At 40.1% G+C, this 127,688-nt stretch overlaps 2 long non-coding RNA genes across 3 annotated transcripts, besides 3 other annotated features; one reads left to right on the forward strand and one right to left on the reverse strand.

Moving 5' to 3' along the window:
- Positions 9,649 to 10,324: an enhancer, noted in NCBI's record as "NANOG-H3K27ac hESC enhancer chr10:2322697-2323372 (GRCh37/hg19 assembly coordinates)". NCBI's record gives its function as "activates a minimal SCP1, AML or CMV promoter by ChIP-STARR-seq in primed H9 embryonic stem cells {active_cell/tissue: H9 hESC(primed)}" and the evidence as "EXISTENCE:reporter gene assay evidence [ECO:0000049][PMID:30033119]".
- Positions 19,385 to 20,014: an enhancer, noted in NCBI's record as "H3K4me1 hESC enhancer chr10:2332433-2333062 (GRCh37/hg19 assembly coordinates)". NCBI's record gives its function as "activates a minimal SCP1, AML or CMV promoter by ChIP-STARR-seq in naive H9 embryonic stem cells {active_cell/tissue: H9 hESC(naive)}" and the evidence as "EXISTENCE:reporter gene assay evidence [ECO:0000049][PMID:30033119]".
- On the reverse strand, positions 29,465 to 44,220 carry LINC00701 (long intergenic non-protein coding RNA 701). The gene is made up of 3 exons (NR_038884.1): positions 44,176 to 44,220; positions 35,414 to 35,455; positions 29,465 to 34,882 (listed from the first exon to the last, which is right to left on the reverse strand). It is a non-coding gene; the product is annotated as a long intergenic non-protein coding RNA 701 (long non-coding RNA).
- Positions 43,717 to 44,916: an enhancer, noted in NCBI's record as "BRD4-independent group 4 enhancer chr10:2356765-2357964 (GRCh37/hg19 assembly coordinates)". NCBI's record gives its function as "activates an origin of replication core promoter dependent on BRD2, P300/CBP, MED14 and CDK7 cofactors, and independent of BRD4, by STARR-seq in HCT116 cells {active_cell/tissue: HCT116}" and the evidence as "EXISTENCE:reporter gene assay evidence [ECO:0000049][PMID:35650434]".
- Positions 47,573 to 54,254, forward strand: LOC105376349 (uncharacterized). Of its 2 annotated transcripts, none has more exons than XR_930551.2 (3): positions 47,573 to 47,760; positions 51,790 to 51,900; positions 54,086 to 54,254. It is a non-coding gene; the product is annotated as an uncharacterized LOC105376349 (long non-coding RNA). The 2 variants fall into 2 exon arrangements; XR_930550.1 differs by lacking the exon at positions 47,573 to 47,760 and adding an exon at positions 51,174 to 51,258.
- The last annotated feature ends 73,434 nt before the right edge of the window (positions 54,255 to 127,688 follow it).

Below are 127,688 nucleotides of genomic sequence, written 5' to 3' on the forward strand. Positions count from 1 at the left end.
CACGTTGCAGGCAGAGCAGGAATATTCAGAGAAACACTCCAGAACCCCTGACCCTACCTACTTCATGCACAAGGTAACCCTACACACTTGAGTAGCTGGAACACTGAAGATAACCATAGTAACAAAATCTAAATCAGCTCAGTTTCTGATTAGATTGACTCAAATCCTACACTAAGAATATAGCAGTAAAAGCATACCGTTTTCTGGCATACATACTTCTTTTTTTAAAAAAAATTATTATTTTTATTTTTTTGAGACAGAGTTTTGCTTTGTCACCCAGGCTGGAGTGAAGTCACACAATTTGGGCTCACTGCAGCCTCCACTTCCCAGGTTCAAGTGATTCTCCTGCCTCAGTCTCCCAGGTAGTGGGGATTATAGGTAGGTGCCACCACACCCAGCTAATTTTTGTATTTTTAGTAGAGACAGGGTTTCAGCATGTTGGCCAGGCTGCTCTTGAACTCCTGACCACAGGTGATCTGCCTCAGCCTCTCAAAGTGTTAGGATTATAGGCGTGAGCCACTACGCCCAGCCCCTGCATACATACTTCTTAGCTCCATTTCTACTGTTCTACCAATGATGTCTGGCCTTAAATTAGAAAATGTTAGGAGATAAATAAGAAAACAAGGAAGAAAACCTGACAAGAGACAAAGCAGTCAAAAGGATCAGACTTAAGAAGAAACAAATGTTGGAATTATCAAGGAAAGAATGTTTAAGCTTTAGAAAAAACACTGGCAACATGCACTCAGATTAAAAATTTCAGAGGAGAGATTAAAATTAAAAGAAAAAGTCAAATGAGATTATTAGAAATACACAGAGAGACACACAGAGTAATAGAGATGAAGAATGCCTCTCATCACCTCATGAGTAGACACAGCTTGGCCAAGGAAAGAAACAGCAAACATAAAATTCAGTTAATAAAAATTATCCAATTTGAAGAAGAAAAGGGGAACTCTTCAGAATAAAGCACTCTACGGAATGAATTACCGTGGGACAAGCAAACACTCAAGTAACTGAAATCCAAAATAAAAAAAAAAGAGTCATAAGAATGGGTCTGAAAGAATAAGGGAAGATTTTCCACAAATGATAAAAGACACCAAAACACAGAGTCAAGAATCCCCAAGATAACAAAGCCCACACATGTTCTAGCCACACTATAAAAACCAGATATGGCTGGATGTGGTAGCTCATGTCTGGAATCCCAGCACTTTGGGAGGCCAAGGCTGGCAGATCATCTGAGGTCAGGAGTTTCAGACCAGCCTGGCCAACATGGTGAAACCCCATCTCTAGTAAAAGTACAAAAATTAGACAGGCGTGGTGGCACACACCTGTACTCCCAGTTACTCAGGAGACTGAGGCAGGAGAATTGCTTCATCCTGGGAGGTGGAGGTCGCAGTGAGCCAAGATCGCACCACTGCACTCCAGCCTGGGCAACAGAATGAGACACTGTCTCAAAAATAAATAAATAAATAATAAATAAATAAATATGAAAACCAAAGATAATGAAAAAATCTGGAGGACATCCAGAGGGGGCAAAATATGCATTACATATAGAGGAAGAAATACTAAATACTACAGAAAATATCTTCAGAAGCCACCCAAGCCAGAAGAAAACGGTGTGAGGTCTCTATAAAGTTAGGGGGCAGGGAAAGCTAGAATACTCAGTACTCAGAAAAATTCCATTTGAAAGTGATGACGAAAAATATTTCTAAAAAAACACAAAATCTAAATAAATAATATTAGAAGCAGACATATGATACAAGAAATACCAAAATAAGTTTTTCAAACAGGAAGCTTTTTGCAGCAGGAAAATTGGATCTATGAAAATAAATAAATTGCTCTCAAAATAGTTAAAGGAAAGATAAATAGAAAAAAATTTCTTATTTGAATCATTCTGCAAGTTTATTGGCTGCAAAAGCAAAATAGAAATATTCTGAAGATTTATAGCAGATGTAAATTAAAATATATAACACTAGCACAAAAGAAGAAATTAGCAGAATACTGTTTTGGGGTCCTTGTATATCAAGCTGTAAAATACTCTTTGAAGGAACACTGTGATAAATTAAACATGTATACTGTAACCATGGGGAACCTATTATATGAAAAAATATGAAAACTAAGCCAGTAACCAATGGTAAATGGATGCATTAAAAATACTAATCAAAAGGCATACAGAATTCTTTTTTAGAATTTTAGAGTTGATATAAAAGAAAGAATTATACACTACCTATAAGGAACTCATTTTAAATACACAGGTAGCATGGCAATGTATCTTTATGTAAGCATGAAGATATAGGATGAAAACAAAATTCCATGTGAACATTGGCAAAGAGAAATTATTAGGAGCTGTATGAATGTCAGACGATCTAGGCTTCAAAACAATACATATTATCAGAGATAAGGAGAGCCACTACATTATGAAAAAGGGGATTAATTCTCCAAAATTTAGTAAAAATCCTAAAGGTGTATGTGTGTATAGATAACAACAGGGCTTTAAGATACATCAAACAAAAGTTAATAAAACTGAAAGGGGAATAGACAAAACTATAATTTTATTAATGTCCTCAACACTCCTGTCGCAGGAATTAAAGTAATAGAGATCAAAAACTAGCAAGGATTTTTAGACCTGAACAACAATATCTACCAACTTGACCTAATTGTCTCTTATAAAAAGCTTAACCCTCAACAGCAAATGCAAATTATTGTCAAGGACACATAGAACGTTTACCTTGTTAAGCCATAACAAGCTATAATATATTTAAAGTGATTGTAACTATACAAAGTATTTTCTCGACAAAAATACATTGAAAAGAAAAGTAACTGAAAATTCCACAAATATTTAGAAATTTAGGTTTACAATTATAAAAACCCATGGGCAAAAGAGGAATGCACAAGGAAATTAAAAAATATTTTGAGTTGAATAAAACTGAAAACACATACACACATCACAAATAAGCATTGGGTCTCTCTTCCTATCACTCCTATTCGACATCATGCTTGAGGGCCTAGCTAGTGCAATAAGGCAAGAAAAGATATTAAAGCCAAATAGATTAGAGAGGAAGTAACAAAAGAGTTTTTTATTTTCAAAGAACATAATGGACTACTCAGAACTTACCAAGGAATCTACAAACAAACTTGTAGAATTAGTAAACAAATTTATCGAGTTCTAGGATACAAATCTAATATTCAAAAAACGTCTTTTCTATGTACAATCAATTAACAATTGAAATTAAAAATTAAAATTAAAACACAGTGCCATTTATAATTGTACCAAAAACACTGAACAGTAGGTAATAATTTCATAAAGCCTGTTCATCATCTCTATGTTGACAATCAACTGAATACATGGAAATATGCTGTGTTTATGAATTGGAAGGTTCTATATTGTTAAGATGTGGAATCTTCCCAGATTGATTTATTGATTTAAAGCAATAGTGATCGAAATCTCAGCAGGACTTTTTGGTAGTTATTGAGAAGCTGATTTAAAAGGTATATGGAAAAAAATAAAAGAAATTGGAATAGTAATAAGAATTTTGAAAACAAGAATAGACTTGCAAGATGTTACCGTATTTCAAGATCCACTGTTCAAGCTACAGGAGTAAAGAAAGTGTTGTGACATTGGCAAAAGCAGAGATACAAAGAATAATTGCAAGAAAATTGTCTAGATATTCATGTGTTTACTTATATAGTCAACTGAAAACAAAGATGCAAAGGTAATTTAATTAAGAAAGAATATTCTTTTCAACAAATTGTGTGGGAAAATTATACATCCATGTGCAAAAATTAAGCTTTAATACATACTTTTCATGATATTAAAAAAAATCACAAAATGTTTCAGACCTAAATGCTAACAGAGCTTTAAAACTTTGAAAATAAGGCTGGGCGCGGTGGCTCACGCCTGTAATCCCAGCACTTTGGGAGGCCGAGGTGGGCGGATCACGAGGTCAGGAGATCGAGACCATCCTGGCTAACACGGTGAAACCCCGTCTCTACTAAAAAAAATACAAAAAATTAGCCGGGCTTGGTAGCGGGCGCCTGTAGTCCCAGCTACTCAGGAGGCTGAGGCAGGAGAATGGCGTGAGCCCGGGAGGCGGAGCTTGCAGTGAGCCGAGATCGCGCCACTGCACTCCAGCCTGGGCGACAGAGCAAGACTCCGTCTCAAAAAAAAAAAAAAAAAAAAAAAAAAAAAAAAACTTTGAAAATAAAACATAAGAGAAAATGTTTGTGACCTTGGGTTTGGCAAAGATTTCTACGATGCAACACAAAATCATGCCCTAAATTGGTAAAATGTTAATAAGTTAATGGAGGAAATCAATGTTAGGAGTTGATTTGAAATAGCAGCTTATTCACTCATGTAATAAATATTTATTTTCTATTTGCTAGGCAGAGCTCTAGGCAGAAAACAAGATTTCATAGAAATAAAAAGTCTTTGCTCTTTGAAATACACAGTTAATAATATGAACAGATAAGCTACAAACTGGGTGGGAAGGTTTGAAAAATGCAAATCTGATTTATTATCATCTTAAAAATATAGTTATAGCGTGATATAGTTTGGATCTGTGTCCCCACCCAAATCTCATGTTGAAATGCAATTCCCAATGTTGGAGGTTGGACCTGGTATGAGGTGGTTGGCTCATGGTTGTGGATTCTCATGAGTGGTTCAGCACCATCCCCTTGGTACTCTTCTCTCAATAGTGAGCAAGTTCTCCCTAGATCTAGCTGTTTAAAAGTGTGGCACTTCACTCCCTCTGTCTCACTCCTGCTCTGCCATATCACCTGCCTACTCCAGCTTCATCTTCTGCCATGACTGTAAGTTTCCTGAGGCCTCCCCAGAAGCTGAGCAGATGCCAGTATCATGTATCCTGTGCAGACTGCAGAAGCCTGAGCCAATGAAACTGTTTTTCTTTATAAATTACCCAGTCTCAGGCTTGGTGCAGTGGCTCATGCCTGTAATCCCAGCACTTTGGGAGGCCGAGGTGGGCAAATCACTTGAAGTCGGGAGTTCAAGACCAGCCTGACCAACATGGAGAAACCCCGTCTCTACTAAATATAAAAAATTAGCCGGGCATGGTGGTGCATGCCTATAATCCCAGATACTCGGGAGGCTGAGGCAGGAGAATCACTTGTACCCGGGAGATGGAGGTTGCGGTGAGCTGAGATTGCACCATTGCATTCCAGCCTAGGCAACAAGAGTGAAACTCCATCTCCAAAAAATAAAAATAAATAAATAAATAAATAAATAAATAAATAACCCAGTCTCAAGTATTTCTTCATAGCAATGCAAGGACAGGCTAAAACATAGGGTTCAACCATCCCATTCCTCAGGACCTTTACTGTGAATCAGTTTTGACTACTGTAAATGACCTCTTATTCACCATACCCTGTTCATTCTCCATGGCATTGCCCTGTATACCAGGTTTGTCTCTTTGTTGGGGAGAGGGGAGGGTCTGCTTATGTATTGATTTAGGCTTGTTTGTGTTCATAACATCTCTCACTCTGATTTTTGCCCAGTTCATTTAACTATTTGCTTGCTACTCCCCACTACCTCAACCACTGCACCCTTATCGGAGAACGATGTCTAGGATACTGCCAGGCACACAGAAAACATTCAACCAATATTTATTACATGAATAAATAGGCCACTCTTTCAAATCAGCTCCTAGCGTCGATTTCCTCCATGCAGAACTGAACAGGCTTCGTAAGCCTCTAGGGTCCGCAGGCTGTGCTTAGAGGAGGCCCAGCAGGATGGTGCCTTCACCCCTCTGGGCTCTTCCCAGGAAGCCCTGACCACCCTGCACCAGCCACCATACTCCTGCTTCTCCAGATGGAAGGCGGACTCTGCACTCACTCCTGTCAAATGAGCAGATAGGACGTGATAAAGGGGAGATACGATACAGTCAAAATGCATGCAACACAAATGATCCTTTTGAGTGCGTTTCAAAAATATGTGCCAAATAAGTTGATGGAATGGAGCAGCATTGCGTGACGCCAATCACTGATTCACTTATGCTTTCTATGTGGTTTTTCCCAAAGTTGACTGTGGTAGCATCCTGCCTGTTCTTGCCTCCTAATTCATTTTCTGCAGAAGTACAAGCAACTATTCCTAGGTGAAGCCCATTGTGTGCAGACGGTGTTGTGCCTCGGAAGGAGTGACCTGAGTGAAGGCTGCCTGGCCCCAGTGACCATTGCTGGCACACATTCAGAGCTGATATAAGTGTCTTGCTCTTGCATTGAATAAGATGCACTTTTTCTTGTCAGCCTTCCTTTCTTTTCTTATGAACAGGTTGCAACCCAGCGTGGACAGAGATTCTGAAAGTCAGACAGTCTACTGTGACGCTGCTTTGGAGACTGATGGAGCAACCTGTGCTTCTGTGGATGGTGTCGGGAGGTCCCGGCTCCTCCTGGAGCTCAGCTGCATGCTGTGTGCTTTGGTAATTTGCTTCACTCCTTGCAGGATACAAGGGCACCATTTAGAAAATTATTACTGGTACAGTCACTGGATGGCAGGAACCTGGAAGAATGAATGCAGTTTCCAAGGCTCCTAATTACAATTCCAAGAGTAGCTTTCTACAGTACACTAGAACTTATTCCTCCTACCCAGCTGTAATTTTATAGTTGTTAACTAACTCCAGGGTAAGTATTAAGTATGGTTAACAATAACTTATTGTGTATTTTCCAAAAGCTAGACAGAAGAGAGGATTTTGAATGTTCACAACACAAAGACATGATAAATATTTGAGACGATGGATATGCTAATTACCTTGATTTGATCATCACACATTAAATACATGTATCAAAATGTTACTGTGTATCCCATAAATATGTGCAATTATAACCTGAATTAAAAATTCATGAATAAAAATAAAAGAAAAAATAATACCTGGCTGAAGATGTTGAAACACTTTTGTTTACTTTAGTAAGCATTAATATACAGCTGAAATCATATCATCACTCCTCATCGCAGATTATATAAAATACTCTAAGCATTTTTTCCTATAATCTGCACATAATTATTTGGTGATTTGAATCTCAGCCTATGTTGTAATTGAACAGTTATCTGAAAATTTGTATAGCACTAAATAAAAATGTGCACTTTTAAAATGTGAACATACTCAGAAAAGTGCCTTAAAGAATTTCAGCTTCATTTTAATTTGTTAAAGCTTTTTTATTCCCCCAACCACCATCACTATACCTATATATGGTTCATCTTTATGTAAGAATATCAATAAATTCAGCAAAGACAAGGAAATCTAGAGAATCTAGGGGCATTTCCTGGATTGTGGTGAATTATAATATGGAAAGGTGATCAGAGCAGCTTCTGGGGCAATGAAACCAGGGCAGGGGCCCTCATGGCAGGCTCTCAAGTAATCCTCAGATATCTATGATAACCAGTGGAAATCACAGGCAGTTCTTGAAATCATGGAAAGGATGGATGATACTGCTCATTTTTGAAATTAAAAGAAAAGTTTTATCATTATAATCATTAACTGGTCAGCCTAAAATGTCAGTAGTGGGGAAGAAATGGGAATACATTGTCAACTCATCAATTTGCAATCACGCCAAAGAGGACAGGGCCGTGAAGTACAATCAGCTCCTTCACTCAGTGAGGGACAGACTGTGCCAAGTCAATTTAATTTCCATCTCTCCATGGAGTGGCAGGACACTCAGACGGGAGAGACAATAGATGTAATCTATCTGCACTTCAGAGAGGCTTTTCACTGCGCTACACAGAAACCCCTAATCAATGAGACAGAAGACAGCGTCTCTGCGGGTGTGGGGGCTGTTCTGTGGGAGGTCGGAGACAACGTAGGTCAAATGGAGGCCGGGAAGGGCAGAGCCCACTGGGACTCTTTGAAAGACATTGTTCAGAAGACGTGGAATACAGTTCTTCAACACTCTCAGGCACTAGCGCCAACTCAAATAAATGGGCTAAGTTGTAATTTACATTGAAGTTAGAAAAAAGTGGCTCAAGACATGAAGAAAAGCATTTCCTTTCTAATGTCTAAAAATTATCACTATATCCCTGTACATATACAGCTCCAAGGTCTACTCATTCTCCTGAGTCTCCAGAAAACAGAGCTTGTCATGTTTTAGATTAGGTAGAACCTTAAAAAAGTAAACTAAGATGACTGAAGTCCCCAGATACTAATAATAAAAACAATAGTGCCAATTTACTAATTTGCAGAGATAATTGTAAAATGAATTAGATGAAGAGAGATAGGTACAGATGTTAACAAGACAAGAATTTATAATATACAAGAAATAAACTAAATTAATAATAAAATACTAATAAAAAATCAGCCACCATTACCATTATTTTTATTTCATTACTTTTTTGGTTATTTGTCTCAGTCTATGTTGAATGACGATCATTTTTGTAAAACATTTCAGAAAGAATCTTACATTATTATATTGGAAAAATATCTACACATCTTCAAAATACTTCATTTTTTTAAATCGGGATTTTCAATCAGGTATCTGGAAAGTTCTGGAACGGCAGTGTCACTGCACTTGTGTGATGTATCTTGCAGGCACCACACTATTTATGCCTCGGGTCATGCTGATGTCTGAGTGCTCTGGAATTTAGTAAAATAAATGCCTAGGCCATTTTAAAAGGCTTCAGAAAATTCACACAGATGAAACGGGAAACAGAATCATCCACGGCAATTAAAGAAATGCAGATGAGGTGAATCGGCAGTAAATGTTCGTACTTGCTCCATTGGTGTTTTAAATCATAACACACAAGGATGATAAGGGCAAGAGGACATTGAATCACTCATAAGGGGTTAATTTTGCCTTCTAAATTGGCGCCATCCTCTTCTAGAGGTCTATCGGATAATCTGGGAACCACAAAGATTGCACGTGTGCTGAATGCACGAACCCCTCTCTTGGAATTTATCTTAAGAAACAGCACAGAAGTAAAGATGTGTGCTTACATGTATTGACACAGGCAGTGAAATGGGGAAAGGCCTAGTGTCCCTCCTGAGGGGGGATGGCTGAGTCAGCCTCATCAACTCATGCAGAAAGAAGTAAAAGGAATTCCAATTCCTGGACGGCTTGGAATTCTGAGCTAAGAGAGCCTGCAGTTGGCTCTGACCTGACAGAGACTCTCCTTGAGCAAATGTCCCACAGCTTCCTCTGAGCCTCTTCCCCACCTGGCCTTCTCCCGGGACCCAGTCCTGCCTTCCCAGCCCAGTTTTAGCAGGAATCTTGATATGTCACTTTCCCAAGAATTCCCCACCCTCAATAAGGAATCAACTTCCTCATACCCTACCCATGATGCCTAAGTCCTTGGCTGCCTTTAGAAAGAATCCTGTTAGGTCATTTTACCGAGAATCCCCTACCCTGAGGGTCTTCACCTAGTGATCCCATCTCCTGCCCCTGCACTCTGCTGGCTGGCTGTAAACCCAGCCACCCTGTTTGTTTTGGGAATTGAGCTCTGTCCTATAGGGACATCTCTTTCCCCTCTTGCAATAATTCTAAACACAATCTGTCTTTCCCACCTTGAGCAATTTATTTTTACCAGTGCTTTTAAGAACCTCCTCCACATCTCGTAAAATGAAGTGGTTAAAACGAACTTCACCTTCCCTGCGAGGTTTCCCATCATTCTGCAACACAAACGGTCTCCCAAAATCTCAGATGTCAGCATAGACATTGGAAAGGTCTGACCAGCTCTGAGGAAGGAGCAGGCTGAAGCCAGGCAAATGGAGAACGTGATAGGTCCTCATGGCCTCAATCAAAGATCAAAGTACAGAAATCATAGATATTATTAGCTAATCTTTCATGTGAAATAGAATTGTCTTATGGACTGGAGGTTCATGGGCATACCATTTCCCTGGAGAAGAGCTACATATGAAGTCAAATTATTGGATGATTTCTTCATGATATCAGAGCAAAGGGAGTTAATCATTTGGCTTGAAGTTTTAATAGCTTGAGGTTCTGCTGGGCCCATGTCTGGGCCTCCATGGTGGTTGTACACGGAATACACAATACCGAAGTCCCATCCTCACATGGCACTCAGACAACTTGAATGAGCACAGCTTACTTCTGTTAATTCTTATTGACACATTCTTTCTTTTGATATGCTAATCCTCTTAAGCAGATTATAGTCAATTAATTGAGTTTCACTTATTCTTAAAGTGACTTTGAATACTACTTAAAATCTGATTCAAGAATGCAGGGTTTCTTGGCAGAGGTATATTCCTGCATATAATTATGGCTGCATAGTGCAATATTGCTTTTCATTGTGCAATATAGTGTCAGCGCCTGGAAATGGAAGCTGGGCTTGAATCTCAGCCTTGCCACACACTGTGTGTTTTAGACATGCAGTAACCCCCGGATCAAATAAGAGCATGTGTTTGAAAGACACTGGCAAACTGCAAAAGTCTGTACAACGTAGGTTGTTTTAATCCCCAGATTTTGTGCTTATGCCCTCTGGGAGGGCATGGAGGTACGATCCGGTGCAAGAAAGAAATTCTTACACATCCCTAATTGCGGGAAGCAGAGTCCTGAAGAGAAGGGGAAACCTGCCTATGCTTTTCCCATCGAGTCATCAGTTAATTACAGGCTCCTACACGGAAATCGGATTTTTCTTCCTTCTCTCTCTAGGTTCCTCTCTCTCTAGGTTCCTCCCTCATCATTGATCTCTTACATTTTTTCTGGCACAATGAGGACTCCTCCAGCCCTAGAAATGAGCCATTTCTCCAAAGACCCCTGGCTCCTGTCAGAGGATACTGGTCAGACCGCCACGTCTGCTGGTGGTTACAGGGTTTCACTACCCGTAGGTCCTCTCAGGGTGCAGGGATGGATAACAGGAGAGGAGGAAGAGACGGCCTTTTACATGGAATTTTTAAACTTGCTTTTCTTTTATGGTAAAAAATAAGTATATATTTACATTGTATGTCAAAAGAGTGAATTTTATTTTTTTAATTATGAAGTGCCTGTACACTTTTCACATTTGAAAAAGACTTGTCCAGAAAAACGAGGAATTCCTGTTGTTTATCTTCACGTCCTGAGGCACCTTTGGGGGTGTTTTCTAAAGCTGAAAACCAGGGATGAAATATCGATTGATCGGAGCAACACTGGCGTTGAAACTCTAACCTAGGGCTTTCTACAGATCTGTGCATGCACGTGTGTGTGTATGGAGAGGTGAGAGTCAACTGTGTGTGCCCATTAAATTTTTAAATATGCCTTAGAGCTTATTGCAGAAGAAAAGGAGGAAGAGAACAGTAAGAAGGCAGTAAGGACTATTGAGAGCTTCTGCCTTTACTTGGCCTGGTGATGGTCAATCAATTTGTAACATGAACTTTTTCTTCCAAAGTTTCTCTTGGATTTAACATGCAACATGGCACTGTGCTTGTCCCCGAGTCTCCAAGACAGATATTTAATTTGTAATGATGTGCACGCCGTCCTCTACCTGCCAATAGATCATTACAAGGGCAGGGTTTCCTCCTGGGGTACTCTTGGCTGCAAATGAGTGCAAGCGTGAAATACTGGAGTCAGGCTCAGCCCACATAATAAAGGGAGGCAATCAGCTATTCAGATGGAGAAGGAAGAGGCAGGGGAAGGACTGACGCCCAGCACAGCCCAGGGGAGGTTAAATTACCCATCAACCTTCTTCGCCCAATCAATAGGCACCAGAAACCTCACATGAAGAAAAATAACCTCAGAGGAGAAAAACGTTTCTAGCTATAACATGCTGTGGTTGTAACCAGTTTGTATTAATTCCCTATATTGGATCTCTTTTTGTGAGTTAATTCACAGGCAAATAATCAGGAATGTGTATTCACATATCTAGCAGGAAAACATTGAAATAATCTAAAATACTCCAGGATAGTTTTGAAATATTAAACGACATGCCTTTAGCTTTTAACTTCCATAATTGGGAACATTTTACTCCTTGAAAACAACTAGAACAATATATTTTACAGCATGTATCAGCTTAACTGGAATATTTAATGGTCATAGGGTCTTTCAAATAAATTTATAATAGAATGATATAAATTATTGGGCTGTCCTGTACCACTTTTCTTTTGCAAAAAATAACTTTTAGTTGAGTCACGTGGATGCTCTGGTTTGATGGAGATGCACACATTTTGGAAAATTATTTTTCAAGTAAATTCGACAAAGTCTTAAATAAGGAGACCATCTTTTAGAAAAAAGAATTTCTAAAAATTCTTTTTTCTCTCCTAAATTACATTTTGAGTTTATTATGAATGATTTCCAAGAAAATGTCAAGGGAGTTTCATATATAATGTTTTGCTTTTATTTATATTTTAATTCAAGCATGATTCAGAAAATCCTGGTAGTAACTATTTTTTTTTTTTTTTTTCGGTCACAAAGTACATCTGTAAGAGGTATGTAGCAGCTGTTGGAGAGAACCAGACTGGCAGCCTGGAGTAGTGGTTTCAACCCCTGGATCTGGAGCTGGACTCCTTGACTTTGTTAATTCTTGGCTTTGCACTGAATTAGCGGTGTGACTTTGGGAGAGTTACTTAACCTTTCTGTGCGTCATTTATAACATGAGATTATTAAGAATTTTGGTATTCATAATCATCTCAATATGTGTTATTCTTATTATTCATTAAGAGCAATCCCCAATCTATATATTATTAAGAATATTAAGGGATGAGCTCCCTGTGAAAATCTTGATGTCTTGCCTGACAAAGTGTGCATTCAGCAATAGACTTTAATTACTTTTTCAAGAAAGATCATGTGAGAATGGTAGGGGGAAAGAAAAGATGGAGAGGGTATGAGAGAGAATGAGAGGAGAGGAATAGGAGACTAGCAAGTTGGCCAATTTTTTTTCACAAAGTTTTACTGGAAAGTGAAGAGAAGACATGGAGTCTTAACTTTGGGGGATACTGGGTTAAGAAGTGTGAAGGTGTGTGTGCATGTGTATGTATGCATGTGTGTACGCCTGTGTGTATGAGTGTACGTGTGAAGTATGTCCAGTGTGGTGAATGTGTGTGTGTGTCAGGATCCTGCAATTTAAGCAGACAAAAATATAAACAACTGAATTGTTTTGAAAAGATTCCAGAAATAATTTTGAGTTTATTTTCAAGGGCAGGGTTACCCATTACTATCAGAGATCTCGTTGCTAAGGACTCCCTTTTTTTATTTTATTTTTGCACTGACTCCTTGCCTCCTGCCAGCAACCTGTGCCAAGCCTCAGCGTCCTGCCTGGAAGGGCATGGTTAATAGCTGCTGGAGGTGGCCCTCCTCCTCTGAGAGCTCCCTCTCAGCTAGTGTGGCAGAGGGCAAGGCAGGAATGCGGTGGGTGTGTTCAGGGTGAGAACTCGCACACTTCACACAGCCCGCCACTTGGGGAGGGGATCCTGCCTCACCCCACGTCAGGGTTCCTCTTTCTACGATGGATGAGGAGAATCACTAGGGGTAGAGAAATGCCTGTTAAGGCAGGATACAGGGCATGTCCCGGCAGGCCTGGGACCGGTCCTCGTTCATCACAGCCTTTCTCCAGAGCCTCAAGCGCCACCATCAGTCTTTTGAGCCCTGGTTTTCCTGACTGCAGAATGAGATAACAGTGCCAGTCCTACTGAGCTATGCCAGGGCTGCCACACATGTGTCCCCCATGCTGGGCGGTGGCTGCCACACACGCGTCCCCCATGCTAGGTGGTGGCTGCACACATGTGCCCCCCATTCTGGGTGGTGGCTGACCTGGAGTCGCTGGCAGCCATCAGCATTGTCACCATTTGATCACTTGAATGACGACCATGTGAGGAAATCCCATGTACAAGGCATTTTATGTAAATTTTTTGACTAAATCATATTAAAGGGGCTATCATAACCCACTTAAGGGATGGGGTTTGGTACCTAGAAGACTGCGTTGTGAGAGTTTCCACCACGAGCTACCTCACGGTGAACTCAAGGGAACCTACGATGAGCTTTTTACTTGCAAATATATGCAGGTTTATTTCATTCATTCACAAGGCAGGATACGTCACATTATGTTTCTAATCACATTATGTTTCTAGAAAACCAACATAACATTTAATATGAACGTCCAAAACAAAGAAAAGTACACCATGAGAAAGTGTAAGAGTTTGATGAAGTATCACTCAAGTAAACAGACATGCCAGGAAGGGACATATTTGCTGAAATCATTTTGCTGATTAAACTATTCCCATTTTGGAGGAAAGAGCTATTATTTTACTAGGTTCTAAAATCCAACCATCTTTTTATACTCCCCCAGGGCGTACTTTCTATAATATTAACCTGCCGATCAGTACTTATACTGAAATTTTTGATACGAAAGATGGCCATTTACAGACTCGCAGCAAATGAACTGAGATTGTAGGCAATAATGCCTTTTAAACAAAAATTGCAGTGTAAGCCACAAAATGTGTACCATTCACAGTTATGGGGAGAAAATAAATTGTTAGCTTGTGCAAAGCCTGGCAATTTGACACAATGCAAATATGTTATCAGTGCTTTTAGCCCACTTCCTGTAATGTTTCTAACTTATTCCATATCGGGAGGGTAAACAGGCGAGCTAATGATACTTACACCGGACCAGCACGGTGACAGGCATCATTGGCAGGGCGCTGGTACTTAACACCAATTAAGGATAATGAAAATGTATCCGCAGCAGAAACCAGGAGGCATTGGTGTGAGTGTCAGGAAATCTGACAAGCTCTTTCAAATTGAAAAACGAGGGGCACAAATTGCAATGAGAGCCATGGCTCTCCAGGGCTTGGTTCAGCTTTCGGGCAATTATCCGCAGAGTACTTGTTTACAAGTTATTATTTATGCAGGGTTCAAATGTCCCAAGCCTGAGGGTAACCTTTCCAGGCAGGAAACCACCGTGTGGGAGAATGCCTGCCCATCATCTGTTTCCAAGACGAAGGGAAATTGGGAAATGGAGAAAATGACATTTGGGTCCACATTCAACACTTAAGCCAAGACAGAAAAAGATGGAAAAAGATTTATCTGGAGGCATAAAACCTATGATTAGGGGAAATAAGACATAAAAATGAGATCCTAGGAAGCACCTATCCAGATGAACTTTACCCAGAAGGGGCTCTTCTGCACAAGGCAATGCCTGCTTCTTTGCCTATGTATTTTATGATTTACAATAAAAGCCGGTATTTCAATGACACCACATTCTTTAGAGTAATGGGCACTAAATTCTTACTGATCCTTAAAAATTTAATAGGCTTATTTTTAGAGTAGTTTTAAGTTCACAGAATAATTGAGCAGAAAGCTCAATGTAATAGAGAGCTCCCATTTAACCCCTGCCCCTGCACACGTACAGCCTCCCCCACTATCAATGTCCCCAACTTGGTGGTGCCTCTGTTACAATCAATGAACCAACAGAACACAGCATCACCCCCCAGAGTCCACAGTTCACACGAGGGCCCACTCTTGGGGTTGCTTATCCTGTGGGTGTGGCAAATTTAGAACGATATAGATCCATCACCGTAACATCATGCAACGTGCCCTAAACATCGCTGTCCTAAAAACCCCGTGCTCCTCCTAGTCACCCCTCCCTTCCCCCAACCCCTGGCAACCACTGATCTTTTTACTGTCTCCCTAGTTGTACTTTTTCCAGAATGCCCTTTAATTGGAATCAGATAGTATGCAGGCTTTTCAGATTGCCATCCTTCACTTAGTGACATGCATTTAAGTCTTCTCCATCCTTTTTCACGGCTTGAGAGCCCATTTCTTTTTTCAGCTAGAAGAATATCCCATTGTCTGGGTGTACTGCAGTTTATCCATTCATCCATTGATGGGCATCTTGGTGGCTTCCAAGTTTTGGCAATGATGAATAAAGCTGCTATGAGCATGCTCACACAGGATTTTGTGTGGAAGCAAGTTTTCAGCTTATTTAGGTAAGTGCCAAGGACTGCAATTGTTGGATCACATGCTAAGAGTGTGTTTAGTTTTATGAGAAACTGCCTAATTGTCTTCCAAAGCGGCTGAGCCATTTTGATCTCCCACCAGCAGTGGATGAGTGTTCCTGCTGCTCCACATCCTCACCAGCACCTGGCGTTGTCAGTGTTCTGTATTCTGGCCATGCTAACGGGTCTGTAGTGGCTAATGAACCTGATTGCTGTTCACTGTGTCCTTCTCTGATGACGTATGAGGTAGAGCAATGATGTGGAACATCTTTTCATGTGTTGCTTTGCCCTCTGCATGTCCTCTTTAGTGAGGAGATCTCCTGCACATTTAAAAATAAATTTTGTTTTCTCATTGTTCACTATGAAAAGTTCTTTGCATATTCTCGACACCAGCTCTCTATCTGAACAATGAGAAAACAAAATTAAAAACTACTCCTAATTCTCATGATATTATCTGCCACATAGCAGAAGTTTTTAATTTTAATGAAGTCTGGCTTATTAATTTTTTTACAGATCTTGCCTTTGGTGGTATATTTTAAAAGTCATTGCCGTACCTAAGGTCATCTAGATTTCCTCCTCTGTATCTTCTAGGAATTTTATAGATTTTCATTTTACATTTAGGTCTCTGATGTATTTGAGTTAATATGTTTAAAGGGTGTAAGATCTTTCTTTTTTTTTCCTTTTGCATGGGATGTCCAGTTGTGCCAGCACCATTTGTTGAAAAGACTATCTTTTCTCTACTGTATTGGTTTTGCTTCTTGGTCAGAGGTCAGTTGATTCTATTTGTGTGAGTCCATTTCCGGGCTTTCTATTCCGTGCCATTGATCTATTTGTTTCTTCTTTAGCCAATATCACACTGGCTTGATTGCTATAGCTTTTGAGTAAGTTACCATTGACTTCTGTATATTGCAATCTTGTATTCTACAGTCTTCCTATAATCACTTTTTGTTTGCAGGAGTTTTCTTTTTTGTGGATTCTTTCAGATATTATTATTATGCTTTTTTTGGCAAATGTATTTAACCAACCCGTAACACTCCTTAGAATAAAAGATTTTTGGAATAAAAAAGATCACAATTCTCCACCCAAGAATGTCAGGTGAAGTTAGGACATCAGTCATTCTTGGAATGGGAGGGACTGGTAGAAGACTTGACCCTTTTTTGTCCCTTTTTCTAGGGTTTTCCGAGGACCATAAGAATTCAAAAACACTCTTAAGAACCCAGCTCCTCCCCGGAGGTTGCAGTGAGACGAGAATGTGCCACTGCACTTCAGCCTGGGTGACAGAGTAAGACTCTGTCTCAAAAAAAAAAGAACCCAGTCCCTCCCACTTGGCCCTTAGACCCAGGTCTCCAGCCAAATGCCAATTAGAATCTTGTCCTTCGAGTATGTAAGATGAGCAGCTCCTTCCTGCCCCTACACCAACTTAGCTCTTTTTTCTTCCAAATTCTATAAATAATACATCTCCCGAATAGCTTTGGCCCACTGGCTTTCCACCTCATAGATGTAAGTTTCTTTTTCAATCCGAAGTCTGAAAAGGCTTAGGAGGTAACTGAGCTAGTTCAGAGGATAGGCCTGAATCAGTCAGGACGAACTACGGGCATGGGTTGAAGAGTGGCCCCTTCATATGTACGTTCATTTCCTAATGCCTGGTGTTGGTGAATGCGCCCTTATTTGGAAATAGAGTCTTTGCAGATGTAATCACATGAAGGATCTCAAGAAGAGATCATCCTAGAGGACCGGGGTGGACTCTAAAGGCAATGACTATTGTTTGTACAGGAGAAAGGAGAGGGAGATTGGAGACATAGAGGCATAGAGAGGAAAGCCCGCGTGGAGAGGGAGGGAGAGGTCGGAGTGCTGTGTCTACAAGCCAAAGGATGCCAAGGGCTCCTGACAGCCCATGGAAGCTAGGAGCAAAGCATGGGACAGATTCTCCCGCTGAGTCCTTAAGAAGGGACTAGCCCCCGCACACCTGGAGGGACTTCTGGCCTTCACAGCTGTGAGATAATAAATGTATGTTGTTTTAAGTCACCCAATTTGTGGTCATTTGTTACAGCAGCCCTGGGAAGCTAATCCACCAGGCTGTTCAGTGCAAACCAGTAACTCCCCAGTGAACCTCCAAATCACAGCAGTTCAACACAGAACGGTTTTGGTGGTTTGTTTTATCATTCAGAGGCCGCTCGACATCTGGCAGTGGCTCAGGCTGCCTCCTTCTAGGCCATGATGAGCACTGGTTCACCTTGCAGCTTCACTACCTCCACACATGACCCAGAGTCCAGCACATCAGGGGAAAAAGGGGAGTAAGGAGCCCACAGATGCGGTCAGTGGCTCCACGCAGAAGCAGCACATGTTGGCTCCTCAGTGTACTTATTGACCAGAGCTCCTCACACTCCCTGGCAGGATCCTTGTGGGCTTCAGGAAACTGCATGCCCAGCCCCGCCCCACCACCCCCCAACCTGATCTTCTCTCCTTCACCGACACCACCAAGAAGTCCTTGGGAGCTGGATTTTAGAAACAGGCTAGTCCTCCCCTCCGTTCACAGATGATGACATTTCTACCCAACCATTTAAATGACTGTGTGAAATTCACACATGGAATTAATGTCATGCCGCCACGTTTTCACAATGTGTGGTGTTCTCCTAGTGTCCCTGATGCTTGAAGACCCTGGCATCGAGTTCCCTGGGTCACCAGCAGCAGTCGTTTAAGAGCAGAGCAATGGCACCCGCTCTGCAACCCAGTGGCCGCACTCTCACAGACTGGGTGAACATCCTGCCTGCAGCTCCACATGTGGAAGACTGAGCTATTGAAAAATGTCACACCCGTCTGCACACTCACACTGTAAAATAGTCCTCTCAAGATTCACTTTCCACAACTTGTACTGAAAAAGGAAAATTAAACTCCATGAAAAATGTGACTTGAACCTTCCTAAGAACAAGGTCAACTTGGTGGGCACGGGAGCCTTCCAGTCACAAAGAACTCCCCGGGGTGGGGGCAAGAAATTCTTAATGTCTTCAGCAAGTGAAGCTGCATTTTTCTTTTGCAGTGGGTTCACACATTATGTAACCAATCCTACATCCGACCAACTGCAGTCAACACACCTAGGTTTGCCGTACGGCTGTTTAAAAAAAAATCTACCCAAAAGTTGCAGAATTTTCATGAAGCATGTTGTTTCACTTGGGGCTTTATTCCAGATAATTCAAAAATCCAAGAGAAATAAGTAAATGTAACATGCATTCGAAGTCACTCCGATACAGTGAATTGTGAGGTATTTCATTAAGTAAAAATATACACCCCGCTTTAAACCATCTGTTAATAATTGACCAAGGTTGCTTTCCTTTTAGATTTTGTTTGTTGCTTCATTTTCAAGGGAACTTAGAGTGATTTCAAAATATAAATAAAACAAGTTAGGAGGAAGGGAAATGCAATAAAGGAAAAGTGGATTTGTAGAAATCCAGGCTGTAGAACCCCGTACAATGGTGATGATTGGTTATAAATAGGTGGGAGAACTTCCTGATACCCAAAACAAGGGAGGAAATGCAATCAGTCATACATTTCTAAATGCCCATGGCTCGCATTGGAGTGAAAGCTGGTGAAGACACAGGATGGAAGCCCTGTGAAGAAGGAGGTCTCCGTCCCTTTGGCCCAGGATGTATCCCAGGGCAGAGAGGGGCAGTGTGCGGTGCAGCCTGCGTGCAGTGAGGGCACCGTGATGCGAGCACGCCCTGGAGATGCCAGAAGCAGCGCCCCTGACAATGCAGGACAAATGCAATCCTCCTGTGTGGTGCAGGATGGGTCCCAGGGCAGAGAGCGGCAGTGTGCAGTGCAGCTTGCACGCAGTGAGGGCACCCTGATGTGAGTGCACCCTGGAGATGCCAGAAGCAGCGCCCCTGACACTGCAGGACAAGTGCAATCCTCCTGTGTGGCCCAGGATGGGTCCCAGGTCAGAGAAGGGCAGCGTGAGGGGCAGCCTTCATGCAGGAGAGCACTGTGATGGGAGCGCCCTAGAGACGCCCGGAGCAGTGCCCCCAACACTGCAGGACAAGTGCAATCCTCCTGTGTGGCCCAGGTGGGCCCCAGGTCGGAGAAGGGCAGCGTGAGGGGCAGCCTTCATGCAGGAGAGCACTGTGATGGGAGCCCCTGGAGACGCCCGGGGCAGTGCCCCCAACACTGCAGGACAAGTGCAATCCTCCTGTGTGGCCCAGGATGGGTCCCAGGTCAGAGAAGGGCAGCGTGAGGGGCAGCCTTCATGCAGGAGAGCACTGTGATGGGAGCGCCCTGGAGACGCCCGGGGCAGTGCCCCCAACATTGCAGGACAAGTGCAATCCTCCTGTGTGGCCCAGGATGGGTCCCAGGTCAGAGAAGGGCAGTGTGAGGGGCAGCCTTCATGCAGGAGAGCACTGTGATGGGAGCGCCCTGGAGACGCCCGGAGCAGTGCCCCCAACACTGCAGGACAAGTGCAATCCTCCTGTGTGGCCTTAGACTGGGCACGACTTTAGAAGGCAAAATTCCCCCAATAAATAAATATATACAATCCTTGCACCCCTGTGATCGTTTCACGAGAACTTCTGCATTTAAAGTTCATGGTAGAAAATAAGAACAAAATACAGCTCAATGAAAGGGATTTTGTGGCGACAAAGGACATAATCTACAAAGGAAGTTTCCCAGCCTTTGAGAACCTACAAAAGCCATGTGCTGTCTGCCCAGAAAAGAAGCGATTAAATACCCCCTAGTTTGATCAAGCATTTCAGGTGACCATGGTCCTGACTGAAGGCAGATACCTGATTCACATTACGGTGTGGCAATTTGTGTGTCAAAAGACGAGTTCTTGATTATACTAGTAGATTAACCTCAAGTGCTTAAAGAAATTGCCACTAAAGCCATTTCCAGCAACCTAGACCCTCATAGAATAGCGTGGTATAGATGTGAAAGTCATGCTTTCTGGAAAGATTGCTCTCTATAACTAATTCACGTGATCGGTTCAGGTAATTTAGAGATTGCCAACTTTGTCACATCCATTTATTCTTAACAAGAGCATAGGTTCTAAATAGTAAAATTCATTAAAGTCAAGATTTTTATATTCTATATATTTATAAAATATTATAGATGTTATATGCTTTCAAGCCAATGTAACATCTCTGAATTTAGTGATTATTAAAATAAGAATATCAATATCTCTGCAAAATATGTGTGTATTTATCATACAAGATAAAACTATCACCCCTACTTTTCATAAGAGTTTGTGTGATTAGCTCAAACCCAAAGGTCACAACCCAGTCTTCTTAGTCCTGGTCCTAAATCTTCATAAAAGTGATAAGCGGTATTTCCGAATGGAGGCTAAAATGCTTATAACACTATTCATTCTAAACGCTATTCCTCACTTCTTTTCCTGACCATGATGCAGCATGGTTTTTCACCAAAAGCATCATAAATGCAAGCATTAAAGCAGATTCGATTTTATAGCTAGAAAAGAGATTATTATAACCAATGTCCTTTATTAAAATTGTTTTTATTTTATTTAAAATGCTAATACTTGCTAATGTAGAAACTGAAAATATGATGTTTTTTTAAAGTATCCAACAAAATAATTGTATTTTCTACCTTACACCTTAGTGTAAGAAAGTTTAAAATATATTACATTTATAATGTCTTCAGTTTCTGGGAGGATATGAAGTCATTTTACCAGGTCAGAAAATTGATTTGGTCCTTTGCTTTTTGCTAGCCTCAATCATGAAAAATAGAAATTTTGATACAGTATATTCAATCCTCATCCTTAGTAGCATTATTCTGCTTGACTGTGGTGAAAATATTTCATTCTAGAAGAATACTGCAGGCCTTGCTAGGGGCCTGCAATGAGTCCAGGCATTCGTGGAGATGGGTAAGTCAGTCCAAGTGTTGCAATTGGATTTTATGCACTCTCCCTACATACAACTAAATTCCAAAGCCCAGTTGATGTCATCACTATGCAACTGTCAACCTTGTCCAGAAATTAGTAGAGGAGATTCCGCCAATAGGCAGGAATAAATGTTTCCTGCCATCGTTTCACATTTAGTAATTACCTGAGGATCTTGTTCGTGCTTCTTAATGTTGAACAGGGTCCAGATCACATTGATTACTGACAAAAATCAGCACACTTGGAATTCAGATATCAAATACAATTAGATTCACACTGTTTTTGAATTTTTGTATAGATGTGTGTTATTTAATAACAAATTATTTATAACTAATTTAGAGTCAGACTATCTATGTTAAAGACCCATCTCTGCCCCTGTATGTTTATGACTCTGCCCCTGTATGTTTATGAACAACTGCTTTAGGCTTTCTTTCTTTCTTTCTGTTTTTTTTTTTGAAACAGAGTTTGACTCTTGTCACCCAGGCTGGAGTGCAGTGGCACCACCTCAGCTCACTGCAACCTCTGCCTCCTGGATTCAAGTGATTCTCCTGTCTCAGCCTCCAGAGTAGCTGGGATTACAGGCGCCAGCCACCATGCCGACTAAAGTTTCCACTGAAACTGTGGACTGAGATACAAGTAAGTAGACAAATGTTCTAGTGGCATCTTTTCTAATGGCTTTAATTGTATTTTCCGTGTGTGTGTGTGTGTGTGTGTGTGTGTGTGATCGACACAAAATTATGAATTTAGGTTGCAAGTTTGACAAGAAGGAGAAGGCATGACATCGTCCTTCAGGTAGAGTGGGAAAGTGAGTGGAAAAATGTGATTCTCCAGTAAAACTAAGCACCTCCTTAAAGTTCTTTAACTATGTCTTGTTCTCTTTTAATTGAACTGAGTTGGTTTTGGTGGGTTGCAGCTGAAATCCCTTCCTGATGCAGTACCTGCTTCAAGTCACTCATCCTAAACCATCACTAACGTGAGCAAAGGGGAAGATCCAAACAGAGAGAGCAGCCAATGCAGGGAAAGCCACTTTGGCTGGGAAGTTTAGCTGCTTGCCCCTCTGTAAGAGTCCGACTCCCTTTTGCTAGGCAAAACCTTCGCTTTTCCATTTTCTCTATTTCTTTAACAGAAACAGTGTTTCATCAGATTATAGATATCAGAATATTGGTAGAGGCACAACTGCAAAAAAAAAATGTGTTCTTTTTGAGTGATCCCTATTTTCTTACCAGTACAACTCCAGGCCTCCGCGATCATTCCCAGCTCTGGGACAGGAAGCTACTGAGATACGGAATCACCAAGTGACCTCCAGTTAGAGCCCACATCCCATGCAGAGCAGCCGTACCTTCCAGATGTTGGGTCCTGCCCAGAGTCACCCTGGAGCAGCCCCACCCTACATCCTTCCTACCCACAGGGCTCCCCAGTGTCTGCTTTCTTTGGCTCCACAGAGGAAAGTGGACCCAACTTTGGACTGTGACTGCAGGTGTAATTTCGGTTGTCTCTAGTTGGTGAACATCAATGCAAAAGCACAAGGCATAAAATCTGAACCTAAAATAACATGAAAATATAAAAAAGCTCTACTAGCATTTATGTAATAAGTAAAACAGAATTTTCAATATGATGCCTTGCAGCTTGCATTTTCACTAATAAGGATGATAAATACAACGAGGCCAATTTCACTTTTCTTAAAACCTCTCCAAATGGAATTGGGAACAGTGAGAACACATGGACACAGGGAGGGGAACATCCCACACCGGGGCCTGTCAGGGGGTGGGGGGGAAGGGGAGGGAGAGCATTAGGACAAATACCTAATACATGCAGGGCTTAAAACCTAGATGACAGGTTGATAGGTGCAGCAAACCACCATGGCATATGTGTACCTATGTAACAAACCTGCACGTTCAGCACATGTATCCAAGAACTTAAAGTAAAATTTTTAAAAAATGGAGATCTGATTTTTTTGGTATGCATTGCATGCTAGCTTTTATATCAAGTAGACATTTGGCAAGATTTGTTTTCATTCAAATTGTTTAATTTTGAATTCTTCTTATATTTCAAACAGTGCCCAGCCCAGGTACGTCCTGAGTAGATGTGAATTTGGGTTAGTGTCATCACTGTCCCAGAATCACTTTTGTCTGAATTCTACAGACCTCAGTTACAGTATCTGTGCAGTGCATTGGTGTTCGTTTATGGTAAAGAGCTGCGATGCCTACTGTTCGGAGAGAACAATCACAGGCTAACCTTTCTCTGAATGCCTGTCGGAAATGCTGGCTCTGGACTGTCGATTTCATCACTGTGTTAGAAACACTTTTGCCCCAAGTGCATCTCCTGGTCCTGATTCTTAATTGTTGTTATTTTGCAGAGTAAAATATTGATGAGATTGGTCAAAAAGATTGACAGCTGCATGAATTGTTATTAACCAGACCGTTGGTTGCAGCTCACATTTCAATACACAGTAAGATGAAGCATGGCCCTCGGGGACTCTCTCTCTCCTTCTCTTTTCCAATAGGCAGATATTAACCCTTTCATAGCGCTCTGTGTAACTTTTTTCTTACTTTCCTTTTTCCTTGAGCAATGAAAATGCCACTTATTGATTTCAACCATGAAACTTGAAAAGACCAATCATTTATCAAGTTACAAATTGGTAATTATCCAGGAAGCTCAAAGTAGCAAAGGATTCCATATTGCTCGCTTAGGGAGCTAAGGGTGGGAACACAGTGCTGCCTAGCGAGGGCACACCTCCTTGGACTTAAAGTCAACCTTGGAAAGACAAAAGAAAACAGAGCAGCAGAGAGGAGGGTTAAATCCAAGCAGGGAGAAGAGACATGGCTTCTTCACACACCCAGTGAGTGCAGAGGGACACACAGACACACACTTACAGGAAGGGAATGGCTGATACCATTGGATCGTTGGGACACATTTGTCTATTCCTTCCTTTGTGCAGCAGACGGAATTGGATCCTAAGGCATCCTGTGAATGGTCTTGTCATCTACAGATCACACAAAACTTCTATCCATCTGACATACATCAGGATGGGTTAGCTTGCATCTGTGTGATGATTATTGCCAATGTCATTTGTAATCAATAACAGGAACTGAAGAACAACACTACAGTACAAGACAGAAGCCACACTTCCCAGAGGTGAGAAGTAAGCAATTCCAGTGCCACGCATTGCAATGCAGTTTTCTCCTGAGAGCCAATCTGGGTCTCAGGAAATGGAAGAGACTGAATTAAAGGTAAGTATTTTCAAGCGCATTAGTCAAAACAATTACTATAGTCAATATTAAGTTATGTGGCAATTTTTAAAGCAGTGTAAGCTGCCCAGTTTTTAGGGATGATTACATTAGGGAGTTTCAGCCCAATGGGAATCGTGGTGGAGAATACTTGATGTGCCTATCGGAATGAGTTGCGCAGCAGGGTAACCAGGAAAGTCTGTTAAAAATGAAGATTCCTGCACAGAATTCCAGACCAACTGAAGATGAATTCAGGTGTTGCTAGAGGATCTATCTGTTTAACAAGATTCACGAATGATTATGATGGAAGAAGCCTGTCTTCAGTTTGAGACCCTTGAACATTTCTAGTCCTTTTCTCATCGCTTAAATAATTAGCTACGTAATACAGTCATGTGTCCCATAAAGAGGTTTTGGTTGTGGTCCTATGAGATTATAATACCATATTTCACTGTACCTTTTCTATGCGTTGATATGTTTGGAAACACAAATGCTTACTTACCATTGTGTTGCAAATTGCCTGCAGTATTCAGTACAGCCCCAGGCTGCCTGGGTTTGTAGCCAGGAGCAACAGGGTACACCAGAGCCCAGGTGTGCTGGAGCCTCTGCCATCTGGGTTTACGCAGGTTCACTCTATGATGTTCCTACAAAAGGCAAAATTACCTAAAAATGCATTTCTCAGAACATAGCCCCAGCATTAAGCTATGCATGACATATTCAGAAATATCTTGTCTTCTAGATTAGCTCTTAACAAAAATAAAAATCAGAATAGCAAATAACACAGGGCCGCATACTAAAATCCACGCTTTCCTCCCCATCCTCCTCTCCAGCCTACCCAGCTGCTGGGAGACTCCCACATTTAGTGACTTCACTTAGAATTTCATATGAGGGTTACCAGGGTTGCCATGTGACACATGTAATTATTTTTTAATTCATCAGCTTTATCTAGGGACTTGTTTCTCTGAGGAGTAAAAGTAGAATTTGTCTACACTCTTCCCTGCCATTCCCTTTTCCATTGCTTACAGTATAATTATATAGTTACTTTAATTCTACATATTTAATTTGTTCATAATTTATAATATTTTCTTAAACTCCATGCCCTATTTCACTAACTTTACAGAATATTCCCTAGATTCCTAACTTGGTTAATAACCTTCTCCCACCTTCTGGCTTATTATTATTATTTTTTTGAGATGGAGTCTCGCTCTGTCGCCCAGGCTGGAGTGCAGTGGCACAATCTCCACTCACTGCAAGCTCCGCCTCCCGGGTTCTGGCCATTCTCCTGCCTCAGACTCCCAAGTAGCTGGGACTACAGGCACCCGCCACCATGCCCGGCTCATTTTTTTTTTTGTATTTTTAGTAGAGACAGGGTTTCACCGTGTTAGCCTGGATGGTCTGGATCTCTTGACCTCGTGATCCGCCCTCCTCAGCCTCCCAAAGTGCTGGGATTACAGGCGTGAGCCACTGCACCCGGCCTATGGCTTTTAAATATCTTTCAAGTTTTTCTTTCTTTTTTTTTTTTTACTTTCACAGGATTAATTACATTTATATTATTTTTGTAACCCAAAATAAGATTGTGTGTTTTGTTTACAGATTAATTTCAAAAGAAAAAACAACCAGCAGCCTTCATTATTAGCATCGTTAATAATTTCAGAGATTGTGAGGCACAATCTGACCACTTCCCCAAGGAATTGTTTCAAAACCCTTCTGTTTTCTTGAGCAAACCCAGTTGCTCAAACGAACGCCACCATTTAGACTGTTATCCATTTGGTTCATAACTCTTTGAAAACTAATTATTTTCATGAAGTTTCTGATTACCTCCATTTTCTTACTGTGTGAATACTCGTATGCCACATTCCCTTTTCACTTAAACCTAAAATGCCTTTACTCAATTAGTAAAAAGTCAAATGAAAAAATGCCACCTTATTCATTTTATCCTCATGACAATTTTTGATTTTGTGTGGAAACCCATTGGCTTCATCTTCTACAGCGGACTGGATATATCATATTTGGTTGGCATGTGACCTTTAATAAGACACTTTTTTAACTTTTGGGTTGAATTTTACAAGTCTCAGTGTGTGCATTGCTGTATCTGGGAATGTTTGCTTTCTGGCATTCACTCTGCTACACTTCTATCAAGGCCTCTGATTGACTTTAGACTTTCTTGTCACCTCCTTCTGCCTCAGAATTCAGTCTGGAATGGTTGTTCTTAAAGTTTGTGAGTAGCTGTCATCCTAGGATTTTTCTTTCTTGAATTTTTGGGTCACAATAATTGTTTTGTGGATCTATTTTTTGGTGTTTCTTGGTTTCCAGCTCACTTTGTTGAAATACATTTTAAAAAATTAATTCTCAGCTGGGCATGGTGGCTCATGCCTATAATCCCAGAACTTTGGGAGGCTGAGGTGAGTGAATCACTTGAGCCCAGGAATTGGAGACCAGCCTGGGCAACATGGTGAGACCCTGTGTCTACACAAAGTACAAAAATTAGCTGGGAGTAGTGGTGTGTGCCTGTAGTCCCAGCTACTCAGGAAGCTGAGGTGGGAGGATCACCTGAGCCTGGGAAGTCCAGGCTGCAGTGAGCCGCGATCGTGCCACTGCACTCCAGCCTCAGTAAGAAAGAACACCCAATCTCAAAAAAAAAATTACTTTTCTAGGAATGCATGCCCATGAAACATTTTCTAAGTCATCACATGGGTGCAAATGAGCCCCGCTTGGTTCACTGTGGCCTTGATCCACGTAGGTATTGAATATCCTTCCCTTCACTGCCTGAAATGCATCCGCCCTCCATGTCAAGCAAGCATTTGATCCTCCTTGTTGGGAGACAACAGCCCACAGCATTTCCACACATTCTGTGACAGCTTTTGTACTACAACACTTTCTAACGGATATTCTTACAGCCAACAGCCTGGGAGGCCAGAGACAGTGTCTCTCTCCAGGGCAGAGGGCAGATTTGTTCCTTGACCAGGACAGTAAAGATAACGTCTTCCTGTAGGGCAAAGCTTGGGCAGCTTTGTTCATGTCTCCTTTTGAGACTGAGGATCATCCATTTGGGTCCCTCACTCAGTCAAAAACCTACTCCATCAGCACCATTCATCTGGTCACCCCTTAGTGTTCACGTCAGACTTGGTGAGCAAGCAAGCAAAAAGGGCCTCTCTGAACAGATTCTCATGCTGCCTGCTATGTCAGGAGTAAGCACCTTCTTTGTCTCTGACTCAGGAGTCTCAGGTCATGCTACCATCATTTATGAAGTTGTGATTGCTGAACATGTTAGATTGCAAACGAGTAAACAGGTCAGACCCTTTACTAAGTTGATACCACTTAATTGCATTCTGAATTCCTTGTTCTGCAACACTTCAAATGACAGAGGTTTCAGCCTCCAGCTAGATATGGACTCTTAAAAAATGTCCTAATCAGAATTCTGTAGACTCTTTTACACAGAATTCTGGGTACAAACATCCTCTGTACTCAGAACTTTGAATGTACGTGTATATTGTCTCCTGGTACTGGTGCTGAGGATGAGGATTCCAGAGGCTTACTATTCTTTTCCTGATGTCCTTTAGGTCTGTTTGTTAAAGCTTTTATTGTTTTCCTCCTGGATGCTTTCTGGTCTCCTGTTTTGTACGTGGTCTTATGCAATTTTAAATTGATATGTCTCTGTGTGTTAGGACAAGATGTGGTCTTCTTGGAATGGCTCTGGTTAAAAATCTCCTCTTTCATATCAAACACCCCTATAGGAAGAAATACTAGGTCACTAGACCTATCTTACCTATGAGAAACTAAAGTTAGCTCTGCATGGGGTGACAGTCATGGGATGCATTGTTGGGCAAGGCATGAACTGGTGCCAGGAAATAAGTGATGTGGCTTCCTGTGTTGTTTGGGATAAACATGTGAAAAGGAAGCCTGGAGCTCTTCTGACCTGGCAGAAGCTGACCCAAAACTGCCCACCTGAGAGTCATTCTAAGGAACTCCAGAGAGAGGGCTAGGGTGGCAGACAGACACTGGGACCTGCGTGAACTTTAACAAACTGCCGAACTAAGAGAACCGTTCTAAGGAACTGCAAAGAGAGGACTAAGGGTGCTGGACACTGGTACCTGAGTGAACTTTAACATAAGCTACTATTTGCCTTGTGTAAATATATTCTCTGTCTAGGGCCCTCTTAGCCTAGTGGGGGGCTTTATTTTTCATTCATCCCTCTCCATGTTCAGTCAACATTGTTGAGGTGGTCTACAACAAAGTCTTCTAATTGCAGTTCAGTTTTGTTTGTGCACTTCCTGCCAGTCTCTATTTTGAAATGTCTGCTTCTTATTAAATGTTCTTTAATCTTAGAACCAAGGGTCATTTGTTTTATAGTTCTGGGAAAATAATGAGGAATTTTCTAGAGCCAAAGTCCCCCAAAGTGATAGAGCCCCTCCTCAGCCGTCTTTCTCTCTTGCGGTTACACAACACACTCTCACTACCTACGCAGCTGTTGGGGTAAATGTAAAGAATATAATCATATGTCAAGAAGAATTGCCAAGTAATTTATTTGAACAATGCTTACAATTGTGCTTTCTGCACTTCCTGTGTCTCTAGTAATTCAACCTCCAGCATTTTACTCATGACATTTAATCAATACATGCAAATCACTTCAGGGATCTATTATATCCTGAATTCATTAATCTACTTGGGCAAGAGACAAGCATGTAAGAAGGTTTTCTTGGCTAAGGTCAAAAAGGAGGATGAATAGTATCAAGTTCCACAGTCTCAAGCTTTTTAAAGACTGCAATACCCCAGAGAGGAAGAGGCCCTCTTGGCTTGCTTTTCTAATTCAAGCAATTTTCAGTAAGATACATTTTGCACTAACTTGAGAATATACACATATTGGCACTTTATTATTATTATTAATTATTACTGTTTCTATTCAATGTGATACATGTTGATAAGAATCGCAAAATAAGCATATTTATCTTTCATAGATCAGGATGTTTTCTTCATCACAGAATATAAAGATGAACATAGTGCAGTAAAATTTCACTTGTATCAGTCATCAATAGGAATTTGGTTTATGGCTGCACAAGAGAAAACCAGTCGGATCAGGTGTTCTGTGATGGTGTATCATAAAGTATCCCTTATCCTTAGGCTTTTGCCAAGAGCTGATTTATCAAAGGTCGGAGATAGATACAAATGAAGTTTAATATAATGGGATGTAAGCCAATCAGAAGACTATTACATTCAATTGACATAAATTGAACTATGTTTTATGACATGAGCATACTGTAGTGTTTCAAAATTCTTGTTTTTATTCATAGCAGGGAAGAACAATGAGACATTTCATGATTTTTATTTATTTCTATTCCTTCGTTGCACAGTCCATCTGTTGGACTATTTTTGAGTTGCATTAAAAATTTTAACATTATTTGTAGTTTCATTAACAAATACATCTAAAATGCAATTTTTCACAGGTATGTCTACGTCACATGCACCTGATTTCACAACACACATCCAGGATGGCCAATATGTTGGTGCTTCACGTAGGTTGAGTTTTTTTTTTGCACTGGCTGCTTGCTAACATGATATCTGATGAAGCAGCACTAACACACGATGTGTGTCCACGTGAATGGAGTTTTACGAACATGGATGAGCTAATGTCTCTACAGTGACAGTCCAGTGAGAAATGGCTATCTCGGTCAATGATGTTTCCTTGGCACAGCTGAAATAATGGGGATAGTCTCTGTGTACTGACATGGAAAGACTTCTAGAATATAGTCGCACGTGAGAAAAGCAAAGCATATGACATTGTTTGGGTATCTGTCCCCTCCAAGTCTCATGTTGAAATGTGATCTCCAGTGTTGGAGGTGGGGCCTGACGGGAGGCATTTGGTCATGTGGGTGGATCCCCACGAATGGCTTGGCACTCACTCCATGGAAGCCAGTGAGTTCTCACTCTGTAAGTCTATGCAAGCCCTGGTTGTTTAAAGGACGCTGGCTCTCCCTCACTCTCTATCTTGCTCTCTCTCTCACTGTGGGACATGCTGGCTCTCCCTTTGCCTTCTGCCATGACTGGAATCCTCCTGAGGCTTCACCAGTAGCAGATACCAGCACTGTGCTTCCTATATGGCCTGCAGAACCATGAGCCAAAACAAACCTGTGTTCTTCATCAATCACTCAGTCTTAGAGATTACTTTATGGCAATGCAGATGGGCTGACATCACAGTGAACAGTGAGCAGTGAACTCCGACATGCTGTGCTGTCCTGGATCCTGCACAGAAGGAAAGCAAAGGGTGCATGCGGCTGTGTATTTGCATTTCCTTATGCTTACATAAAGACATCAGAGGAGAAAAACAAAGTAAAGTGGAGGCATCAAATAATCAGTAATAAATAGGATGATGGAGAAAGAAGAATCAGGAACACCTATGAGCTCATCTTTCATGTCCTTTTGATGCCTAGGCTGTAGAAACACATGCAATTTCTTCAAAAACAGCAATGACTCTGATAGTGGATTAACGTTATAGTGACTTGCCTTGATTCCCTTCAAGGGACCCTAACTCCAGGCCTCAGCTGTTGTGAGTTTTAAGTACTAACCACTCATAGCTGCTTTAAAAAATTTTTCCCAGACAGTTGCCCTCACTCTGGCATGGGCTGACTCCTGAGAAATGCTTGGGAGATTGTGTCCATTTCCAATTAGGGGCACCCTACAGCCTATAGCAAACTGACAAGAAGGTCTGGAAGTCCCTTGGTCTCAAGGTGGAAAGGCTGTGGGATGCTGTGCACACCCCGGGGCTTCGCATGGGAGCCAGCTAAACCAGGCTGCAGTCTACACCCCACTGTGGGTATTTTAGTCCCCTGCTTTGTCCTGCTTTTTTGCTTTCTCACTGGTCTCTGCTGACCGCACTCCTCAATATACCCTTTACACAAGCACCTCTATTTCAAACTCTGCTTCTCAGGAACCTGTCTTAAGCCAGATTTTTTTTGGAGCAAAATAAGGAAGTAGAGTGAAGAGAAATAGTCTTCAAGGACCTCCACTGGAGTTATTAAATGAGCCATTTAGATGGATAATTCTATCCTTGTCGGATCTTCTAATTTCTAAAATAGCACATTTTATCCACGATCTCCTCCCCAAAAAGCTAAGTAAGGCACATATGGGTAGAATGATATCACAAGCACCTCTTTATTGACAGTTGGTTAAATGATGGCTAGTATTGGATCCATTGAAGGTCCATGCATTTATTTTCTGTTAATATGATACTAAAGTATACTGAAATTATTTTCCTCTATGGCTTACATGGTGGATTTAATTACCATTATTTAACAATGAGAAATTTACTAAAAAATAACGATGCAGTAGATTTCAGTCAAAGTAAGGAATTTCAGTGAGTAAATGAAATCCTCAACACTTGGTCATTTTGAGGGTATTCAAGGCAGTTCAAGGTCTGTGGTTCCCTATCTTAGGGTGGTGTCACTTTTGGTATCTTGAGCAGGAGGGACTCTAACACAGGAAATGTGGTGCCCACAAAAGCAATAAAAGAGTTGAGGAATTCCAAGGCATCACCTTACGTTGGCTGATCACTTGCAGAGCACCGGGAAACTACAGAAGCCACAGGAGAGCAGCAGAGATCATCCAAGCCCTGCAGGGAAGCCCCAGCTTGCTCCACATTCTCCTGTCTGTTGAGTCTTGACCATTCCTCCTGTGCCTTTGGGGGAGTCACAATGTGGCTTCTGCTTCTCTTTCATCTTTGAAATATCTTCAAAGCTTCTCATTGGTGGGTTATAAACAAACCCAACTGGCAAGGGATCTCCAGAAAGAAGTTCCCATTGGTCCAACCCTTGGGGCAGAGGAAACACCCTAAAAAAGGCAGCATCAGGGGTCAGAGTTGAACCCACAGCGCACCTGCAGGCAGACGGCATCCTTTGGCAAACTGAGAAAACACATTGTAGTCCTAAGAAAGAGAGTTCCCGAAGATATGAACCAGGCACCACCACACCCACTTGGTGTGTGAGTAGAGGCAATGCCAGAAGCATCTAAGGACTTGTCTTCAGGTTTAAGATCTTCTTGCTATGTGTTCTCGGGTTTTGATTTGATTGTATTTAGTAGCATGGAATTGCCCTTTCTCCTGATGACACTGTACCTGGTTTTTAAAAGTGTACTTAACATTTTCTCTCTGCTGTAGAGTGCTTCACACATTCAAATTCAGCACCCAACTGCATGCTTCTCATGCAAAATGCTTATTGATTTAATTTTCTTTTAGTTAAGATGGTTACATTATTTGCTTTCCGAAGATAGGGTGATACACACCAAAATCTTTGAAACTACTGGCTAAATACTTATTACAGCCAGCAGTTTCAAATTTTCCTCAAAAAGTTTATTCTCCAAAACTGAGTGATCTGATTGGTTGGGTCATAGTGAATCCAGGTTCTATTGTGATTCTATGTATCAATCCGTGTATTCATATAAGGGATGGTAAATATTAACACTGATACAACGTCTTCTAGCTTTTGTCAAAAAGACCTTCATTACTGACTCTTGATACCCTGTTTTCAATGTGCTATTAGTTTGATGTTGGGCCAAAATCAATCACCGGTATGTTTTGTCAATATACTTCTTCATATTTCACACACATTATCAGCTGATTGGTGGGTCCCCAAGACAGTAACTAGGCTACTAGTAAAACTAGAAGTTGCTAAATGCATCTCCAAATATTTTATTAACTGGAGTATTACATGTCTTTTTTCTTAGTCTATGGCAATATCTATTATCAACTTGTTTTGGTCAAAAACTGTTTTTTTTGTAAAAAACAAACAGTAAATTAAGCAAATCTGATGACTTTTTTTTTTTTTAGTAACAAGAACTATGCATACAGTTTATTGCTGATATCATTTTATCAGCTCATACTGCAGCCTCTTTTATCCACTGTATCATCCACCATGCTTTGACAACTTGCCAAAGAAGGGAAGGAGATACAGTAAAAGAGAAGGCAACATCCATGTACAGAAAGCAATGTTTTCTCGGAAATCTCAGTATGCCTTCTTCCAGAGATGTGTTAAGTAGGCAGGCATAACTTCAAAAGAATTTAAGAAATACAATTATCTACCTGGCCACTTGGCTGGCTTGGATAAACCTAGGCTTGAGTAAGTGAGGGAGAATAGAGGTGGGGTGTGCAGAAGATGAGCAACAGAATTCTTACCTATGTGGGCCAGGGAGACTTTCCAATCCCATCCGGACACACTGAGGGAGAAAATATGACATTGGCCTCTTCTCCTTGGCAAATCCTTGTTTATCCATCCTCTCGTCTTTGCCCGTGAGAATCTACTCATTTTTGAAGACAAGGTTAATATATATAATTCCTTCAATATACTCTTATTTAACTCCATTTGGAAAAATAATTTCATTTTATGCACTTCTGTAACAATTTATATTTCTATTAGGACAATTATTTACTTAATAAACCATGGAAAACGTTGTTATTGTCTAGCAAATATTCTGGACATTAGAACATTTACAAAGCCATTTAAACAAATAATTAAATGACTCAATCTCCAAAAAGTCAGGGATGCCACAGAAAGAGGGATGCACGCATGCATATATGTGTGTGTGTGTGCGTATGTGTAGTGTGTGTGTATGTGCGTGTGTGTATGTGTGTATCTGTATATGTGTGTATGTATGTGTATGTGTAGCGTGCATGTGTGTGTTGTGTATGTGCATGCGTATGTGTCTGAATGTGTTTGTATATATGTGTGTACACGTGCATGTGTGTGTGTGTGTGTGTGTGTGTGTGAAGTACTACTCCTTCTGGGAAAGGTGAGAAGCCTGGCATGACTGGGTAATTTTATTCAAAGAGGTGGTGGGGTCTAGGGTGCTTTGGTTGCTTACCTATGGCTGTGACCTGCTGAGCCCTGTGTGTCCTGCTGAGCCATGCATCTTCCTGAAGCAGTGAAGCACCACTGGAGGCTTAGCATTGGGATAAAAACAGGAGATCATTCTTAGAGATAATTTGAAGGGGGAAAAATCTTCAGACAAAAGGATCCACTTGGAAATTATTGCAATATCTCTGTGAGGATTGATGAAAGAATTAACTAAAATGTGACAGAAAGAATGAAGAAGATCTGGTCAAGAATTACAAGTCATCATATTTTGAGGACGTTATTGTTGACTATATTAATGTCTGTTTTCCTCACGACATTATAAGGGGCCAATGGCAGAACATAATGTATGCTTTTTTTTAACTCTATAACATTATGCATATATAGAATATGTTTGCCATTTGACTGAATTTATTCTAATTCAATTTATTTTTTCTATTGAATGATATGGGCAATTTAAGTCATAAACACAAATAAACATATATCTTTCATCAGTATTTAAACTATAATACACTGCAGTGCAGAACTCAAATCAGTGACTTAAGAGTGATCAGGGATTCAAATGCAATTCACATCATATAAAAACTGGCTAAATTAAATGTAACAGCAGACCTGATGGGCTCCATTCCAGCTCTTTCTCCAGATGGTTTGTTCCTGTATATGTAGAGAGATGAAAATGAGAAGTGATTATCTTACTAGACTGGTGTCTCTATGCCAAACAGAATTATTTACAATTTTTTGAGATCAATAAAGAACATTATCACTCAAAGAAGAAAAGCCTTCTTTTTTATCGTTTATTTTTTGGGGGCATACAGAGTCTCTCTTTGTCATCCAGGCTGAAGTGCAGTGGTGTGATCTCGGCTCACTGCAACCTCAGCTTCCCGGGTTCAAGTGACTTTCCTGCCTCAGCCTCCCGAGTAGCTGGGATTACAGGTGCCCACCACCATGCTCAGCTAATTTTTGTATTTTTACTAGACACAGGGTTTCGACATGTCAGCCAGGCTGTCTTGAATTTGTGAATGAGACTTGTCTGAAGACAATTCTAGACGAAGTTTTGAAGGAACAGTGGTGACTTCCACCTGTCTATCTTCCTCCTAAACAGCCCTTGCAAGTTTGCAGTCAAACTAACCCTCTACAATGAGGTTCCCTACCATGACCTGTTATCTATTTCCTCTCAGAATAAAATTACTATTCAACTAAAATTTTTGCACCTGCATTGATAACCAATGTTGAAAGAAATAGAACTGCAAGAAGGAAAGCCTTTTGTCTTAGTCCAGGCGTGAAATCTCATTAATATTGCATGTGCCATGGGGAAATGTCTGGTTCTATAGAATGCTAACTCTAACTCAGGCTACAAGGTTAATGTGTTTATTTAACTTAGTGTTTTCAGGCTCATTAGACAGTGTTTAGGCATTATGTATTATAATTATTAATCATATCTCAATGGAGGAAAGAGCTGTTTTCCACCAAATGTATCTAAATTAGCATTCATCTTAGTCTCTATTAAGGTTACCAGTGGAGAATCTAGTGATGTACTAAAAAAGATTATGTGTATGGTTACTATGTGTCTCAATCGATATCTGCATAAGGTTTTTATAATAATTTTTCCAAATGGTTTAGAAAAGAAAAGCACTTACATTTATTTAATTATCAAGTTCTAACTCGAAATTACAATAATAACTGAATTCTGTGAAAAAATATTGATTTTATGCTTTATCGGATCCAGTAAGCAGAGAATATCATAAAAATTCAATGCAGGCTTATTTTTCCAGCTTGCATTTAAAGATTCACAAACTTTAAAGGATATTCATCATCTGTCTTCTTGGGCATTTATGTTCCAATCTATAGCAGTATAATCTCCTTAGGAGTTTGGACTCATATTTTTCTCTTAGAACTTTTACTGAAACAGGCCTGCTTTATCACTGAGCTTGAATCTTAATAGTTTTTCTTTCAAATACTAACCATGGGTTATTAACTTAAATGTTCCCTTTGTGGCTCTTTCAATGAGGCCTTATAGGTATGATTTGTAATTATATCATAGGTTGTTAAGGCTTTTATTTGAGAAATACCATAAAATAATTCAAGCTTCACATCTTAAGTTTAATGTAAAACATCAGAGGGAAAGGTAACAAATGTATTAATCAAACTTATTCTTTAAACAAATTTGTGAAAGAGAAAATGTGTTTAAAGCATAATGTTTTAGTGAAAGAGAAGTAAATTCAGGAATAAGTCTGATAGTTTTATATTACAGATTATCTACTCACTATGTAATCACTTTAATTAAGCCACTTTTTATCCAAATTTGCTTTCCTTCTTTATTTTGTAATGATAACAAAATATGCATATCTTGTATGAGGGTTAAACAAAACACATAAATAAGTCATATGCATTTTTATATAAATCTAGCATTGTATAAGATGTTTAGGGGTTATTTAATAAGAAGACAAACAATACTTTTAATATAAATATAATTAGATGATATTTTTCTGTTCTTTATAGATAGAAATAAACTTTTTAAATCTTGGAGGCATAATAGAATCTAAAATTTTATCCTTGTTCTGAAGGAAACAGTACATCTCCTCCCAGGCATGTCTTCTGCATTTTATCATACACTATACAACCATCCAAAGTTAGAATTATATTCAAATGTTTTACCCCCAAAAATGCACAAGCAAGAGTCTACTTCAGCTAAGATGAGGCAACAGGGATTGGATTTGCTTTTTTTTCTGAAATAACTGAAAAATACTGCATGAAGCAATAAAATTAGAGTTACTGGACATCAGGCAGTGAGGGGCAGTGGCTCCTGAGAGATGGGAAGCAGATGAGGTGAGCCCTATGGTTGCCCAAGCTTAATGCTCAGAGAGAGTTTACCCAGAAGGGCCCCAGAAGTGAAGAAATTAGCACTTGGCTAAATACTGTTCTAGTTCTATCTACCAAAGCTTAATGGCAAAACCTGGTAGAGGTTTACTACATCTAAGTCACTTAACTGCATCCCAGAAAAAAGGTCTAGAATATTTGGTAGAATACAGAAATATCCAACATCACCAAGGTCAAGTACACAAGGTCTGACATACAAACATCTCAGAAGGCATTTTTTTCTTTTCTTTTCTTTTCTTTTCTTTTTTTTTTTTTTTTTTGGAGACAGAGTCTCGCTCTGTCACCCAGGCTGGAGTGCGGTGCTGTGATCTCGGCTCACTGCAGCCTCTGCCTCCTGGGTTCAAGTGATTCTCCTGCCTCAGCCTCCCGAGTAGCTGGGACTACAGGTGCATGCCGCCACACCCAGGTAGTTTTTTGTATTTTAGTAGAGATGGGGTTTCACAGTGTTGCCCAGGCTGGTCTCGAACTCCTGAGCTCAGGCAATCTGCCCGCCTCGGCCTCCCGAAGTGCTGGGATTACAGGCGTGAACCACTGCACCCGGCTGAAGACATTTTTAAAAGGCAGGAAAATATGACCCATAATTAAAATAATAACCAATCACTCAAAATCATCCCCAAAGTGACTTTGATAATAGAATAGTAGATTAGCTCATTAAGTTGAAGTCGTTTTGTAACTGCATTTTATAAGTTCAACAGCCTAGAGAAAGCATTGAGCATATGGAAACCTGGAAGAGATAAAATGTTGCCAACCCTACCCTAATGGGTAAGGAAAACCACTCTCTATATCCCAGTTCTATCAATGGTGAAGAATTCTACTCTAGAAAGCAACTTGAGATAGTATTTTGTCATGTCCTTGGAGTCTTTATTTTTTCAAAACAAAAGCATATCTTTAAACAATATCTTTATGGAAATAGCTTTAGCTGATTGTCAGATCTTTTTACAAACTCATAAGCCTTCAATTCAAAATGTGTAATATATGCATAGTTGTATTAGAAAAAGAAGAAAGAGAGAAAAACACAGAGAAACTATCTGAAGTACTAATGGTAGAGTATTGTCAACAATTAATGACAGGAACTAAACCACAAATCCAGGACAGAGAACAACAAGTAGTGTAAGTCCTGAAATAAGGATACCTACTTCTCACATCAAAACTGCAGAAAGCAAGAGACAAAAGTGAAGTCTAGAAGGAAATTGGGGTGGAGATAGGGATAGGGAGATACCTTCACTAAAAATGAGCAAAGATAAGAAGTACAGCAAACTTCTCATTGGAAGACATGGAATCAAAAAGACAGTGCAGTGAAACATTTAAAGTGAACAAAAAATAACCCATCAGCCTTGAATTCTACCTTGAGCAAAATCATCTCATGAAAGAGAAGAAAAATACACTTTCCAAGGCAAACAAAAATAAGAGAACTCAGTTTCACCATCAGACCTCTTTCACAAAAAATGTTAAAAGCAGTTTTCCAGGCAGAAAATAAATATAAAATAGGTCAGAAATTCCAATCTTTATAACAAAGAAAATACTTCAAAGAAAGAATAAGTAAAAGTAAAATAAAATATTTATTTTTCCACTTATAATTGACTAAAAGAAAATGGTATAAATATAAAAATAATGGTGTATTGTAACATAAATATGCGAAATGAGTGACAGCAATGTCATAAAAGGGAAGAGGGAGGACAGGAGAATGCTTACAAAGTCCCTGCACTACGCAGGAAGTGATATGACGCTACTTGAAACATGACTTACATTAATTAAAGAATCTATACTGGAAAATTTAGGGTAACTGGCAAAAATTAAAAAGAAATATAATTGATATGCTGAGAGGAGATAAAATGAAATCATATAAAATGCTCAATAATAACCAGAAAAGACAGGAAAGGGGGGAGCACAGAACACAGGCAATGAATAGGAAAGAGTTACTAATATGGCTGATATCGACCTACCTACAGCAACTGTCACCTTCAGTGTGAATAGTTTAAATACAGCAATTAAAAGAATGATCAGAAGAAATAAAAAGACCAAAACCTAACTCTATGTTATCTAGAGGAAACCCATTGAAAATACACAGGCTCAGACAGGGTAAAGAAGAGGGAAAGAAGAAGATACAGCAGGCAAACACCAGTCAAAGAAAGGTGGCAAAGCTGCATTAATTTTAGACGAAAAAAAAAAAAAAACTTCAGAACAAGGAAGATTAAAAGAAATAAATGAGGACATAACAGAATGATAAGAAAGTCAATGCTTCAGGAAAGGCAGAGCTCACATCTTAAGGGTGAGGGATGGATGCTTCACCAACAGGACCAGGAACAAAGCTGTGATGTCTTCATTCACCACTCACATCCAGCAGGTACCAGAAGAACCAGCCAATTAAGAGAAAAGGAAACGAGAAGACAAGAGAGGAGAAGGAAAATAAACAGATTCAAAAGGAAGAAATAAAACTGTCTTCATTGTAAATGACAAAATTGATTATGGAGAAAATCCCAAACACTGTCCCCAAAACTCTTGGGACTAGTAAGTGAGCAGTGAGGTCATGGGATAAAAAGTTAATATACAAAAGCCAAGTGCCTACCTGTATACCAGCAGTAAGTCATTAGAATTTAAAATGTAAAAACTTACGATAGCACCAAAAGATAAATATTTACATATGAATCTAATGACTATGCACAGATCTGTATGTGGAAAACCACAGAACTCTGATAAAAGATTGAAAAATAATCCCTAAATAACTAGAGAGGTATTCCACGTTCATGGATTGTAAAGATTCTATACTATTATCAAATCTCCCCAATCTGATCTACAGAGTCAGCCCAATCTCAGCCTAAATCCCAGCATGGTATTTCATAGATATCAAGAAACTGATTCTAAAGTATATATGGAAGGCAAAAGACCTGGAGTAGCCACAAGATTCTGAAGCAGAACAAATTCCAAGACCATCACTACCACACTTCAACACTTTGTATGAAGCTACCATAATCAAATCAGCACCATATTGGACATAGATCTATGGGACAGAACAGAGAACCCAGAAGCAGAGCCACACAAAGGTAGTCTACTGATTATTCAAAAAAGGAGCCAAGCAATTTAGTTGAGAAAATGCAGTGTTTAAGCAAATGGTCCTGGAACATTCCGGCATCCAAAAGAGGAGAAATGACCTCAATTAAACACAGACCTTATGCTTTCCACAGAAATTAACTTAAAATGAAACCGAGGCCTAGCACAGTGGCTCACGCCTATAATCCAAACACTTTGGGAGCCTGAGGCGGGTGGATAACTTAAAGTCAGGAGTCCGAGACCAGCCTGGCCAACATGGTGAAACCACTGTTTCTACTAAAAATACGAAAATTAGCCAGCCATGGTGGTGCATGCTTGTAATCCCAGCTACTTGAGAGGCTGAGGTGGGAGGAATGCTTGAACCTGGGAGGCAGATGTTGCTGTGAGCCAAGATTGCCCCAGTGCACTCTAGCCAGGGTGACAGAGCAAGATTCCGTATCAAAAATAAATAAATAAATAAATAAATAAATAAATAAATAAATAAAGGAACTTAGATGGGAATGTGCAAGGAACAATTATAAAACTACTAGAAGAAAACATAGGAGAAAAATTAGGTGCTGTTGGATTTGGTGATGCATTTTTAGATACAACACCAAAAGCACAATTCATCAAAGTAAAAATTAAAAATTTTTGTTTTTTGAAAGATACTGTTAAGAGAATAAAAAGACAAATCAAAGACTGGGAAAATATTTGAAAACACATTTATATCTGCTAAAGTACTTATTTCTAAAATACACAAAAATTATTTCAACCAGTAAGAAAACGACTCAATGAAAAAATGGACAATAGTTCTAAACAAGCACCTCACTGAAGAAAATACACTAATGGCAAATAAATATATGAAAAGATGTCCAACATCATTTGTCATCTGGGAATTGCACATTAAAATAACAATGGAATACTACAATGTACAGGATGACTAAAATCCTCAAAGCTGGCAATAACTAAAGCTGGAAATCCTATGAAACAATAGGGATTCTCATTCACTGCAGCTGAGATTGGAAGTGTTACAGCTACTTTGGAAGACAGCTTCACAAATTTGTTACAAAGCTAAATATAGTCTTCTCTTAGAACCCAGCAACTGTGTCCCTAGGTATTTACCCAACTGATTTGAAAACTTCTGTTCGTGAAAAACATTATTTTTAGCAGCTTCATTCATTATCTCCACAAACTGGAAGCAATCAAGATGTTCTTAAATTAGTGAATAAATAAACACATTATAGTATATCAATGCAATGAATAGTATTCAATAATAAAAGTATTATTAGATATCTGGCCAAAAAAATATGAATGACTCTTCAGTGCATATTGCTAGATGAAAAGCAGCCTAATAAGGCCATATACTGTGTGACTCCAGTTAGATAACCTTTTGGCAGAACTATGAAGATGGAAAAGGAAGGCCTATGGAGTCAGTAAATGTGGGCTGAGCATAATCCTTTCCTCCCAGATTACAGTAGAAAAGTTAAAAAAAAAAAGGAACTTTACATAGGAGAAACCCAACAAGTACCATCTCAGCCAGGTGCTCACGTTTGACGTCAAAAATGGCAAAGTTGTGATGATGGCATGTACACGCAATATGGTTTCATGAAAATGGCACTTTACTTCTGTAATTTTGCTCCCAGGCATTCCTGACCCTGTCGAGTCATGAGGAAAAACCTCAGATAAATCCCAACTGAAGCATATTCCACAAAAGTCCTGACCAGTACTCCCTCCCCGAAACTGACAATGTCATGAAAAATAAAGAGTCTGGAAAACTGTCATGGCCAAGAAGAGCCTAGGGAGACACAAGGATTAAATGTAATGTGGATTAAATGGATCCTGCTTATGAGATTGTGGGAAAGGGACAGGACTCCCCATAAAAAATAGGTAAACCTGATTAAAGGGTAGGCTTTAGTTAATTAATAAAAATCAACCTTGGTCTATTCATCAGAACAAATGTACCACATGAAGTTAAGTTATTATTAATAGGGGAAGCTGAGTGTGTAATATAGGGGAAGTCTCTGTATTGTCTGTACTTTTTCTGCAAATTTAAAACTTTTATAATTTTAAAATCTTTATTTAAATTTTTTAATTAAAAAAACAACTACAGAGCAAAACAGATTCAGGATTATCTAATTTCCTTGGTAAAACCTGGAGTATCAAAATACACATTTTGATTCAGTTGTAAAATATCTCTTCTGTTTTATAAAATAACTTACACCATCTGCTAAGTTCCAAAGTGCTTAAGAATGCAAACTAAATCTTACCACATCTAAACACTGTAATTGCCCCAAAGTTTGGAAATATAACACCTCTATGAATAACTTGCCTCTTAATTGGCTGATGAACATTTATTTTGTCACTGAATGTTTATTTTTATATGTGACATATGATGACTTTATCCACACGTCAGTGAGTCCTGTATGCTGGCTGCCAGAATGCCACAATCAGGGGAGACTTAGAATTGGAAGTTGTGGACCAGGCTTGGTGGCTCACGCCTGTAATCCCAGCACTTTGGGAGGCCGAGGTGGGTGGATTACCTGAGGTCAGGAGTTCGAGACCAGCCTGACCAACATTGTAAAACCCCACCTCTACTAAAAGTACAAAAATTAGCCAGATTTGGTGGTAGGCACCTGTAATCCCAGCTACTCTGGAGGCTGAGGCAGGAGAATGGCTTGAACCCGGGAGGCGGAGACTGCGGTGAGCCAAGATTGTGCCACTGCACTCCAGCCTGGGCGACAAGAGCAAGATTCTGTCTCAAAAAAAAAAAAAAAAAAAAAAAGAATTGGGAGTTGTGAGTTTATATTCTGGGTCTGCCACTTACAATTATGTTATTCTTGAATGAATGTCTTAAAATATTTATATTTTAGTTTCTTCTTCTGTAAATTTTAAATAGTGATATTTGCACAGATCGATTGGACATTTATTTGAGGTAGTGCATAATAATTGAAAATTTGAATTTTAAATATTACGATTAATATTAAACATTCAATTTAATCTGGGGAAAAATCTGATCCTCTTCTCTGTTTGTGTACCCTCCCCTTGAGCTTCTGTGATATTGGTCGGGATCACAGATAAGTGAAGAACTGATGTCAGAATGGTAGGTCAGTTATATTTCAAAGAAGACACTGCTAGCTGGAGAAAAGCGTAGTTCCAGAAAGTAGGAAGTGGGTGCAGCATCCAAGGGCATGGAGGGGGAACTCAGGGGATAGAGAGAAGAGGGGGCAAAGAGGAGAAATCTGCAGCTCATTGGGAAGCACCCCTCATTCATCAGAGAGAACGATGAATCACTGAGCAGACTTTTCTCTAGGAAGCACAGTTCTACCTTCTGGAAGTAGCCATGGTTTTGTTTGTTTGTTTCCTGTGTCGTGGCTCAGGGAATCAGAGATTCTTATTTAATAATAATAATTTTAAAAAGCTTTCAGGATTTGGCACAATTTCTGGTTAAATTAGCTAGAAAAAGGAAATACCGAAGAACAGGGGCCTGCTCATTCCCGGCATGCTGTGCGTCTCCTCTGGAAGGACTGGGCGTGCCCGGCGTGCTGTGCGTCCCCTCCGGAAGGACTGGGCGTGCCCGGCGTGCTGTGCGTCTCCTCCGGAAGGACTGGGCGTGCCCGGCGTGCTGTGCGTCCCCTCCGGAAGGACTGGGCGTGCCCGGCGTGCTGTGCGTCTCCTCTGGAAGGACTGGGCGTGCCCGGCGTGCTGTGCGTCCCCTCCGGAAGGACTGGGCATGCAGTCTGTAGAGTCCGTCCACACGAAGAAGACTCCCATCCACACCTTCCAGGTGGACCACCTGCTACATGGAGTTAGAAGCCAGGAATCACGTGACTGCCCGCCCAATCGTGACCCATCACAGGCTCTGTGCACAAGGCGAGTGGTATTGAATGAAGCTCACCTCATTTCATTCTTGTGCATACATATAAGGCCAGGAGTGAGTTGACTAGACAGGTGTGTTGATTGTAAGCCATCCACAATTCCTAGGAAGAGATATTTTGCATGCATACATGTGCTTATTACTTATCGACAGTGGGACCGTGGTCCCCACAGAGACTCTTTGGTGGTGAGTGGTCTGCTGCTCACTCAGCAGACACCAATGCCACGTGCAAAACAGCCTCTGATCAATTCACTGGCTTTATTTAACACGCATCAGAAAGCCTGGGGCCTAATTGTGCTGCTCCCAGGCAAGCGTGTCTTTGGTGGCCATTTTTCTAACTGAGGAAATAAAAAGACATTTTTTTTTTCTCCTCCCACAGAATTCGTCTAAGGTTTCCAAAAGAAGCATCAGCCCCAGTCAGAGAAACCCCAATGTCCCAGTCCCTCGTAGGAAGGCAGTGTGTGTGTGCCCCTTAAGGAGACCACCATTGCAAAATTATGACAGAAACAGTGAAAGAGCTCTAACTTAGCTTACTCCGTCTTGCTTCTTACCTCCAAGCTGTCCTCGTTCCTTCCTGGGTATAGGCTGAACTAACTTTGGGAGGAACTTAGTTTATAGTTTAAAACAAAGACAATAATAGCCCTTTCCCAAAGCAAACCTCCTTCTTGCCTGGGGACTAGACCGCTTTTGTAGGACCTACAAATTAGCCGCAAGATTAGTAATTATGGTTTAGGCGTCATGTAGCTGGAGGCTACAAGATTCTGACCCTCCCTAAAGCGCTCCTAAGATCCGTGCTTGAGGTATTTTACAGACCCTGCACTTGATGGATCAGCTGGCACCACCCAGACCTGCAAACTGGCTCATCCGTTGTGGCCCCCACCCAGGAACTGACTCTGCACGAGAAAACAGCTTCGGATCCCTATGATTTCATCTCTGACCAAACCAATCAGCACTCTCAACTCACTGGCCTTCCCCGCCCACCAAATTATCCTTTACAACTCTGATCCCCGAATCCAGATCAGGGAATCTGATCTGAGTCATAATAAAACTCCAGTTTCCCACACAGCTGGCTGTGCATGAACTACTCTTTCTCTATTGCAATTTCCCTGTCTTGATAAATTGGCTGAGTCCAGGCAACCGGCAAGGTGAACCCACTGGGCGGCTACATTACCACGGCTCAAGGCGTTGTGCTTGGAGCCTACGTCCATGGAAGAGGAGGACTCCGTCATGGAATTGTGAATCATGTCATTTTCTGGATCAACAGAGGGTCACACTGACTACGCGGCCCTATTTTTCCTGGCTTTCTGTCTGTATTGCTGTCTTATCAGTTTTATTTTGTTTTGTTCTGTTTTACTTTGTATTATTGTTATTTGTATTACAAGAACTTTTCTAATTAGGAAGTAAATTCAATTAAGGATACTCAATGATTTTCTGTATGTCTCAAATAGCTGGCACAGTTCTTTATAAACCACAAATGGCAAATAAATATAAATATTCTTTTTTTTTTTTTTTTTTTTTGAGATGGAGTCTCGCTCTCGCCCAGGCTGTAGTGCAGTGGCGCGATCTCGGCTCACTGCAAGCTCCGCCTCCCAGGTTCACGCCATTCTCCTGCCTCAGCCTCCCGAGTAGCTGGGACTACAGGCGCCCGCCACCAAGCCCGGCTAATTTTCGTGTGTGTGTGTTTTTAGTAGAGAGGGGGTTTCACCGTGTTAGCCATGATGGTCTCGATCTCCTGACCTCGTGATCTGCCCGCCTCGGCCTCCCAAAGTGCTGGGATTACAGGCGTGAGCCACCGCCCCCTGGCCAAATAGTCTTATTTATAAATTGAGTACAAATGACTGCAACCAAGTATAGCTGTTTCATGGTTAAGATCCCAGAGATGAAAATAACTCAAAATTGAAACTCTTTTAATCAAAGGCATTGAAAGGATAAGGGAGAAAAGCAAATTCCTCACAAATGACCTCCTAAGTGGTCATGAATGAGCCTATGCTGTGACTTGCACCACAGCTATTCCTACAATACATGTCCTCTTTCTCCTGGGCAGTTGGACACGTGCAAAATAGTGCTGGTGGGCGGGTTCGAGTTCACTCAGTAGGAGCAAGCTCGGAGTGGGCGGGTTCGAGTTAACTCAGTAGGAGCAAGCTCGGAAAAGGCAAAGCTCTGACATTTGCTTTGCTTAGACAGCGAGATCTTGTCGCCCCAGACCCCTCCGTTAGTTCCTTTCTCGTAGAAAGAATGGGCTGTGCAGCTGCTCAGGAGCTCATCCTGTCCAGGCTGAAGGCAGCAACGGTGCACGTGCGGGCTCCAGGCTTTCAGCCATCAACATTGCTAAGGCGCATTTTTGATCAGTGAGACCTGTCATGCTTTTAATACCGCTGGGCAATGCTGGGTTATGCAGGTAGCGACCTGCTGAGTGCTGCAAAGAGTTTATGCTTTGGGTCATTGTTCCAAGAGTGAAGTTAGAAAACAGGAGCTGTGCAAAGGATGCTGCAAGGATCAGCCGTCCATGCAACCCCAGTCATGGGAGCTTGAGGCACAAGGAGGAGGACACAGGACGCTTCGAGGATCAGCCGTCCATGCAACCCCAGTCACGGGAGCTTGAGGCACAGGGGGGACCTTCCATTTGCTGTGAGTCGCTTGGAGAGAAGGAACAGGGACTCACGTTAGGGGTGAGGGCGTTTGCCCAGGGGTGTCTGTGAGGAGGTGACCTTGTCAAGGAGCAGCTGCTTTTCTCAGCCGCCAACTCCTCATGGCATCTTCCCTCCTGCGGGGAGATGTTTGCCAATGGACAAACTCCACATTGCTCTCTCCCACTTCCTGCTCAGAGTAGGCAGGGTCCATAGAGCTTGTTATTAACCAGGAAACTGTATTTTCTCTCTTCTTACTCTAAGTAATTGAAAGAATGACCACGCAGAGAAGAGATGTCTCTAAAATTCACTTCAATAGTGCTCAGTTCAAACTAAATTCACTTCAAACTCTTCCAGGCACAGACATTTAAAGTCATTTTTATTGAGGCGTGATTTGGGGTGTCCTGATAAGAAGAGGAGCTGAGGACACAGACATGTCCAGCGGGACCTTGGGAGGACATAGAGGGAAGACGCCTTCTGCAAACCACTGAGAGAGGCCTCGAGGAACCAGCCCTGGCCGACACCTTGATATGGGACTTCCAGCCTCCAGGACGGTGAGGAAACACGTTTCTGTTGTTTGAGCCACCCAGACTCTCGTGTTTTTTTATGGTACCCTTAGGCAATCAATACGGCATAGTTTAAAAAGGTAAATGGTATCAAGATGTATATAACACAAAGGCAAGTACCCAACCCTCCTCTGTCACCCCTCAGACGATGCTAGTGCTGGGATTACAGGCATGAGCCACTGCGCTTGGCCCTGGAATTTACCTTTATGTATCATTTCCTCTATCAATTACTCATTAATAAACCTTTTCTATTGCTATTTATATGATGCAAAAGGGAGACTTACAGTATCTCACTCCCTGCTTCTTAACCTCAATCACGTTAACATAGTGTGAGGTCACCTCAGTCTAATCACTTCTCATTTGATCGGATACTGACAATTTAACTATGGATTTCTCTCGCCCAAGCAGCACACTGCGCACCCTTGGTTTTTAAATGAGCAATAATGTAAGGCTTAAATATTGTATGATATTTTTATTTATTGCAATCGTTTTTTCTTAGAAGAGTGAGCAAAGTGAAAACCAAGAGATATATTTTGTTGCTTTTGCACCTATTTCAATTTCAGATAATTAACTTTTGTGCTATTAAATATCATTCTTCCAAGTAGCAGTTTCATTCTGTTTTGAATGAAATAGAGCTGGATCTTAGAATAACAGAGATGTTCTTAGAATAATATAGATGGATCTACATCTTACCCATTAAGCCCTCATTCTGCAGGTAAAACACTTAGTCCAAACAGATGCAGGGACCTGCCAATGGGATATAAACGTAACATCCATGCTTGAGAATGGATTCTTTCACTCTCATCCCTTTGCACAGAAGACTCCAGGCAGAAAAATTATACAGACCACATTTATTCTACTTCTTCCATTGTTCCAAAAGTTGATACTTGGGATCCATTGAGGTGAGTTTATTTTCCTTACACAGAAATAGATTGCATGCATGCACTTGGCAAAACCTGTAGGTTTCACTTCAGAAACATTAAGTTCCAAAAAGGCTACATCAGCCCCTGCTTTACCCCTGAGTTCCGTGCACTACCTGCTCGTGTCTCCAAATACGGCAACAGGTGCTTTCCTCTTTGAGATATGATGTATTAAATATAAAACTTTAGATACAAATACAGCCAGTGACACGGTATTTTATATATTAAGATTTATTTCCTTAACCCTATTACAATGTCAACATTGCAAGTTTCCAGCCTCTTTTAGCGTAAAGGTTAACCATCTCCCAGGGGAGTTGACACAAGGTTGTTCCCTATGTCCATTAAGACTTATTTTCTCAATTTAAGCACTTATTAAATTTCCTGAGCTTTCATTACTTTTTAATGAAAAATCTTTGGGAATGCAGTTTAAACTCCCTCCCCCCACCACACACACACACACACACACACACACACGTAGGTGGTTTAGTGTCTAGTGGGAGAATGTCATTCAGTGAGGGATTTTTTGGAGAAATACACATTAGGACCCTGTTTGGAGAGTTGATTGTTCTAAGGCAGGGAACAGAGACTTCCTCTGCTGAAGAGGAGAGGTGGGCAATGTGATGGCTTGCGTTAAGCTGGGAGACCTGGGGCTTCACAGTCCTGTTCTTCCTCATAATTCGTCCCACCAAACATTTCTTGAAACCCCTTTACCCACCCTGTGTGCTCTTATCTAACCTTCACTGGACCTTCATTCTCACCTCTGCTCAGCTTTTTATTTTGGGAGTGGGAGGGGCCAGGTATGTTTGCTTTCTTCTTCCTCTCCATTTCCTCTTTCTTTTTCTGTATACATTTCTTGAATTTCATTATCCTTGGATAGGCTGCATAATAGAGATGTTTCTGCAAAAATACATTTATTTATTTTTTAGTATTTCTTTTTTATTTTATTTTTTTTTTTTTGAGAAAGAGTCTCACTCTGTTGTCTAGGCTAGAGTGAAGTGGTGTGATTTCAGCTCACTGCAGCCTCCGTCTCCTGGGTTGAAGCAATTCTCCTGCCTCAGCCTCTCAAGTAGCTGGAACTGAGCATGTGTGCCACAATGCCTGGCTATTTTTTTGTATTTTCAGTAGAGACAGGTTTTCTCTGTGTTGGCCAGGATGGTCTCAAACTCCTGGCCTCAAGTGATCCACCTGCCTTGGCCTCTCAAAGTACTGGGATTACAGACGTGAGCCACCATGCCTGGCCAATACATTACTTAATACAAACAGATTCTGCTAATAGTGAAGTGAGATGTGTGTAAGGAAGAGAGGAAGGGGAGACAAATTTAAATCAGTTAAAATCTCTCACTTAAAAATTTCAGAAAAAAATTAATTCTCTCAATTTATGTGAATTTAAAGATGCTGGACTTGGTTTATCAAATTAGACATAGGTATGATACATGTACAAATAAGCACTACTTGGTAGGTTGACGGAAAAAAAGATGAAAGCCAATCAGATTTTACACAAATAAAAAGAAAGAAAAAATGTTTGATGTCTTCTTATTTTTGAGTTGCTGCCTTGCTCCCTCACCCAGGCTGGAGTGCAGCGGTGCGATCATAGCTCACAGCAACCTCAAACTCGTGGGTTTAAGCGATCCTCCTGCCTCAGCCGCCCAAGTAGCTAGGACTACAGGCATGCACCACCATGCCTGGCTACTTTTTAAAACTTTTTTGTAAAGATGGGGTTTCTCTCTGTTACCCAGGCTCGTCTTAAACTTGTGGCCTCAGGAGATCCAACAACCGTGACCACCCAAAGTTCTGGGATTACAGACATGAGGCTTTGCACCAGGCCTGCTTCATGCCTTAATTTCAATATCGGCCCTACAGTTTCCTTGGCCAATAATTTTCTCCTACATAGTAGGAAATTTATGACTGTGTTTTCCTCTTAATAAAAGTAAGATCTTAATTTTTATTTCCAACATGTGGGTTTTTACTGAATAGAATTTATGAAATGCAAAACATAATTGATTATAAGTGCATTAGATCCTAATGCCATTTCAACAAGCAAAGTGTGGAAACCTGTGCAGATTGTTTTGTAAGTACAGGCTCACCCTGTAGCTATTGCAGGATCACCACCACACCACGCACGTGGCAGTAAAGAGAGCCATGAAATTGATTGGCTTCCAGTGTGTATAAAAGGTATATTTACTTATACAGTAGCCTATAAAGTATGTAATAGCATTATGTCTAAAAAACAATATGCATACCTTAATCAAAAAATAATTTATTGCCAAAAAATGCTAAGAATGATCTAAGCCTTCAATAAGTCATCATTGTAATCTTGCCAGGAGGGAATCTTGTCTCATGTTGATGGCTGCTGACTGATTGGGGTGGTGGTTGCTGAAGATTGTGGTTGCTGTGAAAATATCTTAAAATAAGACAACAATGAAATTGGCCTCATTGATGAACTCTTCTCTTCATGAAATATTTCTTTGTAGCATGTGATGCTTTTGAAGCGGCATCGTCTTCTGGGGCAAATACCCGAGGTTCATTGTCTCAGGCCAAGGAAATCAAGGATGTGGACACACAAGAAGTGAGTTTAAGAGTGTAGGTTCAGGCCGGGAGTGGTGGCTCACGCCTGTAATCCCAGCACTTTGGGAGGCCGAGGCAGGTGGATCATGAGGTCAGGAGATCGAGACCATCCTGGCTAACATGGTGAACCCCGTCTCTACTAAAAATACAAAAAAAAAAAATTAGCCGTGCATGGTGGCGGGTGCTCGTAGTCCCAGCTACTCGGGAGGCTGAGGCAGGAGAATGGCGTGAACCCGGGAGGCGGAGCTTGCAGTGAGCCGAGATCGTGCCACTGCACTCCAGCCTGGGCGACAGAGCGAGACTCCATCTCAAAAAAAAAAAAAAAAAAGGAAAGAGAAAAGCTCTCTCTCCTGCAGAGAGAGGGCTCCTGAGTGGGTCTTCCGGTTCTGTGGTAAAATGCACAGCGTTTTAGACGATCTTGAGTAGGTGGTGTCTGATTTACATAGGGGATGAGAGATTAGTTGGACCAGGTGTGCCGTTTGCACAGTGTGTGAAGAAGCTAGCCATCCCACCCTCATCTTTTATTATGCAGATGCGGTCTCTACCTGGCCTCCCCCATGTTGACTGCTTTTGTACTGCACCCATGGAGACAAAGAAAAGACAAAGAAGACGGAACCTCCATGTTGAATATACCTGGTTCCAGGTATCCGTATTCTATTGGCAGGGCTTCCAGCACTTACCTAGGCAAGCTTCCAGCTTGCTTATCTATGTCTGCAGCCCGGTTTTACAGCTGCTTTTTGGGAGCAGCTTTTTATTAAAAGGAAACCTTACAGAGGACTCTCATCCTCACTATCTGCTTAAATGATTTCTTTCTAGCTCCTGTATCACTATTTAATAGCATTTTAACCACAGTAGAACTTCTTTCAGAAGCAGAGTCAATCCTCTCCAATCCTGCCACCACTTTATTAGCTAAGTTAATGCAATATTTAAATTCTTTGTTGACATTTCAACACTGTTCACAACATCTTCACCAGGAATATATTCCATCTCAAAAAACAAACAAACAAAAAAAATTTGTGATTATTCATAAGAAGCAACTCATCTGTTTTATCATGTTTTATCAAGTTTTATCATGAGATTACAGCAATTCAGTCATATCTTTAGGCTCTACTTCTAATTATACTTCTCTTTCTATTTCCACTGCATGGGCAGTTACTTTCTCCACTGAAGTCTTGAACCCCTTAAAGTCATATTTCTTCCAAACTCATGTTAATGTTGATATTTTTACCTCTTCCCATGAATTACAAATATTCTTAATGGCATCTAAAACGGTGAATCATTTCCAGAAGCTTTCCAATTTGCTTTATACTGATCCATCAGAGGAATCACTATTTATAGAACTATAGCCTTATAAAATGTATCTTTTAAATAATAAGAGTTGGAAATGAAAATTACTCCTTGATCCCTGGGCTGCAAAAGGGATGTTGTGTTAGCAGGCATGAAAACGACATTCATCTTGGAGCTCTTGGGTGAACAGGTGCATTGTCAGCAGACAGTCATATTTTTAAAGGACTCTCTTTTTTGAGCAGTAGGTCTCAATAGTGAGCTTAAAATATTCAGTAAATCATTCTATAAACAGATGTGCTATCATCCTGGCTTTGTTGTTCCATTTATAGAGCACAGGCAGAGTAGATTTAGCACAAATCTTTTTCTTTCTTTCTTTTTTTTTTTTTTTTTTTTGAGATGGAGGCTCGCCCTGTCACCCAGGCTGGAGTGCAGTGGCACAATCTCAGCTCACTGCAGCCTCCACCTCCCAGGTTCAAACAATTCTCCAGCCTCAGGCTCCCAAGTAGCTGGGACTACAGGCATATGCCACTACATCTGGCTAATTTTTGTATTTTTAGTAGAGATGAGGTTTTGTCATGTTGATCAGGCTGGCCTCAAACTCCTGACTACTCAAGTGATCAGCCTGCCTCAGCTGGGATTATAGGCATGAGCCACTGCACCTGGCCAATTTCACATAATTCTTAGGGGCTCTAGGATTTTCAGAATGGTAAATGAGCATTGGCCTCAACTTAAAGTCACCAGCTGCACTAGCCCCTTAACGGGGGAGTCAGCTCATCCTTTGAAGCTTTGAAAACAGGTATTGACTTCTCCAGCTATGGCAGTCCTAGATGGCATCTTCTTCCAATAGCAGGCTGTTTCGTTTCCACTGAAGATCTGTTGTTAGTGTAGTCATCAATGATCTCAGCCACACCTTCTGCATAACTTGCTATGGCTTCTCCCTCAGCACTTGCTGCTTTATCTTGCATTTTTATGTTACGGAGATGACTTCTTTCCTTCAATCTCATGAACCAGCCTCTGCTTGCTTTAAACTTTTATTCTCCAGCTTCCTCACCTTTGATTCTTCACAGAATTAAGAGTCAGGGCCTTGCTCTGGGTTAGGCTTTGGCTTAGGGGAATCTTGTGGCTTGCCTGATCTATCCAGGCGACTCAAAGTTTCTCCACATCAGCAATTAGGCTGTTTTATTTTCTTACCTGGAAAAGCACTTTTAGTTTCCTTCAGTAGCTTTTCCTTTGCATTCACAACTTCATTAACTGTTTGGTGCAAGAGGCTTAGCTTTGGCCTCTCTTGACTTTCAACAAGCCTTCTCCACTAAACTTAATAGTTTCCAGCTTTTGATTTAAAGTAAGACGTGTGCAACTCTTCCTTTCACTTGAACACTTAGAGGCCATTGTAGGGTTAGTCATTGGCCTGAGTTTAATATTGTTCTGTCTCAGAGAAGAGTGAGGCCCTGGGGGAGGGAGCGAGCTGGGAAATAGCAGAACACACACAATCTGAAGCAGTCAGAACACACACAACATTCATTAAGTTTATTGTCTTCCAGGGCGAGGTTCAGCAATTACAATAGTGACATCAGAGATCGCTGATAACAGATCATCATCACAGATGTGATAACAAGAAAAAAATGAGATATTTTTATCATTGATGTGATGGCAAATATTGAGTATCAACTTGATTGAATTGAAGGATGCAAGGTATTATTCCTGGGTGTGTCTGTGAGGGTGTTGCCAAAGGAGGTTAACATTTGAGTTGGTGAACTGGGAAAGGCAGACCCACCCTCAGTCTGGGTGGGCACCATCTAATCAGCTGCCAGCATGGCTAGGATAAAAGCAGGCAGAGGAAGGTGGACGGACTAGACTTGTTAAGTCTTCTGGCCTCCATCTTTCTCCTGTGCTGGATGCTTCCTGCCCTCGAACATTGGACTCCAAGTTCTTCAGCTTCTGGACTCTTGGACCTACACCAGTGGTTTGCAGGGGCTCTCGGGCCTTTGACCACAGACTGAAGGCTGCACTGTCGGCTTCCCTACTTCTGAGATTTTGGAACTTGGACTGGCTTCCTTGCTCCTCAGCTTGCAGAAGGCCTATTGTGGGCCTTCACCTTGTGATCATATGAGTCAATTCTCCTTAATAAACTCCGTTTCATATATACATCTATCCGATCAGTCCTGTCCCTCTAGGGAACCCTGACTAATACAATTGTCAAAATGTGACACAGAGGCACAAAGTGAGCACCTGCTGTAGGAAAAATGGTGCTGATAGACTTGACTCAGGGTTGCCACAAAATTCAGTTTGTAAAAAACACAGTATCTGCATAATGCAATAAAAGAAGATAGGCATGCCATATTCTTCATGATTTTCATGGGAATATAGTGTATCTTTAGAGAGCACTGTCCATTTATAATAATCCTACACTTAAATAAACATTTTTCATTACCCTTTCTAAAAATAATTTTAGTAGTTCAGTTTAATTGCTATTTTATCTATTGAAGGTTCATTAATTAAACTCAATAAGTTACTTAAAAAAAAATCCTTATTGTTGATAATGCCTGAAATTAATGCACTCTGGAGTATCTGTTTACAAGATGAAACTGTCGTACTAATTATAACTAAAACAAACACTTTACCTCAAGCCTCTCACTTAGCCAAAAAGTGACCTATTATGGGAAAACACACAAACAAAGTGATAGTTACTGAGCCCAAAACTTAATAAATGGAAGTGAAGAGTTCCGAAAAAGGGCTGTATGTTACAAACGATCTTTGAAAGCAACAGTGTTAGGAATGCAATTATAACATTTGCACAGTGACTCTTTTGTTATTTAGTATCTTACGTATTTTTTCATTTGATCCAAACAATTGCCCAGCTAGGAAGTTTTTCTGAGTATGATTCTCTTTTTTTTTTAAATATCATGTAAACCAAGATTCTAGGAAAAAAAAAAAGACTCAAATCTAACATCATCATTGTGAAAGAGGTAAGACTTGAATTTGTATTTCTTATCACTTTTTTTTCATAAAACTCTTTCTGTTCCCACAGGTGGCCTTTTCTAATAACCAGTATCACAACGGGCCTTCTTAATGTGGGTTTTTAAAACCACAAACAAAAACCATTAGCTTCAAACCTTTGAAGACTACTTAAAAATAAATGCGCATAATTCTAGGGGGAATAGTCTCACCAAATAATCATTTGCAAAGCCCTTTGTAATTAAGTACAGGGGACATTACTGGGATGCAATGTTCCGTAAAGAGCTCGACTGTTGTTCTTGCAAGAATGCACCCAAACAATGATAATAAGTGAAACAATGATTGATAAAATGATAGCAATGCTCAATTTCCAAATCAGAATTTGCCTGCCAATTGATGTCGGAAAGAACATCCTTTTCTGAGAACTGGCGTCCTCTTAGAAAGGTTTTTGAAGGGCAAAGGTCTGGTCTTCATCATATCGCTCAGTTTTCTTTTTTCTTTCATTATAAGTATCCTCGTAGGATAAATTTTAATCTGAACCTAAACTAATTCCCTGTCAAACAAACTAGAAATGAAAACTTTTACAAAGGTACTAAAGGGCAACCCTTGGAACGAACTCTCTTTGGTTATGCCTAGACTAGAAAAAAGCTATTTTTATTAGGTACAGAAGTAGACCTGAGTGTTGGACTCTGGAATAGGCACCACCTTGCCCAGGCAGAGAGGAAATGAGCATGACTCTTCCTCAGTCAGTGATATTAACAAGCCGAAGGCAGCAGAAGACTGATCAAGGCAGAAGGGTGACTGGTTTATGAAAGAGCTGAACTATTTATTAGCCCACATTAATCTCACATACAAATAAATATATGTGAAAATTTAGAGTAAGAAACTTGAGGCCAGCTCCTAGATGTGCAGTTTACAGAGCAAAGTTCCACTAAAATTCTGCGTCACTCTCTGTGTGAGTCATTTATTTAATTTTTAAACAAGCATAAGGTGTCTTTGTGTTCACTCAATGTATCAGGCATTGTTTTGAACACCTAATCAAAGAAAGCAGAGATGTGATGTCTGCCCCCATAGGAGGTTATTGACCAGTTGCACTGACAGCTGAAATATCCACAAGCCTGAGACACGTCCTGGGCCACGGTCGTGGTAGGAACAGCATGCTGTGGAAACAGGCGGGTGACACACCACGTCAATCTGGACCTTTCTAAGGCTTCCTGGGGGAGGTGACACTCCGGATGGGATACAGAAGATCAAACAGAGACTATTTAAGAGTGTGAGAACAGAGACCAGGTAAGAACATGGAGAGTATGAGAATGCCAAACGCAAGGTGAGGTAGGCCTGGTGCAAATGTGCTAAGTCTTAAAAAGTTAGGGTGAACGCAGACTCCCAGGCCTCGATGAAAGCCAAGAACTCAGATCATTCATATGAATGCTAATAAAATAGGCAGGAGAGGTAAAGAGGAGGGTTCAGAAAATAAACATATTCGCATATCATCAACAACCTGATCGATCAAAAATGACTAGGAATGGTATGTATTCAATTGCTGAGGCTGGGAAGGATCATGAAATCTCAGACACGCTCATGGATTGTCATTTTACAAAAGGGCTGAATTGTGCATTTATATGCTCATAATAATATAGTAATATATAATATAATATAAAACTTGTATATATATGCTCATAAAAATGTGTAATATGTATGCTCATAATAATATAGGTAATATTACATATTACATATTACCTATATTATTACCTATACCTGTGTAATAATTGTATAATTATCACATGCATGCTCATAATGTCATATATATGCTTATAATAATATAGGTAATATATAATATAATATAATACCTGTGTAATAATTTATAATTATCATATGTATTTTCATAATAATATGTCATATATATGTTCATAATAATGTAGGTAACATAATATTATAATACCTGTGTAATAATTGTATAATTATTATATGTATGCTTATAGTAATATGTCATATATATGCTCATAATAATATAAGTAATAGATATTATAATACCTGTGTAATTGTATAATTATCATATGTATGCTCATAATAATATGCCATATATATGCTCATAATAATATAGGTAATATATAAAATTATAGTATATGCGTGTGTAATAATTCTATAATTATTATATGTGTGCTCATAATAATATATAATATATGCTCATAATAATATAGGTAATAAACACTATTATAATACACTGTTATAATACAGTTGTGCAAACATTGTATAATAAGTAATCATATATATGTTAATAATAATCTCCAAAAGTAAATATGATAATTTCCCCATCTTACATAGAATTGGAAACTAAGTCAAGAGCAGTTAAAAGACCTGCTCGATGTCACAAGGCAAGTCGCAGGGGCCCGGGGTTTGTACACAGGCAGTGTTTCTCCAGCGTCTGTGCACGTACTCACCATATCCCTCCTTCTTTCCGTGTGGATGCATGCTGCTTTTGAGCGAGAGTTTGGCATTTTTCATAAGGTCGGTTGATGTCCCTGCACCTAGCAATACCCAATCCTTCACTGCAGGGTTCAGATGGAGTCTAAATAGTTATGTATGGCTTCATTCCATCTTCCATTTTAACGTACTCATGAAGAGTCAAAGAAAAGCACCTGAGATGCGTCAGGGCCCACCGCCGGCGCTGAGGATGGAACAGTGAACACAGCAAGCCACGTCCTTCCTCCTAGGGCCCATATTCTGATGGAAGGAGTCAGACGAAAGGCAGAGAAATGCAATAGGTAAGACGTTAGAGGTGACAGCTATAAGGAAAAATAAATCAGAACAAAAGCGGTGGCTGGGACTTTCCGGGATAAACAAAACTCCAGAGGCAGAACTCAGAGGCCCTGTGGGAGAAGCCCTGCTCCGGTGCGAGCACAGCAAGGCTGCCGCGCCCCCCACTTAGCGAGGGAGGAAAGAATCACAGAGGACGAGGTCAGGGAAAGAAGGGGCCAGGGGTGAGCCCTTGTGGTCCAGGAGGTGACCCAGCGTGGCTGACTGTGACCAGCATCCTGTGGCTGCTGTGTGGAGTGTAGATTGCAAGCGTGCAAGGGTTTCGAAAGGAAGAGAGATCATTTGGAGACTCAGTCCAGGGGCAAGGGATGTCGGTTTGTGTCAGGAGGTAGCAAAGAGGTGGCAGGAGGAGTTGGGATTTTAGAAACATTTTAAAAATTGAGTCAACAGGATTTGATATTGGATTCCACATGTACTGGGATCTGTGGTGGAAAGAAAAGCATCGCAGTTTCCAGGTTTCTGTTCTGAGAGGAAGGAGGGCTGCCTATTCTGACGGAGGGAAGGGGTTGGGAGGGCAGGATTTCAGCTCTAGACCAGGCTGAGGTGTGTGTAAAACCTCCCAGGAACGTGTTCATTGGTCTCTATTTGAGTTGGGTAGAGGAGTCTCGGTTTTGTGAAAAAGGTCCAGAGTAGACATATGAGAATTCAGGGGATTGCTGGTGTATCAATGCTAACACAACCTTGAGACTGGACGTGATCTTCAAGACACGGAGGAGAAGAGAGGAGAAGCTGTCAGGACTGAACTTGGGGAATTTCACATTAAAAGTTAAAAACAAAACAGGGAGATGTGTTTTCCTGGAGGCCAAGGGCGGAAAATATAAGTGAAAGAAGAGAGTTACCAACTAGGTGAAATATTATTGAAGGTCCAGAAGGAGAAGGGCTGAGACTGGCCCATTCGTGTTACAGAAGTGGGCATTGGAGACTGACAAAGCTCGTAGCCTCAGAGTGCAGGGTGTTGAGCCAACCAGAACGAGCTTATGAGACCAGGAGACTCGGAGACAGATTTGTCTGCCAAGATGAATAAGGAAGCCCGATGGTGATGAAAAGGCAGTCAGGATCAGAGAGGATTTCAGCGTTTTATTTTTTTCTCTTCTTTTCTGTGGTTGAACTACATACATACTTTTTTAAACAAAGAAATCGCGTTTATATATATATGTGTGGGGAAGCTGTGACTCCGAATTTTTCAAATGTCATGAGTTTTGTGATCAGTGCAAGATTGAGGCACAAGATAACAGAAAATGTGTGTAAAATAGCTTTCGTATATAAATGTGTGATTATTCAGTATTAGACTCCAGGGAAATATCTAACAAATATCATAGGTATAAATGTATTCGAAGTATCTCAAATAAGATGATATATAAGTGCACATGTGTGATTTCCTTCTTTCCACTGTGCTATAGCTTAAACTAGAAATAAATCACATGGAATAAAGATTGCTTTTCACAGTCTTTAAAAAATGACTCATTTTAAAGCTTTCCTCCACTAATGTTCATTAATTAGATTTCTCACAGAGGCTGGAATCAGGTGGGAAGGGGCATTTATGTGAGTCTGTTTGAAAATATAATCATAACTCTGAATCATGATTATTGAAATTTAAGGGCCTCAAACATCCACGCAGAGGGTGAACTGTGAAATGGGAACTACCTCCCGTACCTAACTTTGAAGATGCCAGTGTTCCTTGAAGGAAATCTGTTGAGGTTAAGAATATACTTTACATTATTGTAATGAACATACCCTATAATAGATTTTAAGACCCATGTTCGATTCTGGTTTTCCAATCATTTGTCAGAAAGTACAATAGAAACAATATTCCAATTTCTTAGCTACCATGAAACACTACCACTGAGCAGTCAGTAATGAACCCTCAGCTTCACTCATGATCTAGTTTGTCTGAATATGTGCAAGAGATGACCAGATATGAATGAGAAGACGTTCATTTTTGCACATCTGAAATTCTCATAAATTCCAATAGAGCAACATGTCATCCCATAATCTTTGAAATAAGAGCCTGTATTTTGTTATTGCTATTTACTTGGTGCTAATTACACGTTTTAAAACTTGAATTGCATTTTAACAGAAAATCGAATACTGCATGTGATGATTGATAAGTGAAATCTAAACATTGGGTACTCGTGGACACGAAGAGGGGAACAACAGACGCTGTGGACAACTAGAGCGTAAAGCGAGGAGAAGGGGGAGGGTTAAAACACTACCTATGGGGTACTGTGCTCACTACCCGGGTGACGGGATCCATACCCCGAACATCGGCATCATGAAATAGACCCACGAAACGGACCTGCACGTGTGCTCCCATACCTAAAATAAAAGTGCTGGGGGTGGTGGCCCACGCCTGTAATCCTAGCACTTTGGGAGGCTGGAGGGGCGGATCACGTGAGGCCAGGAGTTTGAGACCAGCCTGGCCAACAGAGTGAAACCTCATCTCTACTAAAGATACAACAATTAGCCAGGCATGGTGGCAGCCACCTGTAATCCCAGCTACTTGGGAGGCCAAGGTGGAAGAATCACTTGAACCTGGGAGGCGAAGCTTGCAGTGAGCCAAGATCGCGGCATTGCACTCAAGCCTGGGCAACAGAAAAAAAAAGTTAAAATTTTAAAAATAGAATTAAAATAAATAAATGATACCACCCATACTTTGTGTAATAATCGAAACAAAGTGTATTGTCAAAAGGAGGAAAAGGAAGGAAAAGAAACGAGACTAGGAAGATGGGTAGTTGGCCTGTCATGCACTGTCAGCGGGAGCCTCGGCCAATTTAATGGCAGTTCCGAGAACGAGAGAAACACTCAGTTTTTCCAAGTTGAGGTCAGAGAGGAACAGTCTCTCCATACCCCACACCGTTCAGTCACTTAGCTCAGCCACCGTGGGAACAGTGCATGAATTGCGACAAGGCTGCTCAGCCAAGGCCCTCTCTGAAGATGAATCAGTGATAGACGCTGTCTTCTGGAAGCATTCCCTGCAGCTTGCATCGCGGCCCTGAGTGCGTGTCACGGCGGCACACCACTTACTACGGAACAATCTACTCCTTTATTTATTTTATTTTATTTTATGAGACAGAGTCTTGCTCTGTCATCCAGGGTGGACTGCGGTGGCGCAATCTCGGCTCACTGCAATATCCGCCTCTTGGGTTCAGGTGATTCTCCTGTCTCAGCCTCCCGAGTAGTTGGGACTACAGGCACCCACCACCATGCCCGGCTAATTTTTGTAGTTTCAGTAGAGATGGGGTTTTACCATATTGGTCAGCCTGGTCTCAAACTCATGACCTCAGGTGATCCACCCACCTCAGCCTCCCGAAGTTCTGGGATTACAGGCGTGAGCCACTGCACCTGGCAGAATTAAAGCTTGGAAATGTCCTTTAGGGTTCTGGGAGACCTGTTTTCCTGAAGATCAATGTTGATCTGAGTGAGCAGACTACTCCCCATCCTCCTTCTTTAATCCCCATGCCCGGTGCCCTCACCCTCAGCTCCCACCTCCCACTGTCTCAGTAGTTTATCTGGAATATGCAGCCTCTACTTGCTATACTTCTTCCTTGTTAGTGGGAGATTCAACATGCCATCATGTGTCCTTATTGTGTAGATACATCCCGTCATGGCCCACAAATAACACTTTCACTGAGTCCTGGGTCCTTCCTGGAGCTCTTCCCAAGGGCCCTAGTGCACCAGCCACTTTTTAAAAATCTCATCCATCATCAAGGCATGGTGGTAATGAGACAGTGGACCACTTTGTGGATCGCAGCTATTTCATGGACCGTACTGGTTCCGTTCTCATTAGACAATATCATGACAGATGGGGTGACTATTAACACAGCCCTGACACTGGGTGAGAAAGACACCCTTTTAATTTTTTGAAGTGAATGAAAATTCTTTCTGATCTTTTGAAGTACGGGTGGAAAAGTCTCAAGCCACCAGCTCAGCAGCTGCATCTTCAAGGAGGCATCTGGCAGGGAGGCTGCAGCTGGAGCACTGATTGGCGACATTCATCACAGCTCACTGTCGTGCTCTGGGATCTGGCTGGTCTTTAAAGGATACATCTGCTGAGGTAAATGGAGATATAGTGAGGACCACCCCACCACAGCTCTTAGGTCCTTCATAGTGGCAGTAATTTTTGCCTTTCCCCCTCTGGGATGTAGTACCATTTTTGATGCATTGTTTAGACAAGGGGAAGAAAGTTTTTGAGGCTTTCACTTCATCTTAAGTACAATAATCATCACTCCACAAGTCAAGGAACAAATATGGAGGTTTCTTCAACAACCAGAGATATTTGAGGGCAGTGGAAATAACCATAAGGTGGAGGTGGCCAGTGGGAACCATGTTGAGCCAGGCTTGCATCAGAACTCCATTTATCACCTGACCTCACCTCGCGCCTACTCTATGAGGAGGCTTTAATGTCACCTTAGCTCTTAAGGTACCAATGACAACAAGAACTTTGCATCAGACAGGCCTCAAAATGCATTTTTCCCCAGTGTGCAGTCTCCCAAGTAAAGATACTGGAAGGACTGGAGAATCTTTACGCTGGACGCCTTCCTTGGAACCGCAAGAACTTCAGCTCTCCTTCAAGCAGTGGGGCCTGCGTCTGAAAACTGGATCCACTTGAAGCACACAAAGAGTCTTGACTTTTTAGTTTTTTTTTTTTTTTTTTGCGGTGCCTGCCCTCTGCCTCCTGACCACCCCTGCGGTATTTATTCCTATTGAGCAGACTGGGAAGTGACGCTAGGTGCGTGTGAGCAGAGATACTGTATTTTATGAACAATCTTCATAACTCCCTGTGGGTCAATCCCATAACTCCCTGGCTGCCACTCCAGCCTTTCCAGCCATTATGACAATTCACCCCACCTGGCTTGTGACAGTTAAGCATTACCATGTGGCCTCTACTTTTCGAGGTTCGAGTATCCCTATTGATCCTCATAAGCCAGGTCTTGAAACTGAACCACCCACCATCAGTCCTGGCCTGCAGAAAGGAGCAAGATCAGAGCCTCCCAGGATGTGAGGACCACGCCCCCGGCATGCTGTTTATTGTGTTGCTGTGCCCATTGCCAGCCAGTCAGCCTGGTGCAGGCTGATTAAAACTCTTAGGCAGTTGCCTCAAAGAGACATTAAGCCTTGCTTGAATTAAATGCTGACACACATTAGACACTAGAACTTTCATATGGTTCCATGTCATTGTGAAATTGATGGAGTTTCTCTGTTTGTTTCTTTAATTTTAATTTTTCTAAAGCACAAGATTGAAATAAGCCTCGCTATTAGGTAGTTGAGAGATAAGCTTGGTATTCACTGTGGGAAATCTTTATGACAGACGTTATTGTTTGGGGTATGTATTAAGAGAAATGGTTAAACTGTGAAGGCCTCTAAGCTAAACTCTGGCTTTTGGATCATAAAACCTCTTCCATTTACACAAATAAATTACATTATGTTACTTTCTCCTGTTTTATAGCTGAAAATACCAAGTGTTTTGGTAGACAAATGACAAGCTATCAGCCTGTCCCTATTGCAAGTTGCAGACAGATGTTTGATAACCACAGTTATCACAGATGGAAGGGGCTGTGTCGAGACACCTTCTCCTGGGGGGCTATTAGTCTCTGATCTGTGATATGCTGTGGGGGAAGAGAGAAGAAAATAGGAAGCACCAGCATTACAGCCATTTATCACCCACCACTGTGTGTGGAATAAATGGATCCTCTTTCAAGATAGTCTATTATCTGCCGCTTGCCGGCTTCATGCTGTCATATGTTTTTTTCAGTAGTCAATAAATTGCTGAAGGCCACATTTGGAGAGTAAGTACCGCTGTATGTCTAACTTTATATATTGTTCTTTTATTTACTGCAGCATTTACCCATTTTCTGGAGAGTCTACTATATACATGGAGGTTTTATTTTTTTTATACTTACCAGATCATTTTATGGATGATAGTTTACCAAATTTATTTTTATAATAAATAAACCAACAAAACATAGCTTTAGAAAAAATCTTGTCCCTGCCTCAAAGTATTTAAACACGCCCACACTTCAGCTTCTCAGAAAGAAACCTGCCCACTCCTTCATTTAATCTTGTCTTTCTTTCAATCTGTGCTTTCTTCAACCAGTGTGCACACCACATATGGGACCCTATAAACCATGTATTAATTGGTGCAGAACACCACTTTCCTTTAACATTAAAGGTGAATAACTAGGAATTATTTCCTAATCTCTATTTTATAAATGCAGGGGAAAAGAGGCAAGGTTGAGATTCATTCCAGAGTGTTTACAGGTAAGGAATTTTCAACAACCTTTGTTCTGCCCAGCCAGGCATTCACCCACTAATTTATTAGGGACAAGATCAATAGCCTCAACGAGATTGTAGTGCTTAACTTGAATCGAATTTATGCCATGTTTACAGCTGTTCTCTCTGATAGCATCCTTGGAGGAGATGAGCTGGTAATCTCATGTGTTTTTGCCACCATTTTGCATGAGTTGATTGCACCGATGACTTTCTAGAGATCCTTTACGTTAAGCCCAAACTCACAGCCAAAAATTAATCAGAACAGCACTTTACTTCTCTCTAAGGAATACAGAAAACTTATGAGAAACAAAATAGCGTCTCTTATCTGTGGCTAGCCTTGGGCAATGCACATCCACCAGGGCCGAGCAAGAAACAGTGGACGGCATTATTCACTCCGACAACACTACAGATACTGTGTTAGTGTCCTACGCTGTGTAACAGATGACCACAAACACAGTTACTTGGAACAACACATATTTACTATTCCACAGTTTCTCTGTCAGGAATCCTGACATGGCAGAGTCAGGTCTCTGCAAGGCTGCAATCAAGGTGAGAGAGACAGGTTTGTCATCTGGAGGCTAAAGCAGGGGAGGGTCCCCTTCTGAGTTCACTCAACTGCTTGGCAGAATTCATTTCCTTAGAGTTGCAGAACTCATGGCTACGTGCTTCTTCAGAGCCAAAGAGGACAGCGAGGCTTTAGAGTAAGTCAGCTAGTGATGGAGGCTGCACAGAATACTGTCGCCATGGAAGGAATGCCCATCACCTTTGCTGTATTCTGTCAGTGAAAAACAAGTCACGGGTTGCTCCCAGGCTCAGGGAGAGGATTACATGAAGATGTGAGCACCCATGTGGTGAGAGCACAGGACATGGTGAGACTTTGGGAGCATTTGTATTTCTACTAGAGGCTGAGCCATCAGAGCTCTGAAGGAATTGCCAAGGACTGTTTCAGGGCAGGCCATTCTCACTGACACCAGGCCACAGCCCCAAGGGCTTCCCCGGGTTTCATATGCCCCCACTGCCTGTAGCCTCACCCTGTGGGTGGTAAGCAGATGATGGATGGGTTCCTACTTCAGGCTTCCCTGTATTATGGATCCCTTTCCTAGTCTCCTTCCCACGTCACTGCAATAGTGCCATATTAACATCTGAGAAATATTGGATTAATAGTCCTCAGCAACCTTCACAATTTCCCTATACATAGAAATATAAACTCAGAGTTAACTCAAGGTATATCCAATCTGGCATCTTAATCTAAAAGAGAAGGCAGGGCTGAGCGAGGTGGCTCACACCTGTAATCCCGGCCCTTTGGGAGGCTGAGACAGGTGGATCACTTGAGGTCAGGAGTTTGAGACCAGCTTGGCCAACATGGTGAAACCCAGTCTCTACTAAAAATACAAAAATTAGCCAGGTGTGGTGGCGGGTGCCTGTAATCCCAGCTACTTGGGAGGCTAAGGCAGAAGAAATCGCTTGAACCTGGGAGGCAGAGGTTGCAGTGAGCTGAGATCGTGCTGCTATACTCCAGCCTGGGTGAGAGAGCAAGACTCTGTCTCATATATATATATATATATATATATATTAAAAACAAAAGAGAAGACAGTGTTGTCCTCCCAAGAAGGGAAGGCAACTGGATGTACTAGAGTTGATTCCTGCAGAAGCAAGTTTCCTTACACCATCATAATTCCGTTTGGAGTGGTTTTTCTTCAGTTCCTCAATATGCCCAATGGTGTGTGTGTGTGTGTGTGCACGTGCACATGTGTGTGTGTTTAAATTTAGAATGCTCTTTCTTTATAAAATTATACTTTCTAGTCTTTCAGATCAACATTTAAATTTCTTCTATTTCAAAAAGCCGTCTCTTTTTTTTTTTTTTTTTTTTTTTTTTGAGACGGAGTCTCGCTCTGTCGCCCAGGCCGGACTGCGGACTGCAGTGGCGCAATCTCGGCTCACTGCAAGCTCCGCTTCCCGGGTTCACGCCATTCTCCTGCCTCAGCCTCCCGAGTAGCTGGGACTACAGGCACCCGCCACCGCGCCCGGCTAATTTTTTGTATTTTTAGTAGAGACGGGGTTTCACCTTGTTAGCCAGGATGGTCTCGATCTCCTGACCTCGTGATCCACCCGCCTCGGCCTCCCAAAGTGCTGGGATTACAGGCGTGAGCCACCGCGCCCGGCCAAAAAGCCGTCTCTTAACCACCCATATTTTTTGGTATCAGTTGTTTCTTCCTTTTTATTGCTGAGTATGGCATTGCTATAGTGTGCTTATTTGTATTTCTGTTTATTTCTTTTATAGATTTAATTGCAATTTTAAACATGATTTATCGATTTTTAATTAACAAATAAAACGTATATATTTATGACTCTTAGGTTATTCTATATCTTGGTTATTGTGATATGTAGCTGCAATCCACATAGGGATTGAAACACTTCTTCAACTTACTAATTTCATTTTCTTGGGATATACACCAAATTGGGGGTTGATGGATCATATGGTATTTCTATTTTTTAATTTTTTGAGAAACTTCCATACTGTCTTTATAATGACTGTACTAATTTATATCCTCACAAATTGCATACAAAGTTTCTCTTTTCTCCACATTCTTACTAAAACTTCTTATCTCTTCTCCATTTGTGATAATAGCCGCTCGAACAGGGGTGGGCAGATGTTTCATTGTGGTTTTGGTTTGCATTTTCCTGACGATTAGTGCTGTTGACATTTTTTCACAGACCTGCTGGCCACTTCCATGTCTTTGTTTTCATCCCCTTTTGCTGCTATAACAAAACACTTCAGACTGGGTAATTTGTGAAGAACAGAAATTGATTGTTGGCAGCTAGGAAGGCTGGGAAGTCCAAGAGCAAGGCACCTGCAGGTTCAGAGTAAGGTGAGGGCTGCTGTCTGCTTCTAGACGGTGCCTTGTTGCTGCATCCTCCAGGGGGAAGGAACCCTGTGTCCTCACATGGCAGAAGGCGGAGGAACTTAATCATTCCCCAGAAGGACAACCTTTCCCCAACACCAGCGTGCGGATTAAGTTTTAACTTGAATTTTCAAGGGCACACCCATGGAAACCCCAACATTCTTCTTTTGAGAAATGTCTATTCTGGTTCTCTGCTCATTTTCTAATTTGGTATTTGATTTCTGTCTATTCAGCTGTCTGAGCTCCTTAAATAGTTTGGATATTAACTCATTAAAACACATTGCTAAATTGTACAAGGTTTGAACTATAAAGGGTATATCATACTGTATACTATCTGTTAAAATTTGCTTTTATATTCAGCATTGTGCTAATAAGGGTTATACAAATTTTTGCCTGGAGCTGTGAGTTATTCATCTTAAATGCTCTATCATATTTCATGATTTGATTATATTATGTTTTATTTATCCATTATTCTGTCAATGGAAGGTTTTCAACTTTTTTTTTTTTTTTTTGAGATGGAGTTTCGCTCTTGTTGCCCAGGCTGGAGTGCAGTGGCGCGATCTCAGCTCACCGCAACCTCCGCCTCCCGGCTTCAAGTGATTCTCCAGCCTCAGCCTCCCGAGCAGCTAGGATTACAGGCATGCACTACCACGCCTGGCTAATTTTGTATTTTTAGTAGAGATGGGGTTTCTCCATGTTGGTCATGCTGGTCTCAAACTCCCAACCTCAGGTGATCCGCCTGCCTCAGCTTCCCAAAGTGCTGGGATTACACACGTGAGCCACCACGCCTGGCTGTTTTTCAACTTTTTGAACGGTAAAGAGACCACTCTAAATGTTCGCCTGGATGTTTGTCCTGGATATAAATCAAGGAATGGGGTAAACTGGCTACATAATCTACACATCATTAACTTCACAAGATAATGTCACATTTTATCACAAAATGCTTTCACAAAGTTTACTATCACTGAGATTGTGCCTGAGACATGATAAACTAAAATATTTAGTACAGCTGAGTATTATCATATTTGTTACTTTTGCCAACATAACAGGTGTAAATGTATATTTTTATCTCTCTGTGTAAATGATTGTAAACATCTCTTTTTATGCCTATTAGCCATATATATTTCTTTGTGAAATATCTATTCATGTTTTTGACCATTGTTTTCTTTGGTTTTTATTTTTCTTATCAAATTTCAGAATTTTTCTGTATTGTTTACACCAGGCCTTTGGGAGTTATGCATGTGGCAAATGGCTTCTTGCCTTCTTGTCTTGTTTTCTGGTGTGTGGGGTGCTTTTAATATTCTTAATGGGTACTTTTATGAATAGAAAATCTTAATTAGAATTGATTCATATTGATTGATCTTTATTATTTACACATTTGTACTGAAATAAATATTTTAATATCAGAACTTAGAACTTTAAAAAGTTAGTAAAATGTACATATATATGCATACATATATGTTACTTTTTTCTCTATAAAATTTTTGGTTTTGCCTTCAACATTTAAATTACTTTTCTGGTTTAAATGTAAATATATGATGTAGGGTGAGAACCACATTTTCACTTTTTTAACATGAATAATTATTTTTTCACCTCTATTTTTCAACAGCTTCTCTTCTTCAGCAACCTATCATGTCGTCACTGTTATATATTAAGGTTTCAGATATATTTCTGTGCTTTCTATGTTATAATTTTTGTGCATTCATATGTCCCCAATACAATCTCTCTTAAACAATAATAATTTCAAAGTAATTTATTTTACTTCTCTTCTTTGGAGGAATATTTCTATTCTTGACTTTTTAACTTTCAATATAAATTTAAAAATTGATTTGTGAAATTTCACACAACGTATGTACACAGATCATGATACATATGCTTATACATTGGATTTAACTAGTTTAGAATTAGAATGATTATCTCTACATGTTGGTTGGGGAAGAAATGAAAACTTTAAGAAATTAGGATTTTATATCCATGAATATAGTATATAAAGCTTCATGTATTTCATTTTAAGTGCTGTTTATGAAAGTTTTATAATTTTCAATGTACATTCTTCAGCATATTTTTCAAATGTAATCCTGTAAGTTCTATATTTTTATATAACTATTGCAAATAATAGCTTTATTAAAATGTTTTGGTTTTAAATGCCGCTGCTACTGCAAGCTGGTTTAAAAAATTAGTTTCTGGCCGGGCGCAGTGGCTCACGCCTGTAATCCCAGCACTTTGGGAGGCCGAGGCGGGCGGATTACGAGGTCAGGAGACCGAGACCATCCCGGCTAAAACGGTGAAACCCCGTCTCTACTAAAAATACAAAAAATTAGCCGGGCGTAGTGGCGGGCGCCTGTAGTCCCAGCTACTTGGGAGGCTGAGGCAGGAGAATGGCGTGAACCCGGGAGGCGGAGCTTGCAGTGAGCCGAGATCGCGCCACTGCACTCCAGCCTGGGCGACAGAGCGAGACTGTGTCTCAGAAAAAAAAAAAAAAAAAAAAAAAAATTAGTTTCTAACATATAAGCACTAGGAATAACATATTAGCACTAGGAATGCAAATTAGTGTTTTTATGTTTGAAAATTTGAAAGATTTTTCTGTACGAGCCACCATTTCTACATTAAAACAGCTGCTGTCTACATAGCAACGGTGGTCCTTGCGAAATGAGACACACTCTTCACATCGCCACAAACACAGTCTCTTCCCCGTCACTTACTTAATTTTTATCTGTTCCAGCATCCTTTTACCCAGGCTGTCATGAAATATATTTAAACTACATAAAGAGAAAACATAAGCTTCTAAAAACAGGAGTGACTTTGTAGATACTGAGTTGCTTTTAAAGAATTATTTCTGGAAAGCATTTTGATGAAATCCATTTAATGCCATTCAGGAGTTGAGAATGGCTGATAAGAATAGCTTATCCTCTGCAGCCAAGGGAAAAAAGTGCTTCGTTTTTGTTTGGTTTTGCTTTCGTATGTTCTCTGTAGCCATGCGGTTTGTTTTTTTTGAACAGCCTTGTGATATTAATTTATTGGAATCTTCTCCCAAACTCCTGTCATCCCACACAGATGAAGTGTTCCCAAAGCATGACAGTGAATGTGAAAACCTGAAGTTTTGGAGAGAGAATTTCTGAGCTGGCTGCCAATGCTTTTTCCAGCTAATTAGTGCTGCTGCTTTCCCATCAATTGGGAGGGCGGCAGTGGAGGCAGTGAAAACCATGCAGTGGGGTAACACCTCATCAAGACGCTTTAAACACAGCGGTGGAATAAAAACCCAAACTGTCTTTTCTTTCTGGATTCTGTCACACTGGAAAATCTGACTTTTAAACCATTATTTCTATTTCTTGGAAAGGCGTAAAACAGCATGGAGTTCAGGGATCAGCACTTTCCTTGCTCGGATAGTATTGATAAACATTTGGCTACCATTTCCAAGTTATAAAGTATTTTAATTTTTAAATTTCTTATATATGTATATTTGTGTATCTGGTTATAAAATTTTCATTTAATATTTATGAAACGTAGAGATTAGAGTTTAAGTAACTTATCCAAGGTAACATAACCTGGCAGATAAGTGGCAAAGCCGGGGTTCAGCCATCTTCCAAATTCCTTCCTTTTTTTTTTTTTCTAAATTTGTTCCCTAACTTTGCTTGTAACATGGATTTTCACTGTGAGCCTCTCTATAATTTTCATCAAAAACTAGATGCATATTCGTCCTGAAAATTACTGTTTGCCACTTCGAGAAAATAGTTGAGTCCTTCCAAATAATAAATATAGGCAAATATTGTAAAGTACAAAGTCACTGATGGGCATCAGTTTTACTTACTCATGGCGTAATGCAAATCCCACACATAAGGGCATTTCCAGAGTGCTGTTGTTTATGCATTTAATGTTTCATTGTAGGGCAGAAAAGCTTGTGTTTGCCAATATATTGATATTATCTAGAGGATTCATGTGATTTCCAAAGCAGTTTCTATTGCATTTTCAGATTGTTTGAAATTAACATAATACCCATATTGCCTTTCTAAAGCCTGTTTCTTTCCAATGCGTACAGTAGCTGAGACCAAGAGCACAGGGAGCCAGGTAATTTAGAGGGTCAGCAAACCGTGAATTTTTGGCTAGAATTACTTTAGGCAGTTGGCTCTGTCCTTACAAAGCTCAAATCCGTCTTACTAAAACAAACATTTTAGGTCACTGAATCCAAGGGGGAAAAATATCTATTTTTTTTTAAATTATCAACTTGCCCAAAGAACTAGTAAATTTTCCCTTTTGTGCTTATATAATAATTTAGAATATACTCATTTAATTATGTGCTGTTCCTTTTGCAGCCAAAGTCACTCAAGGGAAAAATGGTGCAATGGACACATAGGGATCTAGAAGAGTTTTGGTCAAAGAAAAAAAGACATGACCAGAAGCCAAACAAGGAGCTAGGGTCTGAGCACCAGTGTGTAGGTCATTGCCAAGCAAAAAAAAAAAAAAAAAAAAAAAAAAAAAAGTGATCTAAGTGCAAAATTAAAGAATATCATTGCATGTTACAAACCAAAATTGTGTTATCAGCAAAGACATCATATTTTAATCTAGTTTATGAACTAGAATAGAATTACTGACTTTTTGTAAATAAGAAACCATGACCTCATAAACAAATTTAGCAGAAAAATTTACAGAACATTTACGTTAAAAATGAACCATATAAAATACTCTTTTTAGACAGAGATTAAATGTTCAAAAACCCACAGGGGTACATTATTTTTATCAAAGGTAAAAGTCTGATACAGAACATAAAGAATTATATATTCTGGCACCTTCCTGAGATCTGTAATTAGTTTAAAGTTCGCTTACTTTTGAATTTAGTAACACATCAGAGCTATGGCATATTTTATATGACCACATATTTTTCAAATCATTTTAGAGTTATATAAAGTTTAGAAAATAGTATAAAAGAACTTCCATCTACTTCTACCCCACCCCTGCGATTGTTACTATTTCTCCTTACCACGTCGGCTTTACCGTTTCCTATATATTCATATTATCATGTTTGTGAACCATTTAAATGTCAGTTGCAGCCCCATGCCCCTTTATCCCTAAATACTAATACTTTATAGCAGTAAATACTATTTCCTAAGAACTAGGATATTACCATGGTACAGTGAACTAAATCAGGAAATTAACATTAATATAATACTACGATCTAATCTACAGACCTTAACTATCTTTTGTCAATTGCCCTAATAATGGTTTTTTTAATAGGAAATAAAATCACATCAATGGCCAGCCCCAGAACACACACTGGATGTAGTTTCCATGACACATCTCAGTCTCCTTCAATCTGGACAGTCCACATTCTGTTTTCCTCTGTCCTGAGCATGGCATTTTGTAAGAGAACAGGCTGGATGCCTTGTAGAGCATCCTTCAATTTGTGTTTGCTTGAGGCATCCTTGTTATTCGATTGAGGTCATGTATTTTTTGGCAAAAGTGATGTTGTGTCTTTCTCAGTGCATTGAAGAGTAGACATGTATATTTTTAAAGTTAAATAGATTTCAAAATGTTTCTCCTGAAAGCAATTAATAAACATAGCAAATCCTTTATTTACTTGTTCATTAATAGAAATAATAAAATCAGAGTTGTATTAATCTTAAATTGAGAATTTACCATATACAAGGTACTAATTAATTTACATTCGTTTACCTGAATTCTTTATTATGATCCTATTTCTTTTATTTTTTTCTCTTCTTTTTTAATTTCACAAACACAAAAGAGCATATACATTTTATGTTAAAGCTAGGGCAGTTCTTTACAGGTTGACTCTTTTTCTTTCTTTCTTTCTTTCTTTCTTTCTTTCTTTCTTTCTTTCTTTCTTTCTTTTCTTTCTCTCTCTCTCTCTTTCTTTCTTTTCTTTCTTCTCTCTCCCCTCCCTTCCTCCCTCCCTTCCTTCCTTCCTTCCTTCCTTACTTTTTCCTTGTCTCTCTTTCTCTTTTTCTTTCTCTTTATTCCAGTGTTTCTATTTATGAAGATGGGACCAAAAGTTCACAATATAATAGTAAAATTGTCATTTATGTTAGAGATAATTTGTAAACAAAGCTAATCCAAACTCCCACCCTTCCAAAAAACAAACAAACAAACAAATAAGAACCCAGAGAGATGCTCACTGTATTTTGCTTATAAGGAATAAGATGGAGATGAAATATCATAATATAAAATGGCCAATTAAAATGGAAGAAGGTAGAAAAAAGAAACACAGAGCAAATGCAACAAGTAAAAAATATGATAAATAGTAACCTAACTATGTTTGCAATAACTTTAAATGTGAACAATCTATATGCACCAGTTAAAAAATGGTAGAGGAGATAAGAAAAAGAAGCAAAAATCTCAACTATTTGTCTTCTGTAAGAAATCCATTTTAAATCTAAAGACTCGGGAAAAAAGAAAAGTGATAGGCTTCCAACTTCAGCTCTCACATTTCACCGTCATGGAAGTTGTCATTCCTATCCTTACGACAACAACAGCAATGTTGGAAGAACAAAATTAATAATTTTTAAGCCCTTCAGAAAACTGAGGGTGCAGAGAACACTGTCACTCTGAAATCTGGTGCCATGCGTATACAGAGGATTGCAGGACGTATTTGACATGAAAAGCACCACCAATACTGGAACTAATTTACAGTTATGGATTCCTTTATCCAACATTATTAGAATACACTGCTCAAGTTCACAGAAAACGTTCACCAAGAGAGACTGCATCCTGGGCCATACAACACAACTTAACGCATTCAAAAGAAAAAAATAATACAAAGTATACTCTGAGACCACCATGAAATTAATTTAGAAATCAGTAACAGAACAATAGCAAGAAATTCAAAAATATTTGGAGAGTAAGCTAGTTGTCACTAAATAATATGTGAACCTAAGAAGAACTCTCAAAAGAAATTTATATATATTTGAATAAAAACTTAAAAGACTGTCAAAATTTGTTGAATGCAATGAAATTCAAGTTTGAAATGAATTTTATAGCATTAAGTGCACATGTTAGAGAAAAAAACTTAAAAGAATCAAGAATAAAAGCTTCTACCTTAAGAAACTAGAGAAAGTGTTCATCCAAACATCTACTGAAGGACATCTCAATTGCCTTCCGTTTCTGGTGACTATGAATAAAGCTGCTATCAACATTCAATGTAGGGATTTTTTTCTGTGTGTGAACATAAGTTTTTGGCTCCTTTTGGTAAATAAAAAGGAGGACAATTGCTGGGTCATAAATCAGAGTACATTTAGTTTTGCAAAATAACTGGCAAAAGGTCTTCCAGAGTGGCTATATCATCTGAATTTTCACCAACCATGAGTGAGAGTCCCTCTGCTTAACAACTTCCCCAGCATTTGGTGGCGTCAATGTTTTGGCTTTTTCAGCATTTAACAGGTGTGGAGTGCTCGCTCACTGTTGTTCTACCCTGTAATCCACTAAAGATGTATGATTTTGAGCATCTTTTTATATGATTTTTTCCATCTGTATATTTTCCTTATTTAAATGCCTGTTCAGATATTTTGCTCTTCTTAAACTGTGTTGTTGATTTTGATATTGTTGGCTTTAAAAGTTCTTTGTATAATACAATTTGGATATCAGTCCTTTATCAGATATGTCTTTTGCAAACATTATCTTCCAGTCCGTGGCTTGTTGATGATTCTTTTAACAGTGTTTTTGCAGAGCAAAACATTTAACTCTAATAAAGTCCAATTTACCAAAATTTATACGTATTTTATTCATGAATCACGACGTGGATGTTGTGTTCAAAACTAAGTTGCCTAGATTTTCTCCTATGTTATCTTCACATTTTATAGTCTTGTATTTTATATTTAGGTCTATGATACATTTTGAGTTAATTCAATAAAGGGTTGTAACGTCTTTGTGTAGAATCTTTTTTTTTTTTTTTTTTTTGCATGTGGATGTTGAGTTGTTCTAGCACCATTAGTTGATAAGATTGTCTTTGCTCCATTAAATTGTCTTTGCCATCTAGGATCAGTTGACTATTTGTGTGGGTTTATTTCTAGGCATTCTATTCTGCTCTATTAATCTATTTTTCTATTATGTCACCAACATGGCGCCGTTTTGATTACTGTAAGACCTGAAGTCAAGTTGTGCTGGTCTGCTACTTTGGTCTTTTCCTTCAGCATCATGTTAGCATTCTAGGTCTTTTGCTTTCACATATAAATTTAAAATAAAAAATTGTTCTCATGGAGGTAGAGAGTAGAATGACTGAGAAGAGAGGCTGGGAAAATTGTGTGTGTGGTAGGCTCATAGGTACAATCATAGAGTTAGATAGAATACGTTTCAATGTTTGATAGCAGGATACGGTAACTACTGTTAACAATGATGCATTTTATATTTCAAATTAGCTAGGAGAGAAGACTTGACACGTTCACAACACATTTCAGTGCTCAAGAGTTCGAGATTAGCCTGGGCAACACGGTGAAACCTCATTTCTACTAAAATACAAAAGATTATCTGGGCATGGTGACAGGCACCTCTAATCCTAGAAATTGGGAGGCCGAGGTAGGAAAATCACTTGAACCTGGGAGACGGAGGTTGAAGTGAGCTGAGATTGCATCACTGCACTCCAGCCTGGGTGACAGAGCGAGATTCTGTCTCCAAAAAACAAACAAACAAAAGTCAATGAATAAAACTTAAAATCGGTTTGTTGATATTCACAGAATAACTTGTTGGGCTTTTAACTGGGCTTGCATTGAATGTATAGGTCAAGTAGGAAAGAACTGACATCTTGATAATATGGAGTCTTCTTATTTATGAACACAAAATAATCTACATTTATGAGTTTTAAAAAAAATTTCTTTCATCAAAGTTTTGTACTTTTCCTCATCTAGATCTTAGACATATTTTTTAGACATATAGCTATTTATTTTTGTTTGTGGGTTGATACTAATGTAAATGATACTGTATTTTTAATTTTAAATTTCATATATTATTTATATGCTGTTATGGAAGACAGTGTTTGACTTTTGCATATTAGCCTGGATGTTGCAGCCTTTTAAAAATCACTAATTAGTTCTAGCAGTTTTATTGTTGATTATTTTGGACTTTCCACAAAGACAGTCACGTCATCTGAGAATAAAGGCAATTTTATTTTTTCCATCCCAATTGTATACTTTTTCTTTTCTTGTCTTGTCTTGTTGCATTGTCTAGTACTCAATCAGAAGCCAAATAGGAGTGGCCAGTGGGGGCATCCTGGATTTGCTCCTGATCTTAGTGGGAAAGCTTTTAGTTACTCACCAGCAAGTAAGATGTCAGCACTGCCCCAGAAGAAGCAATCACCATAATCATTTCTAATTCCATAAATTACCTGTGCTTGCTAAATTCATTTTATAAAAGCAAAAACTTGGTATCAAAATATGGTATAACTTGATATCATAGGAAAAATTTGAAAAACAAAACCCTCCCATATGCCATCAACTTAAAAAGCATAATGTGAATACAAATATAAAAGATAAATTATCAAAGCTCTCAAAGATTATAAAAGAGAACATCTGTATTACCTCAGTGTTGGGAAAGTATTTTAAATAGATCACAAAAAGCACTAATCATAAACTAGTAATGAAATGTGACTATATTAAAATTAAAATTTTTTATCCACAAAAAACAGCAACTTTATACTGGCTAAAAAGATAAGTCAAACAAGGAGAGAAGATGTTTGCAACATGCACTAGAAACAAAAAGCTGATTGCTAGGTAGTCAGCCATTTCCTATCATATTCATCTGCTGTTTTCCTTGATGACACTAGTAAAGTGCATGGCCAAAGCCACCTTGCCAATGGCTTCCAGATAGATTCAGGCAATAGACAGAACGAGTGTGAGTTTGGAAGAGAAGAGGAAAGGAGGAATAGGGATGTGTCTTCTCCTTTCTCTCTTTCTTTATCAAAATGAGCAGTCTTTGTAAGGCTTACAAGTTATGTTGAGGAGATGGAGCAATGGAAACCGTCATCCACTGCTAATGTGAATATAAATGGATATTAGTGTGTAAAGAGTGGTTTTCATCAGCTGCTAAATGAAAAGATCAGTGTAGCCTATCAACCTTCAATGCCACTGTCACTCTATATCAAACATTAATTGTGCTTATGAGTCCCAAATGATATATTCAAGCATGGGCATAAGAGAATTATTTTTAACAACCACAAATTAGAAATAATGCAAATGTCCATCTACGGTTGAATGAATACTTCGGTATGTTTACACAATGGATTACAAAACAGCCATGGAGATGAGCAAACTAAAGCCACTTGCAACTGTGTGGGTGAGTTTTACAAATGTGATGTTCTGGAAAAGAAAACAAACACAAAAGAACAATATGCTTTGCATTTATTTTGTAAAGTTTGAAAACATATCAAAAAATTTATTTTTCAAGGGTGCCTGCTTAGACAATAAAACTATAAGAAAATAATTATCACAGAAGTCAGAAGTATGTTTCCATTGTCATGGAAAGAGAAGTAGTGACTAGGAGCCAATATTAGTGTCTTCCGGGTCACCGGCAACCCTTCAAGCTTCATTGGGAAAACATGGATGATCAATTTCTGATATAATATTGAGCAGAACATTTTAATTTTCTAAATCTTATTTAATATTTTACAGTACAATTTATAAAAGTTACCATTACATGACATATATCATTGAAATATTTTGTCACTTTATGAAAAAAACTCAGTAAAAGTTTTTGTCATTTAACCAAAATTTTTATTTTTGTTAAAGCAGAAGAAACTGAGTATTCTCTGATGTATCGAACAGGCATAATTCTGTACAATGGTCTTCAAGATAATGTGAAAAGAAAAACAGGATGATTACTTGTTTTCACAAAAGAGAAGTTATGCAAATTTATCGGCAGATGAGAAATGGGATTCTGAATTGAGGTTGTCCACAGGCTCTGCCACAGGACATGGAACAGCAGACCTCAGTATATAAAGGAAAATGTTGATAATGAGCCTGGTTTAATAATAATTCAAATCATGATGCTTACAAAATGTTTGAGGAGCTGAGATATTCTAATGATAAGTACAACAGAGGCTGAAACAGAATAAAACATCTCTAGAAGTTCAATATGAAGAGCAAAAATATTTGGGCCCTATTCTTGTTTAATGAAATGGAAGCCTGCATCCAACTTAATCTCTGTGTATTACTCACTTAAAAATAATGTCTCTTCCGACAATTGTCAAAAAAGTACATGATGGGACATTGTCCTTATCCTTAGGTTAAAAACCTAATTTTAAGTTCCCCGATTCTTAAAATCTGCTTCTGTTCTCTTCTCTAATGTCTCACACTTTTAAAAACTCTCTCTCACCCCAATGGTAATGGAAAGGTTTAGTTTTTGAAGTCAGATGGTTGTAGAAGCATAGCTGAAATTTCACCTATATTTGGTACATCCTAAAACATGACTGACATGTGGGTGATTTTAGCAATGTCAAGTTTAACAAAATAAAGCTATCAGTACAACTTGGAGATATTCAAATAAAAAGATTTGAACATTCTCAATAAGGTAGGACATTTTTTATGTTCTGAATCTCAAGTTATTCTAGTGGGTTTTCTATAATTAACTGTTACCAGTGGACCACATGGTGTTCATATAACATTTGTTTATAAAAACGAAAAAGAAATTCACATTTTTTCCAAAAATTACTTTGTGATGTGGACTTTTTCTTGGACAATAGAAATTCGAAATGTGGAATTGTCTGATAAACACATAAAATAGATGGCTTTAGGTTTTTTAAGTATGATTTAAGGTGGAAACTATTTAAGAAGAATTATATATGATATTATGTGATTTTATTTATATATACAAGTTTAAATGAGATAATTCATAATATATAAATATCTGTCTTCTATATTTTATTACATAATATTCCCCCCATATGTTATGGTCATTTAAAAACGTTATAGAAATATGTAATTTTATTATTAAACCACTTAAGTATTTTGCTTAGGAGGCTCCAAGGAAGAAAATACTGATCAGTGAGCACATAGTTAATTCAAAGAGAAATTTTGAAATTTTGTATTGGGGTTACATGACGTGATAATTTAATAATGTCTAGAGACGGAGGTTTATAAAACGTATGCCAGATAATTGAACACACCAGTCTGCTTTAAGGTATTTATATTGCAGTTATCACCTGGATCCTGGCAGTTTTTTTTATAAGAAAGATAGTGTTCTGTGATTAGCAGTCCACCTAATTAATGTATTTATTTATTTGTTTCTTTCTCCTTCTTTCAGTATATCAATATTTATTTGATATGCTCTAGGCTGGAACAGTTGGGAAGTGTTTAACCTGAATAAATCTTTTTCCAGGAGTGCATACTTAATGTGGCAAAAAGCTGGGTAAAGTGATTACTAAAACATTTATTTTCTCCATATCCATAATGCAGTGGCAAAATAGTAAACATCAGTATATTTATTAATTTATTTCTGTTTCTGGCTTGAAACCAAGTGCTAAGGTTTGGGGAATGAAAATAATGGGATATTTATCTTGAGAAACTTTACAATGCAAACAAATTGGAAAATTACCTGGTATAGATAACATGATGTTTCAGATGGAAGCTGTTTGGGAACAGCTAATGGTTTCTCACAAGCCTCAGTAAGCAAAATATCTGCGTTTCGAATGTATTGATTGAGTTTTATGAAATTAGAAACCTGATCAGTGACATTTTCCGTCATTCCCGAGCACTTTGATGTGAGTCTCAAGTCTTTTCGTGCTGAAATTAGGATTTTATCCACTCCACTTACTTTATATATCTCTTCCTTTTGTATTCTTATTCGAGGGCATGTACATAATCTAGAAATCATTACAATGGCAAATAGTGATTTCTTGACCACTATGTTGATATAGCCATTGGGAATATTTGAACATGATTATATTTTTGATTCTCCTCTTAGAGGATTATTTATTTCACTTGATTGGCAAATGCTGAAGTCTCAGAGCCCACTGATGCTTTATAACTCATATCTATACTTCTCAGGTAAAATTTTAAAACCTCAAAGGTGTGATTAAGGTACCTATAAAATCCACTTTGATGTAACATAAAACAACACTGATGAACGCATTTTAGAAAAAAAAGGAGACACACTCTTCCTGCCTCTATCTACATCTTGGGATTCCAGTAAATTACCCTATGTAATGAACTGAAGGTATTTTTTGATGAGCGCAGGGATGAGCATTGTGCTGTTTATCATTTCTCCCTACCAACGTGACATCTCTGCTGATTACTTACATTATGGCTAATTTGCAGCTTATAATCAGTCCTAGTTTCTTAATAAACGTCTCATTAAGTGATGGGAGCTGCCATTTGCCTCCGTGTTCCCACTTCCCAGCACAATCTGTGAACCGAGGCGCGGGGTGGGCTGCCGGACGTCACAGGTGTCATTTGCAATCGTGTTCTGAGGCTTCAAAGGGGGCGTGTAAAGAAATGCCCTTCACAACGCATTACTGCAAACGACAAGTCTGATTAGTCCCCGTGGTGCGGCTTTGCTTTCACTTTTCGTACTTTGAGTACATGACTGTACTGGACAAATGAAGAATGTGTTGGAAGGATTCGAAAGTGGGAGAGACATTCTTGTCTCTGAGTTATGGTGACAACGATGATGTTGCTGATCATGATTCCTACACAGTACTAACACAATAAGTTGACCGAAGGAGCAACAAACATCCACAGACGCTCAGAAAACACGTGTGACCGCAGACCTTGGACAAAGCTGGAAAACTTACTGGGTGAGCCGTTTCTAGAGTCGTTGGGGAGAACAGAAATGACACATAGTTGATGAACAGGCAAGAAGAGATATTGGATGAAACAAGGTAGTCATAAGGTTCCTCTGCTCTTGGCATCACTGACATGCCTGGGAGGAAAGAACACTGGCTTAAATTTGTAAAAACACAGGAGAGAAGTGACTTGACGTCTTTAAAAATGCCTTTTTCAGAAAAGCATGCACCAAATTGCAAAAGGAGGTTTTTGTTAGTGATTTTCCAGTAAAGTTGTGATACTACCAGCAATCTACCTAAAAACTTCTAAGACACAGTTCTTAGAAATGAAGACAAACGCAGTTAACAGAAATAAGCGTATTATATTTTAACTCCTATCTTTATAGCTATAAAAGTTCAGTTACTCAGATCCCAGTTATTGTCACAATGTGGAAAAGGGAAGAGAAAACTCTCTTGCCCCTGTTATAAGAGTACAGACATCCAGTTAGAAAGAGTCATTTGACAACCTTACTATTAAACAGAAAAATGGCCTTGACCTTTAAATGACATTTGACAAGTTACTCAGTTATTTTGAAGGCATCTCATTCCATGCAGCACATAATCTCTCTCAATAACTTTTTAATTTATTTAAATATAAGTACATATAGGAAACACACAAATCGTAAGTAGACATCTTGATAAATAATCGTAAAATGATCACACGGCATAACCAGAATCCTGGTAGAGGAAAGAGGAGGCCAGTATTCTCGAAGAAGTTGTTGTGTTTCCATAACTCCTCCAAGAATTACCAGCATCCTAATTTCTAACATTATAGATGATTGTGCTTGCTTTGGAATCTTTACAAATGGAACCCTATAGTATTCCATTTTGAAAACGTGTAGCCTCTTTCAATATTTTGTTCATTAGAGTCACATGAGATTTTGTGTTTACTTATAAATTTTCTGTTCCCAATTCTGTCGACTGTACCATCTATCCTACTGTGAACTGGCATTCGGTAGGCCACAGTTGGAGCTATTTCTCACAGTGATGCCATGAACATTCTTCTACTTCCTGGTGTTATCAGCAAGGACTGGAGTGACTGGGTCAGTGCATCTATAAGTTAAGTTCTACTAGACATGGACAAACAGATTTCCAAATGCTGAATTGAAATCACACTTGCTAAAGCTGCACAGGAGGCTCCTGTTTGTCTCATATCTTCTTTAAGTGTTTTCACTGAAGCTTTTCTGGGGTGTATGCAATGGTATCTGAGGTTTATAACTTTCATTTCCCGGATGATTCATGAAACCAAGCACCTTGGCATATATTTATAGACCATTTTAATATCATTTTTATGAACTGTATATTCAGGTAATTATCCATTTTCCCATTATCTTGTCTTTATTTTTATATATATAAGGCATTTTTACAATTAGATGACCTTTTGACAATGACTAAAATATACAAACACTTGTCATTTATCTTAACTTTAATTAGGGATTGCCCAGAGCCTTAGTATATTGGGTGCCTCAGGTGGTATCCTGGCTGAGAATATTAGACTAACCAATGGGCTCATAGTTTTAAAATTTAGAACTTTCCATTGTCTGAAGCAAAAGTGTTACATTAATGTTAATCTTAAACTCCTGAAAACAATCAATATGTATTGTATATAAACACAAATTTCTCTCTTTAAATCATTGCTGAATATAAGTAATAATTTTGTTTTTAAAATTGCACACATTTATAGCATTATTTTGATATTACTTATCAATATTTTCAAAATTTAAAATATATTATTTAAAATTCAAACTTTTAATATAGTTATTACTTTTCTTCTTTCTATAAAAATATATTTCAAAATGTTTAATTAGAATTGCTTTGGCATTTAGTAATATCCTGTCATTTGATTACAGACATTAAGATTAAGTAATGTGTTTTTTTTTAATTTGTTGCCTTTCTTTAAAAATGTATCTTTTTTCTGATGCCAATCCTTGAGATAAAATATTGGGACTATATATATATATATGTGTATATACATATATATATATATATATGTATGTGTATATACATATATATATATATATATGTATGTGTATATACATATATATATATATGTATGTGTATATACATATATATATATGTATGTGTATATACATATATATATATGTATGTGTATATACATATATATATATGTATGTGTATATACATATATATATATGTATGTGTATATACATATATATATGTATGTGTATATACATATATATATGTATGTGTATATACTTATATATATGTATGTGTATATACATATATATATGTATGTGTATATACATATATATATGTATGTGTATATACATATATATATGTATGTGTGTATATATATATAGATAGATAGTATGTGTATATATATGTGTGTGTGTGTATATATATATATATATACACACACACACACACATCCCTTTCTGAATAATTGCCATTTTTTTGCCTTGCATTAGTGTTTTTTTTTTGTTTTTTTGTTTTTTTGTTTTTTTTGAGACAGAGTCTCACTCTGTTGCCAGGCTGAAGTGCAGTGGCGTGATCTTGGTTCACTGCAACCTCTGTCCCCTGAGTTCAAGTGATTCTACCAGTTTTACCTCTGCTAACATATATTATTTCAAGAAATGTAATACAAGACAGTTTTGAATTTTCACAACCCATTGTCTAAAAGTTCATAATGATAGTAATATGCATACACCCCAGCACAGAGTGTCATCACATCATCAAACACAGACTAAACTGGCAGTGAAATTTACAAAGAAGATTTACACTAAGATTTTCTTTTAAAGAGGAAACGTAGCCTCATGTCACTTCAGGTCAAGTTTTGTGTGTAAAAATGTTTGAGCTTCAACTTATGAAAAGTGAAAATTTTGACTTTTAAAAGTATTTGGCGTTTGGAATTGCAGATAAGTAATTATTAACATGGATGAAATTACAAAATATAGACCAGAAAAGAAAGTCTCAGAAAGGTCTGCTTCACCATCTAAGCCCCCAGCTGAGAGCTTTCCAATGGAAAAGGTCAACTCTTTGGTCCATTCATTCTTCAAGTGCATCAGTCAAGGCAGCTCAAGCAATCTCTAAGACATGGTATCTGTGATATGGGTTCGAGTACTATGCTCTAACCTGAGTCCCTGCATGCATCTTACCTTGGGGAGAGGGTGAATGCAGAATTAATGACATTGGACATCAACTTTCCAATGTTAATTCCCCAGAGTCCACAGCCTAGTCAAAGGCAGAGCTGTGGAGCTCTCAGTCTACTCAAAGCCAGAATACATAGTGCTTCTTAAAACTGAAAATTGATGTCAACATGGAGTGCAATGTGGTTGAGGTGGGAATAACATCTAAGACTAAGAAATAATTTATCTTGGTAGGTTAGGAAAAAATATATACTCCAAAGACTAGTAGAATAGAGGACATGTTCTGTGTTGTTTCCAGCTCAGGGCAGAAAAGCACTAAGAAAAACTGAGATTATAAATCCCTAAAATTAGCCTCCCTTCCCTCCTTATCCAGCACATTCTGCCACTATGGAACCTTCCCCTCTGCCACCCCAAACCCTGCCTGTTCTCCAGAGCACAGGTGAAACCTCACCGCTGCATGACACCTTTCCTGACATTCACACCTCTCACCAAGCTCCGCCTTCTTCAAATATTTTAGAATTTGGAGGCTGTGTAACACTTATTGGAATTTAGCTTGCATTTTGATGTTCACCAACTTTTTATGTATAATTGTCATCTGGAGAAGACATTCCATGAGGGCATGTATATGTTTTATGTATTTTTATTTTATTCTTAAAATTGTCTAGCAGAACTGTGTAAAAACTACGACAGTTCTGCATAGGTTTTGGTGGATACATGAAAATGTTATGGAAAGTGCGATAAAATTTGATGAAAACTTGTAAAATTACATTATCAGAGGTTATCTAACCAAGAAGGCTTATCAATAAAATTGTGCTAAGTATGGGGGGTTTATATTTTGCAAAATTGCGTGGGACACTGACCTTTTGCCTCTGCTCACTTAGAGCCTCATCTCGAACACGGGCAATTCTTCCTCCTTCTCATCACCAGTGTTGTTTCTTTTCAATGCCATGGACGTTACTCTCCATACTCAGGAGCTAGGTGTGTTTCTAGAGCTAAGAGGGAGGGATGTAAGGGCACTCTTTACTGTGCCCCTACCTCCCGGGATACAAGAAGGCTCTTAGGAAGTTAACGTGGTGTAGAAGTGCAGACTTACGGATGTTTCCCCGGCCCTCTGGAAGCCCCACTTGGTCTTCCCGCTGCCTTCAAATCAACTCTGAAACAACTTCCCTGGAACCATGTGTTCCCATCCAGGCACTCCTGCTCTTTTAGGCGCACTGAGTCCTCGGAGTCCAACGTCACACCCTCCTCTCCCCAACCCCACGTCTCGGCAGACAGCAAGTCTTACCCATGATCTTCCTAGATTTCATCAGATCCCTCTGATGTCTAGTCATTCCCAACCTTGCCATCCCAGTTTCATCTCTTCAGTTCCTTCCTCTAAGATGCCCTGGCAGTGGGTGTTCTAAAATACCCTGAATACAATTTTAATTTTGTTTCTAACGAGCTATCTAATTATGACAGAAAACAAAAGCCAACATCATGCATATAGAACAAAAGTTTGTATCAGCCAGGCGTGGTGGCGGGTGACTGTAATCCCAGCTACTCAGGAGGCTGAAGCAGGAGAATCACAGAGGTTGAAGTGAGCTGAGATCTTGCCACTGTACTCCAGCCTGGGCGACAGCGTGAAATTCTGTCTCAAATAATAATAATAATAATAATAATAATAATAATAATATAATAATAATAAAAAAATAAGATAATAATCAAAAGGCCTGTAGAATCCATCCCACATCACCTTCTTCGCCATCTCCTATTGTTCCTGCCATGTTCCCTGCACTCAATCCAGTATCATCACTGATCCTTCACTGCGCACACAACACTTGATCATTTTTCTTTTCAGCTCCTTGTCTTCATTTATGCGAATTCATCATCAATTAGAGCAGCCTCACTCTTCTTCACTAAATTATTGGTAAAATCCCTCAAAATCCTTCTCAAGCACTGCCTCATCCAGGAAGCTGTTAAATCCCTACATTTGTTTAAACATGTTTCACTGAACTCCCTCAGAACAGGTGCTGTATCTCCTTTGCTTATTCCATTATATTGATATTCTCTTTTGTTCCTTACCTGTTCATATCCACCACTTGATTGGCAGATTCTCATATATCCTTTTATTCCTAGTGTCTAAAAAATCTTCCACTGCTAAAAGTTATATCTATTTTTTGTAGATCTTCATAGTTAGTAAAAGGCTCCACTTCCAGAGGCATGGAGATTACATTTGTTATCTTTGTCTATTATATGGCTCTGTATTGTAAACACTGCCCACCATTGAAAATGACGAGTGGTTGTGAAATCCCTTCCATGGCTTTGAAATGCTCCTGCACGGCTCTGGGAATCTGCCTTACAGGCAGAGCCCAGGTTAAGCAACACCAATCATTAGCTTCATTCTACAGCTAGAGAAACTGAGGCGCAGGTGTATATATATATATATATATATATATATATATATATATATATATATATATATTGTTTGTTTTGTTTTGTTTTGTTTTTTGTTTGCAGAGACAGGGGACAGGGTCTCCCCGTTTCCCAGGCTGGTCTCTCTAACTTCTGGGCTCAAGCCATCCTCCTGCCTCGGCCTCTCAAAGTGCTGGAATTACAGGAGTGAGTCTTGGCACCTGGCCTCAGATTTTTAAACACCGAGTAAAACAAAATGTAATATAAAAACCATGTGGCTGCTTACCATTGATCACAATCTGATATACTTTTGGCCCTGAGCTTTCATTTTTCATCTGCAAAGGTCCCTAATAAAATTGCAAGCCCAGGTGAATAATCTATTTCCTGCATATGGTTAGAACTCCATGACTCTGCGACTGGACTGTTGTGTGGATGAAAGTTGCCTGTGTGTGTTTTTCAGGACTCTGTGACTGGACTGTTGTGTGGACGAAAGTTGCCTGTGTGTGTTTTTCAGGGCTGCCGTAACAAAGCACCACAGAACAGGCAGCTTCAACAACGGAAATGTGTGTTCTCAGAAAGGCAGCTTCAACAATGGAAATTTGTGTTCTCATGGTTCTGCAGACTGGAAGTGTGACATCAAGGTGTGGGCAGGGCTGGTTCCTCCTGGGGCCTCTCTCCATGCCTTGTGGACCACATCTTCCCTCTGTGTCCTCACAGGATCGTACCTCTGTGTGCGTCTGTGTCTTCATCTCCTCTTCTAAGGACACCATTTATATTGGGTTAGAGCCCTTCTTAGTGACCCTATTTTTCCTTAATAATCACTGTCAAATACAATGACCTTCAGAGGGGCTGGGGGTTAGGATTTCAATGTACAAATGCAGGGACCACACCCCAGCCCCAGCTACGGCTCTGCGGCCAGCATTGCTGGACACTGGTTGACTGAATGCTGTTTAGAGAAAAGTCTTTGGGTTTAGAGAAGAGTCACTTGTAGTGTACCCCCAAAATACATGCCATTCCCTCCATCTACAATAAGCCCCAATCCTGAAGCCCAAGTCCTTTCACACTTTTCTAGCCTAGGCACTTTCTCCTGTGTCCTGTGCAAGAAGAACCTCTGGGGTACGTGGAGGTGGCACCCAGCACTGCCCTGCGTGGAGCTGCAGCGTGTCAGGGAGCAGCCCAGCTCTTGGGCACAGCGGTGCGAGGGCTGTTGGCCGGAACACAGTGCCAGACAGCTGTGATGGGAGGAGAGAACCACAAAGGCGGAGGTGAGAACTGAAAACTAAATTACAGGTGAGTGCCTCCAAAGCATGGTGTGCATGCAGTGAGTGTGCGTGCTGCACAGAACCCTGCACTTGTGTGTTCAAAATCCAAGCAATTCGTTCCATTCCTCTTTACTGCCATTAAGACCACTTGTGGTTGTATATTGAACTCAACACTGTTAGGGGCTGGAGTTGGAAGAGCTACTGTCATGGGTTGAATTGGTCCCTAAAAAAGACACATTGGAATCCTAACCCTCAGGACTTCAGAATGTGACCTCATTCTTTATAGAGCTAAGTGACAATGAGATTATTAGGTTGGGCCCTAATTCAATACAGCTGATGTACTCACGAAAATGGATATCTGGACACGGAGTCAGAGACAAAGGAAGAATGCACAGTGAAGATGGGTTATGGGAATGGTGTGTCTGCAAGCCAAGGAGCACCAAGGGCTGGGGGCAGAGAACAGGCAGCCAGCAGAGAGGGCTGGACAGAGCATCCCCACACGCTCAGAAGGAACCAAGCCTACTGGGACCTGCGTCTCCAACTCCTGGTCTCCAGGTGATGAGATGACCATTCTTGCTGTTTCAAGCCATCTACTTTGAGGCACTTTGCTAAGGCAGCCCCAATAAACCACACAGCCACATTCCTAGCTGGCATTCACCAGGCTAGACAGTCCACAGCTGTGACTTGTGTCACAGTGGAAAGCACAGTAGGCTCTATTTTTCAAACCAGGATTCTGGAATCTCAGCCGTCACACTCAGCCAGGAAAGGTCTGTGGGTCTCGAATGCTTCCACTGAGGAATGGGGATGATGTAACTGCACCCATACGAGATAATGAATGTGTTGACTTATTCAGCACTGTCACAGTTCTAAGAGCCCTTGATGAAATGAACAAATAACGACGTAAGGGGAAGGTGGTGTGATGGGGAATTGCCGATGGACGGTGGTCACAAGGCTGGCAGCCTGGGATGGATGTGCAATGCCCACGTTGCCACGGGGCCAGGCTGAAGTGCTCCACACCCCTGTCCACATTCACTCGCTTTCTGCTGTGTCTTCTGCAGGCCTCAGTGGCTGTGCTTCCCTCCCGTGGGATGCTCTGGGCTAGCCTCCCACCTCTGTTCTGGTCTAGCCTCCCACCTCTGTTCTGGTCTAGCCTCTGAACTGACCTGGTCTGTTTGGCTCTCTGAAACCCTGAAACTGACATTCAGATTCTTGTTTCACTATTTTCCATGCCAGAATAATACATGAATCTTTCACAAAATTCTGAAATCCAAAGTCTCTTTGAGGCTAAAAATGAATATCTGAAAGTTGATATTTAGTCCCCTGATCTCTTTAGACAAACTGAAAAGCTTGTTTTCCCTATGATATGGTTTAAGTCTGTGTCCCCACCCAAATCTCATGTTGAAATGTAATCCTCGGTGTTGGCGGTGGGGCCAGGTGGGAGGTTATTGGATCATGGGGGTATTTTCTTATTGTTGAATACCATTCCCCTTAGTGCTATCATCAAGGTAGTGAGTTCTCATGAGATCTGGTGTTTAAAAGTGTGTGGCACTCCCCCACTTCCTCCTGCTCTGGCCATGTAAAGTGCTGGCTCCCCCTACACCTTCCGCTATGGTTGTAAGTTTCCTGAGGCCTCTGCAGAAACTCAGCTGTTGCCAGCATCGTGCTTCCTGTACAGTCTGCAGAACCACGAACCAACTAAACCTCTTTTCCTTATAAATTACCCAGTCTCAGATATTTCTTTATAGCAGTGCAAGAACAGACTAATACCTCGCTGGACAATGAAGACGGAGCCTGGGCTTTTGTGTCTGTTTTCTGTGATTCTTAACACGTTGGTTAAAACAAAATAGGAAGCCTCCTGCAATGTCTTGGATGAATTAAGATAAATTTGTTGATGCTTGCCTAAAATAATGAAAGAGGGGGCCGGGGACCGTGCCTCATGTCTGTAATCCCAGCACTGTGGTAGGTGGAGGTGGGTGGACCACCTGAGCTCAGGAGTTTGAGACCACCCTAGGCAACATGGTGAAACCCCATCTCCACGAAAATACAAAAAATTAGCCAGGCATGGTAATGTGCACCTGTAGTCCCAGCTATTCGGGAGGCTGAGGTACAAGAATTGCTTGAGCCCAGGAGGCAGACGTTGCAGTGAGCCAAAATTGCGCCACTGCACTCCAACCTTGGCGACAGAGTGAGACTCTGTCTCAAACAAAATAAATAAATAAATAAACAAACAAAAAAGAAAGAGGGCATAATTAGAATGCAGAAAATCACAAACCTGAGGTTGCTGAAGGCACTTTAGGAGCCACAATCAAGATGAGGACCTTTATATGGTTGTGAACATCCTAAATTTAACGAAACAAATAAATTCAAAGAGTATTTGATCTTGCATCAGACTTCACAACACTCAGGGAATATCTTCAGCAAACTACAACAATGTGAACGTATAATAAATCACTACAGTCCTTAAAAACACAAATCTGAAACACTAGAATCCTAATTCAGAATGTATGACTTATATGTAATAATAAACTATGAAGGAAAAAATAATCATTTCCAGGAGCCAATTGTTTTGTGCAAAAGGAGAATAGCAAGTATCCCATTGTCTGGAAATGTTTTACAAGTATATTTTGATGGTTTAAATTTTTGTTATACAGTATCATCAAGATTCTGTCACATTTTAGTGTTATTGATTTGAAACAAAAGTGGATTTTGATATCATTTATTTTGGACTACACACTGTGTAATTATTCAAATGCTTCATTTTCATTTGAGCTTTCCTATTTGTTTTAAATGTTATTACTTGCTTCAGTGCATTTTCATTTTAGTGAACACACTGATAAATATTTCTATCAATTGCAGATGTGATTTTTGCATAAGTAACTAAAATGCTAGCACCGTGGTTTAATACAATATTAGACATCGCAGGATCCCATAGCAGCAATTAGAAAGTTTGCCTGCATGTGTGTAATCATAAAGGCCTTCTGGAAGGGTTTAAAGTGTGCTCATAATTGGTAATTTTAATGCTCCATGTCTTTCCCGAAAGCCTTAGACGCAAAGCCAGGGCTGATCCTAGGTAACATCATGAAGTTGACTACATTTGCTTTTCATTTTTCTCAGCCTTTCATCCCCACTTTGCAAGTTCAGTGGCCGCATCACTGACCCAAGTCTGGGTCGGGGTTTCCCAAATCAAGTCAGTCTTACAGACACATTCATTCTGTCATTCTTACCTTCTCTTCTCTCAGGACACTCTGAGTTTTCCTTTCTCTTGGCTCCTTGATATTTACTTGCCTTGTTTGCTTCTGTTGTAGGTTGACAAAATTCTCTTAACAGAATCTACAGCACCCTCAACTCACACCAAGTCGAGTGGTGAGTGGGCACATTGTAGCAATTAATCTGAGTTCCCAGGGTCTGTGCTGGGTTGTTGGCTGCTCCATTATCCTAATAATACCACTACTAATGCATTTGTTCACTAACACAGGTGATACTTTACTGTATTTTCACTAGTGAGGAAGAAAAGGAAGTACCCTTTGCCATGTAAAACAAAACAATCTTAATTTATCCAAGCAAGAGAGGGAGTGTGTTTACCTAGATTTCTTGCACAGGATCTGAATGAACCACATAAAGACTCTGCAAGTTACCAACAAAGCCGGTGCTCGCTGGGGCCAGGCGGCCCCTTCGCCGGGCACAGACCTTGCTGGGGGCTGAGACCACCCAGCCTCCATCAGGCTCCCGTGCGCTGCTTCCTGAATGGAGGCCACTGCCACTCCCACACCAAATAATAACCAATAAAGGGAGGAAATTAGCTTCTCTTATTTCTGACTCTCATTTATATGATAGAAATGTATAAATCAAAAATGGAAAGTTAAAGTACACACATTTATCCAATGAACTTTGATAATATTGCAAATAATAAAAAGGCAGGCTGGCACCCATGATTTGTTTTTAATTTTCAAATGTTCATAATTACATTTACATAATTACTCCTGGATAAGGTTACTATACTGAAAAGGTCATGAGAATTGATAATAGTTAAATATGTTCAAGATTATAGCCTGATGAGAATAAAATACGTCTAAGGATTAAATCACAAAACAGTCTACCAAAGTGTCATGCTTAACAAATGCCCTGCTCTGTTTACACAGAAAGGTCCAAATGCGGCGTTATCACATGCCCTTCTCTGCTAAAATCATGACATGGACATTATCCTTTCCATTTTACAGCTGAGAAAACTGAAGCTCATAAATATTAATTAACCTGCCTAAGATCACACAGTGGAGGGCTTTGGATCCAGGGATTCAAGCTGTGAAGAATGTGCTCAGAAACGCTGTAAAATACAGCCTCCCAGCTAAAATTGTTGAGGATCTTAGCCCTGAGGAAAATGGAAAAATAACATGTTATTCATTCCTCTTCAAGAAAAAAAATGAAATACCATTTAGCATAAATGCAGAAAAGTGCACAAATAAGCTATACAGCTGTCTGAGTGATTACAGAGTGCAAACACTATACAGATCAGTATGTAGTGTATCAGCTGTTTCCTGATGTTTTCCGTCAGTCATCTCCCAACCCATCTACAAAGTTAGCTAGAGATTAGTTTTGCCTGATGTTAAAATTAAACTGTGTATTTTTTTTTTTTTTTTTTTGAAACAGAGTCTCGCTGTGTCACCCAGGCTGGAGTGCAGAGGTGCAATCTCGGCTCACTGCAACCTCTGCCTCCTGGGCTCAAGTAATTCTCCTGCCTCAGCCTCCCGAGTAGCTGGGATTACGGGCACATGCCACCATGTCTGGCTCATTGTATTTTTAGTAGAGATGGGGTTTCATCATGTTGGCCGGGTTGGTCTCGAACTCCTGACCTCAAGGAATTCAGCTTTTCATTGCTAAGCATTAGTGTTGCTATAAATTTTTAAATACCCCATCACAGTACTTTAATTCCTGGTCGATTTTTGTCACAAGTTTATGTTTAACTTTCTCAAATGTTTTCTCTGCATTATTTGGGTGAAAAAAATGAATTGTCTTCTTCCTTTCACAAGTGTAGCAATTTCTTCGGGTTCAATTCACTGTTCTCTTCACAGCTTTTGAAAACAATACGGACATATCTGTTTATAAATAATGATTCTTTTCTAATGTACATATTTAAAAATTTAGTTTTCACAAAAACTCTGGGTTATATCAGTGTTATAATTTTGGTTAATTTCTATTGAGTTCAAAATAGACTATGATATTGTAATCTTTACACACTTATATATAGTAACTTACTCCTTCAGTCATGTTATTTAAAAATGTATTGCTTATTGTTGAAATAATTGTGAAATATTACATATCTGTAGTATCATTATATAGTTTGATTCTACTGTCTGTAGAAACTATTTCCTAGATAAATTTGTCACTTGATATTATTAGAGAGTTAATATGTTTCCTAGTCTGTGTTCGGATTTGGTAAACTCTTTTGTGTATTTGAGAAAATTATGTATTGTGGAGTTGTTAGGTGTAGCATTTTTATGCATCAATAAGATGTTAATTATGATCAGATATTTTACAATGATGCTGAATTTTGTCTCTGTTATATTAGTCACCTATCTCTCATCAGGATAGCAGATTAATTAGTCTATTGCCTACAAATTTCAATTACAATATTAAAATGATTTTTACTGGAGAAAAGAAGTTTTTGCTGGGAAATTAAAACTTTTGTCTTTGTTTTTCCTCTTGATCCCTCATATTGCCTATTTCCTTAAAGAATTATTTGTCTGATATCAGTGTAATTTTTTCTTTTTCTTTTTTTTTGGACGGAATGCACAGTGCAGGTTTTTTCATCCTGGTATTTTAATGTTTTTTTTTTTAATCCTTGTATAAGGCTATACCTCTTATAAGCAGTTGTACTTTGTGGATGTCCAATGTTCCAGCCTTTGCTGCCATTGTTAATAGTTATTTTACTTACCTCTCCTATTTGGCTATTTGATTTTACTTTGTTTTTTTTCTAATTGAATTGTCCTTGTTTTTTTTTTTTGAATTGATGGAGTTTTTTTTTTTTTTCGTAATTCTATTTTCTGCTCTTTTAGCTTGTTAATTATCTGTTCTTTTAGAAAATTGTCTAAAGGTATAAAGGTTAGTAAAAATAATTTATCTCTTCCTACATAATTCAAAATCTTCAAACATTTAATATCATCATCTGCTTCCAACTTCTGTGCAGTTTTGAATGTATTTTCATTCTGTATGTACTTTTGTTCCCACAAAGCATTATTTTAATGGCTCATGTAATCAATATTCATTTAGATTTGTCCACTCATTTTCTCCCTCTATCGATAATTATTATCTTCCTTCCACCTTGGATCGTTTTCTTCCTACCTGAAGACTATCCTCTAATGCATTTATTTATTTATTTATTTATTTATTTATTTATTTATTTATTTATTTTTGAGACGGAGTCTCACACTGTAGCACAGGCTGGAGTGTAGTGGCGCCATCTCAGCTCACTGCAACTCCGCCTCCCGGGTTCACACCATTCTCCTGCCTCAGCCTCCTGCATAGCTGGGACTAAGGCGCCCACCACCACACCCGGCTAATTTTTGTATTTTTTAGTAGAGACACCGTTTCACCATGTTGGCCAGGCTGGTCTCAAACTCCTGACCTCAGGTGATCCTCCAGCCTCGGCTTCCCAAACTGTTGGGATTAAAGGCATGAGCCACCGTGCCCTGCCATATGTTCTTTTGTCTTTTTTATAATAGCGATTCTAACTGGAGCAAGGTGGTGATTTCTGAAAACATGGACAAACCTGAAAGAAGTTCTCATGTCCTATCTCACAGTAGGGTGACTACAGTTAACAGTCAAACATTGTATATTGCAAAATAGCTGAAAGAGAAGCTTTTGAATGTTCTCACCAGGAAGAAATTATAAATGCATGAGGTGATGAATACACTAACCACAACTGATTGGATCATTATGCAACACAGATATTATCAAAACATCAAATTGTGTCCCATAAACATGTACAATTATAATTTGTCAATTTTAAAAATAAATATTGAAAATAAAAGAAAAACAATCTACGTAGAACTTCTCAAAGAGAGAAAGGCTCGGTGCTGTATAAAAATCTGTTAGGTGGAAACAGAAGGTCGCACATTGTAAAACCAATGTGAGTATCAATTTGAATATTTTTTGAGCAGACGTATTGCAATTGATAAAAACAGAGGCCTCATTTCGGTAAGTTTCACAGTAAATGCAAAAGGTAAGGAAGGAGATATAGAGAAAGTAGTTTACTGTTTAAAGAACAGTCTCTAAGAATATAAACATAAATAGCAAGTCTCTAAGAATATAAACATATAAGAAACAACTCAACTCTTACCCACATAAAACCAATTGTCTAACGCTACACTATCCAATACAAATATTGTGTGAGCTGCTTTTATACATTTGAAATTTTCTAATAGCCACATTAACATTTTAGTAATATATTTCATTTAACCCACTATTTCAAAAATGCTATGATTTCAGCAGGTAATCAATGTGAAATATTGCACTCAGTTTTCTTTATTATAAATCTTTAAAGTCTGGTGTGCATTTCCAATCATGCACATCCCAATTCAGACTAGCCATCCATCAAGTGCCCAGCAGTCCTAGGTGGTTAGGAAATGTGATATTGGGCCACACAGACATAATGAATTCTCAAAGTGGGGAAATGTATACTCAGTCAAAAACAAAGTGAGTCTATTAATAAATTCTGTTACAAAGGAGGAAAAAATCTTGATCCATTTTCTTATAGGCTAAATGGAAGAATTAATCTAGAAAAACTCTGGGGAGCAAGTTGACTATTTAGATGCTAGATAATGGCTAATTGCCTGTCATGTTTCAGAAAAAAGACACTGTCATTTGCAACCTCAGGAAAACTGATGTGTGAATTATTCAGGAACAAGCAATACCAATGGCATGTTATGTATTATTTCAGAATAGACTGAAAGCTGTCATTTATATACACTGAAGCTGTACTTCATAAGTGCTGTGTTTTCCACATTTAATAAGTGAGTATCAAGTCTTTGTTTTCTGATTGTTTACAGCAGATCATCTGAACTAATGGGAGTCTAATTTAAATTGTTGTGAATATTGTATACACCAATTACCCTGATCTGATCACTATACTTTATATGGATTGAAACATCGCTATGCACCCCACAGATAGGTTCAATTATTATTAGTCAATTTACAAATAAGAATTAAAAAGGAAACCTACAAAGATGTCTTTGAAATATGTCCAAGCATTTTGAAGTAGATCTAGGGAGTAAATGACATGGGTTGATTACTTTCAAATTTAAGTGTCAATGGCTTTGATACAACCCCAAACCCACTAAAGATTTTTATGAGCAGCAGAAGGAAAGTGTTGTGAGTAAGAAGCATGACAGGATGTGGGCGTCAGAAGGAGAAGCGGAGAGTCCGCAGTGTACGCACTCTTGTGAGCCTGGGGATGAGAATCGGGAGACAGTCAAAGTGTGGTCCACAGGAAATGCTCTCTCTGTTGGCTCTCTGTTGGGAGTCATCTGTTTTAAAAGACTGTGTCTTTGTAGCTTGGAAGATTTGTGAGTGTCCTCAGGAAATTGTTCTAATTTTCCTAAGGACTACTTAGAAATCCACATTGGAAATCATCGATGACATGAATCTAAGAATGTCAGGTTTGTCAGACTAAAACAGACAGCATTCATAGAACATATTTACGATTTAAAAAACTATTCACTGTGTATCTGAATCTAATTTAATTGAGTGTCTTATTTCTTTTTCTGGCAACCTATGTTAATCTTGTTTTTTAGAAACAATGAGCCACGAGTGTTTTTCCCCATCGTCTTCCCAATGTTAAAGACATTCATTGGGAAGGTGAAGTTTTCTGCCATGATAACTGGTCGAAAGTCTCTGTCTCTGTGGCCTTGAGCCAGGCCATGTGCAGGTGCTTCCCAGGCTCTGAGACAACCTTGCAGGCAGTGCAGCTGCAGCTGAACAGGTGCAGACCACGTCCTACCCTGGCTTCTGTTTTGAGAGAGCTCACCTGAGCATCCTGCTCACTTCTCCATCTTGGCTGGACCTGCCTGGAGAGTGAGCCCGGCTGTTCTGCTCCTCCATGACCTGTGTGTCTCCTGCTCCTGGCTGTGCTGCTCCTCTGTGGCCCACGTGGCTCCTGCTCACAGCTGTTCTGTTCCTCTGTGGCCCCTGCTCCCGGCCATTCTATTCATCCATGGCCTGTGTGTCTCCTGCTCCCAGCTGTTCTGTTCATCCGTGGCCTGTGTGTCTCCTGCTCAGGGCCTGTTTTTTTCCTCCGTGGCCCACATGGCTCCAGCTCCCAGGTGATCTCCTCCTCCGTGGCCTGTGTGGCTTCCACTCCCGGTTTCCAGGGTCTCTCTTGGCCACGTCACTGTGATATGGAGTCCTGGCCACAGCTTCCTTCATAATATGCTCCCCTCTCTGTAGCCCATGGAACTGTCATCCTATCTAGGAGGACTGCCATGAGCTGTGTTTTTATAAGACTGTGGGATACTTTTGAAAGATTTCAATCTCTGTGAAAACTCACCACTTTGTCTGGAATTGATGGCACCTCATCTTATTATGGGGGGAATGCTCTTCACAGGAAAGAACTCTTAAGACCCATCTGTTATCACCATTCAAATTCTTCCCTCTGGAGGATGTGCAAGCAGCGGGGTACCCAGCACCCTTTTGCATGTTGTCTGGCAATATTTTCTCATTTCCTTTACGTATTTTAATGTAATCAGAACAGCTCACATCTGCATAGCAATCAAATTACCAAGTCAACATCATCGAATGAAGTACTGAGGAGTCCGGTAATCAAATTCAGGTTAATATTAAACTTTCTGCACCTGGATTCCAAAAGGAGACAGAGAGAAAGAGAAAGACAGTGAGGAAGAAACTATTTCCACTAATATCAGATATTTATTATATTCTCTGACACTGGTGAAACTGCTTCTTTTCAGGCTTACATTAAATTGTTTAATCTGAAAATATACACTTCCTCTGTTGTTTGAACTGCGATTGTAGCTACACATGCATGAATCTTTTATATGTAGAATAACCTCAATATGAATATGTCATGCTCATCAACTAAAGTATATTTTATTTGTAAGTAAAGAATAAGTCACATCAAGGCACAGAAGGGAAAGTTAGAAATTCTTAATTTAATTCTCATTGTTCTACCTCACATTACTTAATTAAATAATAAAATTAATTAAAAATGTAATATATACATTGCACAAATATCGTTTAAGCCATCATTTGTAGCATGGAACAGAATAGAAACATATTAGAATGTTTATTGCGGCATTATTCACAATAGCAAAGACTTGGAACCAACCCAAATGTCCAACAATGATAGACTGGATTAAGAACATGTGGCACATATACACCATGGAACACTATGCAGCCATAAAAAATGATGAGTTCATGTCCTTTGTAGGGACATGGATGAAATTGGAAATCATCATTCTCAGTAAACTATCGCAAAAACAAAAAACCAAACACCGCATATTCTCACTCATAGGTGGGAATTGAACAATGAGAACACATGGACACAGGAAGGGGAACATCACACTCTGGGGACTGTTGTGGGGTGGGGGGAGGGGGGAGGGATAACATTGGGAAATATACCTAATGCTAGATGATGAGTTAGTGGGTGCAGCGCACCAGCATGGCACATGTATACATATGAAACTAACGTGCACATTGTGCCCATGTACCCTAAAACTTAAAGTATAATAATGAAAAAAGAAAAAGAATCTGCCAGGCACAGATCATGCCCGTAATCCCAGTATGTTGGGAGGTGAAGGTGGGTAGATTGCTTGAGCTCAGGAGTTCGAGACCAGCCTGGGCAACATGGTGAAAACTTGTCTCTACAAAAAAAAAAAAAGAAAGAAAGAAAGAAAGAAATTTAGAATCTACTTTATTTTTTCTAATTAAGGAATAGGTAGTCACTGAAGAATTTTGAATAGTGAATTAACATGTTTGAAACTGCCCTTATAAAAAGTTAATCTCAGTATTGTGAACATGATAGAAGAATCTGAGATAAGAAAATTAGTTAATAGTCTATTGAAGTGTGCCAAAAATAAAGACAAAATTTATCAAAATCAGCAGCATAAGAGAATGAAAGCATATGTTTGCAAAATTTCATAATAACATTTTAAAGGAAAAGGAAATATGTGAAAGAAAAAAAATGCAAGATTTTATGACCTTCCTCAATTCCAAATGGGGTCGGTTTACTCAAGAGTAATTACATTCATTTTCATCACTAAAATAATTTCAACCTTGGAAAGAATTTTGTTTTTTGCTTTAAGAAGAAAGTTATAAAAATCAGGAGATTTATGTGACAGTCTAGAAAAGGCAAAACTATAGAAATGGTAAACATATCAGTGGTCACAAGTGGTTTTTGGAGGGGAAGAATTGAATAGACAAAGCAAATATTTTTTTTAAGTGGTGCAACTATTCTGTATCATTTCACAATGATGGGCAGTTAACTCTATGCATTTATCAAAACACATAGAACTTTAGAGAAAAAGGAACGAAACCCAATGTATACAATTGAAGCAACAAATAACCCCAAAACGATGAGGTCCAGAGATTCTAGGGTGAAATGCAGACTGCGATGACAAAATTTAACTTGATAACAAATGTACAAAATAACTTCACTGAAGGGGATGAGTGAAAAGGTTGCTGACATAAATAACTCTGAAAATGAGTGGAGACACTGAGAAATGTACATAAGCACTGTATTCTAGTTGATAAAGTTGTTTCTCAAGGGAAATAAGTTTTAACACTTTTAAAACCACATCCAGGTGTGCTGGAACTGAGCCCTGAAGGAGATGGGCCACACGCAGCAGGACTTGAATGATCACTATGGAGGCAGGAGGTTACCAGTGAGGAAAGAAAGCAGGCTAGAACGATCAACGTGGTCTTGGAACAGAGTTGCAGACATTGGTATAAACTCATGTTTGGCCTCATATAGATAGCACTAAATACACATAGAAACATTTATGCATATGCTTATTTAAATGGGTTAGTATACACGGGTGTATTCTTTAGCTCTGCCAGCTGAGTGCCCTAAAAGCAGCAACACCGCAGTGGCAACATGCACATTCAGCACCCAAATCTTGATTTCTAACACCATTCTCCTGTAAGAGGAACCAGGGCTCCTTAGAGAAACACCTGATTCTATGGTTGGGCAGGAGATAGATAAGATGAGCCCAGAGCATCTTGTGATGTCAGAACGTAAGGAAGTTCTCAAAGAAACAAATAAGAAACATTTTGAGTGAAAACATGAACGCAGTCGTATTGGATTATAACCCTAAGCACACACTCGTCCACGAGTCCCTGCTGATATACAGAAACTATTAGATAAATTATTAAATTCAGGGAGGGTGAACAAATATCCCATGCAGAAGAATTCCAAATAATTTATGTAGATTCTTGGCCCTCATGGAGGTGGGACGCAACGTTTCCCTCCTTAACTGTGGGCTGTGCATAGTGACTTCCTTCCAAAGAACTCAGTATGGGTGGGGCAAAGGCCAACTTTATAGTGGATAAATCTGAAAACACGACTTTAGCCAGATTACCAATATTGAAATCATGTAAGGAATGTTGATAGTACTTACCCTCAAAATGAAGTGATGATAACGGCATTTATCTCTGTGACTTCCCAGTCTACTCACAGGGGAAACATCAGACAAGTATCAGCTGAAGGATATTTTACAAAACCCTGACCTGCAGTCCTCCAGATGGTCATTCTACAAACCCCCGACCAGCAGTCCTCCAGATGGTCATTCTACAAACCCCCGACCAGCAGTCCTCCAGATGGTCATTCTACAAACCCCTGACCAGCAGTCCTCCAGATGGTCATTCTACAAACCCCCGACCAGCAGTCCTCCAGATGGTCATTCTACAAAAACCTCAACCAGCAGTCCTCCAGATGGTCATTCTACAAACCCCCGACCATCAGTTCTCCAGATGGTCATTCTACAAACCCCCGACCGGCAGTCCTCCAGATGGTCATTCTACAAACCCCCGACCAACAGTCCTCCAGATGGTCATTCTATAAGCCCCGACCAGCAGTCCTCCAGATGGTCATTCTACAAACCCCTGACCAGCAGTCCTCCAGATGGTCATTCTATAAACCCCGACCGGCAGTCCTCCAAATGGTCATTCTATAAACCCGACCAGCAGTCCTCCAGAGGGTCATTCTATAAACTCCCAACCAGCAGTCCTCCAGAGGGTCATTCTATAAACCCCCAACCAGCAGTCCTCCAGATGGTCAAGGTCATCCCACAAGGTCTAAGAAAGTGTCACAGCCACAAAGAGCCCAAGAGACCTGACTCGTAAATGTCACATGGCACAAAGATAAATTAAAAATTGAGGAAAACTAAATAGAGTATGAACTGCAGTTAGTAATCATGTACTAATATCCATTCATGATTGTGACAAATGTACCATACTAATATGTTAGTCACACAGGCTGGTGGGTGTGAAATGTGGCAGTTATCTGTAATATCATCTGAACTTTCCTGCAAATTTATACCTACCCTACAATTTTCAAAAAAGTTTATTTAAAAAATTAAAAAGTTGGCCGGAAGCAATGGCTCATGCCTGTAATCCCAGCACTTTGGGAGGCCGAGGTGGGCAGATCACCTAAGGCCAGGAGTTTGAGACCAGCCTGGCCAATGTGGTGAAACACCATCTCTACTAAAAATACAAAAATTAGCCGGGCGTGGTTGTGGGTGCCTATAATCCCAGCTACTAGGGAGGCTGAGGCAGGAGTATCCCTTGAACCCAAGAGGTGGAAGTTGCAGTGAGTGGAGATCGCCCCACTGCACTCCACCCTGGGCGACAAGAACAAAACTCCATCTCAATAAAAAAAAATAATGAATATATATATATATATGAAAAAGTTAAGGAAACCAAAAGCACAAAGTGGGGAAGTCAGGAAACGTAGCTCGACTGTGGCACAGGATCCGGGTCAGAGGGTGCAACGAGGCCTTGTTTCTACTTTAATTATGAGTCTGCAGGGGGAGGAGAGTGGGAATTAGTATCTCCACACAGTTCAGGGCATGAAGCAGCACACATGTGTTCTTTCCAGAACAAGAAACTGTCTGGTTTGGGGAGCACACACACCGCCCACACCAGCACAGAGCGGAAAGGAGCAATGGCCCCGTGCTCTACGTCATTTGGAATCCCAGGGCTGACACTTCTGCACTGGGAAAGCGTGGCAGCTGCAAATGACTTTATGCCCACTCTCTCGCAGACACACCTCCTACCTCAGCCCAGACCTAGAACCACAGCGTGGTCACTGCCAGCGCAGAGCTAGACTAGAAACAACATTTCTTCTCTAATTGGAGTATTGTTAGGCCCTGTGGCTGACTTTCAGAATTCTACTTATTTCTTAGGCAGGCAGGTAAATAATGCAACTTCAGATTATTGGATAAAACAGAGTTTATATGCAGGCTATCATCACTTTGTTCTTGGACAATTTCATCAGTAATTCATGAAATATCCATCTCCACTTTAAAATCTGGGTCATTTCAATGCAATGTGGAACTGTAAACCTCCTGAATCTTATTTTACATGGAATACACTCACCTTAGAGACTAAAATTTGGCCCCTTTTTATTTTTTAAAAATTGAACTCAACTCGTGTTTAGAGTTCTCTTTCAGCACATAAGGATGTTAGTATCATAGGAAGGAAGGCCCTGCTCAGACTTGGAATCGGTTTTCCGCTGTTTGGAAAAAAAGAAGAAGGAGTTGTTTTTCTCCACCCCCTTGGCCATCTCCATCTCTCTCTCTCTCCTTTCCCTCCTTTTCTTTCCATACTCTGTCTCTCCTTTCCCTCCCCTTCCTTCCATCCTCTCTCTCTCCTTTCCTTTCCCTTCCTTCCATCCTCTCTCTCTCTCCTTTTCCTTCCCTTCCTCCCATCCTCTGTCTCTCCTTTTCCTTCTCTTCCTCCCATCCTCTGTCTCTCCTTTTCCTTCTCTTCCTCCCATCCTCTGTCTCTCCTTTTCCTTCCCTTCCTTCCAGCCTCTGTCTCTCCTTTTCCTTCCCTTCCTCTCTTCCTCTCTCCCTTCCTTCTTTCTTTCTGCAGATGCCTCCCCACAAAGTTGCAGCTCTCTGGCCCTGTGTTACTTTGTGCAGCTGCTGCACAGACGGCCTTGGGACTCTCCTCTGGTTACCTCTCTCTCTTTCCCTCTCTCAGGAGAGCTCTTAATCAGGTACAGAAGCCATGATGGTCGAAGTCAGCCTTTTGAATGTCTGAAATTGACTTCTCACGTCCCATTAACTCCTATAAGCCATCATTAATTAGCATTGCTACAGTAATCCTGACCTAGGCTGTGCGGTATGTTACATGTGCAGCGTGTTACAGTGTGTCACATGTGCAGTGTGTTGCAGCGTGTCACATATGCAGTGTGTTGCAGCGTGTTGCATGTGCAGCATTTTACAGCGTGTTACAGTGTGTTACATGTGCGGTGTGTTGCAGCATGCTACAATGTGTTACATGTGAAGCATGTTGCAGCATATTACAAGTGCAGCATGTTACAGCATGTTACATCATGTTGCATGTGCAGCGTGTTACAGTGTGTTGCATGTGCAGTGTGTTACAGCGTGCTGTATGCTCAGCATGTTATAGTGTGCTACAGAGTGTTACAGTGTGTTGCATGTGCAGCGTGTTATAGCATGTTACAACGTGATACAATATGTTGCATGTGCAGTGTGTTACAACATGTTGCATGTGCAGCGTGTTACAGCATGTTGACGTGCACACTGAAGGCACATCTACTCTGCTCTATCATAACGGCCTTCGTGCTGAGCCAGGACAACGTCACCGTCAAAAGGAATGCAGGGATTCAGACGGCTTCACTCTTAAGTACTCAAAACACAAGCCATTCCAGAGCTTAGTTTACAGCGTAATATGTTTCATTTAAACTTTTTATGGTTTCATATACACACAGAAGCAGTAGGAAGAATACAATGAGCTCACGTATAAACATCATCCAGCATTGACACCAGCATTTCCCAGTCTTATCTAACGGATTGTACCCCACACTTCTCTATACTTCTCCTTCCTCCCCAACACTCTTCCTCCCTTCCTCCCATCTTCCTTTTTTCCTTTCTTTCTTTCCCTCTCTTTTTTTCTATTGTTGGAATACTTAAAACAAACCTTGGACAGCATGTCATTTAACCCACAAATACTTTTCTATGCATGTCTAATTGAAAATATTATGATATGTAGCTGATTAGTAGAACAATCATATCATTATCACACCTAAAAGAATTTTAAAAAGAATCCTTAAAGTCATTCATGAGCCTGTCTATGTCCAAATGTTTTAATTATCTCATATAAATGTATTTTTTAAATATTTGGTTTATACAAGTTAGGATCCAAAAAAGGTATGAATAATAAGCCCTATTTCATTGACTGAAGAACCTAAAATATCATATACACGCTGCTTTCTTCTTATTCATGTGTAGTCTCATTTACATAAGAATAATTTCTGAAGCAGTATTTGCCTCTTCCTTCTTTCAGAGATGGAAGGATTGTGCCTGATAAATCCTGAAACTGTACAGTTAATTATAAACGTCTTCACCCTATCATACCTATTGCTTCTGAAATCGTATTTTTATCATTTTTTACTCCAAAGACAGACCCTGATTATATTTAAATGTATAAAGTCCACTTCAGAGGTGAGTTAAAATGAATGAAGATAGAAGAGGGGAGATGCCTGGTTGAAAATAAAAGAAAAGAGGGAGGAATCAATATTTATTGAAAATGTTTGGCCATCATAGTGTTAGAAAAAAATTTATAGGTTTTGTAAAAAATATATACACTTTTTAATATAAGAAAACTGAAAAAGTTGTTAATTCTCTTTCCTGAGACAGGGTTTTGTGTTAGCTAAAAACTCAGGATGTTGAAAGATAAAGATAGAAAGTCTCTGATTTACAATGGTTACACTTACTAATTTTCACCTTTAAGTTGTGCAAAAGCAATGCACATTTAGTGGAAACCAAACTCCAGATTTTGAATGATGATCTTTTCCAGGGCTGACGATGTGGGGGGTGATACTCTCTGGCTGTGCTGAACAGGGCAGTGACAGCGGCTCCTGGTCAGCCAGCTGGCCTTGAGGGTCTACACCGATCCTCTCCAGGGCACGGTGTTGCCAGGTTTCTCCCAACAGTAGGAGAACGTAAGTGTTCTGAGCACTTTCACCGCAGGCCAGGCTAACTATGATGTGTGGTAGGTTCAACATATTAAATCCTTTTTTAATGACGTATTTTCAACTTAGGATGGGTTTATCTGGTCATAACCCCATTCTAAGTTGAGAATCATCTGGATTCAGTTTGATCTTAGGTCTGTCGATTTGAAAATTTTAGTTAACTTCCTTAAACCTGACTTCTTTATCTAAAACAGAGGTGGCAAATGTATCTACCTCAAGGAATAGATGCTATCTTTAACTGAGGTAATTTGTGTAGTTGACTAATCAGATTGTAAAGGGTTGATAAGTGATGTCACTGTCACGGTGGGGTCTTACGCTATACTGTATACTCCCTGTAGCCAGAAAGTTCCTTTTAAAAACATGGAACATGGCCAGGCACGGTAGCCCAAGCCTGTAATCCCAGAACTTTGGGAGGCCAAGGCAGGTGGATCACCTGAGTTCAGGAGTTCCAGACCAGCCTGGTTAACATGGTGAAACCCCATCTCTACCAAAAATACAAAAGATTAGCCAGGCATGGTGGCAGGCACCTGTAATCCCAGCTACTCAGGAGGCTGAGGCAGGAGAATCACTTGAACCCGGGAGGCAGAGGTTGCAGTGAGCTGAGATTGTACCACTGCACTCCAGCCTGGGCAACAAGATCGAAGCTCTGAATCCAGCTAGGAACTGCCATCAAAAAAGCAGAGGCCAGGTCTTTTGCAGAGCAAGTCCCAAGTCCTCTCGGACAGCTTTGGGTCTCTGCAGCTTCCCAGTCCCTCGAGGCTCATAATAAATGCGTTCAGGGCTCTCCCAGGGCTCATTTGTTTTAGAAACGCCTGCATCGGTTTGCCTTTAGAGCACCAGGTATGGGGAGGACCTCTGCTTGGAGCCAGGGCTCTGGAATTCTCTTTGGCAGGTCTATGTGCAGTCAATCATCAGCTGCCCCTCTAGGGGCTGAGAACCTAGAGGCTATCAGGGGTCTTCCCAGTTTCTTAGCAGGGCACGGAGTAGGATCAGGACTGGGAAAAACGGGCGCAGCTGGACTAGGAGCTGCCTCAGAGAGAGCACTTTTATTTATTTATTTATTTATTTATTTATTTATTTATTTATTTATTTATTTTGAGACGGAGTCTTGCTCCGTCTCCCCGGCTGGAGTTCAGTGGTGCGATCTCAGCTCACTGCAAGCTCCGCCTCCCGGGTTCAAGTCATTCTCCTGCCTCAGCCTCCCGAGTAGCTGGGACTACAGGCGCCCGCCACCACGCCCGGATAATTTTTTGTATTTTTAGTAAAGACGGAGTTTCATCGTGTTAGCCAGGATGGTCTCGATCTCGTGACCTCGTGATCCTCCTGTCTCGGCCTCCCAAAGTGCTGGGATTACAGGCATGAGCCACTGCGCCTTGCCAGAGAGAGGACTTTTATACTCGGAGAGGGCAATGACCATGGGCCCTGGAGGTTCCTAAACAAGAACCTTTTCATCCATCTTGGGAAGTCCTCCAAGAGTCCTCATCAACAACACACTGTTCTCCTCAAGAACTGGATATCAGCATGGAGTTCATCTCCAGGCAGAAGTCCAGACATGGGGCTCTACGAGGCTGTGGCTGAGGTGAGCAGCAGGATGGCAGGTGTGAGCCCTTGGAATGTGGCAGCATTCCCAACGGGAGCTACAGACTCAGTGTAAATCCCAGGTAGCTCTTTTGTATGTGTGTCTAGACAAACTGATACCAAGTTTAAAGACAAAGGACCTAGAAGAGCAAATGCAATCGTTACACACAGTGGCGGAGGACTCATCATCCACCAAAATACAATAAAGCACAATCCATGATAAAATATTGATGTATTGGATTTCAATAAGCGTAATAACTTCTGCTCTGAGAGAGGGAAGAGACAAGCCACAGACTGAGAGAAAATATCTACACAACACAGAAATGATAAAGAACTTGTATACAAAATACACAAAGAACTCTTAAAATTTGATAGTATAAACCAACTCAGTATAGTATAAAAAAATTTGATGGTATAAACAAACTCAGTTATAAAATAAGCAAAAGATCTAAAAGACACTACACCAAAGATGATGTACAGATGGCTCATCAGCATGCAAAAAGACTCTCAACGTCATTTGTCATTAGCGTTAAAACAATGAGACACCATTACCCACATATTAAGATATACAGAATCCAGCTGGGCATGGTGGCTCACGCCTATAATCCCAGTACTTTGGGAGGTTGAGGCAGGTGGATCATGAAGTCAGGCGCTGAGACCAGCCTAGCTGACATGGTGAAACTCCATCTCTACTAAAAATACAAAAATTAGCCAGGCATGGTAGCAGTCACCTCTAATCCCAGCTACTTGGGAGGCTGAGGCAGGAGAATTGCTTGAACCTGGAAGGCGGAGATTGCAGTGAGCCAAGATCACGCCATTGTACTCCAACCTGGGTGACAGTGTGAGACTGCCTCAAAAAAAAAAAAAATAGATATACAGAATCCATAAAACAAATGGACGACACCAAGTTCTGGTGAGGATGTGAAGTAACGGCATTCTCATTTATTGAAACTAGGAAGGAAAAATGGTACAGACAATTTGGAAGATAGTTTGGTGGTTTCCTACAAAACTAAATATACTCTCACCATACAACACAGCATGTGCTCCTTGGTTTTTACTCAACTGGTTTAAAAACTCATGTTCACACAAAAACCTGCACACAATTGAGTATCTTAGCTTTGTACAGTCTCCCCAAACTGGAAGCAACCAAAAAGTTCTTTAGTAAGTGAATGGAGAAATACACTGTGATACATCCAAGCAACAAAATGTTATTCAGTACTAAAAACAAATAAGCAATCAAGCCATGGAAAGACATGGAAGAACCCTGAATGTGTATTGCTACATGAAACAAAGCAATCCAAACACATGGCACACTCTAGGCTTCTAACTCTGTGGGATCTTGGAAAAGGAAACTCCCTTGTGAGAACTGACTCCTCACTGGGCACTCAGACCTTACTCTCGCCAACCAAGGTGTAGGAACAAGTACTCCACAGGAGGGTTGTCCCTGGGGTGGCATTCCACCTGAAGGTAAGGAAGACCCCCGTGGGCATCTCGGATGACGCGCAGGCTCCTGCAGCTTCTATCAAAAGCTATCCTCATAAAAACTCTGTGAAGTAAATATCCGAGGGCTCCTTTCATTTAGAGATTGAATTTTATTGATGCTAACATCAATGTTCTTGTATTTCAGCTGTATAATTCTAAGAGCTCAGGTTCCATTCAACATATCTATCAGCAATTCCAGAATGTTGTTCATGGTAACTCAGCTCTACCCCACCTGCTGCCATCTTCTGTGAAATGCATGTCCAAGCCAGGGCTGCTATTTTATTATGACCCGAAAATGCTCGGGCTGCGTTCTGGACCCAAACAGAAACAAGGGTCTCCTAGCTCCCTGCACCTGGGGCTAAGGCTCTGCTCCTGCCGATGCCACTGTCTCAGTGCTAGTGCTACAAGACCTCAGGCTCTCTACTCCATTAGAACAAAAAGCCTGAAAAACAGCAGAGAAACGACCAGCTTAGCCTTACAAACACCCACATTGTGCATTCTTGTTTGAAATCAACTAGGAAATGGCAACAAGAAGGGAAGGCCATGATAAATAGAAACATCTGTATTTTATTATTACACTGTGAATAATATTACATATTAGTGTCCTCAGTTATAACTTTATGGCTCTCAAATAAATCTTCTTCCTTACTGTCATATTAAATAGGATGATACTTTTATCTGCTCAGTGTTTGGAGTTCGTGAAGTTTGGCTTTATGAAATTCCATTAGATAGTATATCATTAACACAAAAATCACTGGCTTTTAAGCACCATTGATCCACAAAACAACATACATTTGAAATTCCGTGAAAGTACAACATGATATGGTATAAACTTTTTTTTTTTAATATCTGAGACAGAGTCTCACTCTGTTGCCCGGGCTGCAGTGCAGTGGCGCGATCTCGGCTCACTGCAACCTCCACCTCGCAGGTTCAAGTGATTCTCCTGCCTCAGCCTCCCAAGTAACTGGGATCACAGGTGCCTGCCACCACACCTGGCTAATTTTTGTATTTTTAGTAAAAACGAGGTTGGCCAGGCTGGTCTCGAACTCCTGACCTCAGGTGATCCACCTGCTCGGCCTCCCAAAGTACTGGGATTACAGGCGGGAGCCACTGTGCCCAGCTAGTATAAACATTTTTATTGCATCAAACGTGCCTATTCTATATAAAGCCTGCAAGTGTTCCCACATAACACCCATGTGGCTTAGGGAACCCGTTCATTTATAAACTCGATCGGAGACAGCTTATTCTTTGCCTATATCCTTATATCACGTGACTCCAGATACGAAATATTAAAGAGCTGTCACAGTGACTTTTTATTAGCACACTGTATGATAATGTAGGATGTAAATGAGCAAACCCTGTTAACATTTCAAAAAGATATTTAGGACCTAAGTCAACCACTTTTTAAATGTTCTGAGCAGAGTTTGTCTTTTTCTGTCTGTCCTTGTACATCTTAATTTTCTGTCTGTTCTTTTAATCCCAGCTAATTAGGGTATTTCACTGCCATGTAACGCTGGCCCCTTAAGCTGAGCTTGTAATTACAATGAGGAGGCAATGTTCCATAATTGCAGATTGTGGGTTAACTGGTAATTCCTCATATAGCATGCTTCCGGGTGAAGATTGACACTGCAGTTGTTGACTTCCTTCACAGGACAGAGGGCTTAACTGTTCATCAAGGTTTACATCCCTCAGAATGCTACATAAGATATTCTGCTGCTCTGATATCTTAGATTGTCTCAGTGAGAAGAAGAAAAACAGGGAAGGTATCATGGAGAAAGTGTCTTCATCTCTGTTCAAAAATAGATTTTATATTAGAACATTTATCTCATACATCTGCATATAATGCATTTGGAACAACTGAATGATTTATTTATTAAAGACAATTCTGGGCCAGGCATAATCGCTCATACCTGTAATACCAGTGCTTTGGGAGGCCTAGGTGGGAGGATCATTTGAGGCCAAGAGTTCCAGACCAGCCTGGGAAATATAAGGAGAACCCACTTCTACAAAAAAAGTTAAACTATCTGCATGTGGTGGTGTCCGCACCTGTAATCCCACAGAGGCTGAGATTGGAAGAACACTGGAGCCTAGGACTTTGAGGCTGCAGTGAGCTATGATGGCACCATTGCACTCCAGCCTGGGTGACAGAGCAAGACCCTGCCTCTCTAAAGAGAAAAGACAATTCTAGCACACACACACTATTTTAAATAAAATTATTTATCTTTCTCCCAACATTTATTTGCAGAGAAAGAGAGAGAGAGAAAGGGAGAAACAGGGAGCAGGAATGACATACATTGGCTTAATTTCCTAAAATTATTGTCAACAAGATTTTGGCATTGATAAATCGTTCCTTTCCTGAATCAAGAAAATTCAATATACCTAATACTGATCTCATCTTTTTTTATTTTTCTTTTTCTGAGGTCAAGTCTCGTTCTGTTGCCCGGGCTGGAGTGCAGCTGTGCGATCTTGGCTCGCTGCCACATCCACCTCTGGGGTTCAAGCAATTCTCCTGCCTCAGCCTCCTGAGTAGCTGGGATTACAGGTGCGTGCCACCACGCCCAGCTATTTTTTTTTTTTTTTTTGTATTTTTAGTTGAGATAGTTTCACTATGTTGACCAGGCTGCTCTTGAACACCTGATCTCAGGTGATCCACCCGCCTCGGCTTCCCAAAGTGCTGGGATTACAGGCGTGAGCCACTGTGCCCAGCCTGATCCAATCTTTATATTTCCCAACAAACTCTTCACCAGTTTCCCTTGTGTGTGGCATCATGTTCCTTCTCAGGAGTAAGCGATGAAGTAACTCTTGCCTTCTCCTTCCCTTCTTTGCGCCCCACAATCCAGCCCGAGTTCATTTCCATCCTCACTTCCTCTGACTGCGGGGTGCACACTTCCTTCCTTCCTACTCTCACCTCCTCCCTCAAGATTAAGGTACCCCTCACCTTCTAACTGTGTGTTTTGCCATACTCTCCAACATGCATATGGAACTCATTTTTAACTAAAGACATCTTATATCACCTCAAAGAAAATTTACATTAAATATCCACTTATAATCTTCCTGAAGAGTCTGTTGGTTTGAACTGCAATGCTGTTTGAGTAAAACTTTTGAAAGCTTGATAATAATTGATTGCTCAAGATAGTAGTGGCTGCCATATCACCCCCACATCAGTGGGCTGCCATGGAGCTCAGGTTTGTCCACAGTTGTTCCAGCCAAAAATACACCTTAAATCACTGAACACATGTCACTAATGAGGTCAGATGGTTATCTGGCACTGCAATGCCTCAGACCCAATGTACCCACTCAGATTATTAAAGTGCCCCATCTAAAATGCTTTAACCTCTTATTTGAAGCAATAAGAAAAAATGGGTGTGGAAATCTGTATTTAGCTTTCTGTGAAAATTTGACCATTGTTTCACAGCCCCATTATGCCAAGTGCAGGGCTCACAGCAACATCAACGGCACCGTTAGGGCATGTTGTGAGGAATGCACAATCCTGGGCTCTTCTGTGGACCCCTGAGTCAGGGTCTTCACTGGGTCTACAACCCCAGGATGAGTGTGCCAGTGAGCCTTGGAGAAGCTCAGCCCTGCAGCGCTGCCCCCACATCCCAAAGACGGAAAGGACAATGTTGTCATCATTTGGCTTAATTTCACAATTTTGGTAAAAGTCATTACAGCCCTTTGAAAGACTTGGTCGTGCTAGCTCATAATTTCAGTTCTGGCTTCTAAATGTCATTCCAAAGATTGGCTCAAAAAAATCCAAATGAAGAATATGACATTCAGAGGACTTGTTCCATTCGTTGCGTTTCTCTCAACTCTAAGAGCTTTATTTTTAGATGAATAATTGCATCCTTTGTACTGAGAACAAATTAATAACCACTTGCATTTAGCAATTTCAATTTCACCACTGGAAGGGCTCATGTACCCAGTCAGAGCGGAAGATCGCGGTGACAATTAGTTAAATTTAGCTGGCCTCGTGGAAAAACCCCACTTTCCAAGGGCAGTTGTTAAATGAGGACATTTGGGTTACTAGGCAAATATTAAATTAGATGAGTTTGCAGAAGCCATAAACATGTTATTCCAGAGCCCTACAAGAAGATAATAGAAGTAATAACAAATAGGCTTTGAAATCACATTTTAATTAGACAAACTGTTTTACACAGAAATCCTGACACAGCACCAGCTATGGGGCCATGATGCAAGTTAACCATATAGCTATGAACCAGTCTATTCGGAAATAAAAATGTACCACTTAATAAGCAGTTTTGCTCAAAACAACGACTTCCATAAATCATTATAACTAGAATAATATTGAATTGGGAATGTGCCCTATTTGACTTTATTATTATTTAACATTATCTCTGGATACTGTAACAAAGTTCCATTTTATAGATGTGTTTTTCAGTAATATGAAAATGTAATAAACTGAAAAGTTCATCATCCAAGTACTTGATTTACCACTTCAGAGATGGTGAGGGGAGGGTTGCTGGAGCAGGGACCCTGAAAAGAGAATACGCTCTGAGATGCAGCTAAAGCTGTCCCTGCACTTGTTCAGTGGGTTTTCAGTGCTAATTTCTGCATGCACATCTTCCTTGAACTGCTAACTTTTCTATTTTTGTCTCTCTTCCTCTAGGTGAGACCACGGTCCTGAATTTCAGGGCAGGTGTGCACTACTTTGCCTTTGTCTCCAGAGCACTTCATTCTACTCCCACCACCAGCTCTTGCAGATCTTCTGTCACTGATATAGTTTGGCTGTGTCCCCTTCCAAGTCTCATCTTGAATTCCCATGTGTTGTGGGAGGGAGCCGGTGGGACGTAATTGAGTCATGTGGGAAAGTCTTTCCTGTGTTGTTCTTGTGATAGTGAGTAAGTCTCACGAGATCTGATGGTTACTATAAGGTGATGTTTCCCTGCACAAGCTCTCTCTCTTTGCCTGGTGCCACCCATGTAAGATGTAACTGGCTCCTCTTTGCCTTCCACCATGATTATGAGGCTTCACCAGCCACATGGAACTGTAAGCCCAGTAAACCTCTTTCATTTGTAAATTGCCCAGTCTTGGACATGTCTTTATCAGCAGCATGAAAACGGACTGATACAGTCACCTTAGGAAGAACCTGTCACTGGCAGATGATTCTCCTGGTCATCTGGGAGATGGCAGAGCTCCCTTACTTCCTGCACTATTCGCTGTTCTCAGGGGAACCCTGGGAAACACAAAGGCCCCTTGAAAGGCTGTCCCTCTCCCGGCATGGCTGGGAGTTGGGAGATGGACAAATGCTGCAACCAGAAGTGATTTCAGTTACTTCTAAAGGCACAAAGAGGGAGGGAAGATATGAGAGGAATCCAAACAGCTAAAGTTAAGCAAGTATTGCTCACAGTGAAATCGCAAGCCTTGCAGACCCCATGTGGAGTGTGAGCTCTGAGGCTGGCGGCCTTCAGAACAGATCAGCTGCAGGGGAAACCTGTGTGTGCAGAAAAGCTCGAGTGAAGATGCAGGAAAGTCTCACAACAACCAAGTACAAATCTCCCCGGCCACAACAAATCAATGGCATTGTTAAACTTGGAAATAATCCATCCCAGCTTTCATATCACCTGTCTCTGTGCCGACTGGCTGCTGGCTGCTCTGTCTTCCTATACAACCATGCTGCACAAGCAGCCCTGAGGCTCCGATGTAAACAAATAAACATACATTCATAAAAATGCGATTTAGAAATGTTCTGAGGCACGTCCTGTAGAATACTGTCCATCAATTACCATTCTCTTTCTTCAGATCAACGATGCCTCTTAGAAAACATGGCATGACCAAGAAGCTGATCCCCAAAACAAAAAGCTAGTTCAACACTGAAAAATGTATATTGCATTTATTATTTTAGCTAACTAAATCGCATATTTTCATCTCTATAGATGCAGAAAAAGAATCATAGGCTTGATACAATTTAATATTCATTCAAAGTTTAAAAAGCTCATTTGGGCTGGGTGAGATGGCTCATGCCTGTCATCCCAGCACTTTGGGAGGCCGAGGCAGGTGGATCACTTGAGGTCAGGAGTTTGAGAGCAGCCTGGCCAACATGGTGAAACCCCATCTCTACTAAAAAATACAAAACTTAGCTGGACGTGGTGGCAGGCATCTGTAATTCCAGCTACTTGAGAGGCTGAGGTAGGAGAACTGCTTGAACCCAGGAGGCGGAGGTTGCAGTGAGCTGAGATAGTGTCACTGCACTCTAGCCTGGGTGACAGAGTGCGACTCTGTCTCCAAAAGTAAATAATAAATAAATAAATAGTCCATTTGCAAACCAGTAATAAAATGAGCATCCGTTACCTTACAAAAGGTAAGTCCAAAAAACTTTTTGGCAAAATCATACTCAAAGGAAAAATGATAAAATTGAGATGCTTAAACACTGGAAATATGACAAGAGCACTATCTCTTACCACTTCACATTACACTAGATCTCTAGTGCTGCCATAAAACTAGAAACATAAATCGCAGAATCGTGGAGGAAATACTGAACACCGTAATGAACTCATCTTTAAATTGTTCTATAATTCAACAAAATACCAAACTCCCAACAAGGGAGGTTTTTTCTTTGTTTTGTGTGTTTTTTTAAGGTTTCTCTGAGGATATTGACAAGTAGATTCCCAAATTTTATATGGAAAAAATATGGCTCAGATACAGTGAAGACACTGCTGACCTTGAAGATGAATGCGAAGTATGTCAGACATGACATTGTGCATTGCTGGAGAATGGAAGGGAATGACAGTTTCACATGGGAAGAATAAACAATCAGTTTTTCTATTTAGGCAAATTAGTTAGAAATTGGAAATCTAATATATTAAAAACCTAAATGTAAATGGCTAAAGATTAAACTGTTATAGAAAAAAAAAAAAACAGATGAATTCTTTAGGAGCTTGGGGTAATGCATTAGGTAGGCTGAAAAGGTTATATTGTGTTAACAAATAATCCCCACATGCAAGCACTTTTCCCCATTGCTTGTTTAATTCTCCTGCACACAACGTCTGCTCCTTGTCCTAGTGACTCCCCAGGGGTCAGTGTCCTCAAAGGGCAGCACAGCCATGCAAGCGGACTGGACGGAGATGGCAAAGTCTCACATTTTCATCAAGTGCCGTGCGTGCTTTGCTATTGTTGCTGTTGTTCACGCGTTTGGTGTTATCTGTTAAAATCTATGACCAAATCTAAAGCTATGAAGATCAATCTCTGTGTTTCCTTGCAACCGCTGTATAACTTTAGCTTGGATACTTAGATTTCGAAATACTTTGTGCTCATTGTTGCATGTGGTGTAAAGTAGGAATCCAACTTCATTCTCCTGCAAGTGGAAATACAGTTGTCCAAGCACCATTTGTTGAAGAGACTATTTTTTGTGCCCATTGAATAGACTGTACACCCTTATTAAAATCAGTTGGCTGCAGATGCATGAGTTTATTTCTGCAGCCTTGATCTATTCCATTTGTCTCTCTATATAAGCTTATGCCAGGATCACACTGCTTTATTACTGTAGTTTGTGATATGTTTTGTAAGTCGTCTCACTTTGGTATACTTTGTCAAGATTATTTTGACACCTTGGGGCCCCTAACAATTCCAAATGAATTTGAGAATTTGCTACTTTATTTCTGCAGAAAGTCTGTTGGAGTTTTGGTAGGGATTGCATGGACTCTGTGAATCATTTCGTGTAGTACTGACGTCTTCACAATATTAAGTATTTCAATCCATGACAAAGAAATGTCTTTTTAAAATTTATATTTTCTGTAATTTTTTCCATAAATGTTTTCTAATTTCCAGTGTACAAGCCTTTGATCTCTTTGGTTCAAATTTATGACTAGGTAATTTTTCTTTCCTTTTTTCCTTTCTTCTTCTTTCTCTCTCTTTTTTTCTTCCCATTTTCCTATCTTTCCCCTTTTTCGTTTTCCTTTTAAAATTATAGTTAAATGTGGATAACATACAATTTACCATTGTAACCATTGTAACGGTACAGCTTTTTGGCATTAAGTATTAGGTTGGTGGAAAAGTAATTGCTGGTTTTGCCATTACTTCTAAATCAGCAATTGCTTTTGCACCAACCTAATACATTCATATTGTTATACCAATCTCCAGAACTTTCACCTGCCCTAACTGAGGCTCTGTACCATTAGTGTGAATAACCCACTTCCCCCTCCTCCTGCCCCCGGGATCAGCATGGTACCTGCTGCCTCTATGAGTTTAAATAATCTAGGTACTCAGACAATTGGAATCATACCATCTTCCTTGTAGCCAAGGAGTCTGAGATTCAGAGTACAAGGGCTACTTCATCAGGACCACGCCCCACGCTGACGGCCGAGCAGAAGGGCCCAGGCCTTGCCCTCCCTGGATGGATGGCCCGCAGATTTGCTGGTGAGGAGGAGAAACAAACCACACCACCCTCCTTTAATTGCACACCAGGATTTCTTTTCCATTGCTTTTTCCACTCCATTTAAAATAGCGTTTTAAATCTACTCACGTTTGATACTACCCAAATTAAAAGTATAAAAAGTAGATGAGCCCAATATACATACAAGTGGGAAATAATGCTAGAACTTAAAACGTAGAAAATTTTATCTTCATGAAATATAAGCTGAGAAAATCCAGAATATAGGTACACATAATTCTTTAAATACTCACTTGTTCCCTAAACTTCAGCCACTTGTCATTTTTGGTATTCTGATGGTGTGAGATAAGTAACAAAGGGAAATGGCAACAGTAATCAAAGAGTCACGTGATCAGTAGCTGCAATTTTGTGACATAAGCTTGTGTGGAGAAGGCAGTATGTTGGGTGTGAACCAAATAAAATTGTTCCCAAATATGGACCGTGAACCACCTTTCTTATTTTTTATTTGAACTTACTATGTCTACATAATAGTTACACATATTTATGGGGTACATGTGGCATTTTGACAAGCATTCAATGAGTAATGATCAAATCAGGGTAATTGAAGTATCCATCACCTCAAGCAGTTATCATGTTTTGTGTGTTAGGAATAGAACATTGCAATCCACTCCTTTAGATCAGCTCTTTTAGAGAAGAAAGCTCTTTTAGAGCTTTTAGAACATTGCAATTCCACTCTTTCAGATCAGTGTGTTTAGATCAGCTGACAGGTGAGGGGAGAGGAGGGTGTGTTTAGATCAGCTGACAGGTGAAGAGGGGAGAGGGGTGTTTTTAGATCAGCGCTGCTGTTCTTCATTCCCATCTCAACCTACATTGGTGGGAGGTATCTTTCCAAGGATCCTCTGTGTGTGCTGCAGGTGGGAAGGCTGGGGGTACGGGGGGCCAGTAGCCTGTATGCACTGTTGTCCTGCTGGAGGCCACAAGCTTCCAGGGGAGCCCTGCCTCTGGACATATTTTGAAATATACAATACACTGTTACAATAGTTGCTACCGAATTCTCCTTCTCATTTCGTCTATCTTACTGTATTTTTGTACCCATTAATCATCCCCTCTTTATTCTCTCCTCCCTGCTACCCTTTCCAGCCTCTCCTACCACCCTTCTTATTTTTCTTGTAAAATCCAAAATCCTGGGCCATAGATCAAGTTAAGGAGCTATTCCAATCAGCACATTTTTGATGCTACCATTAGCAAATGTAGCCTCTTTAGTGAACTAGAATTTAAGCAATCATGCCAAGATTCCTTTAAGAGAAAATGAGAGGGTGGGTGGAAGACTAAACATTTGATAGGAATATAAAACCACATTCTTTAGAGTAAGTGAAAACTTGATAAATATTCATCGACGGTCCTCCTATTCATGGGAGCAATTCGTAACAATTGTGAAGAATAAAATAAAAAGTAATTAGAGATGATTAGAATTCTCAAAATCACACGCTCAGATGAAATGAACTATAGCTTCAGAAATCTTCAAATGGCAATTTTCTGAATTAATTTTAAGTTTGCATCACCTAGCATGGTCGGAACATATCCTACTGATTGCTCATACTGAGAGAATGTCAGTATGATGATTCTAACATTGTTCAAAATAAGTACTGGAGTTCGGCAAGTTCACTGTAAACCTGCACTACTGTAAGACAATTTGGAGACAATGTAAAGATAATGAAGAAAATCTGGAGTAAGTATTGAAGTCTCAGACCCGATAAATGAGCTGGGCACCTTAGGTGATGCTTCTGTGAAGAACTTGGCATTGTCTTCTGACTGCATGACTTACCATCTTTCACTGGGATGAGCACCTGCTCTGACTGTGATGATGAAGAATGTGTGATTCTGTGTCTTTTAGCCTTTTTGTTTTTGCACAGCGATTCATATTTTAACATAATTTTAATTGATGGACTAACTTTGTTAGGGTCATAGATTTTACTTTAATTTATTAAGTTAGATATGTACTTTGAGAAGATTTAAATTAGAAGCTGCAATTAAAGATTGGGTGAAGATTTTGAAGGGTTCAAAATTATTTTCTATTTATTCTAAATTAACATAAAAATAAACATTACCAATCACCTCACTTTTAAACCAATTTCTCAATGGAGTTGAGAAGTAGGATATGTTTTTGAAAGCAAAGCAAATCCATATTAGAACGATTAGACTAAGTCTCATTTATAATTTGAAAATATATGTATGCAGCAAACTCTTTTTAAAGTTAATTTGTAAAGTTCCAGGCTAAAAATTGTGTTAAAAATAGAGAAAACAAAACTGACAAATAATTTGTTTTGAATTACCTATTTTTTAATGTATTCATTAAATATTTATTAAGCTCCGGTTCCATTCTCGGCTGTGACCTCTGGGTAGGGTGATCCCTCACAGCCGTGTTTCCCAGGCTTGCCTGATCATAATCACCGGGAGCCAATGTCATCAATATCCTGGTTTCCTGTTCTCTTTTCTCCCCACCATGTGGGTTTTGTCTTCACGTGTGTTGCCTCAAGATTATAAGATGCCATTTCACCTCCAGCACCATGTTTATGCCTGATGCAGAAAGAAGAGGGGAAGGCCAGGAAAATAAAAACATCCCCCAAATCCTTGGAGGTTGTGGTTCATGTGTCATTGGCCAATGTTTTTTGGTTTTCAATGAATCAGAAAAATCAGCATTCCACCTAGACATGTTGCTTTCCCAAACAAAATTATGATTTAGCCACCAATGAAGAGGGAAAACTACGTATTGTATAAGCAACCTACAGTGTGTGCTGAGTAACCAATGAGTAATGCGATGAACCTGTTGAGAGGAAATGACAGGATCATACGAAATCCGTTGATAAGAACTCTTGTCTTTTTATCTGATATTAAGACCGAGCATGACCTGCCCCTTCTCACTTCTTCATACCCTTCAGAATCTATGTGGGCCTTTATTATTTATTTCTTCTTCAAGAATGCCTTTGTTTCTTATATTTAATAAAAATGTATGTGTTTTAATAAACCGATAAAAATTTTAACAATAAAATTTCTAAAAATCAATCTTCAAAAGTCACAATAATTTTTCACAAAGTTTACTCACAAAAATGTTGAAGTAACCTGCATACCTGACAATGTGGGTTGGTTCAATCACTTAGAGGAAAATCATAGGAATGAATAGCAGGTAGCCATTACATTGTAAATAGTCTTGAGTGTAAATTGTGATGAACTGGAAAGATACTCATGATAATTTCATTTTAATACAATGATCAGTGTACTCAATTTTATGTAGATAAGGTTATATATAGATATGTTTATTGATTTGCATTAATATCTATATGTTTCTTTATGGATGATGATCTTAGATAAGAATTTTACTTTTTTAGTTACTATTTAAATTAAATTAAATATATTACAAGTAATTTGGTCAACATTGGAAAAGGGGGTAGAGATGAAGACGCTGGAAAAGTGCTTCTGTGTCAAGATTTTAGTGCATTAGAAATGAGAGGCTAGGCGGGGTGGCTCACGCCTGTAATGCCAGCACTTTGGGAGGCCGAGACGGGCGGATCATGAGGTCAGGAGATCTAGACCATCCTGGTTAACTCGGTGAAACCCGTCTCTACTAAAAATACAAAAAATTAGCCGAGCGTGGTGGTGGGTGCCTGTAGTCCCAGCTACTTGGGAGGCTGAGGCAGGAGAATGGCAAGAACCCGGGAGGCAGAGCTTGCAGTGAGCCGAGATCGCGCCACTGCACTCCAGCCTGGGCGACAGAGCGAGACTCCGTCTCAAAAAAAAAAAAAAAGAAAAAAAAAAGAAGCGAGAACACAGGAGATGGGGAAGTCATTCTCTGCAAATTAGGAGGCAAGGTAGCGCAATTGCATGAACGACAAACAGGCAAGCACAAAGAAGATGTCAAATTTATATATATATATATATTTTAATTTTTATTTTTTAGACAAAGTCTTCCTCTGTCTCCCAGACTGCAGTACAGTGCTGGGATCAAGGCTCAGTGCACCTCAAACCCCTGGGCTCAAGAGATTCTCCCACCTCAGCCTCCCAGGTAGCTGGGACCAGAAGTGAACATCGCCACACCCGGCTAAAGATGTGAAAATGTTCTATTCAACCCAGTTCGGCCTTAGGGAAAGCAGCTTTTAATAACCTCCTAGCTTCTTGCTTATAAGTTCTCTAAAAACAAACAAACAAACTTGTTTTCTAATATTCCCCAGCTATCTTCTTATCCAATCCTGTACTATTTAATTCTGTTATATAGTGTTAGCAGTGTGTATTGTACTAAAATATTTGATCAATAACTATTGAATCAGTGCGTATTTGGAAATATTGATATTCTGTTCTCTATTTCATTTTCCCATGACATGCATATGATATTTCATCCAAAGCGATTACAGTCTTTCTTTATTGTGATTAGAGAAGTAGATAAAAGTATTTCAAATTATAGACAAGAAAAAATGCAATTACTAATAAACTTCTAAAACTCAAAATTGTACTTTCTTCAGCCAGAAAAATAACCCTAAAGCCAGAATTGGTCATGAGAATCAGGAGTTTCTAAATAGAGTTATTATGTCAGAATTTAAAGTGAGAGGATTTGGATCATGGGCTTTCTTTCAAAATGCAGACAAGAGGCAATTTCTGTTTATTACCTCTATTCTGCGGTTGCAGCTCCAAGTATGAAAATATATGGTGTAGAGATTGGAAAAGGCCTAGACCCGTTCCTTTGAGTTGTCAAGGTCACTGGGTGAGGAGGGGACGGGGGTGTGTTTAGATCAGCTGACAGGTGAGGAGGGGGGGGGGGTGTTTAGATCCGCTGACAGGTGAGGAGGGGAGACAGGTGTGTTTAGATCAGCTGACAGGTGAGGAAGGGGAGGGGGGTGTGTTTAGATCAGCTGACCGGTGAGGAGGAGAGGTGGGTGTGTTTAGACCAGCTGACAGGTGAGGAGGGGAGGGGTGTCTGTGTGTTTAGATCAGCTGACAGGTGAGGAGGGGAGGGGTGTCTGTGTGTTTAGACCAGCTGACAGGTGAGGAGGGGAGGGGTGTCTGTGTGTTTAGATCAGTTGACAGGTGAGGAGGGAAGACAGGTGTGTTTAGACCAGCTGACAGATGATGAGGGGAGGGAGGTGTGTTTAGGTCAGCTGACAGGTGAGGAGGGGAGAGGTGTGTGTTTAGACCAGCACTGCAGTCCTTCGTTCCACCTCAACCTAGATTGGTGGGAGGTACCTTTCCAAGCATCCTCTGTGTGTGCTGCAGGTGGGAAGGCTGTGGGGGCAGCAGCCTGTACCCACTGTTGTCCTGCTGGAGGCTACAAGCTTCCAGGGGAGCCCTGCCTCTGGACATTCGCAAAATAGCACGGGGCAAAAATGTGGGGTCATCGGTAGAGGGCAGGGAGAGATAGAGATTCAGATGGCCCTTGTATGTCCCGATCGCTTCCCTCTGTGCTTAGATTCTGAAGATGGATCTGTTATAGATAATTTGAGAATCAATAGCATCAGGGCCTCCACCCCCTCTCTAAATAGGACTCTGACATTACCCAGCTGGCTAACACTTACCACTTGGGGATTCACCATTTCATATGTAGGCAGGAAAAGTTCCTGAGTGCAGCACTCCTTGGCTCCCCTTCTGTGTGGGCTAGAAGGAACTCAGAGATGAGTGTGTGTACCTCAAGAGGGTGGCTGGCATGGGAGGAGGGGTTCTGCCAGGAGTGGCTGCTGCATTGGGGTTGAAATGGCTTTGAAGCAGATTAATGGGGCCAAGTGCTGGGGCCAAAGAAAGTCAGAGTCACAGGTGAGTCTCAGGAGGTATGCAGGACCCATTAGGAAGAAAATCCAGCCTATGCGATGTAGAACCAAGGATGTACAACACTTTCCTTGTGCACCAGAGGTGAACAGTGCATTTCCTGGAAGTGAGGAGGGCCCAGGCAGACAGACTCTGCCATAAGCCAGGGTCAGTTAAGACCTGCATGTAGCAGAAGACCCTGACAGGCAGACAGGGGAACTTTCCTCAAAGTTTCTTCTTTACACACCACACTCAACCTCACCTTCGGGGTTAGACTAGCTTGAAATCTAAGAGATACACCTTTTACCTAAAAGCACTGTTTCCAACATTGCATCAGATTGCATGACTCTATTGGACTTTATTTGTGCTCATGACCTGTAGGAGAGAAACTGCAGGAAGAGCCAATTAGCTACAATAACACACATGCTGTCCATTAATGACCTTGCTACAGAAAGGAAAGAATGAGTCCCAGGGCATCTCTGTGAGTAACAGAGTCTTTCATGACTCTAGGAAGGTTGAGTTTGGGCAGCTCTGGATGTCTGAGTAGTTGTTTTAGGAAAGCATCGATAAATTCTGACTTAGTCACAACATTTCACGGAAAATAACAGAGGTTGGACAATCACGCCATGTTACAAAGAAGCAATACTTACAAATGAGAATTATTGAAAATAAAGGCAGTCTGTGCTATCAAGGTTGCTTTAGCTAAATCTGACAAATGTAGTAAAAAAATCTCCAATTTTAAAGGCAGTAAGATGTCGTGATCCAGAAGCTCAGGTGACAAGGCTTTAATTAAAGATAACAACATATTGGGAGGCCAAGGCGGGCGGATCACCTGAGGTCAGAAGTTCAAGACCAACCTGGCCAATATGGTGAAACCCCATCTCTACTAAAAATACAAAAATTATCTCTACAAAAAATACAACCAGGCAGGTTGGCAGGTGCCTGTAATCCCAGCTACTTGGGAGGCTGAGGCAGGAGAATCTCTTGAACCTGGGAGGTGGAGGTTGCAGTGAGCCGAGATTGTGCCACTGAGCTCCAGCCTGGGAAACAGAGTGAGACTCCATCTAAAAATAAAAATAAAAATAAATAAAGATAACGGTATAGATGCTGTGGATGAGTGGGCCCCAGCCATGAGCTCTATGTGCCTGGTGGGACAGAATCCGCTGGAGGAGGAAGGCTTGTAGTGTGATGCCAAAGAACGCAGCAAGTAAATACGGCCGCCTGAGTGAGGTCCTGAGCAGTCCAGTCCACGTGACATGGCAGGACTTTTGCACATGGAAAAATGAAAGGAAAACGCAAGAAAGTCCCCATAAGGTTGTAACCTTATGTAAGAGAAAGATTAAAGTAGAGTCCTTAGAGAAATTAAGTTTGCAGGTGGGTGATGGAAAATCACAACATTTGAATTCTGGGGTGATAAAGGAAGAATATCTAGGTTGTCTTCGTAACTCTTTTAATTGTTATAATTTTTGGAGAGGTTTTGAAAAAGAGGAATGTCCAGTCCCAGTCAATATGAATGGAATTGATTTTCAAAAGCAGTAGATACACAGAGTAGATGAAAGGTTACACATGTTTTGGAAGAACTGATGTAAAGTCATTGGGAAAAAAAATACTGTAGAGAGCTTTTTATTAAATAAAGTGATTTGATTTAAATAATTATATACTGTATGTCCTTCGATGCCTTGAGATGGAATCATAATGTTTAACCGTAACTGTTAAACATTCTTCACTTAGCGAAATTAAACAATTTGATGTCTGTTGCCTGTATATTTGTTGTAAAATTTCACTCATCTGTAAATCTGCAAGTATAGGAATCGCTGATCTAAACCACCAATGACACAGATCATTTTACAGACAGGGCTTTAATTTCCAAATTTACAGAACTCATCGCTTTAAATTAAATTATACATACAATATTACATACATATTTGTGTTATAAATTTATTAATTATGGTAAATATGATATCAATAAGTAATATATAGATATAATTTCTTTCTCATAGTTTCAAATAATCTCTTGAGGATGTTTAAACATAAATCCCAACCATTGTACATTGTTCCAGCTTTGCTGCCTGTTTGTGTTTATACACATGAGAATATACCAGTATATTTCTCTTAAACCATTCCTAAAGTAAAGGTGAGGAAGTAAATATTTCTTTGAAGGACATTAGCACAGTATTTGATAACTTTGGTAGTATTTGATACATATTGAATGAAAAGAGAGCTATATTGTTCATCACAATATGAACAGTGATTATAGAATTATATCCTGTATAGGTAAGTTATACAGTAATCTATCTTATCATTATGCAAAGAAGCCCCTCCACATTTAAGTTAGTTGTGTATTGCTTGAAATACGAGCATAATAATTATACTCATTTTTGTGTACTATTTTTGCAGAGTGAAGTGTCAATGCAGGTCTTTTCTTTCTTTTTCTATTGCTTTTGTTAAGTAGAAACTGCCTTTGTGACAGAGGTTTTACCTTAAAAACCCTCAAATTCGTTTTCGCAGTTCATCTGAAGCTCTCTGTACAATTTCTGGAACAGCCAGAGAAGGTTGAGTGAATAAGTATAGAAAATGATCTCAGAACGAAATCAGTGCTTTTATAGAATATCGTTTTTAAATGCTAGTATTTTACCATCTATAAATCCTTAAACGCTATCATGGAATTTTTTCCTCTTAACTTTTTTCAATAACTCCATAAATAAATAACTTCTTTATTAACATTCAAAATCATTTTATGAATTATATAAAGGTTTGATATATACTTGTCGTTTTTCTGAACTCAGATATTTATTCTCAAAATATGAAAAATGCATCAAATTATGAGATAATATTTGACATATCTAAATTACTTATATCTAGTGGAAATTATGTACTTCTTGTCCATTTTTTTAAAAAAAGTAAATGCATTAATTCTCAGATATGAGTAGTTATCTGAATTTTCCTGTATTCCACTCAACTAAAAAATGATCATTTTTTAACAGAAAAAAAACTATAAGCAAAGTTCTGCTTAATTTTATAAGCAATTCTGGCATTTTATTTTATTTGCATGTTTGTTAATTTGGCCTTATCTAAGACCAACCATCAGGGCTAAGGACCCGCCCAAGCATTGCATCTTATCTAAGACCTTCCTTGTAAGGACTTGCCCAGGCATTGCTTCTTATCTGAAACCCTCCATCAGGGCTAAGGACCTGCCCAGGCATTCCATCTTATTTAAGACCCTCCATCAGGGCTAAGGACCTGCCCAGGCATTCCATCTTATTTAAGACCCTCCATCAGGGCTAAGGACCTGCCCAGGCATTCCATCTTATTTAAGACCCTCCGTCAGGGGTAAGAACCTGCCCAGGCATTGCATCCTATCTGAGACTCTCCATGAGGGTTAAGGACCTGCCGAGGCATTGCACCATATCTGAGACACTCCATGAGGGGTAAAGACCTGCCCAGGCATTGCATCCTATCTGAGACTCTCCATGAGGGTTAAGGACCTGCCGAGGCACTGCATCGTATCAAAGACGCTCGGTCAGGACTAAGGACCTGCCTAGGCATTGCTTTGTATCTAAGACTCTCCAGCAGGGCTAAGGACCTGCCCAGGCATTCCACCTTATTTAAGACCCTCCATCAGGGGTAAGGACCTGCCTAGGCATTGCATCTTATCTAAGCCCTCGGTCAGGGGTACGGACCTGCCGAGGCGTTGCATCTTATCTGAGACCCTGAGTCAGGAATAAGGTATCTAAGACCCTCCGTCAGGGCTAAGGACCTGCCCATGCATTGCATTGTGTTGGCAAGCCGTGCAGATCTCCTGCCCTGGGCCTCATTCCCCACCCCTGATCTGGGTCTGGATGATTTTATTTATTTGCTTTCTGGATCTTTACAGCTTGGGCTCTACTGTCTCAGGATATAAATGGCATATGATGTGTATGAATGATGCCTTTTGGTCAGTTTAATGTTTTTTAGGTTTTTACCCTCGTGTTGCATTTCTATGCATTCGAATCAAAGCAGCTTTCATCCTTGCAGCCTGTCACACTGGGGACTTCAGGGATAAATCAGCAGAAAATCCAGGTCTGCAGTTTATGACGACTTTTTTTGTCCATCTAATTCTTGCCTTATCAACACAATAAACAACTATTCTATTCTTAATGTTTAAACCTGTAAAGCTACCTCATTTTTTAACTTTTAGAACCAGCCTTTCCTTCTGCTAAAATGTTCTCATTTAAAACCCTCCCCCATTCTTAAAATTATTAATGATGACCAGGGTTTAATTGGGTCACCTTAGTGTGTTAATTCCTTTCACTGGGAAGTTAGAAAAGAAGCTGGGTGCCGTGAGGAGTCTAAGCACACTGGGGAGGTTGAATGAGCAGAGTGGAGCCACATCATAGAGGGGCTAGATGGAGCGACCCAAATATTTTATCTTAGAACACTAACATCATCAGGCTCACAATATATCCATCCCTCATGGAACTGAATTATGCCTGCATTGGACCTAGTTATATTGAAGAATTTTAGGTATAATCAGATAAATTTACGTTTTAAATAAGAATGTTATGCACCACTCACATGTTGCATGAAGGTTCATGTCTGAAGCAAACAGTATAATATTTAGTATTTAAAATTCTGGCCTTACTTCTGTTGGTTTCCAGATTAACTTTAGAGGACAGTTTTCTCCCTGCTGCAGTAGTGATCACAGTAACCCAGCCGCTAAGGGAGAAAGATTTTTATCTTTATTGCCACGGGCCACTGTCTACAGGCTGAAATGGGGCAAATGAATTTGGTGATGGTCTTCAGAGCCTGGTTTCTCATCTTTCCTTAAAGCTACTACAGAAGCAGGAAGGTGTCATACCTTCCCTTACCTGTCATAAGGGTCACAGCTGATACTCCTATAACAAAAGACAGGCGAATGAGAGAAAAGTATCACAAATTTATGAAGTCAAAGTTTTAGATGGTATACGATCTTTCAGAAATAAAGACCCCCAAACCCAACAACAACTACTTTTATGCTTAGGTTCCATAAAAAATGGACAGCTGTGTAGAAATGTGTTCGGACAAAAGGCTGTGACCAAGCCATAACAAAGTTGAATGACCTGAGGTCAGGAGTTTGAGACCAGCCTGGCCAACACGACGAAACCCCAACTCTACTAAAAATGCAAAAATTAGCCGGGTGTTGTGGCGGGCACCTGTAGTCCCAGCTACTAAGGAGGAGGCAGGGGAATTGCTTAAACGCAGGAGGTGGAGGTTGCAGTGAGCCAAGATAGCACCACTGCACTC

The sequence above is a fragment of the Homo sapiens genome, chromosome 10, assembly GCF_000001405.40.
Source record: "Homo sapiens chromosome 10, GRCh38.p14 Primary Assembly".
NCBI classification, from domain to species: domain Eukaryota; kingdom Metazoa; phylum Chordata; class Mammalia; order Primates; family Hominidae; genus Homo; species Homo sapiens.